General features: G+C 43.5%; 2 protein-coding genes and 3 pseudogenes across 5 annotated transcripts; 2 read left to right on the top strand and 3 right to left on the bottom strand.

Moving 5' to 3' along the window:
- The first annotated feature begins 19,456 nt into the window (after nucleotides 1-19,456).
- MTAP (methylthioadenosine phosphorylase) lies at nucleotides 19,457-75,025 on the top strand. Its single transcript, XM_079791331.1, has 8 exons — nucleotides 19,457-19,606; nucleotides 36,306-36,392; nucleotides 37,991-38,049; nucleotides 40,365-40,532; nucleotides 55,889-55,991; nucleotides 61,517-61,756; nucleotides 66,655-66,777; nucleotides 70,848-75,025. Exons 1-8 carry the CDS (start codon nucleotides 19,574-19,576, stop codon nucleotides 70,884-70,886), a joined length of 852 nt encoding a protein of 283 aa, XP_079647457.1. The 5' UTR covers nucleotides 19,457-19,573; the 3' UTR covers nucleotides 70,887-75,025.
- On the top strand, nucleotides 72,483-81,374 carry LOC307110501 (small ribosomal subunit protein uS2-like; annotated as a pseudogene). Its single transcript has 2 exons — nucleotides 72,483-72,500; nucleotides 76,282-81,374. The product of its transcript is annotated as a small ribosomal subunit protein uS2-like (transcript).
- A 17,024-nt stretch (nucleotides 81,375-98,398) lies between these two features.
- On the bottom strand, nucleotides 98,399-99,787 carry LOC307110502 (eukaryotic translation initiation factor 2 subunit 3-like; annotated as a pseudogene). The gene has a single exon. The product of its transcript is annotated as a eukaryotic translation initiation factor 2 subunit 3-like (transcript).
- A 20,364-nt stretch (nucleotides 99,788-120,151) lies between these two features.
- LOC307110710 (cyclin-dependent kinase inhibitor 2A-like) lies at nucleotides 120,152-125,849 on the bottom strand. Its single transcript, XM_079790001.1, has 3 exons — nucleotides 125,671-125,849; nucleotides 122,833-123,109; nucleotides 120,152-120,377 (listed from the first exon to the last, which is right to left on the bottom strand). Exons 1-3 carry the CDS (start codon nucleotides 125,794-125,796, stop codon nucleotides 120,364-120,366), a joined length of 417 nt encoding a protein of 138 aa, XP_079646127.1. The 5' UTR covers nucleotides 125,797-125,849; the 3' UTR covers nucleotides 120,152-120,363.
- Nucleotides 125,850-128,975: 3,126 nt separating this feature from the next.
- LOC307110709 (platelet-activating factor acetylhydrolase IB subunit alpha2-like) lies at nucleotides 128,976-135,181 on the bottom strand (annotated as a pseudogene). The gene has a single exon. The product of its transcript is annotated as a platelet-activating factor acetylhydrolase IB subunit alpha2-like (transcript).
- Between the last annotated feature and the right edge of the window lie 8,998 nt (nucleotides 135,182-144,179).

Consider the following 144,179-nt stretch of genomic DNA (forward strand, 5'->3'; position numbering starts at 1 on the left):
AAGCGTGAACAGTGTGGTGTACTTAAGATTAATTTCCTGAAACGCAAAGATATATTTGATCGGCTTATCTGAGGAGACAATGAGAGCTTAACATCACCTTTAGATGTAAACTTTTTGCTCAGGAAGGGAGAGGAAGAGATAGAAACATCAATGATGAGAGAAAGTCACGGATCAGCTGCCTCCTGCATGCCCCACACTGGGGATCAAGCCTGCAACCCGGGCATGTGCCCTGACTGTGACTTCCTGGTTCATAAGTTGACGCTCAACCACTGAGCAACACCGGCCAGGCAATTTTTTTCCTTTCTTTGGAGTTTGTTGTTTGGAATCGGGGCAATCTAATAGAAAGCAATAGCAAAGAGACTCCCTGCTCCAAGAATCTCTTCAGTCTCTTGTAAGATCCTGTTGTAGTTCTCTTTTATTCATAACTAGAGGCCCGGTGCACAAAAGTTCATGCACTTGGGGGGGGGATCCCCTCAGCCCGGCCTGCCCCCTCACAGTCTGGGACCCCTCAGGGGATGTCCTGCTGATGGCTTAGGCCTGCTCCCCGCCTAAGCCACAGTCTGGCCTCCATTGTGGGAGGTGACCGGGCCGATCAGAGGAAGGCGCCGCCCCCATCACCCCGCCGCTGCTGCCGCTGCTGGCCACCACTGCTGCCTGCCTTCGGCCCTCACAGCTGCCACGGCTTTGTCCGGAAGGATGACCAGAAGGACGTTCAGCTGTCCGGTCTAATTAGCATATTATGCTTTTATTAGCCTATATAATAAAAGGGTAATATGCAAATCGACCGAACGGCGAATTCACCGGTCACTATGATGCACACTGACAACCAGGGGGCAGACACTCATGCAGGAGCTGCCCCCTGGTGGTCAGCACGCTCCCACAGGGGGCACGTTGCTCAGCCAGAAGCCGGCTCAAGGCTGGCGAGCGCAATGGTGGTGGCAGGAGACTCTGCCACCTTGTCAACAGCACTAAGGTTGTCCCCGATGGCTCCTGGACTGAAAGGGCGCAGGCTGGGCTGTGGGACCCCACCCCCCCACCGATTGCATGAATGTCGTGCACCGGGCCTCTAGTTATAGATAATGTATCTCAAAAAAAGTAAATGCCAAGTGTTTAATCTAATATTATGGTTCTCTAGAATATTATTTTTTTTTCATTTTCTCATGTTGTATATCAAAGTGAACTCGAAAGTTAAGAATTTATTTAAGGAAAAATAAAAGAAAAAAATTGAAGAACAAGGTAGTCCTATCTGGATGCAACCCAGACGCAATAAAAAAAACTCAAAGGGAAGTGTTCAAATACAAAACATTTTAAAATCACATATATGTAAATTTCAAAACACTTGAGAGAAAAAATATTTTCAACAAATGTGAAAAAGGGTTAATATCCATATTTAAGTATATAAGAAAAATAAGTCAAATAGCTAAGAGATAAAAGAATATGAAGAACTTCACACAAAAATAGATACAACTTGTAAAGAAAATCCACCCTAACTGGTTTGGCTCAGTGGATAGAGCATTGGCCTGCGGACCGAGAGGTCCCAGGTTTGATTCCGGTCAAAGGCATGTACCTTGGTTACAGGCATATCCCCAGTAGGGGGTGTGCAGGAGGCGGCTGATCGATGTTTCTCTCTCATCGATGTTTCTAACTCTCTAGCCCTCTCTCTTCTCTCTGTAAAAAATCAATAAAATGTATTAAAACAAAAAAGAAAATCCTATCTAATAAAGAGTGAATATGCTAATTGACCACCACGTCTTCACAAAGATAGCAGCACCCACAGCCAATAAGGAGGGAATATGCTAATTGACTGCCACGCCTTCAAAGATGGTGGTGCCCAGTCCCCCTCAGCTCCACTGGGGCAGCAGGCATGTGGCAGACCCAGGTGGGTCCGGCCGCTCCGCCTGCCCACCTGCCTGCCTCCGGAGTCCCCCAGTACCCTCAGCCCTCCAGCCACCCAGGGCCAGCCCGAGGCACAGGCAAGCCTCGGATGTCAGCTTCCCAGCCACCTAAGGCTGGCCCAAGGGACGACCAAATGACTGAACAAGCAGGCTGCATGGGGCAACCAGGCCAGCAGGGGGGTTAGTGAGGGACGACCAAACGACTGAACAAGCAAGCTGCGTGGAGTGACCAGGCCGGCAAGGGGGGCATGAGAGGTGACCAGGCTGGCAGGGGGGGGCAGTTGGGAGCGACCAGGCCAGCAGGAGAGGGCAGTTAGGGGTGACCAGGCCAGTGGGAGGGGGCAGTTGGGGGCAACCTGGCCGGCAGTGGGGGGCTGTTAGGGGCAACCAGGCTGGCGGGGGTGGAATTAGGGGCGATCAAGCAGGCAGGCAGATGAGCAATTAGGAGCCAGCGGTCCAGGATTGTGAGATGGTGCAGGCTGGGTTGAGGGCAACCATTGTAATTTAGGGCAACCATTTTGGAAAGCTATATTGAAATGTCATTGTATTAAAGTTCATATCTTTATATTTAAAAATTCTAGTTCCTAAGTAAAAATATCAATAGAGTGAATTCAAAATGTTCCAAGATGTTCATTGTGGTTTTGTTTATAATTGGAACAATCTGTATAATTTACAACCAAGAGATGTTATAGTATTACTAGTGGCCTGGTACACAAAATTTGTGCACGGGGGGAGGGGTATCTCTCAGCCTGGCCTGCACCCTCTCCAATCTGGGATCCCTCTCGCAATCTGGGACTGCTGGCTCCTAACCACTCACCTGCCTGCCTGTCTGATTGCCCCTAACCACTCTGCCTGCCGGCCTGCTCACCCCCAACTGCCCTCCCTGCCAACCTACTCGCCCCCAACTGCCCCCCCTGCCAGCCTGCTTGCCCCCAACTGCCCCCCCGCCAGCCTGCTTGCCCCCAACTGCCCCCCCCTACCGGCCTGCTCACCCTCAACTGCCGCCCCTGCCGGCCTGATCACCCACAATGGCCCCCCCCACTGGCCTGATCACACACAACTGCCTTTCCCTCTTGGCCCCTAACCGCCTCTACCTCAGCCCCACCACCATGGCTTTGTCCAGAAGAACGTCTGGAAGGTCTCCTGGAAGGTCTCCCGATCTAATTAGCATATTACCCTTTTATTAGTATAGATAGAGGCCTAGTGCATGGGTGGAGGCCGGCTGGTTTGCCCTAAAGGGTGTCTCAGATCAGGGTGGGGGTTCCCTTGGGGGCGGGGTGGCCTGGGTGAAGGGTCTGTGGTGGTTTGCAGGCCGGCCATGCCCCCATTGGGGTGGGGGTCCCCACTGGGGATGGTGCCGGCCTGGGCGAAGGGCTGGGGCAGTTTGCAGACCAGCCACGCCCCCATGGGGTGAGGGTCCCCACTGGGGGGTGTGGCCAGCCTGGGTGAGGGCCTGGGGGCCATTTTAAGGTTGGCCACACCCCCTTCAGGGTGGGGGTCCCCGTTGGGGTGCCTGGCTAGCCTGGCTGAGGGGCTGATGGCTATTTGCAGGCTGGCCACACTCCCCAGCGGGGACCCTCATCCCGATGTTGGCGTGGTCAGCCTGGGTGAGGGGCTGAGGGCCGTTTGCAGGCCCCTCCCTCAGCGGCCGGCCAGGGCAACCCAAGCCTCCCGCGTGCTCAGGCCGGCTCCATGGCCACCGCCTACAGGCCCCTCCTTCAGTGGCCTGCCAGGGCAGGTGGGAAGCTTGGCTTCACCCATCACCAGGGGCGATCCAAGCCTCCTGCCCGCTCCAGCTGGCTCCATGGCCACCGCCATCTTTGTCCCGCTAATTTGCATATTCCCTCCTGATTGGCTGTGGGCCGTCGCAAAGTGATGGTCAATTGCCATATGTCTCTCTTATTAGTATAGATGTGTATGTGGCATTCTTGGTCTACTGTAGTACATAGCAGTGCAACAACTCCATGGAGCTATTAAAAGTAACACTATGAAGTCTATGTAGTCACATGAAAAAATATTTATGGAGATCTATGAAAAAATAAATAAGTTTTAAATTGTATGTGCACTGAGATTATACCCCCAAAATATGTGGAATTTGGACTAAGATAAAATGGGACTACAAATTTTTAATATAATCATTTCAAAATTAATAATAGTAGTAGCTAATATTTACTAAGTACTTACTAGTATAAGTACCTTACATATTTTATTTATTGTAACTCTCAAACAACCCAATTAAGTTGGTGCTATCCATATCACCATTTTATAGATGAGATTAAACCCAAGGAAGTTTAATAACTTTTTTCCAGGTCACTCAGCTACAAAGGAGGCACAGACAGAATTCAACCTCTGGCAAGCTCGTCTCAAGATGAGAGAAAGATGAATTACTCTCTTTTCAAGTTGTCCTAGACTATGGTTTTTCCACTGCTTAAATGATTAACAAAGGAGAGATTTTCTATAAACTTATCCATTCAGAGAAATGGTGTAGAAAGTAAGTCTCTTTAGTTCTTTGCCAAATTCCATTAGGATTTCTCTAACTCTTTAAGAATTATGTAGTTTTAAGAATTCAGAAAAACCAGGAATAGCACTCCATCCTTACTATCATTCGTAATAAGCCAGCCTCCGCTATAACTTATCCAGGGAGAGTTAATACAGCCGGCTCTGCAGAGCAGTCAGCTCTGTGCTGCATGCTGGGATAAAGATTATGACCATGCATTCTCATGTACACGGCTCTCTGTGAACACTACACTGCATTGCAGGTGAAAGCTTCCACATGGAGAAAGAACTGCAGTCGCCCCTCCACCCCGCTCAGTGGCAGGAGATACGTTCCAAGATCCCCAGTGGATGCCTGACACCCTGGATAGTACCGAACCCCATATAGACTATGTTGTTTCCTACACACACATCCCTCTTATAGAGTTTAATTTACAAATTAGGCACAGTAAGTATTTAATAACACTAATAACAAAATAGAACAATTATAACATACACTGTACTAATAGTTATGTGTACATGGTCTCTCTCTCAAAGTGTTTCATTGTACTGTAATCAACTTTCACTTAAAGGAAGCACATTTATGGCTTCTCTTTACCATATCTGAACTGCCATCACTACTCTTGTGTGTTAGGGCCATTTTTAAGTAACATAGAGCTACTTGAACACAAGCACTTCTATACCACAGCGTAAATCTGTAACCAAGATGGTGACTAAGCAGCTAATGGGAGTAGAGCATCAACAGCGTGCACACGCTGGACGAAGGGATGAATCACCTCTTGCGAGGGGCTGCAGGAGACTTCATCACACTACAGAGAAAGGTGAGCAATTCAAAACATGCCTCATTTACTGGAATTTTCCATTTCATCTTTTTGGATCACGGTGGACCGGGGGTAACTGAAACCACAGAAAGCAAAACTGTGGATAAGAGGGGACTCCTGTCCAATAAATCACAGGAAATCCCATTTCCTGTGGTATAAATGCAGAAGCACAGGCTAGGAAAAAATGTTATAATTGGGTATTTATTTCCCTTTCATAAAGAAAAGCCCGCAGGGAATTATACCTTGGGCATTTGTGCCAGATGACATAGCATTCTTTTTGCTTTTACTCAACAACAAAGGTATCTGAGTGTCATCCCGTACACATACCCAGTATAGATTTCTCTTAGAGGAACAAGCCATTAAGTTTCTTGCACAGGAATTTGTTGACATTTTCAGTAGGCCTAGAATACTGATTCATCTCCCCAAACTAGTCCTCTTCTCTAGCTCATTCCTAAGAATCAGTATTATTTTTTAAAACATATTTTTATTGATTTCAGAGAGGAAGGGAGAGGGAGAGAGAGAAACTTCAATGATGAGAGAGAATCATTGATCGCTACCTCCTGCACACCCCCTACTGGGGATCGAGCCCACAACCGGGCACATGCCCATGACCGGAATCGAACCCAGGACCCTTAAGTCTGATGGTCTATGCTCTATCCACTGAGCCAAACCAGCCAGGACTCTTTTTTTAAAAAATAGATTAAGATTTAAATATTTCAGCAATAATGAAAGCGACCTGAGGTAGAATGAAACAGCAAATGCATAAAGATTAATTTTCAGCTAAAACAAGCTTGTTGAACTACCTTTGCGTTAGAAATTGCTTTCGTTCTCTGGAAATACTAATGACTATTTGGACTTTGCTGGGTTTTTCCCTTAGATTTTTATCTGGGTGATCTGGATAGTGTACAAGATGTTGAGCAAATTATTCAGTAGGTAGGAGGAAGTCACTAATTTATCCTCCCTGCTTTACTGACTACCAAGCTAATTCATTTAGAGGCGAGGCGCCAGAAATGCCTTATCCACAGTGACCAGCAGTTAGACCAGTGGTTCTCAACCTTCCTAATGCCGCGACCCTTTAATACAGTTCCTCATGTTGTGGTGACCCCCAACCATAAAATTATTTTCGTTGCTACTTCATAACTGTAATTTTGCTACTGTTATGATTCATAATGTAAATATCTGTGTTTTCCGATGGTCTTAGGTGACCCTGCTAGCGGTTCTCAACCTGTGGGCCGCGACAGGTTGAGAACCGCTGCTGTAGAGCCTAAGACCATCGGAGTTAGACCATGTGGTCTAACCACTGAGTTAGACCATGTGGTCTCTGGACAGCATGATGTCGGCAGCCAGAGTCAGGGCTAAGCCTTGCTAATCTTGTCAACTTTGTGTAAGTAATTTCAACTCTCAGTCTTGCTTTTTTTTAGTGGCCAGATGAGGAAAGGACAATGGTTAAAATCTACTCCAAGGCACATTTGCAAAACATTTTAAGATTCTTCTAGTGGGATTTTTTTCCTACAAAGTGCAAACACAAAATTACATGATCTATGCTATGTTGAGTGATATATATATATATATATATATATATATATATATATTTAATATTTATATATAATATATAGTATAATTAACTTGATATATTTAAAGAGGCACTGCTGCCAAAACCGGTTTGGCTCAGTGGATAGAGCGTCGGCCTGCGGACTCAAGGGTCCCAGGTTCGATTCTGGACAAGGGCATGTACCTTGGTTGCGGGCACATCCCCAGTGGGGGGTGTGCAAGAGGCAGCTGATCGATGTTTCTCTCTCATTGATGTTTCTAACTCTCTATCCCTCTCTCTTCCTCTCTGTAAAAAATCAATAAATTAAAAAAAATAAAATAAAGAGGAACTGCTATGTTGAGGGAGAAAATTTATATATCATATACATGGCATATTATTTGATGCCAGTTGAGACTTCCCTTAAAACAAACAAAACAGTCAGCCCTAGCTGGTTTGGCTCAGTGGATAGAGCATCGGCTTGTGGACTGAAGGGTCCCTGGTTTGATTCCCATCAAGGGCACGTACCTCGGTTGCAGGCTCAATCCCCAGCCCTGGTCAGGGCACGTGCGGAGGCAACCAGTCGATGCGTCTCTCTCACATCCATGTTTCTCTCTGTCTCTCACCCTCCCCCTTCCACTCTCTCTAAAAGAAATTAAAAAAAATAAAAAATCAATGGAAAAATACCCTTGGACGAGGATTAACAAACAATAATAACAACAACAAAGTCAATAATATTGCGATAACTATGTATGGTTCTAGATGGAAATTGAAAATATCAAGGGGACAGTGTGTAAATTAAATGATTGTCTAACGGTTAGGTTCTAACCACTATGCTGTAGACCTGAAACTAATACAAAATAATATTGAAAGTAAACTATAATTGAAAAATACAAAACAAAAAAAAACCCATGGTATTTTAAATTTATTTTTAAGAAAGTCAATCAACTTAGAAAGGATTTAAAGAAAGATTCATTGAGGTGGAGGATGTTTTGTAAATAAAGTTTGATTCCGTGTGAAGTTTGTAACACTTAATTTGAACAAAGGTACAGGAAAGATCTCACAGACCTCAGTTTTCACAGCTTACATTTTTTTCCAGTCAGTGGTTTGATTTTCATTCAAGTGGTCATGAAGTGAAATACATGGAAGTGTCTGCTGCCTTCTGGGAAAGGGAGTTTACTTCTCAACGCTATGGGACTTTTGCTAGGATTTAATCTCTACATAAAGTGCAGGGTTAGAATATATTCACCTCCCATTGGCCGTGTCTAGCTGCAAGGTTCTATTATGCTTTTGTCCCCAAAAAATTATTCCTAGGGCATTCCCACAGAAAAGTTTGGGGGGAAATATACTCTCATTTGCTTATTTCCAAAGACTGTTTGAGCCCACAAATCAGAATCCATGGCTTCTTCTGGGCCAGGAGCCCCCCACTCTGCCCCTGAGGTACACTCCATGTGACTCTTCTCTGAATTGCAGTTCTGTGTGCACAGGTTGATTTCCTCCACTAGACTATAAGCTCCTTGAAGGCCAACATCTGTGTCTTATTTCAATGTACCCTTTCTACAAATATTTACAATAGCAATAGACCCCCTAAAAGCAGAGCATTGGCAAGAACTATGCACATAGCAGGTTCTCCACATTTGTTCAACAAATTGTAGGTGTAACACAGAAGCTGAAACTTGGTTTCTCAGAGGTGGGCATGGCTCAGCAGCAGTCTCTTTCTTCTCTCCAGCCCACGGCACCCGAACTAGTCTGTGCCCTGGTGTGGTTCTGAACCCAGCACAGCTGTTCCTGCTTTGCATCTGCTAATCTGTCAGGGGCCTGAACCACAAGCCAGAAAAACCCTCCATTCATCTGTATCTACCACCCCAATTTAAGTCATGTGCCCTTTCCCTGGGAAGTCTGAAGATGGGGGGCTGTCTCTACCAGTAACAGCAGGTTTTAGGTAGCAAAACCCACTCCGCCAGAAATACTTGGTTGCCTCTCAGCAACTTTTGTTTTGTAACAGCCCCTTCTTCTGTTGAAATATACGCATCCCCTTTAAGCCCTTTCCGGGTGTGTTAAGATCTGATTTTACTTCATTATCTGTCCTTAAAGGAGCTGCCCACCTAGACTGAGTTCTCCTCTTAAAACCCTAGACCACCTGCAAACCTTTAAAAGTAATACAGAGGTGCCTAGAAGATTGATCACTCTTCCATAACCCAATTAAAGGTCACAATTTTCAAAGAATGGATTCGATTTTCTAATAAATCTTACAGTAAAAGCCAATGATATTTAATGGCCCTGGTGAGTGTCCAGTCACTTATGATAAGACGTCTGTTAAAAGCTGAAGACAATTTTGCATCTTTTCCCTCAAGCCATTCTCCACACAAAAATGCAAATGAGACCACAGTAGAACATCCTCCGTGAAACACGTCAACGCTCTGTGTGCCCCCTAGAATAAAGCCAGAACTCGGCGGTGCGTTATATAAAGACCAGGGACACACGTGCTGATGGACTGGAGGGGGAGGGTCTGGGACAGCCTGGCGGTCCACGCCGTGCCGTGGTGCTGTGCGGGGGATGAAAACAGTCTTATTGCAAGACCACCCAAATTTTCTAGAAAGCCTAGAAACCCAGATTTTTCCATGTAAAACCTCCTAAATTTTACAATGTGGATGCCTTGTTTTTTTAGAATTGCTGAATGAGTTGAACAACACCCATTAAATTTCCAAATTCAGTCCACGGGCCCCACTTTGGACTCTGATGTTCACCCTCCTGTAGGACTTCACCACACACACTGCCACCTACACACCTACCTGAGCTCTGCTCACAGTCGGGATAACGGCAGCGCCGGAGAAGCATCACCCTGGCTCTCACTTCCCGGCCTTCAGGCTCTGGCTCCCCAGCCCCGCCTTCAGTCACCTGTTGACAAGCCCCTTCTTGCCCCTCCCCCCTTTTTAACTTCCTTCTTGCCAGATTCAGCTGTAACCAGGTTGAGCAGACAGGAACTCAAGGGACGAAAGTATACAACTGCAAAGAAGAAATCAACACGTAATTGCCAAATAGTGAAATAAGCAATGGCTAAGCCTCCCTTGGAGAGGCAGAGCTTTGGATAGGAAGCCCCTGCCCCCTTTGAGTGCGATAAGTAAATAAAACTACCTGGCCACAACAATGTCTCCTTCTTGAACAGAGAACCCCAAGCGGCGAACCCATTGAGTTCGGTCGGACAAACACATATAGTCATATTTTATGATTCAACTCAAGGGCCTTTCCTCAAGCCCTCACCCCAGGCCATACTCACCACACTGTCCTGTGTACGCCATTCCCCAAACTCTATACAACTTCCCTATTACACCTGTAATACTTTGTTCTTTTTTATTTACCTAAAATATTCTAAGCTCCCCCAAAGCCGGGACAGTATCTCGCCAATCTCTGTATTCTCAGGCCCTAATGCAGTGCGTGGTGCATCCTCACCGTTAGCACATGTAATACTTACTATGTTCCTAGTGCTGCACAAGTATGAACTTGAACTTTCACACCAACCCTGCACTCTCATATTCATTTCACAGCTGAGGAAACTGTAGCAGCATGTAACAAGATTCAACACCAAATAGAAGCGTCAGAGCCCGTGCTTCTAGACCACATTTCCTCCCCTGTGGAGCTGTGTTATCGTCACAGTGGTATGCCACCAACTTCTTCTCTTCTCTCATCCTCCCAACATATCCCCTGACAAAACAGGCTCAACAGGAAAGGATGGACATTCCAGAGCGAGCTAAGCTTGCCAGCAAGGACCAGATAAGAGACCCAAGGACCTCGGCTAAGAAAGGGGCTTACACTAAAAAGATACAGGATGGCACCCCACTTTCCCGAGTGAGCTTTGAGGAACTTCTGAAAGGGCAGAGCAGGACAGCACAAAATGTACTGTACCCTCCATCCTGTATAACTATGTATATGACTCCTTTTTCTTAGAAAATCGCAAGAATATAACAGTTGCATAAACCTGCCAATAGGAATGTAGAGAAGTAGACTCAGTCCAAATTAGGCAATCTCTGTAACCCACGTCACTTCCCTAAGCCCACCCAAATGACCAACCCTTTATAAACTACCGCTCTCCCGGGGTTCTCTCTCTGGCCCCACTGCTGCGTCAGGAGGAGGCTGGGAGCCAAACCCGGGTTTGAATAAAGACTCTTTGCTTTTGCATCGGAGAAAAGGCTCCCTGGTGGTTGATTATTGGGGACCCTGAACTCTGGGCATAACACTTCCACGCACTAGCATGCTAAAGACCATGCCCAGTGGAGACGTAACATTAAAATGAGACATGTGATGTATGGCCAGGCATGTTCCAAGCATGTTTAGGAACTGTGCATGTTCCCCACAATGCAAAGTCTCCACTTTTTTCTTGAAAAGCCATACTCCTGAACCCACAGACCTCCCACCAATCCTAAGGACTTCTGACTTCCTCAGATCGGGGCGAAGGTATCTGTAGAGCATAAGCTCATCCCTCTGCATTCTTTGATCTAAGAATGAAGTTTCTGTACCAAAGACAGTCTTGTCCTATTGGTGTGAGTGACACTGAGCAAAAGGACCTTATTTTGGGGTCCCTGACCCATAAGGATTGAAGACATTATTCTTTGGAGATAAAATTAAATCTAAGGGTCATTTCCTCTAGTTGACGACTCTTCGGTATTTCTAACCCCTTTCTTAGGTCTCTTTCAGTTGCTAGTCAAACAGAAGGGCTCGGAGACTTTTGCCAGAAAGGCAAAACTTTACTTAAAAAGTGGTCTTCCAAGAGCCGAAACCCACCTAGCCATCTGAATTCTTCTGCCCCCGATGCAGGCCTGGTGAAAGCCGAGGGCAGCCTGACCCAGTGATAACCCCGTGAGGGAGTTTCTTGCCGTGCAAGCAGCAATTTAAGCAAACAGGCCCTTCTGTTTTTTCTAGCGCTCTTTGTTATTGTAGCAAAATCCATGTTGGGTTTCACGTGGGAAATCAAACAGCCAAAGGCAGGGGACTTTTCATTATACGCAGAAATGCCACAGAATGCTTGTAATTCCCATTCCAGCAGTTATTATTTCTCTCCCGGCTAAGGATGGAGGGTGCCTGAAAAAGGCATCAGGGTTAGACGGGCCTCTGCCCCTTCACCCAGAGGGAAGTTTCTCAGGCCCGTTTGAAGTTTCAGGGCAAGTGTCACTCAGAAACCAGTGGGCCTGCATTTTCCTTTGCAGTTAAAGTACTCAAACAGGAGACATTGTTCCTGCTTTAATCTGGTTATAAATATCCAACTAAAGCAGTTCAATGTTTAGAAAAGGTGAAGACCTGATAATACCTAAGAGAGGCTGAGTTACTCTGTTGACACTTAACTAAGGTAGCCAAGGACAACGCAGGAAGCCATTTAGTGCGATTAATCAGTAATCCGAAAGCATTGTGTCTGCGTGCAGATGCCTTTCTCTTGGCTAACGCCTGTGAATTGATCATTGAGAAATCTGATAAAGATACATTCTTAAAGTACACAGCAGAATCCAAATGATTTACATCAATTTCAGCTCCTTTTTGTAGGTCTCAAACTTGATATTTTAAAACATTTTAGTTATCACTAAATGAACAACGTGCTTCAAAATGAACAACGTACCTTTGTACCAATGGTTAAAATTCCACCTTACTTTCATCAAGATATTTGATACCTAAAAGGATCGATTCTCCTACTTAAAATTGATTTTACTTCAGTAGTTTTTTTAAATAAAGATTTCATGCCCAAATATGCTTTATTCCCACCACCCCCCCAGCAACGTTGTGCTATATTCCTGACCCTTGAAAAGTGCTGCCATCTGCTGGCCACTGGTATGTTCTACATAAACAGTTTGGGGTCCTTGAGGAAAGAACTAAGAAAAACTACACGCATTGTCCTAGAAGCCACTTGCCTTTTAGAGTCGAGCTTTCCATTATAACACTCATCTCTTCTCTCTTTTTTTTTCTTCTCTCTCATATGAAGCCAATATGACTCAAGCATTAGACAATGTTGACTTGGTTGAAAAACAAAAAAGGCAAACATTTGCTGCCCCCTGCTGTTCAGGTTTCTTAGCGTTCCTGTCTTTCTTTTGCTGAAACTAAAAACAATGAATGTGTTTTTTTCATTCAATAAGTGAATATAAGACATACTATACACCTATAACCATGCTCTATGCAAGATGACTGGGACACAAAACGGACCGCTGTGACAAGGAAAGAAAAAGGAAGAATTTCAAGGCAAAATCATGAAAATCTATTCTAGTGTCCCCAGAATCCATCCATTTGGTTGTACCAAATCTTTGATGCCAAGGCTTAATAATAGTCTGAGCTTGAAGAGAGGGAGAGGGAATGGAAGGGGAGAACAGGCAAGGAGAGGGAGGTAGAGAAGGAGAGAGGGGGCAGGCACAGGGAACAGGATGCCATCCCGTCCTTCCGGTCTGAAGGGGACAACTTGCTGCTTCTTGATCTTAAGTCCATGATAAGCATAAAGCTTTTAAACAAAGGGCTAAATGAGTTTAATAGGAGTATCTTCCTTTTGGAGCAAGATTTGTATTTAACGTTTTAACTTAATTCTGGCAATTTTTGTCAGATGGTCCAGAATAAAATGTTGCATCTGGTGCAAGATCTCTGGGGACGCCTATATAACTCAGCACACCGCGCTTCCTTTCTCTGACCTCTGCTCCTATTGGCCAGCAAGAGATATTTTCACAGTTTAGAGATATTTTCACAGTTTAGAGATATTTTCACAGTTTAGAGATATTTTCACAGTTTAGAGATATTTTCACGGTTTAGAAATATTTTCACAGTTTGATCAGAAGCTGCCTCAGCGATCGCCAATACTTCAGACCTCCTTTTCAATCCAGCCACTTGGAACATAGGGCAATACCATAGAGGTGCCTTATCTCCATGAGATATTATGCCTCAGTTTAAAACTTGACACTTAACTCTCCTCTCCTCCTCCCTCCCTCGTTTACGTAGCTGGCTGGGATCTGTCTTTCAGGACCCTGATCACCTGCTCTGGAAGTTCTTTCTCAATTTTCCCAGTTTGATTAAGATCTCCCCTCTTCCATTTTCCCTCATCATTTTATAAACGCACTAGAGGCCCGGTGCACAAAATTCATGCACAGGGGTGGGAGGGTGTCCCTCAGCCTGACCTGCACCGTCTCCAATCCAGGAGCCCTCGGGGATGTCGTACTGACGGCTTAGGCCTGCTCACTGTGGTTCTCTGCTCTCTGTGGGGCCTGCATGCTCCACACCGCAGCAACTGCCAAGAAGCCATGCTGGGTGCTGCCTCCTCCCTGCTGTCAGTCTCCACGGAGGTGATGAGGTTAATTTGCATACTCACTCCTGATTGGCTGGTGGGTGTTGCAAAGTGGCGGTCAATTTGCATATTTCTCTTTTATTAGTGTAGATTTTCCACTGCACTCTGTGAAATGGTTGTTTAATCATTAATAAGCTCCTTTCCAACCTCAACCTCCTTCCAGTTCACTTCTTCCATCCCCTTGACTTTACTGAAACCTAGTCACCATTTCCCTCCACAGGTTTCTCGTGGGGAGGCTGACAGGCCTCACATGGGACCGTGGTGGATGGTGGCATTCTCCTGGTTCCTCGCTGCCAGTTCCAAATGGTTGCTTCCATGACCTCTATAAAACTGTGGCTATTGTGAGGGCTCTACCTCTCTGTGTCGTCTCTGACCATCCTGTGGCTTTGATTGCCATGTCCTCCAGCAATTGGATCCTGGGTGGCCACTGTTCTCTTTCCCTCCATCCCTGAATGCAGAAAACACACAGGAAAAACAACAAAAAAACAGCTTCCACCCTGTCTGATGATCTAATCCAGTTGTTCACCTCCTGGATCTTGCCATAACTTGGGTTTGCAATTCTTCTAAAACCTTGAGCTTTATTGTCGCCCTCCAGGCCCTTCCCCCCTTCCATCTTTCACACCCCTTCACTCACCATCACTGCTCTTAGATTTCCCGGAGACTTCCACCTCCTCAGTCCTTCACTTTCACCCATCACTCAGCTCCTTCCTGGCGTGTTTGTTCCCTGTAAGGCTGGACTCCCATGGTTGATAATATACACTCACCTCCTCAATACCTTCGTTCCTTGACCCCCTAACTAATTAGTCAATCTCTACAGACTAATCAGGGAAAATATTAAGGGGTTCAGAGCAAACCTCCCCAAGAAGAGTTTCCCCTCTTGGTGGAATAATTAACCCTTTGCACTCGCTTGCTTTTTTCTCAATTCCTTTATTCTAATGCTAACCGTGTCAAGTCACACTCGACATCCGAGTGCAAAAGGTTAATGTGAGTATTTTGTTTTTATGTTTAATATTCCAGAGTTGAGGGCATGTGGATTCTTTTGAGCTGATGGCAATAGAGACCCTGTGGGCTCAAGAGAAACTTCTGTCCCCACCTTAACTACCTAGAAATTTTAAATCAGGGGCCTGGCCCATAATGAGTTATTACCAAAGATAACTTTTTTTAAAAAATAAATCTTTATTATTCAGATTATTACAGATGTTCCTCTTCCCCCCCCCCCATAGCTCCCCTCCACCTGACCCACCCCCATGCCCTTACCCGCCGCCACTGTCCTCATCCATAGGTGTAAGATTTTTGTCCAATCTCTTCCTGCACCCCTCATGCCCCCTTCCCCCTGAGAATTGTCAGTCCACTCCCTTTCTATGCCCGATTCTATTATATTCACTAGTTTATTCTGTTCATCAGATTTTTTATTCACTTGATTTTTAGATTCACTTGTTGATAGGTATGTATTTGATGTAATTTTGTTGTTCATAATTTTTATCTTGACCTTTTTCTTCTTCTTCCTCTTCTTAAAGAATACCCTTCAGTATTTCATGTAATCCTGGTTTGGTGGTGATGAACTCCTTTAGCTTTTTCTTGTCTGGGAAGCTCTTTATCTGACCTTCAATTCTGAATGATAGCTTTGCTGGGTAGAGTAATCTTGGTTGTAGGTTCTTGCTGTTCATCACTTTGAATATTTCTTGCCACTCCCTTCTGGCCTGCATAGTTTCTGTTGAGAAATCAGCTGACAGTCGTACAGGTACTCCCTTGTAGGTAATTAGCTGTTTTTCTCTTGCTGCTTTCAAGATCCTCTTTTTGTCTTTTGCCCTTGGCATTTTCATTATGATGTGTCTTGGTGTGGTCCTCTTTGGATTCCTTTTGTTTGGGGTTCTCTGCACTTCCTGGACTTGTAAGTCTATTTCTTTCACCAGGTGGGGGAAGTTTTCTGTCATTATTTCTTCAAATAGGTTTTCAATATCTTGCTCTCTCTCTTCTTCTGACACCCCCATAATTCGGATGTTGGTACGCTTGAAGTTATCCCATAGGCTCCTTACACTATCTTCATATTTTTTTATTCTTTTTTCTTTTTGTTTTTCTGGTTGGGTGTTTTTTGATTCCTCACATTTCAAATCTTTGGTTTGATTCTTGGGGTCCTCTAGTCTACTGTTGGATTTCTGTATATTATTCTTTATTTCAGACAAAGTGTATGCTTAATTTCTGACTGGTCCTTTTCCATTTTTTTTTTTGGCATTCTCATTAAGATCCTTGAAGGTCTCACTAAGTTCCTCGGAGGTCTCACTAAGTTTCTCGGCGGTTTCTAGAAGATTCTTGAGTAACTTTATAACTGTGGTTTTGAACTCTATATCCAGTAGTTTGCTTTCCTCCATTTCTTTCATTCGTGACATGTTTCTTTGTCTCCACATCTGCTTTTCTTATCAAACTACGAATGGTCCTCCTCTTCTCTATATCACATTCCTTAGCTCAGGATGTTATATATACCTTATTTTACCTTTCTGTCTCTGAACTTCTCATATACATGGAGTTCCCATATACAGTATATGCAAGTAATTAAATTTGGTTATTTTATCTTGTTAATATGTCTCATGTGGATTTAATTATTAGACCAGCTGAAAGAACCTAGAAGGGTAGAATTTCTTCCTTCCCCACTATTTTATACCCTTGCAGATGGGTACCATTTCAAATCCACATCCGTAATCTGACATGGCTCCACAACCATCTCAAAATTTACCATGTCTCCTCAAACCCATTATGCAATCCCCACTTTGTGGAGAAAACTGGGCCATCAGGAGAGATGTCCTATAGGTTCACAACACCTACTCTTTATATATATATGTATTGATTTCAGAGAGAGAAAGGGAGGAGAGATAGAAACATCAATGATGAGAGAGAATCATTGGCCGACTACGTCCTGCACACCCCCCACTGGGGATAAAGCCCGAAACCTGGGCAAGTGCCCTTGACCAGAATCAAAAACGGGACCCTTCAGTCTGCAGGCCGATGCTCTGTCCACTGAGCCAAACCAGCTAGGGCCACAGCACCTACCTTAAATTTATCTAGAGCCCCATTCTTACCTCCTTTCTTCCAGACCCATGTCTCTGTCCCCTGATATATGACCACGTCCCTACCAGTGCTTCTGATGCCATTCCTCTGGGATCCTCTGGGATCCTGCCTCATTAGCCTTCTCACTCCATTAGTACCTCCCTGTTCTCCTGCTGTGTGAACTTCACTCTGTGCTTACAAATCTATTAAAAACATTGACTTCCTATTTTTTTTTTATCACGTTCCAACGTCTCCTCCCTCTTCATCCAAACTTCGTGAAGGAGGTATCTACTATCTCTTTTACTCACGTGCAGACTGTTGCTCACGCTCTTCAGTCTGGCCAGAGTTTCCTCTCTCGGCGGAATAATCAATGTGAATATTTTGTTTTTATGCTTAATATTCCAGAGTTGAGGTTTCTGTGTGTATTAAGAAGTGTTTAAAAGCTATTTAGTTTAAAATTAGTGTTCAATTTATTAAGGTCACAAAATTAAAAACAAGTTTTCCTTAAATATTTAATTTCAACTTACAAATTTTTCTATTCTACTTTAAATTGGGTATGATGAGAAATATCATAACTTTTTCAATGATGATTGGATTAATATTTTTCTATTGAACAGGATTATGTCCCTCAGTTCTCTTTTGTAATTATATTCAATTAAATATTTTAAGCGCTTTTCAAAAATTTCTTTCATTTTTAATCATTTCAAATTCCTGACAGGACAGATTTACAACACTTATAAGCAAAACATTTCCAAGAACTCAAATATTTTTTGAAAGAAAATTTATACTTACAAAATTATCTATGTTTTCCAAAATATAGCAAATAATTTTTCCCATAGTTTACTACTGTCAGGCCAGCAAGGGAATGCAAGGACTTCCATAATAGCAGCTGCTATTATACCCAGATACTTCCTAACTCTATCTATCCTTCCCATGAGGAAAATTATTACTTTTGCATGAATAGCTGCAAGAACCATTGAGCTCTCTCTTAACTTATAACCAGCTAATCATAAAGACTCCTCTGATGGCATTCTTTAAGCTTGTCCAAAGCAGAATACAAATCATTGAAAATCCTCACTAAGCTTATTTCTTAAGAAATCTGAGTATCTGATAATTATTGTCAAAAATAGTGTGGTCACCACTAATGAGTCAAGGCACTCAACCAAGTTAAAGGAACAGCCCCAGGGTGTGCCAACACAAAGGGCAATGAAGTATCATGATAGAAAACCAAATATTTATGTAAATCACTCTGTAAATGTTTTATAAAAACTGTGGAGTCTTGCCATGTGAACTGTAAATTACCAAACCTGAAGTTGTTTATTGCTTATAACTGGGCATCTCGAACCTACAAAAACCTTCTTCCCCTTGAAGCCAATGACACTGAGACAGGCTCAGGAATAGATTTGGCAGCCGTTCCTCTGATCCTGACTCCCCTCCTCAAGTCCTACTTGTCCAACTCCCTTGTCTCTGCACTGTAAATTTACTAGTCAGTGATGACATGGAGGTTTTTAAACCTGAATGTACACCAATTCACACATCTCTGAGGATTTTATGCCTACCTGGGAATTTAAAGGGGCAGCAATTTTTAAATTTTATTATTATGCCTATTAATTTTCTTATTGCCCTCTTAAGGTATTTTTTTACAATGTTCTGCTCTATCCAGAGTGGCTGCTTGTTAATAGAACTTTTAGCTTTTCCCCTCAGCTTCCAATGCCAGGCTCTAATCCACTGACAAAGTGGCCAAATGTACCATTGTATCTGTGATCCAGGAGGATCATGTGTGTGTGTGTGTGTGTGTGTGTGTGTGTGTGTGTGTGTGTGTGTTGGAGGTGACCAGCCAATGTGAAATAATGAAGACAGGAGCCTGGAGTCTGAATCTAGGTGGACTGGATGCTGCCCAGTGGGAGGGGTTAAAGACGGTGCTGGCCCTGTCAAGTCAGGCTGGGAGTTAGGCGCGGTCTCAGCCTATGAAGAGCCTCCCCTCAGACTAGAGATGAGTAAGCCGCAGTCCGCTCCCTCTGCTGCTGATCCACTCTCCCGCGAGAGCTGCACGCAGGCCAGCCTGGTTTCACAGATGAGCCAGCAATACTTGGCAGAGCGGGGATGCTGCTCTTCCTTGTGGGGTTCTTGTGAAAGTTAACGCGGCTGATTAAAGTGCACAGCAGAGTCTGGCACCAATCAAGCGCTCAATAAACGGTCTCCACTAGTATCATTGTTATAAACCCGTTAGTTACCTCGGGGATGGGGAAAAACCCAAACCCATGGAGAACCGGAAAAGTCTGCACCCGGGGCGGGACGCGGGAACCACGATTTGAGGAGGGGGGCGGCGGGGGAGATCCCACGCCAGCAGCCAATCCAGCTGTCCCGGGGAGGAAGAGGAGGAGTCAGAGCCACTCCGGACCCGCATTGCTCGGTCCCGCGCCGCGCGCTCGATCCGGCTGCGCGTCTCCCCCCCGGCGTGCCCATCCCGAAGGCTCCTCCCGGCGCAGACATGGCCTCAGGTGCCACCCCCACAGCCGTGAAGGTGAGATTAGCCGTCCTGGCGGCTACGGCCCGCCCCTGCCCGCTGCACTCTCGCTCCCGCCCGGGGGGACCGCGCATCTGGGGCGTGCGCCCTGCGTGGGTGCCCTGCCAGTGCGCCCCCGCCGAGGCGGGAAAGGTCTAGGGCACTGCACCAGGACGGGTTCGCCCAGGGGCGGGGAGCGGGCGGGAGGGAAAGCTTGCAAGCTCGCCCCCTCCACCTTTGGTCTCAGCTGCACCCTCACCGTGCAGGGCGTGGGCAAGCCCTTTGGAGAGGGGCTGTGGGCAGAGCTCCGCCGCGCGCCAGCCTTTCCCGAGTGGTCCTGCTTTTCCCGGAGATGCGCTCGGCTGGGGCTAGCAGGGTGCCTGCAGCTCTGAGCCCGTCTCCTCGTGCTTCCGCTCTGATTCCGCTTTCTGCCCGCGGCCCACGTGGGAGAACTGCGTGTTTGCTCTTTTACAAGCTTCCGGCTTTTTTGTTTTTGTTTTTCTTCCAAACGTAGGCCTTGCCCTGAAGTGTCCCCTGCAGCACGTTGCTTCAGGCATTCTGACTTCTGCAGCACCGACCTGGAGTACAGGCAGCTCCCTCTTTGGAGGCCTCTGGCTTTAAACTGCTTTGTTTGCGATCATGAAAGTCAGAGATCGGTTGCATTGTGCTCTAGCACTTGTACTGGTCTCCCGCCGTACAAGAGACCTTTGTGCGGAGGGATCCTTAGCCAGAGGAGAGTTACGAGTTCTGAGCCTCCCCCCCGCCCCCCCACCCAGCTTCCCGGGGGGCTTAAACACTTCTGGCCTGGCTGGTGTCCTGGGAGAGTGTAGAGTTACAGTGCATAAAGAAAAATTGATAAAACTTAAGATCTCTTCTCTGTTTATGATTGGCTAGGAAGTCAGATAACTTGAGAAATTCTTGGCCTATGGGGTAGGGAGGAGGCCCGCCTCCTTTACCCAGGTGTCTCTTGGTTCCTCGCTTTGTGTTCACTTCTCCGGGGAGAAGGCAAATCTCTGCGGTCTCCGCGTTATCAGTCACAGTGATGATTCGTTTATTAGGCCCGTGCAGCTTTTCATGAGGCAGTTATGACAGGAAGTGGGGTGGGGAGTGTTGCGGTCACACTTAGATTTGAAACTCCTTTGGTCATTTTGAAAAGAATATTGCATTCAAAAATATCTGCAGAACACTCATCCCTTACCAGTAAGGGGGCGGAGGGGGGGTGGGGGAGGCAGAAAGAGTTTTAATGAAGCTCATGTGCTAAGCGAGTTCCTTAGGTGCCCCTCTATAAAGTGGGGGTTTACTGCAGGGTTTGCTGGGGTGTTGAAACTTGTTCAATGGTAGTGTTTTTAAGTGGGGGAGCTGAGATTCATTTTGAATATCTTTTCTCCAACAATTCACTAATGATAGGTGTCGTGGCCACTGCTTTCAGTGGGCAGGCAGGAAATCTTTCCCTTACGGGAATACACTGAGAGAAATATTAAAAACAGAGAGGGGTGGTGGTTAAAACAATCTCACGTTAACCTGGTTCAGCATTCTCCTGGCCACACAGCCTCCCTGTAAAATTGGTGCAGTGCATTTGAGTGCAGAGTGGGCACTGTGGTGAGAACCTGATGTAATATTGAATGATGTATATGTTTGGCCTTGGCGAGCTGCTGAATATAAACTTAAGAAGTACGCATCGTGCTAGGCCTGCCTGCTACTTTCTGTCTTTGAGGTTGGAAGGGTCACCCTTTGCTGTTGAGAATCCATGATGCCAACACCAAATTCCCCAGGCTGCTGAGGCAACATCCTGTGCAGACAACATGAGATGCTAGTGTCCAGAGCAAAGTAGGCTGATAAAAAACCATATCCTGCCCCCAGATCATGGAATGTAGAGCTGGAAGGTTCCTGAAGATCCAAGAGCCACACCAACCCCTTTTTGTGGATAGGAAGCTGAGGCCCAGAAAGGTCAGCTAAGGTGCCCAGCATTATACAGTCGGACCTAGATAGTAACAAAATTGGGCCCAGAGCCTGACATTCCATGTTGTGAGACGTTACTGAGTCCACCTGTGGTCTCTGTGCCCTGTTTTATTGTGTGAATAAAGAGGTCCTGCAGCTTTAAGGGAGAGGGATTGTAGAGCGAGTGCAAGAAGTCGGCTGCCTCCCTGTGCCCACTGGACGCTCGCCCCTGGGACTAATAACAGCCCTGGGACTAAGGACCTCCAGCATCAGCCGTGGGCAGGTGGTATGCTAGACCATGCAGGGGGCTGAACAGGTCTTTGGCCCCCAGCCAGGGCATTCTGGAGGCCTCCCTCAATGGGTGTGTGTGGGTCCCCCAGGCAGCTGCCCAGCTTTTGCTCTGGGGGATTAAAAATAAGTCCTGTTTGTTATGGTTGCTATGACAGGGAAGGGATATGGTCCCATTGTAGGTGGGTTAGTGAGCTGTTAACAAAATGGCCTTGAGGGGAATGGAATCGAGACTGGAGAATGGGCTTCTTACGCTCACCTCTTGGCTGGCTGTGGCTGGCCAAGGCCTTCAGATCCAAGGTCTTGAAATGACTCAGACACTGGGGGACAACCCACATGCCCCAGTTGGAAATGACCCATGAGCCTGTGTTTTGTGCCCAGGGACTCGGGGGCATTGAGGTCAGGACAGTTCCCGTCTGTGTCGGACTGCCCTGAGCACTGCAGGACATAGAGGACTGCTCGGCTCTTCCCCACGGAATGAGGAATGAAATGCCGGTAGCACTCCTCCAAGGCATGCGGCGGCCAGAAATGTCCCCGGGTGCCAGGCACCCCCAGGAGAGCCGTGCACACTTGGTTGAGGGACCTGGGCTACGTCCCGGAGACATTCTGCCTGAGAGGAGCGGGAGCAGCACAGTCCGTGTCCTGTTCACACCGAAAGCCGGAGAAGGGGCTTTGTTGTTGTTGTTGTTGTTGTTGTTGTTGCTTTGAGGAAGGTCATTTGGATTCTGTTTGTTTTTGCTACAGGTGGGAAGGTGTACAGGACAGTGACAGATATTAATGCTTTATTTTCATTTGGTTCTCATAATTCTACGGATTTCTTATCTTCCCTTATTCTGGCAACCCTCAGAGATATTGCGGGGTTTGGTTCCAGACCCCCACAATAAAGCAAGTTGTAATCTGTTTGCTGGTGGAGGGTCTTACCTTCCATTTGTTAAAAAACAAAAAACACAATAAACCTACAATATCTGTGAAGTGCAGTAAAGGAGGTGTGGCCCCAGCTGGTTTGGTTCGGTGGATGTAGCCTCGGCCTGTAGACTGAAGGGTTCCGTTCTGGTCAAGGGCACATGCCTGGGTTGTGGACTCAATCCCCAGTAGGGGGCGTGCAGGAGGCAGCCAATCAGCCAATCAATCTCATATTGATGCTTTTATCTCTCTCTCTCTCTCCCACTCCCTTCTTCTCTGAAACAAATAAAAATATTTTTTTAAAAAGGTGTGCCTGTAGGTACAGGTGAGGAACCATGTGCAGTGGACCCTAGATAGATAACTGTGGTTGTAATCATGGTATTCTAGTCTGTGCTACGGACGCTTCCAAAGCCGGGGTTCAGAACCCCGTGCATCTGCACCCACTTGGGGATATGTTAGAAATGCAGGTTCTTGGGCCCCACCCCAGTCCTGCTAAATCTGGAGCTCTAGGGGGCGGGGCCCAGCGATCTGGGTTTAGAAGAGCCTTAAATCTATTCAAAATGCCCACTAAGGTGTGACAACCACTGCCCCAGGGAGCTTTGAAAAGCCTGAGCGTCTGCTTCTTAACAAGCTCTTCCGGTGATTCTTAGTGTATTGGTTTCCTGTGGCTGCTTTAAGGACGACCACAAACTGAATGGCTTAAAACCATGCAAATGTGCTCTCTTCCAGTTCACATCCAGGTGTCAGTAGGACCAGGCAAGTCCTCTGGGAGCATGGAAGGAGGAGTCTGTTTGTTTCACTGCCTTTTCCAGCCTCCAGAGGTCACTGGCGTTCCTTGCCCCTTGACCTGCCTCACTTCCCTTTTCTCCCTCTGCCTCCATCATCACATCGCCCTCTGCCCTCTTCCTCGTGTGATCATCTTACAATAAGGTGACCAGATCGTCCCGCTTTTGGCGGGACAAAACCGATTTTTAACAGTTTGTCCCGCCAAAAGCGGGACGATCTGGTCACCTTATCTTATAAGGACCCTTGTGATTGCATTTAGGGCCCGCCCAGATAATCCAGGATAATCTTTAATCACATCAAACAATGATGGCAGCTTCTGGGAATTGGGACAGGGCAGGTAGGATCTTTCTCGGGGGGGCCATTCTTCAGCCTGTGACACTCAGCGAGCCCTGATTTTAGAATTTTACGATCTGGGTCCTAGAGCAGGTGCTCGGTTCTGGCTGCGTGTTAGATCCACCTGCGGAGCTTTAAGAAAACAGACTGTGCCTGGGCCAGTTCATCAGCATCCCTGGAGTCGGTGGCCTGGGCTTTGGTATTGAAAGCTCCCCGGTGAGTCTGGTATCTAGCAGCTGACCCAGGGGGCACGCTGGGAGGGATCCTGCCATCCTCAAGGGAAGGTGAGCTTCAGAGAGTACAGTAAGCTTCCCGGAAAATCCTCAAAAAATAATGGACCGTTTCAGGAGGGATGTCTGCCCATTAGAATCATATCTTGACTTGGCACGGGGACGTTGGTTAAGTAAAAACCCAGGATGTTCTGAACGTAGTGGTACTTATTTGTTTGCTAGGGCTGCCATAGCAAAGTGCCACAGACCGGATGGCTTAAGCAGTGCTGGAGGCTGGACGTTCAAGATCAAGGTGTCAGCAGGTTGATTCATCTGAGGCCTCTCCCCTTGGCTGGCAGATGCCGTTTTCTTGCTGTGACTGTATGGTCTTCCTTCTGCGTGTCTGTGTCCTAGTCTCTTACAAGGTCACCAGTCATAATGGATACCCCCCTGCCCACCAGAGACCTCATTCAACGTTATCTCTTCAACGAGCTTATTTCTAAAAATAGTCACATTCTGAGGTATCAGGGGTTAGGACTTCACGGTATAGATTTGGGGGACACAGTTGAGCCCATAACCGTCACCCACAAGGGTGGCTTACAGATGGGTTATCTTGTCAGGGATGGAGCCACCAGCTATCTCTGTGGACATGATCTCGGGTTTTGAACAGGCCTCCCAAACAGACATTTAGCCACTTCCTCCTCACACAACTGGACTTCCGGGGTTTTGCAAGGCCCTGGGAGGCCTCCAAGCCAGTTTGGCTCAATAAGAAGGGCTCTGTCTGCTGTACTTGCCAGACTTGTCAGTGGCGATCAGAGCTGAAGGACTGAAGCCCTCAGGTCAGGGAGTGCTGCCCGGCTCTCTTGCTTCGAGAGCTTGAACACTCAGAGGCATCCCACCGCCTGGCAGGAGCTGGTCTCAGCTGCTCGGGGTTGTGGTGTTTTGAGAATGCCATCCTGGAGGACTGGGTTCCTTGGGTAGTATGTCCTGGCCTCAGTGTGATGGTGACTCAATGTGAAACCAAGGTGGGTATGTGAAATCTCCTGGGTCCAGGCACCAGGGGACAGAGAGGGGAGGGGTTCGTACGAGCCCTTTCAACATTGCTGGAAGTAGCCATTCTGCCCAAGTAAGCCAGCATTTCAACAAAATGCTTTCCTTGTCTCAGAAAGTCAAATCCTCTCTTCCGAAGATTGGCCTGGTGGTGTGTCAGTGGGAGAGTGTGGGGTGGCACTAAGCTATTAAAATCTGGCAATGATCTTGATTGATCAGGGGTCCCTCTTCAGAGTTTTATCTTGTGTAATGACGTCCTGGCTGGGCGGAATTGGCCCCCAAATTCCATCTCAGTGCTGGGACACATTTCCTAGGCAGCCTGGGATTGCCTGGGTGGGGGCTGATGCTTCTGGCCCAGGAGGCCTAGTGAGATCTTGTCCTTGCTTCCTGAGTGTGGATGGGGTCATTGATGGGGAGCTGCCCCACGCCCAGCCCTCCCAGGGGGTTCACTTAGATGCCCAGAGTCAGTTTCTAAGCTGGCTCTGTGACCTTCGGCCAGAACTTGACCTCTCTGTGCATCAGTTTTCTCATAAGATGGAGAGAAAACTTTTCTACTAGGGTATGGTGTTATAAAGATTCCCAGGGGGTATTGGGAGGTAGCACAACTTACTGGTCAAGCATGAAAGGCCTGGGTTATTATTCTAGTTTGGCTCCTTGTGATTAGCTCTTGGATAAGTCTCTTCCTTTTTATGCTTTCTCTTTTTTTTTTTTGCAAAACTTTTATTTTTTTTCTTGGTGTTTTTTTTTTTTTTTGCATTTTAATTTCTTTATTGGTTAAGGTATTACATATTTGTCCTCATCCCCCCATTACCTTCCTCCACACACACACTCCTGTCCTCACCCCCCTCTTATCTGTGTCCACCAGTTAGGCTTATATGCATGCATACAAGTCCTTTGGTTGATCTCTCCCCCTTACCCCCACCCTCCCCTATCTTCCCTCTGAGGTTTGACAGTCTAATCGATGCTTCCCTGTCTCTGGATCTGTTTTTGATCATTAGTTTATGTTGTTCATTATTTCCCATAGATGAGTGCAATCATGTGATATTTATCTTTCTCTGACTGGCTTATTTCACTTAGCATAATGCTCTCCAGTTCTATCCATGTTGTTGCAAATGGTAGGAATTCCTTCTTTTTTAGTGCAGTGTAGTATTCCATTGTGTAGATGTACCACAGTTTTTTAATCCACTCATCTGCTGATGGGCACTTAGGCTGTTTCCAAATCTTAGCAATGGTAGATTGTGCTGCTATGAACATAGGGGTGCATATATCCTTTCTGATTGATGTTTCTAGCTTCTTGGGATATATTCCCAGAAGTGGTATTACTGGGTCAAATGGGAGTTCCATTTTTAGTTTTTTGAGGAAACTCCATACTGTTCTCCACAGTGGCTGCACCAGTCTGCATTCCCACCAGCAGTGCACGAGGGTTCCTTTTTCTCCGCATTCTCACCAACATTTGTCGTTTATTGATTTGTTGATGATAGCCATTCTGGCAGGTGTGAGATGGTACCGCATTGTTGTTTTGGTTTGCATCTCTCGGATAATAAGTGACTTTGAGCATGTTTTCATGTGTCTCTTGGCCTTCCTTCTGTCTTCTTTCGAAAAGATTCTATTTAGGTCTGTTGCCCATTTCTTGATTGGATTGTTTATCTTCCTTTTGTTGAGTTGTATGAGTTCCCTGTAAATGTTGGAGATTAAACCCTTATCAGTGATAACATTGGCAAATATGTTCTCCCATGTAGTGGTCTTTCTTGTTGTTTTGTTGATGGTTTCCTTTGCTGTGCAAAAGCTTTTTATTTTGATGTAGTTCCATTTGTTTATTTTCTCTTTATTTTCCATTGCCCTAGGAGCAGTATCAGTGAAGAATTTCCTTCGGCATATGTCTGAGATTTTGCTGCCTGTTCATTCCTCTAGGATTTTTATGGTTTCCCGTCTTATGTTTAAGTCCTTTATCCATTTGAGTTTATTTTTGTGTATGGTGTAAGTTGGTGGTCTAGTTTCATTTTTTTTTGCATGCATCTCTCCAATTTTCCCTACACCATTTATTGAAGAGACTGTCTTGATTCCATTGTATGTTCATGCCTCCTTTGTCAAATATTAATTGAACATAGTGGTTTGGGTTGATATCTGGGTTCTCTATTCTATTCCATTGATTTATATGTCTGTTCTTGTGCCAGTACCAGGCTGTTTTGAGAACAGTGGCTTTGTAATACAGCTTGATATCTGGTATTGAGATCCCACCTACTTTGTTCTTCTTTCTCAGGATTGCTGCAGCTATTGGGGGTCTTTTTTTATTCCAGATGAATTTTTGGAGAGTTCGTTCTAGGTCTGTGAAATATGCCGTTGGTATTTTAATGGGGAGTGCATTGAATCTATAGATTGCTTTGGGTAGTATGGACATTTTGATGATGTTGATTCTACCAATCCATGAATACGGTATGTTCTTCCATCTGTTTATATCTTCCTCTATCTCTTTTTTCAGTGTCCTGTAGTTTTTTGCATATATGTCTTTTACCTCTTTAGTTAAGTTTATTCTTAGGTATCTTAATTTTTTTGGTATGATGGTAAATGGGATTGCTTTTTTAGTCTCTCTTTCTGTAAGTTCACTTTTGGTGTATAGAAATGCCATAGATTTCTTGGCATTAATTTTGTATCTTGCTACATTACCGAATACATTTATTAAGTCTAATAATTTTTTGATGGAGTCTTTAGGGTTTTCTATGTATAGTATCATGTCATCTGCAAATAAGGACACTTTTACTTCTTCTTTTCCAATTTGGATGCCTTTTATTTCTTCTTCTTGTCTGATAGCAATGGCTAGTACTTCCTTACTATGTTGAACAAGAGTGGTGAGAGAGAGCATCCCTGTCTTGTTCCTGTTCTTAGGGGAAATGGATTTAGTTTTTGTCCATTGAGTGTGATGCTGGCTGTGGGTTTGTCATATATGGCTATTATGATGTTGAGGTATGATCCTTCTATTCCCACCTTGCTGAGAGTTTTTATCAAGAAAGGGTGTTGGATTTTGTCAAATGCTTTTTCTGCATCAATTGATATGACTATGTGATTTTTCTCCCTCAATTTGTTTATGTGATGTATCATGTTTATTGATTTGTGGATATTGTACCATCCTTGCATCCCTGGGATAAATCCTGCTTGGTCGTGTTGTATGATCTTTCTGATGTACTGCTGGAACCGATTTGCTAGAATTTTGTTGAGGATTTTGGCATCTATGTTCATGAGGGATATTGGCCTGAAATTCTCTTTCATTGTGTTGTCTTTACCTGGTTTTGGTATTAGGGTGATGCTGCCTTCATAGAATGAGCTTGGAAGCGTTCCTTCCTCTTGAAATTTTTGGAATAGTCTGAGGAGGACAGGTTTCAGTTCTTCCTTGAATGTTTGGTATAACTCTCCTATGAAGCCGTCTGGCCCTGGGCTTTGTTTGCTGGAAGCTTTTTGATGACTGCTTCATTTTCTCCCATAGTTATTGGCCTATTGAGATTTTTAGAATCTTCCTGATTGAGTTTTGGAAGGCTGTATTTTTCTAGGAATATGTCCATTTCCTCCAGGTTGTCTAGTTTGTTGGAATAGAGTTGTTCATAATATTTTTTAACAATCCTTTGTATTTCTGTGGGGTCTGTTGTTATTTCGCCTCTATCATTTCTGATTTTGTTTATTTGGGTCCTCTCTCTTTGCTTCTTGGTGAGCCTGGCCAGAGGTTCATCAATCTTGTTTATCCTTTCAAAGAACCAGCTCTTGGTTTCATTGATCTTTTGTATTGTTTTTTTGGTCTCTATGTCATATATTTCGGCTCTTTATTATCTCCTTCCTTCTGTTCACTCTGGGCTTTTCTTGTTGCTCTCTTTCTAATTCTTTGAGTTGTAGTGTTAGATGAATTACTACCTTTTTTTCTTGTTTTTTGAGGTAGGCCTGTAGAGCTATAAACTTCCCTTTCAGGACTGCTTTCATTGTGTCCCATAGGTTTTGGATTGTTGTGTTTTTATTGTCATTAGTTTCCAGAATGTTTTTAATTTCTTCTTTGATCTCATTGGTAACCCAATCAATATTTAATAACTTGCTATTCAGCTTCCAAGTGTTTGAGTGTTTTGGATTATTTTATTGTAGTTTATTTCTAATACTAGAGGCCTGGTGCATGAAATTTGTGCACGGGGGGAGGGGTGTCCCTCAGCCCAGCCTGCACCCTCTCGAATCTGGTACCCCTTGAGGGATATCCGACCACCCATTTAGGCCTGATCCCACCAGGACTGCTGGCTCCCAATCGCTTTCCTGCCTCTGCCTGATTGCCCCTAACCACTTCTGCCTGCCAGCCTGATTACCCCCTAACCACTCCTCTGCCAGCCTGGTTGATGCCTAACTGCTCCCCGGCCAGCCCGATTGCCCCTAACTGCCCTCCACTGCTGGCCTGGTCACCCCTAACTACCCTCCTCTGCTGGCCCGGTCACCCCTAACTGCCCTTCCTGCTGGCCTGATTGCCCACAACTGCCCTCCCCTGCAGGCCTGGTCCCCCCCAATTGCCCTACCCTGCATGCCTGGTCTCCCCCAACTGCCCTCCCCTGCAGGCCTGGGTCCCCCCCCCCCAACTGTCCCCTCTGCAGGCCTGGTCCCACCCCAACTGTCCTCCCCTGCAGGCCTGCCCCCCCATGCCCTCCCCTGCAGGCCTGGGTCCCCCCAACTGCCCTCTTCTGCCGGCCTGGTCACCTCCAACTGCCCTCCTCTGCTGGCCTGGTCACCCCTTACTGCCCACAACTGCCCTTCCTGCAGGCCATCTTGTGGTGGCCATCTTGTGTCCACATGGGGGTAGCCATCTATGACCACTGCCGGTGGCCATCTTATGTCTTAGAGTGACAGCCAATTTGCATATTACTCTTTTATTAGATAGGATTATGCCATTGTGGTCTGAAAAGATGTTTGGTATGATTTCAATCTTCTTTAATTTGGGGAGACTTTGCTTGTGACCCAGTATGTGGTCTATTTTTTAAAATGTCCCACGTGCACTTGAGAAGAATGTATATTCCACAGCTTTGGGGTGAAATGTTCTGAAGATGTCAATTAAGTCTATCTGGTCTAGTGAGTCATTTAGGATTGTTGTTTCTTTGCTGATTTTTTTTGTCTAGAGGATTTATCCAGTGATGTCAGTGGTGCATTCAAGTCCCCTACTATGATTGTATTGTTGTCTGTCTATCTCTTGATATCTTCCAGGAGATTTTTTTATGTATTTGGGTGCTCCTGCATTGGGTGCATATATGTTTATCAGGGTTATATCCTCTTGTTGTATCAATCCCTTTAGTATTATAAAGTGGCCTTCCTTATCTCTTGTTATGGCCTTCACTTTGAGGTCTATTTTGTCAGATATAAGTATTGCTACCCCAGCTTTTTTTTTTTTTTTCATTTCCATTTGCCTGAAAGATATTTTTCTATCCCTTCACTTTCAGTCTGTGTGAGTCCCTTGTTCTGAGGTGGGTCTCTTGTAGACAGCATATATATGGGTCATGTTTTTTTATCCATCCAGCCGCTCGATGTCTTTTGATTGGAGCACTCTGTCCGTTTACGTTTAAAGTTATTATTGAAAGGTACTTGTTTGTAGCCATATTTATTTTTTGAGTCTGTGATCCTTCTTGCCTTTTTGTTTCATTCCCTTTAGCATTTCTTGCATTGCTGGCTTGGTAGTGATAAACTCCCTTAGCCTTTTTTTTGTCTTGGAAGCTCCTGATTTACCCTTCAGTTTTGATTGATAGTCTTGCTGGATAGAGTATTCTTGTATTCAGTCCCTTGCTTTGCATCACTTTGTATATCTCCTTCCATTCCCTTCTAGCTTGATGTGTTTCTGTTGAGAAATCACTTCATAATCTGATGTGGGATCCTTTGTAGGTAACTCTCTGTCTCTCTCTTGCAGCCTTTAAGATTCTCTCTTTGTTGATAACATTTGCAATTGTAATTATGGCGTGTCTTGGTGTGGATCTTTTGGGATTCATCTTGCTTGGGACTCTCTGTACTTGAGTAACTTTTTTCTTCCCCATATCAGGGAAGTTTTCTGTCATTATTTCTTCAACTAAATTTTCTAATCCTTCTTGCTGCTCTTCTTGTCCTTCTGGCAGCCCTATTATACGTATGTTATTTCGTTTTGCATTGTCCCAAAGCTCCCTTAGGCTCTCCTCCTGCTTTTTAATTTTTTTCTCTAGTTGCTGTTCAGATTGGACTTGTTTCTGTACCTGATCTTCTAACTCACTGATTTGGTCCTCTGCTTCTTCTAGTCTACTGTTGAAGCCTTCCACGGTGTTTTTTATTGTAGCTATATCATTTTTCATTACTTCCTGATTTTTGCATAGGTTGTTGATTTTCTTGTCCATCGGTGTATGGACTGTATGACCATTACTCTGAATTCTTTTTCTGTCCTGTTGCATGCTTCCATTTCACTTATTTTCTTTCTTGGCGATTCCTCCTTTTCTTTCCTCTGGGTATTGCTTCGTTGTGTCCCCATTCTGACTATCACCAGAAGGTTCAAATGTCGAGTTGCAGGGGCCTGGGCCGTGTGCAGTGGGAGTTTTGCACCCCCCAAGTGTCACTGAAGAGCTCTGACACCAAGACGTGCGGTTGCTGTGGGTTGGTGGGAGCCACGCTCGCCTTGGGTCAGAGTCACAGGCGCTTAGTGTGGCCTCGTGTATGCACCTAGAATCAGGGACCTTGCCTGTGCCACATTGAAACAGAGAACCCACTGGTGTATGCCAAAAATCAAAGTCCCCTATTGCGTGTCAGGAGTCAGAGGCTCCCTGTGTCCATGCCGAGAATCGAGTATCAGAGTCTCTGTTGCTTGGTGCTACCTCGCACTGAGAATCAGGGTCCCTGTGTGCACATGCTCCAAGAATTGGAGTCACTGGCTCTTAGCGTGAATGTACTGGGAATCAGGGATCCCAGGCGCACATAATGAGGAACAGAGTCTAGTCACTGGTGCTCATTGCTGCCTCTTGCGTGGAGATTCAGGGTCCCCGATCTGCTTGGGAGACCGTGTTGCACAGTCGCACTGTGTTGGCAGTAAACAGCCTTCTGTGTGCACTTGCCCTGAATCAAAGTCAGGTGACACTGCCACTTAGTGTGGGTGTGGGGTCTGGTCACGTGGGTGTGCACTGTGGAAAACAAACTCCCTGAGTCCGCACATCCAGGTTCACATTCAGCTCAGCCTCTCTGCTAAGGTGCAGGGTCTGGTCATGGGTAACAAAAACTCCCCGGGTTTGCACCCCCAGGCTCAAATTCAGTGCTGTCTCCCTGCGTGGGTGCAGGATCTGGTTGCAGAAAACAATCTCCCCAAGGTTGTGCACCTGTGCTCAAATTCAGGACTGCCTCCCTGCCTGGGCATGGAGACTAGTCACAGGAAACCAATTCCCCGAGTTTGCAAGTCCAGGCTTAAGTTCTGTGCTGTCTCCCTGCCCCATGTGGGCACGGGATCTGGTCACAGAAAACTACCTCCCTAGGGATGAGCATCTAGGCTCAAATTCAGCTCAGTCTCCCTGCCTGGGCGCAGAGACTAGTCTCGGGAAACAAAATTCCCGAGTTCTCAAGTCCAGGCTCAAATTCAGGGCTGTCTCCCTGCCCTGTGTGGACGTGGGATCTGGTCACAGAAAACAACCTCCCTAGGGATGCGCAGCTAGACTCAAATTCAGCTCAGTCTCCCCGCCTGGGCGCGGAGACTAGTCACGGGAAACAAACTTCCCGTGTCCAACACCAAGGCTCAAAGTCAGGCAGAGTCGTCACTGATTTGTACTTACAGAAAGCCTTATTGTGCGGCTGGGGTCTGGTAGTTTCTATGTCGCTGCCGCGGGGTCGGCGGGGGAGGGGCGTTGGCTTTGTGACTCACAGAAATCTGCGGCCAGGTGCCTGAGGTCCTGGTGTCCCTGGGTCTGCAGCTGTGGTGGCAGGTCTTCTACCAGAGCGGCTGTAGGGTCCCGGTTTGCTTCTGAGACCAGACGGGGTGTTGGCGAGGCTAGGATTCTAGTCTCAAGCAGTTCTGTTCTTCAAGATGGCGTGGTCTCTGTGCCGCCGGTGTCCTCCCTGGAGTGTTTGCAGCGGCCGCGGGGTTTTGCCGTCTAAGAATGCCCGGATTGGCAGCCCCCTGGAAGAACTGCAGGGTCTAACTGTCCCTCTTTCACTAACACACGTCCACACACACCTCTATCGCTCCCTCACTCTCTCACACACTCTAACTCCCTACTTTCCTGCTGGGTCGGTCGCCATCTTCTCTCTCTGCCTCTTTTCAATTTTGTAAAATGGGTGAAATACTATAGGGTCTGTTCCGTAGGACAGTTGTGAAAATCAAGAGAGATAGGCCACTGAAGAGCCTACTACATAGTGCCTATGACATGTAAGTGCTCAGACACAGTTCCTTTTTTTTTTTTTTTTTTTTTAAACCAAAGCATTACCAAGGCAGATGCTGAGTTGAATTTAAAAGTTGCAGAATTATGCCATCCCTGCTTGGGAGTTTCACCCTAGTGGCACTTTGCGTGGAGCCAGCAGGTGGCGACATTGCCAAATCTTGGCACTGCTGGCCTCAGTCTGCAGCTGCAGGAAATGTTAGAAATTCGGTTCCCTGGAGTGGCCAGTACTCAATTGCTATATTTGTTCTGTGTCCCTTGCAAGGTAAGTGTTTCCATGAACAATCGGAGCCAGTTGGGTGAATGGATGGACACTCCTGCAGATATTCCAGGACCAGAGACCACATCCTGGGCTTTCTGGCTAGCAGTAGCAGCCCTTGCTTCCATGCCCAGTACTACCTGTTCCTTGCTGAGGGCCGAGTTACCAGCTACCTAATGCAGGGTTGTCAGGATAGTGGGACTGAAGCTTGGGGGTGCTGAGGGTGGGCTCAAAGGCACTGAACTTCAGCAGGATCCCCATTACCATTTCGTACGAGTTTCCGCAATGCTGGGCTAGCTTGCCTAAACTGAGAACAAGGTTTCAAAAACAGTCAGGTTCATTTTGCACATATGAGTCTGAGAGTCTAGAATGTGAGATGCTATGGCCCAGAGGTCATCCAGAAACAGCCAAGTCAAAGTGGTCATAAGCTTTTTGTTTGGGGTTTTGTTGTTTGTTTGTTTGTTTTGTGTGTGTGTGTGTCGGGGGGGGGGGGGGGTTGTTTGTTTTTGCAAAATGGAAGTTTTCATCAGTGATAGAATCCCTGAAGAGTTGGTAGACTGAGAGTAATTTGAGTCAGCAGTTCAATTCTGTGGTTTGGGGTGATGACATGTTAGTCCCCTATGGTGTGTGGTCCTTCAGAGGTACTTGAAATGAAAGATAACATGGAGAAGCCAGCCAGATGAAGGGTTAGGATTGCATAAAACAGTGTGATTTAAAAAAATTTTTTTTTACTATTGAACTGGCATGATTTAAATGTACAATTTAAGTGAACATTTCTGTTGATTTGAAACCTGTAAATGTGACAACTGTGATTTTAAACCTGTAAACGTGGAGTGTGGTTAGACTCCACTGTGGTTTCAGTAATGGACCACAAGGTGGCACCAACTTCAAAAACTGGGTTAGCCCGAGTGGTTGCTCAGTGGTTGAGCTTTGACCTATGAACCAGGAGGTCCTGGTTTGATTCCCGGTCAGGGGTCAGGGCACACGTCCGGCACACGTCCGGTGGCGGGCTGATCCCCGGAAAGGGGCGTGCAGGAGCCAGTCGGTGGTGTTTCTCTCTCATCGATGTTTCAGTCTATCCCTCTCCCTTCCTCTCTCTCTAAAAGTCAATAAAAACATTTTTTTAAAAAACTGGTTTAGCCACTTGAGGAAGTTGTGGGGAGGCAGAGTTCCAAATCATGTATCAGGCAGTTCTTCAGCAAAATCTCACCAAATTGCCCTTATTTTATGTTTTGTTGACTTTTTTTTTTCTCCAGGAAACTGGGGGCCAGAGAGGTAACCTTTCCCCCCACATTAATTTAAATCAGCTTGTTAACAACATCTGAAAATTATTCAGATGTTCAGTTAATCCTTAACTCACGATTTCTTCCCCCGCCCCCCCCCCCCCTCAAGGAGCTACTTTCTCCCACTTAGTGGAGATTTTACTCAAGTGACAATAGATTTAAAACATTGGAAAAGAGTGCTCAGGTCATTTTCCATTGGGTTTCTTAGTCAAGTGTCATCTCTCTCGCCTGTTGCTGACAATTTAAATACTCTTTCTCCTTTAGGAAGTAGCAGCCCAAGAGCTACCTTCCTAACGACTTCATTTATCTAATTTTTCGCTAGCTGGCCCGCCGATACTGTATTTATCTTTGAAATTGTTCTTGTTGGTGTGTCTTAATCATCAAATTAGATTGGTCTCAAGGACTGTTAGACTCTGGAAAATGCAATACGACACTGGAATTTTATTTTATTTTTTTAAATATATTTTATTGATTTTTTACAGAGAGGAAGGGAGAGGGATCTAGAGTAAGAAACATCGATGAGAGAGAAACATCAATCAGCTGCCTCCTGCACACCTCCCACTGGGGATGTGCCCGCAACCAAGGTACATGCCCTTGACCGGAATCGAACCTGGGACCCTTGAGTCCGCAGGCCAACGCTCTATTCACTGAGCCAAACCGATTAGGGCACGACACTGGAATTTTAAAAAAATTAGAACTACCTTTGAATTACTCATTTATTTACATGTATATATGAATGACATTTGTGGATTTCATAAATATACATGAGGCTGTGATTTTTCATGCTATTCTAGACTGTTCTATCTGTGGTCCCCTACAGCTCCTATTTTAGTGGCTCGGGAAAGAAAATCTCTCGTGTTTCTTTATCTAATGGAGTGAGAGGAGAAATCATTATGAAGTGACCATACAGAATATTTTCCATCCCAGCAGTCTTTTGAACATTCTTTATTCCATAGTCCACTTAGTAGAGAATAAAAAATTGGTTATAGAGTACTTTCTGCGACCGCAGTTGCCTATTTTTAGGGTTGATTTCCTGCTTAAGCTACATAGAGTACCTTTCTGTGCTAATTTGTTATTCACATTATCAGCAGTAAATGTGATAAAGTCCAAAAAGGTGACCTACGTTTGGGTTATTTCAAATGTGTGTTGAATGACTGTTCGTCTGTAGCTGTAGATTTTAAGAAATAACTAGCAGGAATGGAGAAGAGCATGTGAGGAAACGGATTTGCTTCTAATCTTGTTTCCGGTGGAAATTGGTGAACTATGGCACCTTTTTGTTGCCTCCCTTAGATTGGAATTGTTGGTGGAACAGGCCTGGATGATCCAGAAATCTTAGAAGGAAGAACCGAGAAATATGTGGATACTCCATTTGGCAAGGTGAGTACCCAGTTAATGGAGACATACCAGCTGGCTTGATTTTTTTTTAAGTTTAAAATAATTTTTTTTTAAATTGCTGTTGTCTTGTCAGCACGGGGCTGCCTGCCTCAGGCCAAGAGGGGCCAGGAGTCCAGTCCGTGGGTTCTACCAGCGGAGACCGTGCCTCGAAGGGCGCCCCGGACTTTCTTATATTAAAAGTACTGCTGCTGAACGTGTGCAAATTACTTCTCAATTTATATTCCTAGAAGCCACATACTCATTTTAGACATAGCACCTGTACCCTTCAGTTCTCTGCGTTTAAAACATTTAAATCAGCTTCTAATCTGGTGAAGACAGGTCGTGTCACACTAATTTAGGGGGAAGACCATGGGAGGAAGCAGCATTCAAAGTAAGCCCCGGCCCAAAAGGGGATTTCTTGGTGGTTCGTAACAAGATTGCGTGACTGGGAATACCGTAAGACCCTCCTTTCCTATTTAAAGGAGGCTGTTCCTCCGGGCTGCTCCCAAGCATGGCGGTTTCCCATCCGACTCTGAAGGTCCCTGCATCTGGCAGCCCCCACCACACCCTCTTTTTCAGCGAGTCCCTAGGTTGACCTCAGGTCCGCCGAGTCCTGCTATAAGCGTGGCTCACTTCTTAGCCTTCTGTTTTCTTGAGCCCCTAGGCCTGTGGTCGGCAAACTGCGGCTCGCGAGCCACACGCGGCTCTTTGCCCCCTTGAGTGTGGCTCTTCCACAAAATACCACGTGCGGGCGCGCACGTCCAGTGCGATTGAAACTTCGTGGCCCATGCGCAGAAGTCGGTTTTCAGCTCTCAAAAATTTCAATCGTTGTACTGTTGATGTTTGGCTCTGTTGACTAATGAGTTTGCCGACCACTGCCCTAGGTTCTCAAAACCTCTCTCTCCATTCCCTCAGGCCACCCCTGGCCATCTTCTGGTTGATTAACAGAGCAAACAGTTCCAGTGCTCAGTTCTTAATTCCCCCCCCCCCCCCCCCCGACGCTCTCACACCTGACAGATGCCAGCACAGCTGTATTTGTTTTGGTTTTTTTGTTGTTTTGTTTTTTTATAAATTTTATTGATTTTTTACAGAGAGGAAGAGAGAGGGATAGAGAGTTAGAAACATCGATGAGAGAGAAACATCAATCAATCAGCTGCCTCCTGCACACCTTCTACTGGGGATGTGCCCGCAACCAAGGTACATGCCTTTGACCGGAATCGAACCTGGGACCTTTTAGTCCGCAGGCCGACGCTCTATCCACTGAGCCAAACCGGTTTCGGCGAGATGCCAGCACAGCTGTATTTGATCAGCCTGCCATCCGAGTCCGCTGGGGTGCCTGCTCCAAATAGGTCTCACTAAACGGGACCTAGCCAGGCGCCTGAGGCAGCCTTCAAATTCCTGTGCATCTCTGCCTGTAAAGGCCTCCGTAAATATTTACTGGGTGATTTAGTCATCAAATCTAGACTCTTCTTCCAAGTGTATGGTCCAACTCCCAAGTTTCCATGGAACAGATCATGGTGGAACCGTTGAACTGGCAGCTTTTTGGTTGTTCGTCTATGTTTTCAAATCACTGAGTTGTAACCGTTATTCGCTGTGTGCAGCCTTCTGATGCCTTGATTTTGGGGAAGATAAAGAATGTTGATTGCGTCCTCCTTGCAAGGTAAGATATTTTTTTAAGTTTTTGGAATGTTACTGCTGAAGGAGAATGTAAATTTAGCTTAAAACCTGGAAAGAGTCCTGATGCCTGGAAAGAGTTTTATGTGCTGGTGGAGCCAACGCATTTCAGTCACCATCATTTACCGCTTATCTGGGCAAGTTAAACGGACTCATCTCTCACCCATGCCCTCCTGAGGCGGGGAGAGTTAGAGCAATCCAGTGAGTGGTAAGATGAATTTGACTCAAGTTGAAGCTCTGCAAATGAAAATGTTTCCTTCTGTTCTGTTTTCTTTTTTTCCTAGTTAATAAGATAAAGGAAAGCTGTTTCATTCAGTGACTATTGCTATAGTTCTGTGTTTTCGGGGAGTGGGTTTTGGGTCCCTGAAGTGGTTTCCCTGTGGTTTCTGCGCCTTTGTTATCTCAGTAAGTCTTGCAGGTGCGGGGGCCTGATGCGGCGGGGTTCTCACTTTTCCGTGGCCAGCACGGAGAGAGATGAAACTGGTTCTTGGTAGAGGTGGATGGGGATTGAGAAATAAAGAAAGAGAGTTGACAAAGAAGTAGATGCAAGCTGGGTCCCGGGTGGGTGGCTGACCTCTTCTGCTGGAGAGACAGATGACTGCCCTGAGCCACGCAGCACATTTATTTATCCTCCCATATACAAGGGGGTTTCACCGGAAAACTTAAGATTAAAGGAGCTTGGGAGGGCCCAGGTCCATTTCACTTCCTCTTTTCTGGTGCTAGAGTGGTTCCACATCTCAAAGCCCTCTTCCCGAACCTGGACAAAGGTAAGCCAGGAACTGACAACACCCCGGCACTCCTGGGGCGGGGTGCAACTGACATGACTCCGCCAATGTCTCGGGCTTAGTCAACAGCAATCTAAAGAATGTCCATGTGTCTTCCCAGGGGGCCCTCTACATGCAGGGTTCCTGGTTATAGAGGGAGAACGATCATTTGTATCACATTGTTAGAAATTACACCGTTTTCTGTTGCTGCATAATAATTAACCACACATTTAGCAGCTTAAAACAGTACATAGTTTCTTAAAATAGCCTCCTCGTTTCGGGGTGTCAGCCATGTGGGCACAGCTCAGCTCGGTCTGCTGTTCTGGGTCACACAAGGGCTTGTTCTCACCTGGAGTTCCAGATCCTCATTCCAGTTCACGTGGCCGTTGGCAGAATTCAGCTCCTAGAGCAGGCGTCCTCAAACTACGGCCCGCGGGCCACATGCGGGTGTTTTCGCCGTTTTGTTTTTTTCACTTCAAAATAAGATATGTGCAGTGTGCATAGGAATTTGTTCGTAGTTTTTTTTTAAAACTGTAGTCCGGCCCTCCAGCGGTCTGAGGGACAGTGAACTGGCCCCCTGTTTAAAAAGTTTGAGGACCCCTGGCCCAGAGGCTGTGCACATTCTCTGCCACGTGACATGGGCAGTTCGTGTGCTGGCAGCGGGCGGGTCTCTGCTGTCAGGGTGAAACCTAACTGTGGGAGGGACTCCCAGCAGCTCTGCTGTATCCCATGGGTTGACATCAAGTCTCGAGTCCACCTGCAAGGAGTCCTCTGAGGGCCTGGAGGGACGGGTCTGCTGGAGGCCTCTCTGGCTTGTCGATGACCCTCTTCACTTGTCGATGACCATCTTGTCCCTGCATCTTCACACATGCTCTCTGCGTATCTCTCCAGACGTTCTCTTCTTGGAGGGGTGCCATTTATATTAAATTAGGGCCCACCCCAATGACCTCATTTTAACTTAATTACCGTGTTGAAGACCCTACCTCCAAATATGGTTGCATTCTGCTGGTCCTAGCGGTTAGGAATTCAGCATAGGAATGGAGGAGGCCACATGGGTCACGCGTGAAGTGATCGGTGCTCAGACGAAACCTTCTAATGTTTTAAAGGCTTTATTAACTTATTTGGGTGGCCGGGCAGAAGGAATGGAGAGCTTCCCCTGGAAACTTGAGCTTTTATTTCTATTCGGAGTCTTTCTTCATGGGCACCTCTTGTTTTCTGTGCCGGGGATCACAGACCAGATGCCTCTGATTGGGGGGCCTGGTGTCCCACAGGGTAGACACAGCTCAGCTTCCTGGAGAGGGAATTCTAAGTCAGTCAGTACCTGCTCTTGATAGGAAAATAAGGACACGGATTCTGAACTGCGCTTTAAAACCGAATGGTTTAGACTTAGAGTTGGCTGGTCCCTGCCCAGCCTCTTTTTCCCCCCTCTGCCAATGAATGCACGCTTGGGTGGATAGGACTGTAAATGGGTTTTCTCTTCTGACACAACGAAAACATGCTGCTCACTCACCGACCACATTCGCTCTTCTTCCCGCAGGCATGGGAGGCAGCATACCATCATGCCTTCCAAAGTCAACTATCAGGCGAACATCTGGGCCCTGAAGGAGGAGGGCTGTACTCATGTCATAGTGACCACAGCTTGCGGTTCCTTGAGGGAGGAGATTCAGCCCGGTGATATCGTCCTTATTGACCAGTTCATCGACAGGTATGCCATCCTCTTCGCCGCGGCAGGCGCCTGGAAGACCGTTCCCCGCTCAAGTGGGCAGTGTGTGGGAACTTGGTGGGAGGGTGGGGCAGACCCACAGACTTTTGTTGTTGTTTTTTAAATATATTTTATTGATTTCAGAGAGGAAGGAGGAGAGAGAGAGAGAGAGAGAGAGAGAGAACGAACCATCAGTAATGAGAGAGAATCATTGATTGGCTGCCTCCTGTACGCCTGACACTGGGGATCAAGCCCACAACCTGGGCAAATGCCCTGACTAGGGATCGAACCGTGACCTCCTGGTTCATAGGTTGACGCTCAACCACTGAGCCACGCCAGCCGGGGCCCACAGACTTGTTTTAAGCTTTTTATTGTGGGAGTTCTTACACGTATACCAAATAGAATAATCATCATTTCAACATTTATCAGTTCACTGCAATTTGTAACTTTAAAAGATAAGGACTCTTTAAAAAAGAAAAAGTTACTTAATATGTGCCCAGGCAATATTCTCCTTGTTCCTCTTGTCTCACAAACCTTCTTTGCTAGTTGATTTGTTAATAAGGGGTCAGAGGAGGCCGCTGGTTACACACGAGTGTATTGATTGATAAGCTTCTTTGTCAGGAGGTCCCCATCCCCTGGCCTCCTCTCTCGTCCTGGGGAGTCCCCCACGAGCTGGATTTTACTGTTTGCATCCCTAAGTGTCATTTGGCGTCTTCCCGCCTCCTGTCGTTACCGGAAACCAGTGGTTAGCTCTGGAGGCCTGATCAGAACCAGGTTCACGTTCTTGGCAGAAACCCCCGCCTCCTGTCAGGAGGCACACAATGTCTGGTTGTCTTCTCCGGTTGTCAGTCCACAGTTGGCTCAGGAGCTAGGGATTGTTCGTTATTTACACAAGTAAGATATACTGTTTCTTTACCCCCAAAATTAAGCAGTAATAGGCCGCCAAGATCCTGGGCTGCTTCTGCCTTTAGAAATAGTTGAAGAAATCACAAGGGAAAGTGGGAGTCTCGTGGGGATTCCTACCCCGCCCCCCCCCCCCCCCCCCCCCCCCCCCCCCCGTTCCTGGTGGAAATAACTGCTTCCCAGGGTGCTCTGGATGGAGACAGGTGACTGCGCTCTGCACCCTGATCCAGAGCGGTGGGGAGAAGTGCCAAGGGGTGTGAACTATTTGGTGGTTCCTACCAGAGCCCCGCATTCCGTCACCTAGACCACCCACAGTCATCCTGCTCCTCCCCTCGTGACCTCTGAACTTGCTATACCCAGAGCCTCTCCTCCGTCTTCTGTTATGGGAGGAAGGTAGGGTCAGCCAGCTCTGTGTGTCTGCTGCCTTTCGGGGATTCATTATAATTTGTCATCCATCAGAAGGATTCTCGATTGTCCCCCTATGAAATGAGGCTCTCAGGATAGACCCATAGGAAATGGAGCATTCTGTAAATTAGAAGTGGTTGGAGATTGGCAGTTTCATGTGGTTCAACCTAATACGGAACAGGGGTAAACTAAGATCATTACACGCTCCTCCCATCCCCTGTCATTTCTCCTATCATTTTTGAGCACCTGACACTATATATGTATTGTCTGTCTTCCCCTATCTATAATAATCTATAATAATAAAAGCATAATATGCTAATAAGACTGGACGTCCTTCTGATAAAGCCAGGGATGCGAGGTAAGCCTGGGTCCCGGGTGCCAGAGGGAAGGAAGCCAGCAGCCGGGGGAAGGAAGGCCTACTCTTGCACAAATTTTGTGCATCGGGCCTCTAGTAGAATATACACCATCTGCGGGAAAGACCCTCCTGTTTGCCGCTTTATCCCTAACACCCACAACACTGTGGCCTGTATTTTTCGAGTGATTGAATGAATGTGATCACACCAAAGGAGAGGGAGCTGGAGTCTGTGTTTAGGGGACATCATCAAAGTCTCTATGGCTGTCAAAGTACAAGTGTTTGGAGATAATGGTTTAAGAAAATGGTTGTACTATGAAGTTGGTTTGATTTTTAATCTTCACCCAAGGATATGTTTATTAATTTAGGAAGAGGAAGGAGGGAGAAGAGAGAGCGAGAGAGAGAGAGAGAGAGAGAGAGAGAGAGGGAAACATCCATTGGTTGCCTCCCATACACACCCCAACCAGGGATCGAACCCGCAACCCAGGTATGTGCCCTGATTGGGAATCGAACCTAAAACCTTTTGGTGTGCAGGATGATGCTCCAACCAACAGCCACCTGGCCAGGACTGTACTATGGCTGTTTAAAATAGCAGAGTATAAAACTCCATATTCACAATGATCCGGGTTCCTCAAGCATTATAGATGACATTAGAAGGAAAAGGCTGATGTGTGATTCATTTGTTACTTACTGCACACTGTATGCTCCCAGATCTTTTTCTCACATGTGAATGCAGAGGTTTCACATACTGGCTCGCCCCAGAAAGCAGCGAGGGGCTGGGATGAGCGTGCTGCCGGGGCACACTTACTCATCAGGAAAGTCCCGCTGTACACAGTGCCGAGAGATTACGTCAGGTTATTCCCCCTCCCAAAGACACGGCCTGGGGCTTCCCCTCCGAAGTCTCGCATCTGGAGTGATTGTTTCCACCCTATAAAGCCCGGCTGGGAAGTTCAGGGACACCCTGAGACCAGTGACATCATCACTCCCCGCCTCTTGGGCAGGGTGGGCTTTCGCAGTGGAAATGGGAGTTCCTGGTCAAGTTCGCAGGGAGCCTTTGCTGAGCATTCCCGTCAGCTGCTGCTTAAACCCTTCCTGGTCTCGCAGCTTCCCGCCCGCCTCTTTCACTCTTGGTCGAGAAGGTACCTCTTCACAAGGAAGAAAGCAAGCTTCCTTCGTCCTCGGCAGCCTCTCCCTGTTCTCTTACCACTTCCCGGGATAGCCTCGCTGTGGATAGAAATGCTGGTGAGCTCCCCGGTTTGGAATTCCTAGGAGGTGCCACAGATCCATCCTGTTGGCCGCACACAAGGGTGATTTCCCCGGTTTATGGTGGAAGAAACTTCAGCTCAGAAATACTGGCCATTTGCTAGTAAGTGGGACCTGTGGGGTTTGAATTCCGGTTTTTCTCCAAAGCCGATGACCTCAGCCATCGCTCACACACGGACTTCCAGCCCCGCCCTTTCCCTCTGGAGCCGTACTGGCTGCAGGACAAGGTCCCAGAGACACCTCAGACTTCGTAATAAACATTAAATTAGTCCCCTTGATCGCCTTCCAACCCCACACTCCTTCTTCTCCCAAGCCCCCCATTCTTTACTTGGTGAATTGCTGCGTTGGTGAGCCTGGCCCTGACCTGCACCCCAAGGTCACTGCTGGGAGCTGTCACCCTCCATCCACTCAGTCTCTGAGCACTGCTGTGCCTGCCTGGAGTCCCACCCGCTCTCTCCTCGGTCACCACTGTCCTCATTTGGGTCAGCTCTTCACTGAAAATCCCTTCAAAGCTAATTCCCATACTGGTCCCTAAAACTATACTAGAAACAAAGATACAGGCAGAAGGGTTCCGAAAACCATGCGGCCCGCCGTCTGCTACCTCCTGTGGGGGCTTCCCCTCGAATCTGATCATCGGGGTAACAGCAGTGATAACCCCCTGCTAACACCAGATTTTGGCATTAACTGTATTTGCGGGGGCGGGGGAGGGGGATTTCCCTAATTCTTCATATAGAATACCTCACTCAGCTCTTCCTGTAATTTTCTGTAATTTCGTCCTAGTTCCTTTGTTCATTGATGCCGATGATCTTTGACGTGTACTTTAAAATGTCACCTTTGTGGCCGCCTCTTCCATTGCTTTTGTACTTCGGATCCCTGCTCATTTTCCTCTGCCCAGTGAAATATTAGTGTGTATTATTCTGATGACATCTGCTCTTCTGAGCATGAAGACATTCTTTCATTCTGAAGTGAAGGGGAATACTGAGCTCTTGCCACCTGTCAGGTGTTGCTAGGCCCTGGATAATTAGCATTCGTATACCTATTGCGGTGGTGATGGTTAGAGCTTTTCTAACCATCTGACTCATTAACGTTTAAAATACTCATGCCTTTCTAAGCAGCCTTCCCTTTGGCACGTCTCGCAGTCCTACGAAAAGCACAAAACAGCGCATTTTCCTAGCCGCTTGCTTGCACCAGGATGTGTGTGCACTGCTAACGGAGCGAGCAGCCTGCGGCAGTGGTCGGCGGCCATCCCGTGGGGTGCCGTGCAGCTGTAACTGGGATTTGTTAGAGCTTCAGGTGGTGACCTGGAGCGGTGTCCGTGACACTTCACCGTGAAAACAGAACTGACACTAGTACGTGCTGTTAGAGTCCCCAGTATGTTCTTGGTGCTGATTATCACAACACTACGGGGCATCCCTCATGCAGCCCTTATTATCCCCTTATACAGGTGAGAAAACTGAGGCCCAGGGGATGGTTACTCTCCATCTGTGTCAGAGCCAGGATTTTATTCTTGTACTACTGCTCTATTTATCAAGCCCTGATGGAAAATAGGCAATATGAAGGGAAACCTATGTTATCTGCTTATTAAGCACTATTGCCTCATCCTCTCTAATAAAATGGTAATATGCAAATTAACCATCACTCCGCTACATAAGCCACACCCACCAGCCAATCAGGGCGAGTATGCAAATTAACCCCAATCCAAGATGGCTACAGCCACAGAGAGCAAGGTTTCCCAGGTAACAGAGCAAGCCAAGCTTTCCATAGCCATTGCAGGCCTAAGCCTCCACTCAAGCTACAAAGTTTCAATTATAGAAGGTAAACAAATTCAAACAAATGGCGGCAGAATGGAGCTTGAGAGAGCAGGCCAGGGTGGCCGGCGGCAACAGGGGAAGGAAAGCTTTCTGCACACCCTGGCCAGGCTCACCCGCTTAAGGCGACAAAGTTTCAATTGTAGAAGGTGAATTAACTGCCACAGAAATGGCTGCCGCCCCAGAAATGGCTGCCGCTCCAGGCTACAAAGTTTCAATTGTAGAAGGAAAATAAATTCCAGATACCAGGGCCTCCGCTTGCGTTGCCAGGGGGCATGGCCCGCCTGCAAACCACCACAGGCCCCTCGCTCAGGCCGCCCCACACCCCAAGGGAACCCCCACCCTTATCTGTGACACTCTTCAGGGCAAACCAGCTGGCCCCCACCCGTGCACCAGGCCTCTATCCTATCTAATAAAAGAGTAATATACAGATTGATCATCACTGTAACACACAATATAGCTGCCCCAATGTGGTCAAAGGTCCTGCCCCCATGTGGACACAAGATGGCCACTACAAGATGGCCAGCAGGAGAGGGCAGTTGGGAGGCACCCGGCCTGCAAGGGAGGGCAGTTGTGAGGGACCAGGCTTGCAAGGGAGGGCAGTTGGAGGTGATCAACCCTGCAGGAGAGGGCAGTTAGGGGTGACCAGGCTGGCAGAGGAGGGAAGTTGGGGGCAAACAGGCTGGCAGGGGAGCAGTTAAGCATCAACCAGGCTGGCAGCAGAGTGGTTAGGGGGTGATCAGGCTGGCAGGCAGAAGCGGTTAGGGGCAATCAGGAAGGCAGGCAGGCAAGCAGTTGGGAGCCAGCAGTCCTGGATTGTGAGAGGGATGTCCCAGATTGGAGAGGGTACAGGCTGGGCTGAGGGACAACCCCCCGCCGTGCACGAATTTCGTGCACCGGGCTTCTAGTTGGGATATAAATATCAATTGGTTTCTCTTCTTTCCTGTGGCACCATGAACAGTTAGGGGCCATCTTGAGCAGGGAGTGGGAAGATCTTTAACGATGTTGGTCCAAATTCATAATCTTTCAATTCCTTCTGGTTAATAGAACAGACTCATTCCATTTCTTAACTTATTGCTGTTCATGCCAAACCTCCTTTCCCCACTGTAGTTTTCAGCTCCTTTCCCTTCCCTAAGTGCCCTTTGTACCCTGACTCCCTGACCTGAATCTTCTAGGATTTGACCTTCACTTATGTACATGCTCTTGACGGCGCTGTCCGTAAATGCGTGCGTGCGCACCCACACACATACACACCTAGAAACGTAGGAGGCTCCTGCTTCCTCCAGTCCATCTTGAAGTTATGCAGATTGCCTAGGGCCGTGGTCGGCAAACTGCGGCTCACGAGCCACATGCGGCTCTTTGGCCCCTTGAGTGTGGCTCTTCCACAAAATACCACGGCCTGGGTGAGTCTATTTTGAAGAAGTGGCGTTAGAAGAAGTGTAAGTTTAAAAAATTTGGCTCTCAAAAGAAATTTCAATCGTTGTACTGTTCATATTTGGCTCTGTTGACTTTGCTGACCACTGGCCTTGGGTATAAATAATCCTTTTGTTCTAACCAGTTGTTGACTTGGCCTAAACTTTTTCTTGTCATCTTGACCCATTTATGTACTTAAAAAAATTTTTTTAGTTGTCTTTGGTGTTCTGACTAACATGCTATCCAACACTTTATCTGTGCTTTTAAAGTGTCTTAAGAGTAATACATATTTGTGAGAAAGTAAAATGTAAATAGTATAGGGAGATAGTGATGAAAAGCAAAACTCTCCCTATGTTTCTGGCAGCTGCCTTGCTACATGAAGGGCAATTTGGTGAGAATTTTCTATCAGACTTGATCACGTACATGGAACCTCGGTTCTCAAACTTCATTCATTCTGAAAGGCTGTTTGAAAACTGAAACATTTTTTTCCCATTAGAACTCATGTAAATTGAATTAATCTGTTCCAAACCCCCAGGTGATTCCCTGTTTAGCCTTTCTTATATACAGTACCTGTCTAATGTATTGTTTAACCTATAAACACTTTTAAAAAAAACACCATGAAATGTAAGTGAAGACTTAACAAAAAGGAAAGGAAATGTACAGTAACAAACATATAGGGTATACAATATGGACTGTCGCACAATGTGCTTAACTTAGTATCTTGGAGACTTCCCTAGACTGCCATAAATACTGGGTAAACCAGTGTTTTCGTTATTATACAATGAATAGTAATTAAAAATGTTACAACCAGTATCTCTGCATGAGTTCCTTTGTGCACGTGTTTCTCAAGAAACCAGAGGAACTATTTGGGCAGTGGCCATGTATCTCCTGTCTTGGTTCTCACATGTCTCCCACCTTGAACAATTCGCTTCTCAACCCAACAACCCTTTCACGCTGATACCTGTCTGATCAGTGATGAGTCTCTCAAGTGGCAAAGGAAAGAACGTGTGAATATGAAACAGTTTACTGTTGTTAACGTCTCCTGCTAACAGGAAATTCTGGGGTGAATATTGTCACTTTTGTTGCTGCTTATGATGATGACGATGATTATCAAATACTCATTTTTTTACTGAGAGCCCCTCTTTCCGTCAGCACTCAGGCTTCAAAGTCAAGGGGGGGTTGAAAAGTTTTCTTATTTTACTTGGTTTCTAAAAACTGAACTTGTCTGTCAATGGGCATCCCTGTTTGAGTATCCTTTAAGTGACTTAGCTAGAATCAGTTCCCCAAAACCAGTCTGCTGAGCAGCCGGCCGTTGGCCCGGCTCTGCTGGTGAATTCATTGACTTACGCTCGCTCCTGCACATTGACCTACTTGTGACAACAGAGTCAATCCAAGAGCCGCGATCCAGAAACAGCCCCGCCAGTCTGTCTTTCTCCGGGCTTTCTCTCCCCTCTGTGTGAAAGTGCCCCTGTTCCCTTCTGAGTCTTGAACTCATTTCACTCACCAGGACACAGCATCATTCTGTCTCTTCCATGGGCAGTTTTTCGTTTGTACACTAACTTTTCTGAGCACACATTCATGTGTGACAACTTTGAGCAGTTTGTGGGGTACCCTTGACTGGGCCCAGACTGTAACAGTAGTTACAAGTGCTGAGCACTTGCTTCATGTGCTCTCATTCAGTCTCCACACGCACCGTGGAAGGTGGGTGGTGTTGATTGCTCATTTTAAAGGCACAGAGCTGGGGAATGGACAGTAAAACCACTCAGATCAGTCAAGTCATTCAAGTCTGGTTTCCAGTGGATGTCCCATGCTAACAGGGAGGTGAAATTAGGAGTCACCTCGCTCAGCGGGGAGGGTAACGATTAAAGCAAGAATTGGGGGCAGACCTTCGTCGTCTGTTTTTATTATAACCCACAACTGAATTAACTGTATCTTAAGCCAGATAAGCATGTGTATTAGTTTCCTATTGCTGCTGTCACAAATTACCTCAAACGTAGTGACTTAGAGAATACAGACTGATTATCTTATTCTGTTGGAGTCTAGCATAGGTCTCACTGACTGGATGTCAGCAGAGATGCATTCCTTTCTGGAGGCTCGGGGAGAATGCTTCCTTGCTCTTTGCCACCTGCATTCCTTGGCTTGTGGCCCCTTCCATCTTCAATGCCATGGTGGGTTGAGTCCTTCTTGCATCTCATCACTCTGACATCGACTCTTCTGCCTCCTTCTGCCACGGGTATGGACTCTAGTGATGACATTGAGCCCGTTCAGTTACTCCAGGATAGTTTTTCCGTTTTATTGTCAGCTGGTTAGCAACCTTAATTCCATCTGTAGCCTTCGTTCCCCTTTGCTATGTAAAATAACATATTCACAGGTTCTGGGCATTAGGATGTAGATATCTTTGGGGGGGGTGGTGGGGGTGCGCTCCACCTGCCACCACATGCCACTTTGCCCCTTTCACCAGTCAGTAGGGCAGCCACCACTCCTAAACTCTCTTGTCCTTGGTCTGGGTTACTTCCGGGAGGAGTGTGATCCTTCTCATTCTTCTCGGCTGCGGCTGGAACACTGTCTCCCGCCAGGTCCAGCCAGTTTGACATTGTCTGAGGCTGAGGTGCACTGAACCATGGGCTCAGGAATAGATTTCAGTTCTGTCTCTTGATGGAAGGAAGAACAGATTCCCCCCAAGGGCCCCCTTATCAGGAAACGGTGCCCACCCGGGCACTGCTGCAGACGTAGTTTCTTCCTTCGGGAAACTACCTTCCATTGACCTACTCCAGATGCTTGCTTCTGCTACACCTGCGTCCATCTCTAATGTGATTGGAGTGAATACGGTGTGCCAGGTGCTTGGTCCTTCTCAAGGCAATAGTGGCAATAGCTCTTTGCACCAATGATTACTGACCCCTAAGTGCAAACAGCTGCCATCTAAAATAGAGATGTTATTACACCAGAGTATATTGGGATGTGCCTGCTGGAGGGTTCAGTGCAGGTATGGCTGTTATGTGCCTTAGGAAGAAAGAACAGAAGTAATGTTTTTAAAACCACGCACAAATTTAGTAACAAGATCACATCAGGCATCAAATGGCATTTCTCATGTATTCTCCATATCACTGAGAAACACTCAGGATGAGCGCGAACCTCTCGGCTGGAAGAGCTGTTTGGGCTGGAAATGGGCATTCAGCGGGCGGATCCCCTGTTAGTACCAGCTCCATCAGGTGACTGTCCCCACTGTGTGGGACCTACCTGATAAGTTTACTTCGGGCATTTTGCTCAGTTTTTAAAACTCATTTCGCTCATTAAAAACCCTCAGAGGGAGCGTCGGAGCTCTTAAAATTTCACTCATTTGCACTCTAGCATTTCCCTTGAGTAGTGTCGTCCCTCACCGCAGCTGTGACTATGAGCCTCCATTGCTCAGTGTTACTCATCATTGATCGTGTCTCATCATTTTATACTGTACAGGAGTATTGCCGTTTATAGTGATTTAACTTAAGCCTTCCACTGAATGTGTTGTCACCTAAGTCAGTCATACAAAGCACCACAAATAAGTGGGCAGGCTATGTAAGAGGTGTTTCTCATCTGTACCTTCCTTTCCCGGATCTTGACAGAATAGTCAGTCCCAAAACCATGATAAATACTGGTTTTAGAGTCTCTATTTCTTCCTGTGGTTACCTGCTTCACTTGCCCCTTTCAAGGTAGGGTGTTCTGATACCCCCCATCCTCAGCCACAGCTTGTCCTTGGTACTGGTTTCTGACTCTGTCTCTAGCCCAGACCTCATTTCTGAGCTGCTGTGGGATATCTGGACTTCATGGTTGACTTAGTCCTCATAAAGTCCTTATAAGTGGGTGGCTAAACACTGTGTTTTATGATTGCCATATCTTCTTGATTCTCCATTTTCCAATTTGCTAAAAGCTGTATAGCTAGTAGTTGGGGAGCTTTGTTGAAAGAGAAAAATGTAAAATGTTCCACTTGAGAGAATTAAAACTGTAGTCAATAAGTATCACATATTTATAGCATAACATGAAGCATGAATAATACACGTTATATCTTAAGGTAAAAGTTCAGAACAAAGAGAGGCGTGGTTAGGTGAAGAAGGGATGGAGATAGAGAAGAGGAGAGAGGTAGATGAGATGAGGGTGTTATCGCATGGCGTATAGCAACTGAAGGTTTTAATCACGGTTGTAAGTAGAGATGTTACTAATACTTGAGTCATTGAAGGATGGAGCCAAGTCAGAGCTGGAATATGTGGCTCCATTTTATTGGTCGGTTTTACAAAAAGAGAAAAACCCCTGATCCAACGGGCTGGAGCAATCACTTGACCTTTTGTTCAACCCATCTGGCATTGCTTTGGGGTTAAGTTAGCCTTTCCCTTAAACCACTGGCAGTGCTTATCTCTCGTCAGTGATGGTTCTGTCTCTCCCTCTCCCCTCCCCTCCGGAATCAATAAAAATATATTTTTTAAAATAAAATAAAATAGAACACTGACAGGTCTTCATTCCTCCACTGCACTGAGGCCTCATCTTTGAGCGAGGTGGCTTTGGACTACCAGTGTCAGGGTTCAGCAAATGACAATCAAATGCAAGATGAAGGTTTTTATGAGCCCGAAACTAACTAACAAAGCAACTGTTTTTTGTTTTTGGTTTTTTTCAAAAAGGACAACAGGGACATTTGCGTATGGTCTGTGTATTAGCTGATACTGAGGAATTAATGTTATTTTTATTAATGTGGTAATGACATTGCAGTGGAAATAGTCCACGTATTTTGGTCCATCGGAAGTAGGGGTGAGTGACGAAAGTCTGGGATTTGCCACCAGGGAAATGCTAACAGATAAAGCAGATTGGACCAAATTTTGGAAATTGTTGGATATCAGTGGGGCTCAGTATTCGGTCCTCTCCATTGACAGTGATTGGAAATAAAGTGTTTGATCTGCCTTCCTGAGCCCAGAATTGAGCTGTATCTGCAAAAACAGTGTGCTTATCTGGTCACAGCCACCAGATCACAGGCATCTGTTGGAAAGTACGCTGCCACCAACCCACAGCCACCAGATCACAGGCATCTGTTGGAAAGTACGCTGCCACCAACCCAGAACCAGGGAAGCCAAATACCATCCAGCTGCGTTTTTGCCATTTGCCTTCAGCTTATCCAGAGCTATTGATTCTGGAGTGAGGACCAAGATGTTGATCTATATAGAGTTGATTTCACCAGCCCCAGATAATGGAGAGATGGCCTTTTTAAATTATTTTTAATGTGTTTTTATTGATTTTCTTTTATTATTAAAAAAAATTTTTATTGTTGAAAGTATTACGTATGTTCCCTTTTTTCTCCCATTGACCCCTTATAGCCCACCCATGCTCCCCACCCCAGCCCTTTGTCCTATTGTTTGTGTCCCTGGGTTATGCATATAAGTTCTTTGGTTGATCTCTACCCATATACCCACACACCCCTGCCTTTCCTCTGAGATTCAACAGTCTGTTCCATGCTTCTATGTCTCTGGATTCATTTTGTTAATCAGTTTATTTTGTTCATTCGATTTCACATATGAGTGAGATCATGTGATACTTATCTTTCTCTGAGTGGCTTATTTTGCTTAGCATAATACTCTCCAGGTCCCTCCCTGGTGTAAATGTACTACAGCTTTTTTATCCACTCATCTACTGATAGGCACTTGGCCTGTTTCCAGATCTTAGCTATTATAAAATGCGCTGCTATGAACATGGGGTGCATACTTTCTTTCTGATTGGTGTTTTGGGTTTCATAGGATATATTCCTAGAAGTGGGATCACTGGGTCAAATGGCAGTTCCATATTTAATTTTTTTTAGGAAACTCCATGCTGTTTTTTATAGTAGCTGCACCAGTCTGCATTCCCACCAGCAGTGCACGAGGGTTCCCTTTTCTCCACAACTTTGCCAGTACTTGTCATTTGTTGATGGTAACCATTCTGACAGGTGTTTTAATTTGTCATTTTAATTTGCATCTCTCTGATGATCAGTGACTTTGAGGATTTTTTCATATGTCTCTTGGCCATCTGTATGTCCACTTTGGAGAAGTGTCTATTTAGGTCCTTTGCCCATTTTTAATAGGATTATTTGTCTTCCTTTGGTTAAGTTGTATGAGTTCTTTTTATATTTTGGATATTAACCTTTATCAGATGTATCATTGGCAAATATGTTCTCCCATACAGTGGGCTCCCTATTTATTTTGTTGATAGTTTCTTTTTGCTGTGCAGAAAATTTTTATTTTGATGTAGTCCCATTTGTTTATTTTCTCCTTAGTTTCTTTTGCCCTAAGAGATGTATCCATAAACACATTGCTACGAGAGATGTCTGAGATTTTGCTGCCTATGGTTTCTCCTAGGGCTTTTATTGTTTCACGTCTTACTTTTAAGTTATCCATTTTAAGTTTATTCTTGTGTATGTTATAAGTTGGTGGTCTAGTTTCATATTTTTGCATGTGTCAGTCCAATTTTCCCAACGCCATTTACTGAAGAGACTGTCTTGACTCCATTGTATGCTCTTGATTCCTTTGTCAAATATTAATTGCGTGTAATGGCTTGGGTCGATTTCTGGGGTCTCTGTTCTGTCCCATTGATCCATATGCCTGTTCTTGTGCCAGTAGCAGGCTGTTTTGATTACAGTGGCTTAGTAATATAACTTGATATCTGGTATTGTGATCCCTCCACCTTTGTTCTTTCTTAAGATTGCTATGGCTATTTCGGGATTTTTTGGTTCCATAAAAGTTTTTGGAGTATTTATTTTAGATCTGTGAAATATGCCATTGGTAATTTAATAGGGATTGCATTGAATCTATAGATTGCTTTGGGAAGTATGAACATTTTAATGATGTTAATTCTATCAATCCATAAACATGGTATAATCTTCCATTTCTTTATATCTTCCTCTATCTCTTTTTTTCAATGTCCTGTAGTTTTTGGAGTACAAGTCTTTTTGGTTGCTATAGTAAATAGGATTGTTTGTTTTCTTTCTCTTTCTGAGAATTCATTATTGATGTATAAAAATGCCATTGATTTCTGAGTGTTAACTTTGTATCCTGCTACATTGCCAAAATCATTTATTAAATCTTGTATTTTTTTGGTGGAGTCTTTAGGATTTTCTATGTATATCATCATGTCATCTACAAATAATGAGGGTTTTAATTTCTTCTGTCTAATTTGGATGCCATTTATGTTTTCTTCTTGTCTGATCACTTTCTCTAGCACTTCTTGTGTTATGTTGAATAAGAGTGGTGAAAGGGGGATACCCCTATCTTGTTCCTGTTCTTAGTGGAAATGGTTTTAATTTTTGCCCATTGAGTATGATGTTGGCTGTAGGTTTGTCATATATAGCCTTTATTTATTATGTTGAGGTATGATCCCTCTACTCCCAGCTGTCCTGGGTTTTTTTTTTTTAATTTTATTTTTGGTTCTTTGATTGAGTGATTTTTGTCTATCCTGTCTTCTAATTCACTGATCTGATCCTCAGTTCGCCTAATCTGCTGGGTGTTCCTCCCACTGTGTTCTTTATTAGTGTTACGTTATTCTTCACAGTTACTATATTTTTCCTCATGCTGTTGAGCATCTTTGCCATCATTATTCTGAACTGTATGTCTGATAAATGTCTTATTTCTATTTTATTTAGCTTTTCTTCTGGAGAATTCTCTTGTTCTTTCATTTGGGGCGTGTGTGTGTGTGTGTGTGTGTGTTTTGTGTTTTTTTTGTCTCCCCATTTTGGCTGCCTATTTGGGTTTGTGTCTGTGTATTAGATAGATCTGCTATGCCTCCCAATCTGTAATGCAAGACAGTGTCAGACACTGTTTCTAACTGCCCCTGAGTACCCTGTTTGCAGCTATCAGCAATCCACAACTTGTGGCTCCCTATGCTGGGGCTGGGGGCCTTTGGAAAGGACCAAGGTCTGCTTTTCCTAGCCCTGGGCCCCAAATTAGAATAGGCAAAGACTCAAAGCCTCCAGAGTCCCACGTCTGCCTGCATTCTGATTGTATTCAGTCTTGATTAGCCTCTGGCTATAGACCATACTGTGGGGTGAGAGGTTTTCCAACAGGGTGGGGCAGTTACTTCTGCCTGCAGGTTGATTGTTATTCTTAGTCTCTTAATGGGTCTTGGAAACTCCACAGGAAGGGGTAAGGGGTTTTCCGATAGGGTGGGGCAACTGCCTTTCCCCAGGCAAAAACCACCTGGATCCCAAAGGTACACTGGAGAAAGATGTCCTCTGCAGCATGAGGGAATGACTCAGCACAGGAAACCAGGGTGTCTATCTTCTGAGGTCTAACCCTAGAGCCCCCAACCCTGGCTTCTGCTCACACAACTCCAGTCCACTCTGCCAAGGTGAGTGGGTGCCCCCAAATTTTTGTGTGTTGACCCTTTATGAGTGTGCTGGCATTTCCAGTCATCTCTTGCTGGCAGACAGCAGTCCTGCTGCTTTTCATAGCCAAATGTTATGTGAGCACCTTTCTCAGTTCTAGTGCTCTGTGAAAGGGAGCCCAGCTTGGGCTTTAGGCCCCAGAGTTCTCGGGAATCCCCACAGCTGTGATAACCCTCTAGAACTTTAGCTGCTGTCTATGGGAGCCCAGCCAGCCCTCCTTTTGTGCCTCTGCACTTCCTATCAGTCTCTGTGTGGTCTCTGCTTGCTTTCTTTTTTTAAAAATATATTTTTATTGATTTCAGAGAGGAAGGGAGAGGGAGAGAGAGTCAGAAACATCAATGATGAGATAGAATCGTTGATTGGCTGCCTCCTGCATGCCCCACACTAGGGATTGAGCCCACAACCCAGGAATGTGCCCTTGACCGGAATCAAACCTGGGACCCTTCAGGCCGCAGGCCAATGCTCCATCTACTGAGCCAAACCAGCGAGGGCCAGTCTCCACTTTCTGTCCTTGGTTATCAGGGTTCTCTCCAGGTTTTCTGTATTTTCGTTGTAATTCCAGTTTGGTCCTGGGAGTGTGTCAGTGTAGCTTCCTCTTACGTCGCCACTGATTTTGGAATCCACTGTTTTTATTGATTTTAGAGAGGAAAGGAGAGAGAGAAAAGAAACACATCGCTGTGACAGAGAAACATCAATTGTTTGCCTCCCATATGCACCCTGACTGGGAATGGAATCCAAAACTTTTTGGTGCAGGGGAGGACCAAACGGAGCCACTCAACCAACGGAGCCACCTGGCCAAGGAAAGTTGGCCTTCTTTGAAACAAAACCTTCTCACTTTGTTTTGTAGGACCACCATGAGGCCTCAGACCTTCTATGATGGGAATCACTCCTGTGCCAGAGGAGTGTGCCATATCCCAATGGCTGAGCCGTTCTGCCCCAAAACGAGAGAGGTTTGTAATCTGTCTGGAAAGTACACCAAAATAAATTGTAAGGGCTTGGGTTGGCATCTAGAGTTAACCATCCGGACGTCCTTCCTGACAAAGCCGGGCCCAGGTGAAGCCGCCCGCCCTCCAGCACCAGCAGCTGCGGCCCGGGAGAGGGAGGAAAGCCGCCCGCCCCGCGGTCCCGGGTGCCAGCGCCAACAGCTGTGGCCCGGGAGAGAGAGAAAAGTTGCCTGCCCCTGCAGCTGGCCAGAGGGAGGGAAGCCCGGGTCCCGGGTGTCTACGGCTGGCTGGAGGAGGGAATCCTGGGTCCCGGGTGCAGGGCCAAGGTAGAGGCGGTTAGGGTGATTAGGCCGGCAGGGGTGATCAGGCAGGCAGGCAGAGGGGTTAGGGGCGATCAGGCAGGCTAGTGGTTAGGAGCCAGCAGTCCCAGATTGCGAGGGGCAATCCGGACATTCCCCCGAGGGGTTCCAGTTTGGAGAGGGTGCAGGCTGGGCTGAGGGGACACCCCGTCCCTCCCCTCCCCCACCACCCCACCCCCCGCACAAAATTCACCTGGGCCTCTAGTTGGCTAATAAGCACATGGTCCCTCTTCCTCTCAAGTTTACGTCCTATGCGAGGTTTTGTGAAAGTTGTTTCCCTTTGCTAATAATGCTTTCACTACTGTCAGTCATTTGTAAGCTGAATCACTCAAAGTAGCAACCTACCTTTTTTATAAGTTTTGATTTTGCTGTCAGAATACTTTTTAAATAATTTAGTGTAGACTAGCATATTAGTTAAGAGTATATAGTCTGGAACCAGTTTACTTGGGATTTACTTGGGATTCTCTGCTCTTCAGCGTAATAGCTGCGTGTCATTGGAAAAGTTACTGAACACCTCTGAGCTTCAGTTTCCTCATTTGTAAAATGAAGGTAATGATTACATATATGTTGTTGGACTGTGTGAGGGATAAAAGAGTTAATACCTAGAAATGTATCCTATATAATAAAAGCCCAGCAACCAAACAGCAGAACAACCAGAATGACCAGTCAACCAGTCACTATGACACGCACTGACCCACCAGGAGGAAGAGGCTCAATGCAGGAGCTTCCCCCTGGTGATCAGTGCACTCCACAGTGGAAGCACTGCTCGGCTGACCGGTCCCCACAGGACATGCCCCCCACCAGTGCACAAATCCCGTGCATGGGGCCTCTAGTATTAGTATAAAAATGTCCAATGACTGGTAACTGCATTTATGAATTAAATTATTATTATTATTGCTGTTCTATACATTGTCAGGTTGTCACCATTTACGTTTGAGCTGAGTTTGGCCATTACTCTCCAGCCTTCTCTCTGAGATTAGAGTAAAATCTCAGAACAAAGCGGGCAGCCCCACAGAAGTCGGCATCAGGCCTTAGCCCTCAGAGAATAAAAATGGCTACCACAATTCAAAAGTCCGTCTCTTGCTCCACGCATGGTATTTTTCATATAATCCAGGTTTGGAAGTCAGGTGCAACACAACAGATTAGAAGCATTGTCAGTGATGTACTAGCTAGTGAGATCAACTTTTAAATTGATAAACAGAATATAAATACCTACACATGTTAGTCATTCAGCTAATTTTAACACCTGCATATGGAAAGCAGAGTTGTCATAGCAGAGAGGAAGGGAGAGATTATCATAGCTTTTATATTGTAAAACCAGTTTCTGTGTAGTCATCAGCAACAGCATCTTAACCTCACCCCACTCTAAAAAAACCCACAAACAACAGAATCTAAAATTCACCGTAAGGGGTTGCGGGGAGCCATTTGAGGTGTACCCGTGTGCATTCTCTGTGAGTTCTGTGAAAATACATGTTTTACTTGTTTAAAAAAGTGGCAGGTTCAGTGTGTATGTATGATGTATTTAGATGTATATGTTTCTGGGTAGTCACCAGCAGAATATATCAGAAGGCTGCCAGTCTTCCCTCTGAAACATGGATCTGCCCACACAATAAATTTGCTCTCCAGCAGAAACTAGATGTGTATAAAATTCTTGACAATGTCAAAATGGGGGCAGTTGGGAAGAAATATGGTAGACTAGGGAGAGAGTGTAGGAGATTGAAGATCTTTCCCCAGGCAGAAAATAGTAACGTATGGTATTAGGGGTAGAAGTGGGCGGTGGAAGTGCTAGTGATGCATACAGAGCACATGTAAATGTGGTGGCGGGTGAAATTTGCCAGTAATAGAACGTGGCCTCCCTTGTTGGACATATCCTCCCATTTGTGTTAAAATGTGTATAAATATGTAGAGAGATGAATATGAGAATATTTATGTGCAAATAGAGTGTTTCCCTTGGAAAGATGAACTGTGTCATGGGGGCATGGGTGGAAGAATAATATCATTTTGTTCTCTGCAAATTTTACCTATTCCAAAATTGGTGTCACTTCTAGTCATTTTAGGAGGTGATTTGATATACACTCTGAGAGTATTGACTCATGAAATGTATTTTGGCTGGTGATCTGATATTGCTAATATTTACAGCCAAAGATGATTGATTCAGAAGTTCTGTTATGATAACTCGAAACATGGAAATGAGAGCAGCTTAGCCTCAGACCCAGAAATCTCTCAGCTTGTCTTTTGTGTTTCTGACACCTTAAAGGTGTTGGTGCAAAGTGGTGGTTCAGAGAGGCCCCAGTCCACATCCAGGAGCCGCTGCTTCCTCCTCCTCCCATCATGGCCCCCACCTCCCAGGGTGATGGCGAGGACCTGTTGCCTCAGCCGTTGGTAGCTATGATCTTCCTTCACTGATCTCTAGAAGCGCTCTAGGTTGGCTGAGACCGACAGCTCAGTTATTTGGGATTTTAAAAGACATTTAATGAAGACAGGACAGTGCTTGTTATATAACTTTTTTTAATCCTCACCCAAGGATATGTTTTTATTGATTAGAGAGGGAGAGGGGGAAGGAGAGACAGAGAGAGAAACATCAGTGTGACAGAGAAACATTGATTAGTTCCCTCCCATACGTGCCTGGACTGGGGATTGAACCCACAACCTTATTCATGTATGAGATGACACTCCAGCCAACTGAGCCACCTGGCCAGGGCTGGTTATATATTAAATTTGAAAAAAGGAGGGGAGGCATGATCTAGGCCCTTGCATTTATAACCTTTACTCTTTGGGGAAAAGGTTTGGTTACGCATAGTCTTATTTTTAGCACATATAGAATAACTAAACATGAGGTAGCATCAACTATTCATTGTCTGTGGCTTGTCATGGTTCTAAATTTGGAATTACCAAGGCTCTTGTTAAAATTTTTTCTCCCATTGTCATAGCATAGCATGAGTTGTTTTTTAAGGAAATAGATTAATTTACTTATGTGGTTCAGACATGAGCAGGCAAGATTTTCCCTAGATTGGAGCCTTCTATTGACCTTGAGTCACTGATACACACACACACACACACACACACACACACACACACACACACTAGAGGCCCAGTGCACAAATTCGTGCACAGGTGGGATCAGGCCGGGCCAGCCCAGGGGAGGGGCTGTGGGCGGTTGGCAGGCCAGCCCTGCCCCCGGGCGGAACTCCTGGTCGAGGGGACAGTTTGCATATTAGCTTTTTATTATGTAGGATGGTATCTCAGGAACCTTTGCCCATTATTTGGTAAACCTATAGAAGCTGCCAGTACAATAAATCCTCACTTAACCTTGTCCATGGGTTCTTGGAAACTGTGACTTTATGCAAAGTGATATATAAGAAAACCAATTTTACCTTAGGCTGAGATAGACAAGAGTTAAGACCTTGTGGCATATTTCTAGTGACAGAAACATCACCAAACTTCCTATCTAATAAAGAAGGAATATGCGAATTGACCCTCGTGCCATCACAAAGATGGCGGTGCCCACAGCCAATAAGGCGGGAATATGCTAATTGACTGCCACGCCCTCAATGATGGCGGTGCCCACAGCCACAAGATGGTGGCGCTCAGTCCTCTCAGCGCCACCAGGGTGGCAGGTGAGCAGCTGCTCCACGTACCTGCCTCCGGAGTCCCTCAGTCCCCTCAGTCCTCTCAGTCCCCTCAGTCCCCCAGCCACCCAAGGCCGTCCGAGGCTCAAGTAACCAGGGCCAGCCGAGGCTTGTGCTGCCAGCAGTGGCAGCAGAGATGTGATGGGGTGTTGCCTTCCCCTGATCGCCGGGTCACCTCCAGCCTCTGAGGGCTCCTGGACTGTGAGAGGGGGCAGGCCGGGCTGAGGGACCCCCACTCCAGTGCATGAATTTTCGTGCACCAGGCCTCTAGTCTAAATATAAAGATCCCAAAACCCTTCTAATATTAAACATTGAAATAAGTGTGAGCTATACATACATTTAAGGAAGGTGAATAAAAACAAGAAAGATAGTTATTTTCCAACAAATTTATTCTCGATCAGGATCATAGGTGGCCGGAGCTTATCTGGGCAGCTCCGGGCACCAGGCGGGGCCTACCCTGGACTGGATGCCCTTTTACCGCAGGGTGCACTCACAGGCACTCACACTCACACTGGGACGATGTAGATACAACCTTACCTCACATGGTGGGGATGTAGGAGGAAACCTGAATCCCTAGAGAAAACCCACGCAGAGATGGAGAGAGCAAACACACTCCATACAGACAGTGGCCCGTTGGGAATCGATCATTTTTCCTCTTCAATGTTACAATGAAACAACGTTGTTCAAGGACCTGCTGTGCTTCTGATAGAAAGAAGACCAGTTAGCATTTATATGTTTACAATGTCTCTGGCACAGTTCTGTGCTGTATTATAGCCTTAGCTCATTTAATCCTCACACTATCTCTTGAGTTATATACAGTATTATTATCCCATTCTACAGCTGAGAAAACTACGACAAAGGTTAAGTGAATTTTCAGCAGCCCTTAATTAACAGTTAAGTTTAAAAGACTAATTTTTTTATTATTATTATTAAAAAGGAATGTTGAAGCACAGGCTAAGATAAGTCTATCTGGACAGCAAATAACCAGCATGGGCCCATTCTGTTTACTGTGTGTCCCAGGAGAGGCAACAGGCAGAAGAGATTATGGGGTCATTACTTTCTAACCCCCCAAAAAAGCTTTTACAGAAGTCTTCAGACTTTTCACAAAAGAGCAGTGAGAATGAATTTCTCAGGAGCTTGGAAACGGTTGTCCGCACATCTCTCTGAGGAGATGTGATGAAGAGCGCCACCTGTGCTAAGCCTGGAGGTTAAAAGCTCAGTCTCAAGTCCTGGCTCACAGCCCAGCTTAGCCTCTTCGAGCTGTGAAGAAGTACGTGGGATTAAAACATGGGCACACATTCCTGGTGCTTAGGAAAAGCTCACTGTTCTCTCTCGTAGCTGTGAGCTGTATGTGCAGGGGCCGGGGACACAGGATGTGTGCGTGGTTGAGGGTCTGGGAAACTGTTCTCTCTCAGGGTCTGCAGCTACTAGGCTTTTATAATAAAGATCTTTAACGAATCAACGTTTCACATTTCAGGGGAAAATAAAATAGTCAGCTGGACTTGGGTTTGCATGTTTGCGTTTGTGGTTCCTTCTCTTCTAGGTCCTGATAGAGACTGCTAAGAAGCTAGGACTCCGGTACCACTCAAAAGGGACCATGCTCACGATCGAAGGACCACGTTTCAGTTCACGGGCAGAAAGCATCATGTTTCGCACCTGGGGGGCAGATGTTATCAACATGACCACAGTTCCAGAGGTGGTTCTTGCTAAGGAGGCTGGACTTTGCTATGCAAGTATCGCCATGGCAACAGATTATGATTGCTGGAAGGAGCACGAGGAAGTGGTAGGTAGAATTCTCTCCAGAGCACGTATGGCCTGACTTGCCAGGTGCCATGAGCCCCAGTAAGAAAGGATCTTAACTGTGTGTTTCTATTGCATTCATTCCAGAAAGTACCTTTCTGCCAGGTTTTAAAGTCAACTTTTAATACATTGTCGTTAAGTATTGCCGGATATTTTCTGTAGTTTTCTTTGGAAAGTAAGGACCAAGATCTTCATAGCAAAGAAAAAGCACACTTTTACCCAAGGATTAGCAGTGAACAGTACATGGTAGGCATGCTGGGAATCATCCTGAGATTTGGGCCTTGTTTTAAGGATAAAGGTCTTGGTTGTAATTTCCTTGTGCTGTGCTACTGTTTGTGCTCTTTTTTTTCAAAGGAAAAAAACTTACTGTTGCTTAATATCTTTCTGGTAAGTGGGCTCTATTCATAGCTGTCTGTTTACCCTACCAAGACTGGATACCATGCATGGTGTGGGACTAGGACAGCAAACAAAAATGATTGGTAAGGAGCCAGCATTGTGTTTTTCACGGAGCGGGGAGGGGGTGGTTAGAGATTAAGCAAACGAATGTGAGAAAGCTCAGGTGAGATACAGACGTATGAATCTGGTTGATTCAGCCAAATATTTGCAGTCGGGGAAGCTTCCTTATGTAATGGGAAAGGTGGGCATGCTTGAGTGGAGAGGAGAGGAGGGAGCAAGACAGAAGCAGGGCCGTGGAGACTGTGTTTCAGATGGGAAGTCAGTGAGGGGTTTTAGGTAATAAAAATGGCATGGTCCAGCCAGACTGTTGAGGTCAGGCTTCCAGGACAAATACTTTCATTGTGGAAAACTTTGAACATCTTCGAAAGTAGAGTCCAGTTTAATAAACCCCAGTGAGCCATCACCCAGCCTTCCAGCTATCGGCCATGGCCCACTTTGTGTCATACATATGCCCCTACCCACTTCTCTCTTCCCTGCCTTCATAAGTAAATAGTTTTTATAACGGCCTTTTAAAATATATCCTATATAATAAAGAGGTAATATGCAAATTGACCATCACTTCAACACAAGATGGCTGCCCCATGTGGGCAAAAGATGGCCAGCAGGGGAGGGCAGTTAGGGGTGACCAGGCTGGCAGAGGAGGGCAGTTGTGGATGACCAGGCCTGCTTAGGGAGGGCAGTTGAGGGGGACCCAGGCCTGCAGGGGAGGGCAGTTGGGGGTGACCAGGCCTGCAGGGGAGGGCAGTTGGGGACGACCAGGCCAGCAGGGGAGGGCAGTTGGGGCAATCAGGCCGGCAGGGGAGCAGTTAGGCATCAATCAGGCTGGCAGGGAAGTGGTTAGGGGGTGATCAGGCTGGCCAGCAGAAGTGGTTAGGGGCAATCAGGCAGGCAGGCAGGCAAGTGGTTGGGAGCCAGCAGTCCTGGATTGTGAGAGGGATTTCCGACTGCCCGTTTAGGCCCGATCCTCGAGGGGTCCCAGATTGGAGAGGGTGCAGGCTGGGCTGAGGGACACACCCCACCCCCACCCCTGGTGTGTGTGTGTGTGTGTGTGTGTGTGTGTGTGTGTGTGTATAGTGTATGGTGGAGTGATATTTATGTGTGCATATTGATTTTAGAGAGAGGAAGGGGGAGGGATAGAGAGAGAGAAACATTGATGAGAGAGAAACATTGATTGGTTGCCTCTTGCATGTCCCCCCACCTCAGGGATCAAACCCACAACCCAGGCATGTGCCCTGTCCAGGAATCAAACCAGTGACCTCTTGGTTCATGGGTCAACACTCAACCACTAAGCCATACCAGTCTGGCTGAGGCCTCTTTTATAAAAAATAAAATAGTAAAAAGACAACAGGACCATTATTGTACAAAAAATACTGATATTAATTTCTTAATATACTCAAATATTTAGATTGTTCACTTTTTCCCTCTTGTCTCATCATTTTCAACTATTCAGGGTCTCTTTTAACCTAATATTTTCCTCTCTCTTTTCATCCCTTGCATTTCTCTTGAAGAAACTGGATCATTTGTTTAATTTAAAATAGAGAAAGGGCCGAAACCAGTTTGGCTCGGTGGATAGAGCGTCAGCCTGCGGACTGAAGGGTCCCAGGTTCGATTCCGGTCAAGGGCATGTACCTTGGTTGAGGGCACATCCCCAGTGGGGGGTGTGCAGGAGGCAGCTGATCGATGTTTCTGACTCTCTATCTCTCTCCCTTCCTCTCTGTAAAAAATGAATAAAATATACTTTTAAAAAATAAAAATAAAAAAAATAGAGAAAGGGACAGAACTACAATCATGTGTGTTTATTGATTTCAGAGAGGAAGGGAGAGGGAGAGACAGAAGCATCAATGATGAGAGAGAATCATCGATCAGCTTCCTCCTTGCACGCACCCCACTGGGGATCAGGCCTGCAACCCGGGCACGTGCCCTGACCGGGAATTGAACCATGTCCTCCTGGTTCATGGGTTGATGCTAACCCTGTGAGCCACACTGACCAAGCCAGTCAAGGAATTACGAAGTAAGAAAAAAGTGAAGGGGTGGCTGCTCTGAGCACATTTAGGACAGGTGACATCTTCTGCAGGGGGCCTTCCCACCACCTCAGAGCTGCCTGTTTCACCACCCCGTTTCATGTAAAACAGGGATATTCTTGCTGTCTGTCTGTTCATTTACATGGGTTTTCGGCCATAGATGAACACAGGTTCTGTGCTTTGCGTGATGCCTTACCCTGACCCTTCAGTGTAATTAACTACGAGGATGCTCTTTAATGTAAGAGATTTGTACATCCTGCTGCGGCACAATCCCTGACTTGGCAGCTTTGCTCTTCGAAGGGAACTGCTCAGCCTCGCGGTGTTAGGAAGCTGCTCCCAATGAATAGAAGACTTCAGTGTCTGCCACTGCTGAGGACGCATTGTGGCCTGCCTGTGGCTTTCTGCTTGATCTAGGAACGTATCTGTCTACAGCGCTAACGGTGCTTTCCTTCAGTCAACCCCGTGAGGTTTGGAAAGCAGTCAGTTGGAACTACTTCAGTTAAAAGTAATGAAACTAGGTTTCTGTGAGTGCGAAGTCACGAAGGCAAATAATGTTAAGTGCCACACGAAGATATGACACAGCATCATCTCGGCCAGCCAGCCGTGTGTGTTGTGCTTCAAACCAGGTGTACAGCCTGGCATGATTAAACGGTTTTAGGTTGCCAAGTCACCTTCAGGTTTCTGTTCTTCTAATTACTTGTGATACCTGGCCTGTTATTTAACAAGTTACTCTTCTGTGGGATGGAGCCAGGGCTTCAGGGTGCGGGGCGTGAGTTGTTCAGTTACACTTCTGATCTGGCTAGATGACTGGGAGAATTAAGCCAAATGGAATGTGTAGAGCAACTAGTTTAATGCTGGCTCCCAGGAGGTTGGTCACCAGATAGTAGCAGTGATGGGGGTGGGGGTAGAAAGACTACAACAAATTTGTGAAGGAAACTTGAGAATTGAGCTGGTCCTCCAACAGAGGGTTAGATTTGAACGTGAGGAGGTTTAATAGGGAGGCATTTTGGGTGGAGCCCCAACAGCAGGAACAAAGAGAACAGAAGTCAGTCTACATAGAAATACCAGTCACAGGAAGTGTGAGGACACGAGTAAACGTAAGGTAAACCTCTTGCACGCTTTATGACCCTGAATTTCAAGGATCCACGATAACTGTGCCCGTACGTGGGCCTGATGGGCACCCAGCCGGTCACCGCTCTGTGTTCCCACAGTAATGGGACTCCCTCTCCTGCGGGACTGATCGTCTTGTCTAACCACATCCTGGTGTTTGTGGGAGGGGTCTGGACTTCGTACTCCAGGAAACCAACTGAAAGCTGGAATCGCTGTGCCCTGAATCTTGGGTTTCTTCTAAGTGGAGTGAAGTGTGACAAGTACTCTTCCTCTAACCGGCCAGTGTATAGTCACAGCTTTTTCCGCCCTTTCCTTACGAAGCAATTTTAGCGACAGACAAAAGCAGACAATCCTATGGGTTTCTGTGAATCCGACGTCAACCATTATCATACCAACTTCTAGCAACTCGTATTTCATCTGTACTCTGATCCATAGCTCTGTCCATCAACATGTTAGGAGATACCTAACGTAGCCACCTTGTCCTTGTCACATTCCAACCAGAATGCCTTACCGTTCCCAGGCAGAGTTCGCGTTTCCAGCTATCTCATCTATTTCAGGTGCTTTCTTCCAAGTTTTCTAAAAAGAAACCAATGATTTGATCTGTACTTTCCCACAATCTGAATTGTTGAAATCATCTCCTCAGGGTAGTTTAACCAGATTCTCTGTCCTCTGTATTTTATGTAAATCGGTAGCTGGATCTAGACTTATTCAGATTCAGGTATCCTACGTAGCGTTTAGTTTTCCATCAGGAGTGGGTTGTTTATTTGGTTTGGGTTGTGTGTGTGTGTGTGTGTGAGAGAGAGAGAGAGAGAGAGAGAGAGAGAGAGGTTAGCAGCCCATCCATTAATTCATTGGGAGCTATTAAAATAATGATACTCTGATTTCATCATTTTTCTTTATTAGCTGGAAGACTTCTCTCAAGAGAAATGTTTCTTTTCGGACTCGTTGGTTATCCAGTGTAGCAACAGTTTTGTGACTGGGATCCGTTCTGTGGACCTGGGCAGAACAGCCACAGCTTTCTAGAGCTGCTAACACATTACACCTCTGGAGAGAGTTTCTTAGAATTCATGTTGCAAACGGTACTTTTCAGAGGTGTTTTCTCCAAGACCTCCCCCGTGGGACCAAGACCATCTTCATAAATGCAAAACTTGGGCTTGCGGGGGGCGGGACGCCGCGGGGTTGAAACTAGAATCAACTGACTTCACAGATCAGGAAGGAACTTAGGGAAATGTCCCACAAAAGGCAGTGTGATTTTTTTAGTTGCTGGAAACATCCTGTGCTGTTGTTTCTCTAGGTTTCGGTGGACCGGGTTTTAAAGACCCTGAAAGAAAATGCCAATAAAGCCAAAAGTTTGCTTCTCACGACCATACCACAGATAGGTTCCATGGAATGGTCAGAAACCCTCCATAACCTGAAGGTAAGTATCCCGAGCCATCTGCAAGCAGACACTTTCACATCCTCAGCTGCCTTTCCTCTTATGCGCATCTCACCCTTGGGGCATCCCCTCCTGTGTTTTATACTAGCCTAGATGTTTTCTGCAAGTTTGCATTCCATTTCCTTCCATAGTAACCATTTGTGATACTGGGTAGTTAGAGCTGGCTGGTAATGTGAGACCATTGGAAGTTGAGGTGGGGAGAGTTTTATCATCTACTGTGCCAGATTCTGGACACGGTTCTGCCCTGCAGCGTATCTCTTAAGTCCCACTTCAGAAGATGGATAGCACTTGCTCTGCATGTGGCCTACGTAGCCAAGGAAGCTGTTTTTTCTTTGGCAGATCCATGCAGAGTGGTTGCAGCCTTTACAGCTAAAACTGACAGAGCAGTAACAAGATGGTGCCGGGGAGTATCTGCTTATTCTTCATGTTATATCTAACTAAGAGTCATTAGTGATAAACATCGGGTGGGTTGCAGGTTGGTAACTTTTTCTTTTTTTATTTATTTTTAGTGATTTCAAGAGAGGAAGAGAGAGGGAGAAAGAGAGAGAAATAACAATGATGAGAGAGAATCATTGATCAGCTGCCTCCTACACACCCCCTTCTGGGGATTGAGCCCACAACCTGGGCATGTGCCCTGACTGGCAATCAAACTGTGACCTCCTGGTTCATAGGTTGACGCTCAACCACTGAGCCACGCCAATCAGGCGGTAACTTTTCAACTGTAGTTGAAAAGTTACAGAGTGGGGCAAAAGTAGTCTTACAGTTGCTCAGGTGGAAAATAAGGAAATAATTAGTAATAATACAAGAATAAACTCTGTAAGCCTACTTTGCCCCACCCTGTAATTTAAACTGACTGCCACGCTCAGAGATGGATGGTTTTTATTTGGACATGTTGTGACTCTTGATTAACCATATTAGTAGATATGGAGTTGCCTCAAACTGATCAGATTTTACATTCACCTAATATCCAAAGAGGGTAGCCAGTATGTTCAGTGGTCTCCTAGGACACACCTATACTCTTAGGCCTTATTCCAGTAGTTGAAAAAGGATTTGAAAGGTTGATATAAGCCTTTCCTACCCCAGTTACCATCAAGGAGCCCTGAACAATGCCAAAACCGGTTTGGCTCAGTGGATAGAGCGTCGGCCTGCGGACTCAAGGGTCCCAGGTTCGATTCCGGTCAAGGGCATGTACCTTGGTTGCGGGCACATCCCCAGTAGGGGGTGTGCAGGAGGCAGCTGATCGATATTTCTCTCTCATCAATGTTTCTAACTCTCTATCCCTCTCTCTTCCTCTCTGTAAAAAATCAATAAAATATATTTTTAAAAAAAAGGAGCCCTGAACAAGAGCCACAATTTCAGTGTGATGAGGACGCAATATGGTAGTGAATGACTGATAACCGCTGGGTGTGGGGACGTCATGATTTATAGTGTTTGCCAGTTTACGTGGTGTAAATGCTCCAGCATAGCTGACTTTAAGATACCAACATGAAGCCACTGATAAGCTGGGACAGGATACACGTAGATGGGTCTCGTAAGCTGGTACGAGCAGGCTCCTGCACACCAGTATAATTATGGTGACTTTAGGACTGGCAAAGTCAGGAATATGGGATTTGTAATCTATCTTTCCTGCTAGACTTTTAAGTCCATATAAGGAACAAGAAACATCAGTTGGTTTCAACCTATATACCTAGGAGATAAGTGTCCTTAAATGAGTAAGTAATAATCCCTTTCCTCCATGAAGTATTTTATCATATCTCTAATAATAAAAGCGTAATATGCTAAGTAGACCAGACAGCCAAACGACCTTCAGGACATCCTTCTGGACATAGCCATGGCAGCAGGGGCAGAGGCAGAGTGATTAGGGGCGATCAGGCAGGCAGGCAAGTGGTTGGGGCAATCAGGCAGGCAGAGTAGTTAGGGGTGATCATGCATGCAGGCAGGCAAGTGGTTAAGAGCCAGTGGTCCCAGATTGCGAGAGGGTACAGGCTGGGCTGAGGGAGGACCCCCCCCCAGTGCACGAATTTTGTGCACCGGGCCTCTAGTTGAACTATAAAAGCCCTTATTGAAGAAAAGAGGACTAGAAAATAATAAGAATCATATATATATTAGAGAAATATGCTAATTAACCAGAACGCCGTAGTGACAGGTCGACCAGACAGGAGGAGGTTGCGCTCACAGTGTCGGGGACAGGGCAGCAGGGGCCTCCACACGCCTGCGCTTGGGGAGGGGCTGCTGCGGGGCCCAGAGAGGGAGGCAGGGCCGGACCGGACCGGCGACTCCAGGGTGGGCGGTGCCCTGCGATTTCGAATCGCGCACTTGGCTCCTAGTTGGAAATAATAAGGATTGGGGAATGTCAGCTTAGAAACGGTTACATTTGCCTGAGTGTAATGCGCATCTATATATATATATAAAGCCTAAGTGACTGTTAGGCAGAACGACTGGTCACTATGGTGCACACTGACCACCAGGGGGCAGATGTTCAACACAGGAGTCGCCCCTGGTGCAGCCAGAAGCCGGGCTCATGGCTGGCAAGTGCAACTGCCATGGCGGGAGCCTCTCCTGGCTCCATGGCAGCACTAACAGGCGGCGGCAGTGGGCCAGGATGAGCGTGAGCAGTGCGGCACCCAGCCCCGGTTCAGGCTCCTCCCTGGCCGCTTGGCGCACAGCTGCATCTCACAGGGGGGTCCCAGAGGAATGTCTGACTGCCAGCTTAGGCCTGATCCTGGTGACGTTCTCTGTAGAAGGCAGGCAGTCTGAACATCTCAGGGAACTCAGGGTGAGCCTGCCACCGCGCTTGACTCACCCACTCGATGGTGTTCACAGGACAGACTCCGGTGGCCCAGCGTGTGTATGTGCAGCAGCAGAAGGCCATCCAGCCACAGGTCAGCAGTCAGACAGCCCCCGAGGGGTCCCGGACTGCGATAGGGCACAGGCTGGGCTGAGGGACCCCACCCCCACCCCCCAGTGCACAAATCACACCTCCACTTCTTAGAACTGTGACTCATACTGATATTGGCTGCTGTTACGTATTTGCCTACAAGATATGTGGTGGGTTTTGGTTTTTCTCAACTGTCCCAATTTGACTGTAATCTCTTAAACTTAGAAATCAAATGTTTTCCTCCCCTCTGAAGCTTCTGAAATTGTGTGTAAAACTGGTGGGTAGTGTTCTGTGTATTCACTTTTAACCTTTTGCACTCAGATGTCAAGTGTGACTCGACACGGTTAGAGATTAAAATTACTCTTTGAATGTATCAATAATTTGAAATATGAAAAAATCCAAATAAATAAGTTTGTATGAAAAGAAACTCCAGTTTTTTATTCTACTGCCGCGCTTTGTAAAATCTGGGGTATTTAAAAAATTAAATCCCGAGTAGAATAAAGGAATCGAGAAAAAAGCAAGCAAGTGCAAAGGGTTAAAGAAGCTGTGTGTAGCTTTCATCAGATTCTCAAAGGAATGTGTAACCTAAAGAGAGAAAGTGAAGAATCGTGGCCTTCATTCTATAGCTTTAAGGATCACCATACAATAATTCCTTCTTCTCAGCTCTCTTAGCACTGAAATGTGTATCATTCACTAATTGGTTTCAGAAATACTGAGCGCCCACTGTATGTCAAATCGTGGTTTGCAAAGATACAATTAGACTTGTTCTCATGAAGAAGATCCTACTCTCTTTGGAGATAGTAAAATATTAAAATTTGAATGATTTTTTTCAGTGGGATAAGATGAAAAATGGAGGTTGCATAAACAAAAATCCAGGCTGGGGCTGATGTGTAAATGTGTCGTAGTGCATATGTAAGGGGTGGAGATGGTGAGAATCCGAGCAGTCCTCTGAGGTAAAGCAACATGAACCTCACAGGAAGGGAGCGTAAGGAATCGGTTAGGAGCCCCTTTGGTGCACATGCAAATTTCCTGGAGAGTTTATTAAAAGTGTATGTCTCATGAGTTTGCACTCTAAAATCAAAATACGGTTTTTTACAGCGTTCCAGTAAAATCATGCATAAAAACCAGTAAGTGCTTGGTTAATTATAATCTGTGCCTACTTTTTTCCTTTCAGAATATGGCCCAGTTCTCTGTTTTATTACCAAGACATTAAAATACAGCATGGCTTCCCAGAAGATAAGACTTTCTAATTCTAGTCACTTGGGGAATTCCTGCTCAATTTGAAATGTGGAAAAGCTTTCGTGCCCTTGCCCGCTGAGGAAGAACATGTGCTAAGACCATGCCAGTGTGAGAGATGCCTTCCGAAAGACATGGACTGCTCCAAAAAACAGGGAAGCAAATGGCCAGGAAACGTGTGGGAAATTCCTACCCTTTGGGAAAAAAGACAAGAAGATACCATTCGCCCTTCCCCCATTAAATTCATGACAGTAATGGGTGGGAGGTGCAGTTTCTTCTGTTGCCAACGAAGATGAAGACAGAATGGGACTCGGACTATTTGTTGGTGGCACTGTGAATGTGTACAGTCTTTCTGGAGAGCGGTTTGGTAAATGTACCAAAAGGCTTAAAAATACTTAACACCCTTTTTGCTGGTTACTCTGCTCCTTTTATCTTTAAAAATTTTTCTTTAAAAAATTAGAAATATGGTAGTGAATGATAACTGCAAAGAATTATGTGTAAAGAAGGATGTTTTATATAGTGTCAGTTTTAATAGCAAAGATTCAAAACCATCTGAATATCCAAAAATTAGAGATAAATTATGGTTTAGCTCTAATTAGATTATGAAGGAGCCAACTGAAGACCATGTTTTTATATAATATTTAATGTCCTAAAGAATTGGTTGCTGTATAATATAAAATGGGGAAAAAGGACATGTGAGCATTTTACAGTACTGATTTTGTTTTAGAATTCTACATAAATGTGCAAAAAAGACTAGGAAGACATATAATCTTTTATTATACTTTGGGCGTATATTGGGCCATTTTAATTTCCTTTATTTTCTGTCTTCACATTTTTTTTCTACATGAATATAATCAAAGAGTATAGTTGTTTTAAAAATAAAAAATTACTGAGAAAAATCCAGCTGTTAAACACATTGTTTCTGCTAATGAGGCAAAAATTAAGATGGTAATAAGTTCTTTTTGAGTTCCATCTTTATTTTGTAAAAAAAAAAAAAAAAAAAAAAAAAGATGATTAATGACTTGAACAGTCATCGAGATACTTGGGTTTGCAAACATCTTGAGAAGAGCTGGGCAGTTAACACTGAGATATCTTAACTATCGAAGAGACTACATACACACATTAAAGTGTGCCCGGTATTTTTTAAATTAACATTTTATTACTAACTTTAAAGGAATGGGTTTTCTTTTCTATCACAGGCAGATCTTTTTTCCTCAGGGTCATTAATTTTCACTGTGGTCTATTATACAGGGTCCTTGAATGATGTAGCTTTTGTCCATTCAAAGAGTATGTAAAGTCAGTGTGTTTGTGTCTGTGAGATTGCCTTCAAGATTATAAGCTACTGACTGTAAACAGTGAAATAAACCAGTTACCCTCCAGCATTAATATTGAGCTGTCTGGGTTACATGTGATTATGTCGCAGATTCTCTAATGCAGTGGTTTTAACTCTACTTGCACATTAGAGACCCACAAAGGACCTAGTGGATCTGAACCCAGGATTCTCTGGCTCCAGCCAGTAATTGTTTTCACTCCCCTGTAAAATATACCACCCCTTACTTTCCTTCATTCTTAGATGTCTAAAGATGTGAAGGTAAAAACCTGTGGGCATTTTTCTTGCTGCCTCCAGAAAGTACTGTTCTCCCCCACTTTTAGAAACTTTTCTTAACCTTTTGCACTCGGATGTCGCTCGACACGGTTAGCATTAGAATAAAGGAATCGAGAAAAAAGCAAGCGAGTGCAAAGGGTTAATCCAGTAGCCTTTTCTAGCAACCTCATTTCCAGACTTCACAAATGGACTATACTTGTTTTCTGTTACCCATCATTCATTGCTTATACAGGGCCAATCTAGTTTTCCTTAGACCTCATTTTTGAGAACTTTGACCATTTATTCTTGGTATGCTCCTCACTTTCTTTTTTTTCTTTTTTTACAAAATTAACATTGTGATCAGTTTGAGCATTTGGAAGTTTCCCTAGTGCAGTGGTCGGCAAACTGTGGCTCGCGAGCCACATGAGGCTCTTTGGCCCCTTGAGTTTTTAGCAAAGGCCAGCTTAGGAGTACCCTAATTAAGTTAATAACAATGTACCTACCTATAGAGTTTAAGTTTAAAAATTTGGCTCTCTAAAGAAATTTCAATCGTTGTACTGTTGATATTTGGCTCTGTTGACTAAAGAGTTTGCTGACCACTGCCCTAGTGGATTATGGGCATAATAGAAAAGTTCTAGCTTAGTGACTTAAGTCCTTGGAAGAGTGACCAGTTACTGATTAGTATATTTACATTTACTTACAAATCTGTATTGGTATTATAAGCTACTTATTATTCTTTTCCTGATTTTGAGGATGGATAATCAGAATAGTTTATGCATGGTGTTAACCAAAAGAGTGGAGAAGGCTGGTATTGCAAGGTTACATTTGAGACCTAAGAATGTTTTGCAAATTAGCCTCAGTATTTCCTGGAGTTGTTTATACTAGGCAACTGAAAAATGTGCCTGATTTCATAGGTATTTGTTGGAGAGCACATTTTTATAAAATGAAAAAAACAAAAGCATTTGATGATTTCAGTTAGGGAAGATTAAAAGGAAATTGTCAGTGTTTTCAAACTATGCCCTCAGTTTTACAGATGATTCAGGCTTAAAAAGTCCACACATTGGAATGTGATGACGCATTCATAAACTGCCCCTTTTGACCTCACTCTTAGTTTACAAATGCCCCCTCCCCCCCAATAAGAATCAAGATTACAAGGCTAAAGTAGTAATAGGAAAGCCATTTCCAAATATATACAAATCACCCAGCTTCAAGAATTATCTCAGCCAATGTGTCCTCTAAACTCCCACCCCCTAGCCTCCTCCCATGTTATTTTGAAGCATTTCTCATATCACATAATTCAATCCATGAGTATTTCAGTGTTAATTCTAAACGATATTTTTAAGATAATCACAAAACCATTATCAAAAAAATGAATAAAAATTCCTTAATGTCACCAAATATGTAGTAGATATTCAGAAGTTAAGATGTTTCATAAATGACATTTTTTACACATTGTTTATTTGAAACAGGATTCACTTACAGGTCATACATTGCAAGTGGTTGATATGTATTTTCTTTTCATCTCTGTTCCCTCATCCTCTTACTGACTTTCCCTTTCTCCTCCTCCTCCTTACCTTTTACCTTTCACATTCTGTCTCTTCTTCTAACAGTTTATTTGGTGAAAGAAATCCAGTTTGTCCTTGAGAGTTAAATATAATCCAGATTCTTGTAACTGTATCCCCATAGTGTAATTTAACAATCCTCTGTCCTCTGTATTCTTCTAACTGGATAAATTGAATCTAGACCTTTTTTTAAGACTACTTTAGAGGAGGTGGTATGTTCTTCCATAGGAGGGACATAATGTCTCATCTCTTGGATATTAGCAGCCATCAGCTTTGGATGCCTTTATCCGTTAATTGAATGAGTTGCAAAAAATTATTCCAGTTCAAAGTTACCTTCATGTAACCCCTGAAAAGTAAGGTGACAGCCTCCCTGTTTGAATTAAGATTAAAAACAATATACAAAGAAAGAGCATTTTATACAATTTAAGTCATTAATAGCAAACAATCAAAATCCTGTAGAATTTAAAAATGGATCAGATATATACTATGAAACACATATTTGAGAAATGATTCGGAACAAAGCCACAGGAAGAAAAAATAAACAATGAGACTACCTTAAAATACTAGGCAGATTTTTTGTTGTTAATCCTCACGCAAGGATATTTTTTCCATTGATATATCAGAGAAGGGGCAGAGAGAGAAACATCAATGTGAGAGAGACACATTGATTGGTTGCCTCCTGAATGCACCCCGACGAGGGCCCAGGATTAAACCTGCAACCCACGTACATGCCCTTGGCCAGTAATTGAACCTGCAACCCTTAGGTGCTTGGACTGATGCTCTAACCACTGAGCTACTGGCCAGGACTAGGTGGGTTTTTGAAAGAACTAAATGGGCCCTAGCCAGTGTGGCTCAGCTGGGTGAGTGTCATCCTGAGCACGGAAAGGTTGCCGGTTGAAAAGGTTGCCGCCGACTTGATTCCTGGTAGGGGATGTGCAGGAGGTAGCCAATGGTTGTTACATTCTCACATTGATGTTTCTCTCACTCTCCCTTCTCAAAAAAAAAAAAAAAAAAAAGATTTTTTTAATGTTAAAATAAATACTACTGATGAAAATTTGAATTTAAAATATCAATAAAATTAGAAATCTAGAATTATTCAGAACATTACAGTTGGATTAGGAACTCAAGAAAAAACCCAAGATGTATCGAGAAATAGAGATGAAAATATGATATCTGGGGATGTAAAATATAGCACAAGTTCTAACAAATCTTATTAAAGGGAATATGTGTTCCAGAAAGAGGAAGTAAAGAAAATGGGGGATGTGACCGACTTCAGCATGAGGAACTCGACTCACCAGCAAAACTCCTGAATATTATTTTAAAACAATCACTTAAAATCTCAATTTGGTTGAAGGATGTATGGCAACTAAAGAAACACATATTCAAGAAAATTTATTAACATTTTATAAGAACAGTGAGAGTCCGTGGAATTTGAACTGAAATCACTTCTCCCAACTCGGCAAGATGGGAACCAGACTGCTGCAGCCAAGGACACAGGGCCCCACCTCCTCAGCTCCCCGTGGGAGAGCTGTAATCCCAGGATGTCAGTGTTTCTCATCCTGCTCCCACCTGTTACTGAAGCTGTTACGGTCAAGTGTAGGTGAGAGGTGGGGTTTCTCTTCTGCCTAGCCACCAAGGAGGTTCTACACTGAGTGGTGCTGCTAGCAATATTGGGGCCCCAGTCATCTTTCTGCTGGCTGGTTAGGCAGTGATTCCATCCTGGGAGAGTCAAGCAAAAAAAGAGCTAAAGGTACTGTCCCCCACCACCACCACTGAGCACTCGGCCACTAAACAAAGTGTTACTCAGAAGCTTGCCATTGTCCGCACCTCCAGCTCCATAGGCATAACCAGAGGTGTTGCCTGGAGGGAGAGCAGGCCATACACCAGAGAGCTCCTTTTCTTTTCCTAAAGGAACTGGTTTCATTTGAAACACTAAGGGTGCTCTCAAAAACTGGAAATTGTAGGGAAGGGCAATTGCCAGAATCATTGGACATATAAACTAAATTGTAGGCTGGCTCGTTAGCATGAGAGAACTTGGGAAGGACATAGCTGGGAGGAGACTGTCTGGGGCCAGAACAAATCTCAACTGATTTTCAGAACTATCCCTTCAAAGGAGTCTGAATTTCATTGTTTTATTGATGAGCAATTTGTGCCTCAGGGCATTATTGAAAGCAATAAAGCAATCACCTAGCAATTAGTAAAGCTTAACAGCTGGGTATGGTCAGGGATGGAGACAGCCAAAGAACTACCCAGAGAGGGCCCCAAACAGCCTAGTTCTCGGCTCCCAGGTAACTGAAAAGGGAACTTTCACAAGGTCCGGAGCCCTTAATGTCCTGCACATGAAAGAGGAGGATGTCTTCAAATTCCTTGCAGCAGGAACCCTCTTGGTGGCACCAACCTTGACTTCCAAATGGAACAATTCAACCACAAAAGGAAAAGTAATGGCATCTACATCATAAACGTGAAGAGAACCTGGGAGACGCTTCTGGCAGCTCGTGCCGTTGTGGCCACTGAAAACCCAGCTGATGTCAGTCATGGTCCAGGAATAATGGCCACGAGCTGTGCTGAAGTTCGCTGCTGCCACCGGAGCCACTGCTACCGCTGGATGCTTCACTCCTGGAACCTTCACTAGCCAGATCCATGCAGCCATCTGAGAGCTGAGACTACTGTGGTTACTGATTCCAGGGCTGACCACCAGCTTCTCACGGGGGCATGTATGTTAACCTGCCGACCACTGCTCTGTGTAACACAGACTCTGCTCTGCACTGTGTGGACATTGCCATCCCTTGCAATAACAAGGGGGCTCACTCGGTGGGTTGATGTGGTGGATTCTGTCCCAGGAAGTTCTGCACCATCTCTAGTGAACACCCATGGGAGGTCATACCTGATGTCTACTTCGATAGAGCTCCTGAAGAGACTGAAAACGAAGAGCAGACCATGGCTGTGCTCCAAGGAGGAACTTCAGGGTGAATGGATATTCTAGCTCCCAAGTTCACTACTGCTCAACCTGAGGTGGCAGACTGGTGTGAAGGCCTGCCGGTGCCCTCTGTGTCTATTCAGCAGGTCCCTACTGAAGCCTGGAGAGCTCAGTCTGCCACTGAAGACTGGTCTGCAGCCCCCCACTGCGCAGGCCACTGAATGGGTAGGGATAAACACTGAGTAGTTTTAAAAGTTCCACAAGCTTTTAAGCAAAATAGAAATAAGGTTGAAGGAAAATAGAAGTTCTAAAAATTAAAACGTGCACAAAATATACTGTTAACCCAGAATGACAATGGGCATAACCCAAGAATATGCTCCCTGGGGAGCAATATCAGAAGCTTACCAGTACAGGAAAGAGAAAGACGACTAAAATAATCCAGCCAGTTGCTAAAGAAACCAAAACAATAACAACAAAAAACCTAGCAAATAACAACAAGCACCAGAGGGGAGGTACCAGTCCCCAGAGTTGCTACAATATATTATCTAAAATGTCCAGTTTTCAACAAAAATTATTAGTCATGCAAGGAAACAGGAAAGTATGACCCATCCACTGGGGAGGGGGGCGCGGACAGACACTGCCTGTGAGAGCAACCAGATGTCAAATTTAACAAAGTCTTCAAAGTAGCTATTACAAATATGTTCAAAGAACAAAAGGAAACCAATGATTAAAGAGTAGAAAAGGTATGGAGAAAATGTCAAAGCAAATAAAGAATGTCAATACATAGGAATGATAAGGAAAGAATCAAATGGAAATTCTAGAATTGAAAAGTATAATAACTGAAATAAAAAACTCACTAAAGGGGCTCAACAATAGATTTGAATTAGCAGAAGATAATAATTAGAAGAAAGGTCAGTGGTGATTATGCAACCTGAAGAACAGAGAGAAAAAAAGAATTTTTAAAAAATGAACAGGGCTTCAGAGAAATGTGGGACGCTATTAAGTCCAGCATATTTGGAAAAATCATGGCTGACAACTTCTCTAATGTACTGAAAAACAATAATTACATATTCAGGAAGCACAACAAACTCAAAGAAGGATAAAGGTAAAAAGGTCTACAAACAGAAATATCATATGAAGAATACTGAAAGCCAAAGACAAGGAGAAAATCTTGACATGAGTAAGAAAAAAATGACTCATCATTTACAAGGGAACCCCAATAATATTCAAATCTGACAGCAGAGGCCAGAAGCCAGGGGAATAATATATTCAAAGTGCTCAAAGAAAGAAAGTGTTAACTAAGAATTCAGCAAATTTATCTTTAAAAAATAAAAGCAGCCTAGCCAGTGTAGTTCAGTGGTTGAGCATCTATCCTGGTCAGGGCACATGGCCAAGGTTTGGGGATCCATCCCCAGTAGGGGGCCATGCAGGAGGCAGCAGATCAATAATTCTCTCTCCGATATTTCTATCTCTCCCTCTCTGAAATCAATAAAAATATATATACTTTTAAAATAAACTATTAAAGAACATAGCCATGTACACAGACAATAGTGTGGTGAGGACCAAGTGGAAGTGGGGTCAGAGGCTGAGTGAAGGTGAGCAAAGGAAGGAAAATTGGGGACATCTGCTATAGTGCCAACAATATAAAATTTAAATTTAAAAAATGAATCAACCAATGAATGCATAAATAAGTGGAACAACAAATCTCAAATCAGTTTTTAAAAAAATAAAATGCTTAGGAATAAACTTAAGTTATGAAAACATCAAAACACTGATGAATGACATTAAAGAAGACACAAATTAATGGAAAGACAGCTTATGCTCATGGATTGGAAGAATAATATTGTTAAAAGTTCCATACTACCCAAAGTGGTCTACAGATTCAAAGCAATCCCTATCAAAATTCCATCCTCATTCTTTTTCAGAAATAGGAAAAAAAAAACTAAATTTATATGGAAACACAAAGGATACAGAATAGCCAAACCAATCTTGAAAAGAACAAAACTAGATGCATCACAATTCCTGATTTCTAAATATATTACAAAGCTACAATAAACAAAACAGTGTGGTGCTGGCATAAAGACAAACATAGAAACCAACACAATGGAAAAAGGAGCCCCAAGGTAAACCCACATGTATACAGTCACATGGTTTTCAACAAGGCTACCAAAAATACATAATGGACAAAGGATAGTCTTTTTAATAAATGGTGATGGGAAAAGTGGATATCCCAATACAATAGAATGAAGTTGTATCATTACCTTATACCACATACAAAAATTACTCAAAATGGATTAAAGACTTAAACAGAAGACTTAAAACTCTAAAACATAGAATAAAACATAATAAAACAACATTGGATTTGGCAATGATTTATCCTATCTAATAAAGAGGGAATATGCTAATTGACCATCATGCCCTCACAAAGATGGCAGCGCCCACAGCCAATAAGGAGAGAATATGCAAATTGACTGCCACGCCCTCAAAGATGGCAGCGCCCACAGCCACAAGATGGTGGCGCCCAGTCCTCTCAGCCCCGCCGGGGTGGCAGATGCACTGCATAGCTGGGCCTGCCCCCAGGCAGGTCTGGCTGCTCCACACGCCTGCCTTCGGAGTGCCCCAGTCTCCTTAGCCACCCAGCCACCCAGAGCTGGCCAAGGCGTAGGCACGCCTTGGATGGCATCTTCCCAGACGCCCAGGGCCAGCCCAAGGCACAGGCAAGCCTCGGATGGCAGCTGCCCAGCCACCCAGGGCCACCCGAGGCTCAGGTAACCAGGGCCAGCTGAGGCGCTGCCAGCAGTGGCAGCAGCAGAAGTGTGATGGGGTGTTGCCTTCCCCTGATCGCCAGGTTGCCTCCTGCCCCTGAGGGCTCCTGGACTGTGAAAGGGGGCAGGCTGGGCTGAGGGACCACCCACTCCAGTGCATGAATTTTCATGCACTGGGCCTCTAGTTGTATATGATACCAAAGCACAAATGACAAAAGTAAAAAGAGACAACAGCAAACTTTTATACTTCTGTGCATCAAAGGACACAATCAATAGAGTATAAAGGTGACCTATGGAATGGGAGAGGATATATTTGAACTATATATCTGATTGATAAGGGGTTAGTATTCAGAATATATAAACAACTCCTACCACTCAACAACAAATAGACAAATAGTCTGATTAAAATTTGGGCAAAGACTTGAATAGGCATTTATCTAAAAATAATACATAAATGATCAACAAGAAATGAAAAGATTCTCTATATAACTAATCATTATAGAAATGCAAATCAAAACCACACTGATATATCACCTCATAACCATTAGAATGGGTGCTATAAAAAACAAATTAATCCAGCAATCCCACTTCTGAGTATACATGCAAAAACAAACAAACAAAAAAACCCTGAAAACAGGATCTTGAAGAGATATTCAAACACTCATGTTTATAGCAGTTTTATTTGTAAGAGCAAAGAGGTGGATGCAACCCAAATATCCATCAAGAGATAAATGGGTAAACAAAATATGATATACAAACAATGGAATACTACTCAGTTTTAAAAAGGAAGGAAATAGTGTCACATGCTATAACATAGAAGAACCTTGAGAACATCATGCTAAATAAAATTAGCCAGTCACAAAAATACAAATACTGTATGATTATATTATGTATCTAAACTAGTTAAACTTATCCTATATAATAAAAGGCTAATATGCAAATTGTCTCCTCGGGAGTTTGACGGGAGACCGGGAGTTCGATCACTCGCTATGACATATGCTAAATGTCAAATAACTGTTAATCAAGAATTATAGCCACAGAAAAATTATTGCCAAGGGACCCCACCTGTGCACAAATTCATGCACTGGGCCTCTAGTGGGAACATAAAATAGAATGGTAGTTACCAATCACTGGGGAGAAGTGAAAATGGAGAGTTGTTGTTTAATAGGTATAGAGTTTTAGCTTTGTAAAATGAAAAAAAAGTAGTGAAATGTGGCACAATAATATATATGTACTCAACGCTGCTAAACTGTACACTTAAAATAATTTAGATGGTAAATTTTATGTAATGTGTTTCATCACAATTAAAAAGTAACTTATACTCTGAAAATTATAAAACATTGTTGAAAATAATTAATAATCTAAATAAATGGAAAAACATCCTATACTTATGGATTAGAAGACTTAATATTATTAAGATGCCACTACTCCTCAAATTGGTCTAGAGATTCAACACAGAATTACATGGAGAAATTTACAAAGCCACAATCAAAGTGAGAGATTTTTCTTTTTCTTTTTCAATAAATGATGCATCAAATAGACCAAAAATTTAGATATAGAAGATCTGAACAACATAATTATCAAATGTTATTAAATAAATAATATCCTATATATGATAATTAGAAAAGTTACATTCTTTTCAAAAACCCATTACATTTATAAGAAACTAGAGGCCCGGTGCACGAAGTTCATGCATGGGAGGAAGTCCCTCAGCCCAGCCTGCACCCTTTCCAATCCGGGACCCCTTGCAGGATGTCCAACTGCCTCTCATAATCCAGAACCCTGGCTCCTAACTGCTTGTCTGCCTGCCTACCTGATCGCCCCTAACCCCTCTGCCTGCCTGCCTGATTGCCCCTAACTGCTCCCCTACCAGCCTGATCGCCCCTAACCACCTCTGCCTCACCCCACACTTTGGCTGGCCGCAGGCACCAGGGACCTGGGCTGGCTTCGCCTGGGTCGGCCACAGCTGCAGGTGCCTGGGACTGTGGGATGGGCAGCTTGTCCCTCTCCTGGGCTGCAGCCGCAGTTGTAGCCGCTGGTGCCCAGGACACGGGGCGGACGGCTTGTCCCTCTCCCAGGCCGCAGCCTGGCTGGTCCCCATTCCTCTTTTGTGAGCTCATTTGTTCCTGGTTGATCCCCATTCCTCTCTCCCTAGTGTTGAGTATCTGAGCTGTGATAGCATGATAGTGTGACAATCATTTGCATGTTAGCTCTTTATTATATAGGACTAGAGGCCTGGTGCACAAAATTTGTGCATGGGGGGGGGGTGTCCCTCAGCCCAGCCTGTACCCTCTCCAATCTGGGACCCCTTGAGGGATGTTCGACTGCCTGTTTAGGCCCGAACCTGGTGGGATTGGGCCTAAATGGGCAGTCGGACATCCCTCTCACAATCCAGGACTGCTGGCTCCCAACTGCTCGCCTGCCTGCCTGCCTGATTGCCCCTAACCACTTCTGCCTGCCAGCCTGATCACCCCCTAACCACTCCCCTGCCAGCCTGATTGATGCCTAACTGCTCCCCTGCCAGCCCGATTGCCCCTAACTGCCCTCCCCTGCTGGCCTGATTACCCCTAACTGCCTTCCCTTGCCAGCCTGGTTGTCCCCAATGGCCCTCCCCTGCCGACCTGGTCACCCCTGTCTTCCCTTGCAGGCCTGGTATGCCCCAACTGCCCTCCCCTGCCGGCCTGGTCACCCCTAACTGCCCTCCCTGCTGGCCTGATTGCCCACAACTGCCTTCCCCTGCTGGCCATCTTGTGGTGGCCATCTTGTGTCCACATGGGGGCAGCCATCTTTGACCACATAGGGGTGGCCATCTTGTGTGTTGAAGTGATGTTCAATTTGCATATTACTCTTTTATTAGATAGGATAATGACATTTTAGTACACAAATTATGTTTCAACAAATTTTAAAGTAACTTTATCAGAGGTTTTACTCTCTGACCACAATACAAAAGCGAATGTTAATAAAAATTAAAAATCATAAACAAATAGTATCATTTGTAAGTTTAAAAATACACTTCTAAATAATTCATGTGTAAAAAAATAAAGTAATTAGAAAATTTGATTACATATTAAACTGTGACATGCAGCTAAATTTTACACTTAAAGGAAATTTATAGCGTTTAGATGCTTATGCTAGAAAAGAAGAAAAACTAATAACTGCAACTGTGATTAATTATCAGTATTATAAGAATTTAAAAAGAAGAGCTCTGGCCAGTGGCTCAGTTGCTTGGGCATTGTCCCATGCACTGAAAGGTTGCCTGCTCGATTCCTGGTCACAACACATGCCTGGGTTGAAAGTAGGGGACGTGCAGGAGGCAGCTAATTGATGCTGCACTCTCATATCAATGTTTCTCTTTCTCTGCCTCCCTCTTTCTCTCTCTCTCTCAAATAAAAATCTTAAAAGAGAGAGAATGTTCTGGTGATGGCAGAGTAGGTGGATCTTGCACTCACCTCCTCCCAGGACCAAATTGGAAATACTATAAATTGGGGAACAATTACCCTGAATAACCAACTGAGGACTAGCTGAAGAGGAGTCTTATAACCAAGGATTTGCAGAAGAAGCCACATCAAGACTAGTAGGAAGGGCGGAGACTTGAGAGGGGTTGACAGAGGTCCTACTGGTGGTGGCTGAGGTGCCAGAGGGATACCTCAGCTGTGGTAGGTTACTCTGAAGAGATGTGGGGCCTCAACCCCAGACTAGGCTTCCCAGCCCAGAGCATCAGAGCTGGGAAGAGGTGCCCACATAGCTTCTGGCTGAGAAAAGCAGAAAGGTTTCTGTCCACCAAGGAGAAGCAGAGTCTGACGGAGACACAGGCAATATTTTAAAGGGCCAACATGCAAAATTTCATTCATAGCCACACACCCTGGGCTCTGACAGAGGGTGGTGTGGACTAGAGTCATCTGAACAGAATCTGGGGTTTGTGGCTCTGGGGAGAAGTATTGGGGGACAACCACCAGAATCCCTGTACTGAATCATTCTCGGATACCGCAGTAGCCATCTTTCTTGGGTGGAGCAATACCCTCTGAGTGGCATCAGCCTGGGGGAAAGCAATTACCACACCGTCCGGAATGCCTCTTGCGCCACTCTGCAATGTCACGCCCTGCTGAAGAATCAAGGGCATAGGCCCAGACAAGGAAGTCTGGGCTGACTCAGGGGGTGTCAGTGACTGGCTTTGGGGCAGGGCAGCTCACACCACTTTTCCGTGAGCCTGATTGGCGCTTACACCTCAGGAGATCTGATAGACACATCCATCCGGCTTTTGGCAGACCAACCTCTGGGCTCAGGAGGCCCCACCCCTCTGACCACTAGTTGCTCTATCCTGAAGAGGGCAGGCCAAAATCCAGGATAGATTCAGATATGTGGCTCTGGAATGGGATGTTATACCCACCACATTTTCTTAAGTCTGAATAGCACCTCCCCCTTATGAGAGATCCACTAGCCCCATCCTTCAGATTCTGCCAGAGGCTCTTTCAGTGACTGAGCTTAACAGGCAGCTGGCAAATCGAGGCAGGCAGAGGCAGAGGTGGGTCCTGGAGTGCCTTGGGACATTTGCTGACCTGCCCTGGGGCCTAGTTCTAATAAAAGCTGTCTTGGAAAACAGCTTGGTTCTTCCCATGTGCAGCCAAGCCCCACAGAGGCAACTAAAAGCTGTGGATCACTTGTATATTCAAACAGGTTACCAAGGGCCAGGCCCAGACGTCTGATATTGGCCTGCACCAGAGTCCCTCCCAAGAGACCCCAAAACAACACACCATGTGGCAAGCTTCAGACAACATCAGAGCAGGATCCAAAAACTTCACAAAGAGCCTATCCAAATGGCAATCACAACAGACACTAAACTCTGCTGAGGTGAATGCTACTTTTTTTCTTTTTAAATATTTCTTTTATCTTCTCTTTTTTCTTAAACATTTTTTCTTTTCTATTTTTCTTTTTCTTTTTTAATCCATTTTTCTTATCCTTTTTTCTCTTTTTTCTTTTCTTATTCTTTTTTCCTTTTATCTTTTCTTATTCTCTTTTTCCTTTTTTAATTAACGTTTTTAAAAATAATTTTTTGGTCAGCACTTTGCACAACAGCTTGCATGCCAAGGTCTGGGTTGAGCTTCACAGTCAGCCAGCCTGTGGGTCAATCCCATGCAATCAAGACTCAATTACAATAGGAGGGCCCACATAACCCACACAAAAGACATTCCTAGAGAAAACAGCTCATATGATGAAAGAGATCATACCACTGGGTCCCATAGGACACCTACTACATAAGGCTGAGATCTATCTAATACATAGGAAGAAAACAAAGAGACAGCCAAAATGTGGAGACCAATAAACAGGCACAAAATGAAAGAATAGGAAGAATCTCCAGAAAAAGAGCTAAATAAAATGGAGGCATTCAATCAGATAGAGTTCAAAGTAATGTTTATAAGGATGCTCAAGGAACTCAGTGAGAACTATAACAGCATGAAAAAGGACATAGAAACCATGAAAAAGGACCAGTCAGAAGTTAAAAATATCATATCTGACATCAAGAATACACTGGAAGAATTAAAAAGTAGTTTGGATGAAGCAGAGGATCAAATCAGCAATTTGAAAGACAAGTTAGGAAAAAACACACACACACAATCAGAGCAGGAAAAAGAAAAAAAGAATTAAAAAGCAGGAGGATAGTTTAAGGGAACTTTGGGACAACATGAAGCATAACAACATTAACATCATAAGAGTACTAGAAGGACAAGAGAGAAAGCAAGGGATCAAGAACCTATCTGAAGAAATAATGACTAAAATTTTCTTAACCTTTTGAAGGAAAAGGACATACAAGTCCAGGAAGTGCAAAAAGAACTGAACAAGATGAACCCAAAGAGGCCCACACACAATAATTAAAATGCCAAAGGTTAACCTTTTGCACTCAGATGTCGAGTGTGACTTGACACGGTTAGCATCGGTAGCAGCTCGTATGTCGAGCCACACTCGACACGTAGTTTCACCACGGGGGTGGGGGGGGGGGGGAGAAGGGGGATTTTTGTCTATTTTTCCAGTATCTTTTCTTGTTTTCATTAGCATGAAAGGACAAGTAAAATGTAAATGCCGTCTCAACTGATGCCACCACCTAAGCTTATCTTTTGCATAGGCAGCAATCTTGAGGAGGGTCCAAGGCATGAGTCGTTGCATCATGCCTTTTTGAGCTTGCATCATCTCCCCTTGGTAAAGAACCTTCCTTATCTTTTTGTCTCCTAGGTTTGTTTAGGTTTCTATTAGCATATCACAGATGTTGTCATGACACAGGGTTTAGTTGGATGATTGGTTTGCCCCCTAGCAGTCGAACGTTCTGAGTGAATTTCCCCTCCTCAGGATGGATAAGTTTTCCAAAGACACAGAAAGCAGCGATGATGAATTTTACTTCAAAAATGAAGAAAAAAGTGAAAAATGTAATAGTGACGAAAGTGAGTTCTCCGAGGATGCGAGTGGAGATGATGAACAAATCGCTGGTCCTAGTGGAACTACAGAAAGGAAAAAGTCCCTTGCTTTGCCCAAAGATCTGGCTGAAAGTACTGACAGTGACAGTGACATTGAATTCATAAAGGCAAAACGAAGACACACAATTGTTTATTCGAGAGAGAGTGATGGAGATATAGGTGATATCATTGAGAAATCGGGTATAAGACCCAGTGAAAGTTACGTTTCTAGGGGAAAACAGGGAAAAGAAAAGTGGACATCTACATCTGTGAATGACAAAGAGCCTAGCAGAATCCCTTTCTCCACTGGTCAGTTACATGTTGGACCTCAAGTTCCTTCTGGATGTGCCACACCAATAGACTTTTTTCAGTTGTTTTTTACTGAGACGTTGATAAAAAATATAACGGATGAGACAAATGAGTATGCTAGGCATAAAATTAGCCAGAAAGAACTATCCCAGCGATCCACTTGGAATAATTGGAAAGATGTGACGATAGAGGAAATGAAGGCTTTTCTTGGTGTAATACTAAATATGGGTGTATTGAATCACCCCAACTTGCAGAGTTATTGGTCCATGGATTTTGAGTCTCATATACCATTTTTTCGATCTGTTTTCAAAAGAGAAAGGTTCTTGCAAATATTTTGGATGTTACACTGGAAAAACGACCAAAAGTCAAAGATTTGAGAACAAGAACCGAGAAGGTAAACTGCTTCTTGTCATACCTTGAAATGAAATTTAGGGAGAGATTCTGCCCTGGAAGAGAGATTGCTGTTGATGAGGCTGTTGTTGGTTTCAAGGGAAGGATACACTTCATCACATATAATCCTAAAAAGCCAACAAAATGGGGTATTCGTTTATATGTCCTCTCAGATTCAAAATGTGGTTACGTACATTCATTTGTCCCTTATTATGGAGGAATAACATCTGAAACGTTGGTGAGACCTGATCTCCCTTTTACTAGCAGAATAGTTTTAGAGCTTCATGAAAGATTGAAGAACTCAGTACCTGGTTCTCAAGGTTATCATTTCTTCATTGACAGGTATTACACTAGTGTCACTCTTGCAAAGGAATTGTTCAAGGAAAAAACACACTTGACAGGGACAATAATGCCCAATAGGAAAGGTAATCTACCTGTTATCAAACATCCAAAGCTAATGAAAGGAGAGATAGTGGCTTTCAGGGATGAAAATGTAATGCTTCTTGCGTGGAAAGACAAGAGGATAGTCACAATGCTCAGTACATGGGACACTTCAGAGACTGAGTCTGTGGAAAGGAGAGTGCGTGATGGTGGGAAGGAAATAGTTCTCAAACCCAAGGTCGTGACAAACTATACAAAGTTTATGGGGGGTGTTGATATAGCTGATCACTACACAGGCACATACTGTTTTATGAGGAAGACTCTAAAATGGTGGCGTAAATTGTTTTTCTGGGGGCTTGAGGTCAGTGTTGTAAATTCCTATATATTGTACAAAGAATGTCAAAAAAGAAAAAATGAAAAACCGATAACGCATGTGAAATTTATTAGGAAACTAGTACATGATCTTGTTGGAGAATTCAGAGATGGTACACTAACTTCCAGGGGTAGATTATTATCCACTAACTTAGAGCAACGTTTAGATGGAAAGCTCCATATAATCACACCTCACCCTAACAAAAACACAAAGATTGTGTTGTTTGTTCTAACAGAAAAATCAAAGGAGGAAGAAGAGAGACGATTTATATTTGCGAAACATGTGAATGTAATCCAGGTCTTCATGTGGGTGAATGTTTCAAAAAATATCACACCATGAAAAGTTATAGAGATTAAAATTACTCTTTGAATGTATCAATAATTTGAAATATAAAAAAATCCAAATAAGTTTGTATGAAAAGAAACTCCAGTTTTTTATTCTACTGCCGTGCTTTGTAAAATCTGGGGTATTTAAAAAATTAAATCCCGAGTGAATAAAGGAATCGAGAAAAAAGCAAGCGAGTGCAAAGGGTTAAAGACAAAGAGAGAATCATAAGGGCAGCAAAAGCAAGATAGTCAGCTGCAAGGGAGCTCCCATAAGGCTATCAGCTGATTTCTCAATAGGAACATTTCCAGCCAGAAGGGACTGGCAAGAAATATTCAAAGTGATGAAAAACAAGGACCTACAACCAAGAATATTTTACCCAGCAAGGCTATCATTTGAAATTGAAGGAGAAATAAAGATCTTTCCAGACAAGAAAAGGCTATAAGAGTTTGTTATGACCAAACCAGCATTATAAGAAATGTTAAAGGGCCTGTTAGAAGGAGGAAGAGGAGAAGGAGGAGAGGGAAAGAGTTAAAAGAATGCAATGACAACACTAGCCAGTGTGGTTCCAGTTGGTTGAACATCATTCCATGCACCAAGAGCTCATCAGTTCAATTCCCAGTCAGAGCACATACCCAGGTTGTGGGCTCCATCCCCAATAGGTAGAGTGTAGGAGGCAACCAATCGATGTTACTCCCTCCCTCTACCTTCCTCTCTCTCTCTCAAATCAATTTTAAAAACATGTTTTTGAAAGAATACAATGGCAATAAATATGTGCCTATCAATAATTACTTTAAATATAAATGTCTTAAATGCTCCACTCAAAAGACAAAGGGTAACTGATTGGATAATAAAGGAAGATCCATATATATGCTGTCTACTAGAGACCCACCTCAAAACAAAATATACACACAGACTAAAGGTAAAGGGATGGAAAAAGATATTTCATGTGAATAGAAATGAAAAAAAAGCTGGCATAGCAATACTTATTTTGGACAAAATAGACTTCAAAACAAAGGCTAGAGTAAGAGACAAAGAAGTATGCTACATAATGATAAAAGGAGAAAACCAGCAAGAGGATATAACTCTGCTAAACATTTATGCACCCATCATAGGAGCATCTAAATATGTAAAACACATTTTAATGCACATAAAAGGAGAGATTGACAGTAAGGTGTTTTTTTTAATACCCTATTTATATCAACAAGGTAACAGTGACCTTAAATGAAATACTTGATCAGATGGGTTTAATTAATATCTTCAGAGCACTTCATCACAAAACAGCAGAATATATATATATTTTCCAGGCACTCATAGAACATTTTCTAGAATAGATAAGTTAAGACACAAAAAAAGTCTCAATAAATTTAAGAAGATTGAAATCATATCAAGCATCTTCTCTGACCATAATGACATAGACTAGAAATTAATCACAGGAGAAAACTGGAAAACACAAATTCATGGAGGCCAAATAACATGTTACTAAACAATGAATGGGTTAACAATGAGATCAAGGAAGAAATCAGTTATCTTGAAACAAATGAAAATGAGAACACAACAACCAAAAATCTGTGAGACATAGCAAAAGCTGTTCTAAGAGAGAAATTCATAGCATTACAGGCCTACTTCAGGAAGCAATAAAAAACTCAAATAAACAATCTAACTATACTTAATAGAACTTAAAAAATCAACAGAGCCCAAAGTGAGTAGAAGAAAGGAAATAATAAAGATCACAGCAGAAATAAAATAAGTCTTAAAAAATACAAAAGATCAGTAAAACCAAGAGCTGGTTCTTTGAAAATATACACACGATTGACAAACTTTTAACAAGACATATCAAGAAAAAAAAAGAGAGGAGCCAAGTAAATCTCCTATCTAATAAAAGAGCAATATGCAAATTGACTATACTTCTGCTACACCCACAAGCCACGCCCACCAGCCAATCAGGAGCGAGTATGCAAATTAACCCAACCAAGATGGCTGTGGCCACAGAGCGAGCAGGAGGCTTGGGTTTCCCAGGCAATGGAGGAAGCCAAACTTCCCGCACACCCTGGCCGGTCCAGGCCTCCACTCCAGGCTACAAAGTTTCAATTATAGAAGATAAATAAACCCGATACCAGGGCCTCCGCTTGGGTCGATGGGGGGTGTGGCCAGCCTGCAAACCACCACAGGCACCTCACAGAGGCTGCCCCATGCCCCAAGGGAGCCCCCACCCTGATCCGGGACACCCTTCAGGGCAAACCAGCCGGCTCCCACCCGTGCACCAGGCCTCTATCCTATCTAATAAAAGAGTAATATGCAAATTGGCCATCACTCCAATACACAAGATGGCTGCCCCCATGTGGTCAAAGATGGCTGCCCCCATGTGGACACAAGATGGCCACCACAAGATGGCCAGCAGGGGAGGGCAGTTGGGAGAGACCAGGCCTGCAAGGGACGGCAGTTGGGGGCGATCAAGCCTGCAGGGGAGGCCGTTAGGGGTGACCAGGCCAGCAGAGGAGGGAAGTTGGGAGGGACCAGGCCTGCAAGGGATGGCAGTTGGGGGCGATCAAGCCTGCAGGGAAGGGCAGTTGGGGGGTATCCAGGCCTGCAGGGGAGGGTAGTTAGGGGTGACCAGGCCTGCAGGGGAGGGCAGTTAGGGGTGACCAGGCCTGCAGGGGACGGCAGTTAGGGGCAAACAGGCTGGCAGGGGAGCAGTTAGGCATCAATCAGGCTGGCAGGGGAGTGGTTAGGGGGTGATCAGGCTGGCAGGCAGAAGTGGTTAGGAGCAATCAGGAAGGCAGGCAGGCAGGCAAGCAGTTAGGAGCCAGCAGTCCTGGATTGTGAGAGGGATGTCCGACTGCCCGTTTAGGCCCGATCCTACTGAGATCGGGCCTAAATGGGCAGTCGGACATCCCTCAAGGGGTCCCAGATTGAAGAGGGTGCAGGCTGGGCTGAGGGACACCCCCTCCCTGCATGAATTTCGTGCACCGGGCCTCTAGTAAAATCATAAATGAAAAAAAGTCAACTGACACTAAAGAAATACAAAGGATGATAAGAAAGTATTATGAACAACTATATGCCAACAAATTGGGACAATCTGGATGAAAAGGATAAATTCTTAGGACATACAATCTTCCAAAACTGGACCAGGAAGAATCAGAGAATCTGAATAGACAGATTACAACTAGTGAAATTAAAGCAGTAATTTAAAAAAACTCCTAAGAAATAAATAAAAGTTTTGGACCATGTGACTTCATACACAAATTTTACCAAACATTCTAAAAAGAACTAACAGCTATCCTCCTCTAACTATTCAAGAAATTCAGGAAAAGGGATGACTTCCAAATTCATTTTATGAGGCCAGTATTATCCTAATTCCAAAACCAGATGAAGACACTACAAAAAAAAATAAAAGGTAAGTACAGGCAAATATCACTGATGAACATAAATGCTAAAATCCTTAACAAAATATAAGCAATGTATTAAATAGATCATTCACCATGATCAAGTGGGATTTATTTCTGGGATGCAAGATTGGTGCAATATCCACAAATCAATAAATGTGATATACTACATAAAGAAAATGAAGGATAAACACCATGTATTCATATCAATAGATGCAGAAAAACATTTGATAAAACTCAGCACACATTTATGATAATATCTCTCAGCAAAGTGGGAATAGAGGGAACCTACCTCAATGTAATAAAGATCATATATGACAAACCCACAGCCAACATCATACTCAATGGGCAAAAACTAAAAGTGTTTCCCTTAAGTCAGGGATGTCTGCTTTCACCACTCTTATTTAACATATTACTGGAAACTCTAGCCACAGCAATGATACAAGAAGAAATAAAAGGAATCCAAATGGGAAAGGAAGATGTAAAACTGTCATTTGCAGATGTCATAATATTGTACAGAGAAAACCCTAAAAACTCCACCAAAAAGCTACTTAGATCTAATAAATGAGTGCAGCAAAGTAGCAGGACATAAAATTAATATTCAGAAATTGGTGGCATTTCCATACATCAATAATAAACCATCAGAAAGAAAAATAAGAAACCAATCCCATTTACTATTGCAACAACAAAAAAATAAGGTACCCAGGAAAAAATTTAAACAAGGAGGTAAAAGACCTGTACTCAGAAAACTATAGAACATTGAAGAATATAGTTGAGGCAGATACAAATAAGTGAATTGAATTGGAAGAATTAACATCACTAAAATGCTCATACTACCAAAATCAGTCTATAGATTCAATGCATTCTTATTAAAATGCCCACAGCACATTTCATAGATATAGAAAAACTATTCCAAAAAATTTATATAGAACCAAAACTGAATAGCTTCCGCAATCCTGTGAAAAATGAACAAAGTTGGAAGTATCACAATACCTGATATCAAACTATAATACAAAACCATTATAATAAAAACAGCTTGCTCGCCGAAACCGGTTTGGCTCAGTGGATAGAGCGTCGGCCTGCGGACTCAAGGGTCCCGGGTTCGATTCCGGTGAAGGGCATGTACCTTGGTTGCGGGCGCATCCCCGGTAGGGGGTGTGCAGGAGGCAGCTGATGGATGTTTCTCTCTCATCGAGGTTTCTAACTCTCTATCCCTCTCTCTTCCTCTCTGTGGAAAATCAATAAAATATATTTAAAAAACAACAAAAAAACAACAACAGCTTGCTACTGGCATAAGAACAAGCATACAGATCAGTGAAACAGACAAACAGCCCAGAAATCAACCCACACCTATATGCTCAATTAATATTTGACAAAGGAGGCAAGAGCATACAATGGGATAATGACAGTCTCTTCAATGAATGCTATTGCTAAAATTGGACAGGTACATGTAAAAAAATGCAACTATACCACCAACTTACACCATACACAAGAATAAACTCCAAATGGATAAAATACTTAAATGCAACTCGTGAACCCATAAAAATCCTATAAGAAAGCATAGGCAGTAAAATCTCAGACAACTCTCTGAGCAGTATTTTTGCCAATATGTCTCCTAGAGCAAGGGAAATAAACAAATGAGACTACATCAAACTGAAAAGCTTCTGACAGCAAAATAAACCATTAACAAAATGAAAAGACAACCAACTGGATGGGAGAACATATTTGCCAATGATAATCCTGATAAGGGGTTAATCTCCAAAATATATAAAGAATTTATACAGCACTCAACACAGAAAAAAAAATCCCAAAGAATTCAATTTTTAAAAATGGGCAAAGCACCTGAATAGACACTTCTCTAAAGAGGATATACAGATGGCCAATAGACATATAAAAAAATGCTCAGTTTCATTAATCATCAGAGAGATGCAAATTAAAACCACAATGAAATATCACCTCACATCTGCCAGAATAGCTACCATCAATAAATCAAGAAAATAACAAGTATTGGTGAGGATGTGGAGAAAATGGAACTCCAGTGCACTGTTAGTGGGAATGCAGACTGGTACAGCCCTTGTGGAATACAGTATGGAGTTTAGTAAAAAACATTTAAAAAGAGAACTACATTTTGACCCAGCAAACCTACTTCTGCAAAAATATCCTAAGAATCCCAAACACCAATTTGAAAGAATATATGCATCCCTATGTTCATTGCAGTGTTATTTGCAATAGGCAAGATTTTAAAACAGCCCAAATACCCATCAGTAAATGAGTGGATAAAAAAGCTGTGGTCCATTTATAGAATGGAATACTAAGTGGCCATTAAAAAGAAGGAAATCTTGCCCTAGCTGGTTTTGCTCAGTGGATAGAGCCTCGGCCTGAGGACTGAATGGTCCCAGGTTTGATTCCAGTCAAGGGCACATGCCTGGGTTGTGGGCTCAATCCCCAGAGGGGGACATGCAGAAGGGAGCTGATCAACAATTCCCTCTCCATTCCTCTCTGAAATCAATAAAAAATATATTTTTTAAGAAAACAAAGGAAATCTTACCTGCTGTGACAGCATGGATGGACCTGGAGATTATTAGTGAAATAAGCCAGTCAGAGAAAGACAAATACCATACAATCACACTTATATATGGAATCTAATGAACAAAATAAACTGATGAACAAAATAGAACCAGAGGCATGGATACATGGAACAGAGTGACCGCTGTCAGAGGGGAGGGGTTGTGAATTGATGAAAGATTGTGAAGGCATTAGCTAAAGAACATATATGCATAACCCAGTGTGATGATGGTCACCGGGAGGGGTTGGGGGCAGTGTAAAGGAGGGCAAATGGGGGAGGGGGAGAAATGGGTATAGCTGCAATTAAAATGATAATAAAATAATCTTTCCTTTTCCAATAAAAAATTAAAAATAGAATCAAAATTATTAACAGAGGAAATGTATAAATAGAAACTCCATATTAGACTTGAAGAGAAGTCATTAGAACTACTATGTTAGTTTAGCAAGTTTACTGGATACATGATTAATATTTTAAAAATCTATTATCTTCCTATATGGAATCAATAAACATTTAGATATATAGTTTTGTTTCATTTTTAACATTAATTTTTATTGTTGACAGTATTATAGATGTCCCCATTTTTAAAAGATCCTATTTATAATAGCAACAAAACAAGATCTCTAGGGAAAAAGCTTAGAAAAAATGTACAATAGATTCATGGGGCGTGGGGGGAGGATTACTGAAAGCACTAAAGAAAGCTTAAACAGCCAAAACCAGTTTGGCTCAGTGGATAGAGCGTCGGCCTGCAGACTGAAAGGTCCCAGGTTCGATTCCGGTCAAGGGCATGTACCTTGGTTGTGGGCATATCCCCAGTAGGGGGTGTGCAGGAGGCAGCTGATCGATGTTTCTAACTATCCCTCTCTCTTCCTCTCTGTAAAAAATCAATAAAATATATATTTTTTAAAAAAAGAAAGCTTAAATAAATGGAGAAGTCTTCATGGAAAGAAAGACCCAATGTTACAAAATCATCAGTTTTCTTTGATGTAAACTAGCCAATTCAATTCTGATTTTTCAAAAAATTGAACAGAGTTGAGCGTTACATTTTTTTGTATTATTTCACAATATTTTAAGTTTAAGTGTAATAGAGTAGGAGGAAGTTCAATGAAGCTTGACAATTTAAAAGGAGACAGAGTCTTAACAGCACTTTGATTGACTATCTCAGAAATAATCATACATCAGGCACACAAAATTGACAGATTATCAAGGCTTGTCTACTTCTATTTTGCTGTAGCTTTTCCTATCATTATTAACTGGAAAATCCTCCAATGAGCTTTTATTAGGAGTCAGAGATGAGAGTGAGGGCCTGGAGAGACTATGTCACTTCCCTTTGCCTGGTGTGTGGAGGAAAATAAAAGGGTAACCACAGCCACAAGGTCAAGGGAAGATGACCAAGACCTAGGGCCTGGCCACAAGGAAGGAATAAGAATTTGAGGAACCCATGTGGGCCTGAAAAGACCCATGGAGTTTCCTGATAGGCTGCTTAAAACCAATGGCATACAATACAAATAAAATGAATTAAAAAAACAAACAAACAGGGAAAAGAGCAAAGATAAATAACTGAATTATGCTAATTATAAGAGCTATTCTCTGTACTATGATCCAGTTCCAAATTTGATTCTGAGATTTCTATCTGTCAGTGGGGAAAAAAGGAAAGTATGACAAATGTTATAGTGCTCATTTCTAGAAATTACTTAGGGATTACTATAAATCCCTAAGTAAAGTGTATGAGAAATAGCTGTCAGTCTGGATTCTTACATGCAAGAAACAGATACCATCTTCAGTTGAGTTAGGCAAAAACGTAATTTACTAAACAGATATTGGATAGCTCATAGGATCCGCCATGATGAATAGAGATACAGGCTCAAGGCTAAACTACTAGGAAAAATGCACTGAAGGATGCTTTAGAATTGGTCTGGGGAGAAACTGTTCCCACTAGTGCTGCAGATACTGCCACTTCCATCTGCAGAGCTAGTGTCGTGTTAAAATCCTATAGGTCCGCTTCTGATTGGTGGAGCCTAGATCACATGTCTATACTTTAGCTGCAAAAGAGGAAGGGAAACTAAGTATCTGTTATTTTTAGCTTCTGTCATACAAACTAAATATTTATATTTATAAGATTAGGGACTGAGCAAACATTAAAAATGGTTCTGCTGCTGGACAGTCAAAATAGATGACAGTTGTCCTGATAGTAACCATACATCATTCACTTCTGAGTGGGTGTGGGTGATCAATGACATCAATCCTGGGAAGGGCTTAAACTAAGGACGCAAATTGTTACTTATAACTAGCATATGACCCAGAAATTCCACTTCTGGGTATTTGTCTGAGAAAACACAAACACTAATTAGACAAGGTATATGTACTCCTATTTCATTGCAGCATTATTTACAATAGCTAAGATATGGAAGCAACTTAGGTGTCCCATCGATAGATGAATGATAAAGATGTGATATAAAATGAAATACTATTCAGCCATAAAAAAGAATGAAATATTGCCATTTGTGACATAGATGGACCTACATGGTATTATACTAAGTGAAATAAATCAAGCAGAAAAACACAAATACTGTATTTCATTTATACGTGGAATCTAAAAAACCCCCACACAAAACAAATGAGCAAATAAAACAAAACAGAAAGAGAGTCATCAGAGAACAAACTGATGGTTGCCAGAAGAGAGGGTGTTGGGGGAGGGGTAAAAAGGGGGAATATGAGGTACAAACCTCCAGTTATAAAAGTCATGGGATATAATGTACAGCATAAGGAAAATAGTGGATATTATCATAACAATTTTCTATGGATACAGATGGTTACCGACATTGTGGTGATTGCACTGTAAAAGAATATAAATGTCAAATCACTATGTACACCTGGAACTAATATATTACTGCATGTCAACTATAACTTTAATAAAAAAAGAAATTATATTGAGTTCTAAAAATAATTGTTACTTGTGTCCATATTGACTTATTGATTGAATTATTATCAATTCAATCATCTATAATAACACTGCATTCATTTCATTTACTGTTTTCAGTAGAAGCTCTTAATACATCCATATATGTAGCTTTCTCATATTAATTTAACTTGATCAAAGGGTAGAATCCAGAATTCTACCCTTTGAAGTGGATAAAATAGCCAATCCTTTTTATTATCTCTAAGGGCTCTTAATAAAAGAGAGTTGAAAAAGCAAATGATTATGCCAAGAACAGAAATAGCAACACATAATGCTTGTTTACTTTAAAATGAAATTAGTCACTATATGACTAGAAACTGAAAATTTCACCAAAATATAAATCTCTAAAGTGACAGGTTTATAGGAAGAATGAAAATCACAATATTATTGAAAGCTATTGAGAGAAGATTTATTCAACTACATGCATAACCATCTCACAATGGGCTCTGTTGTCTTCTCTCTGAGTATTCTCTAAGTGCAAATGAGGAAGAAGGATTCCATGATGGCCTGTTTCTTCCCGTGGCACTGATGGAGCCTGCTCTGTTAAGTTACCACAATTGCAGGCTATTTCAGAAGGGGGGGCGGGGTGCAAGGACAGTCTGATATGCACAGTATGGCCACCGTGAGCATGGCTGGGGCATGCTGAGGCTTGCTGTGAAAAGACGATCCCTGGCTTATCTGAACAAGGTAGCTTGAAACGTATAATCTAAGATCAAAACAAATCATATCCAGAGCCAATTTTTAAACAGTATCTAAAATGTCATCTACTGATAACATAATGTGTGGAATTAGAAAGAAATTCTCCTGGAAGGAGAAGAGATAAAAAATACAGAGCAGAGATGCTGGCAGAAGAAGAAAGCCCAAAGCAGCTGCTCACAGAGCTGCCATCTGTCCCAGGGCCGTTCTGGGCTTCTCTGTTCTACTGTTCTTGCCTCATGAACCCAGGGACGTCTGAGTCACTTTTGCCAGTGGGCAGACAGGTCTTCATAACTGGTAAACGGCATGAACAAACAATCCTGACTCAAAAAATATATATACTGTACCTTAGACATCAGAGCCAGCAGAGAAAAAAAGATTCAGGGTGGAAAGAAAGTTATCTAATAATACATGAGATTGTTTTGGTACTTGTTGCTATTGATTAATAAGGGTTTATTTATTTATTTATTTATATTTATTTATTTTTTGCTCTAAAGCAGTGGTTCTCAACCTTTCTAATGCCGCGACCCTTTAATACAGTTCCTCATGTTGTGGTGACCCCCAACCATAAAATTATTTTCGTTGCTACTTCATAACTGTAATTTTGCTACTGTTAATGAATCGTAATGTAAATATCTGTTTTCCAATGGTCTTAGGCTCTACAGCAGCGGTTCTCAACCTGTAGGACCCTGCTAGCCAGTTCTCTGTAGAGCCTAAGACCATCGGAAAAGACAGATATTTACATTATGATTCATTAACAGTAGCAAAATTACAGTTATGAAGTAGCAATGAAAATAATTTTATGGTTGGGGGTCACCACAACATGAGGAACTATATTAAAGGGTCGTGGCATTAGAAAGGTTGAGAACCACTGCTCTAAAGGATTGTTTATTTGAACCTATTAATTTCTTTTCACTCAACATTGCAAAGATAAAGCAACATAAAATATGAGGCAAAGGGAGGCCGGTCTTTAAGAATTTGTGTCTTCAAACTTTTACTGGTATAACAATCCTTTCAAGCCTGGAGCCACTCAAAGATGAATCATGAAAATAAGAAAAACTTTCTTTCCAACAGGTTTGGCGGTACGTGTGCTACAGCAAGGCTGGTTGTAGCAAACAGCGTCATTCAAGCCTGCGTTGCGACATAAATTAGACATTACTTGGAAATAATTCCTTTATGCTGAAATGTAAATTCAATCCAACATTATGCCAATTTTTGCAATTATGCTACACCCTATTTTAGTACTAGAGATCAAATGTTCACCACCAAAAAATGGGAATAACAGCTACTACTAAGGTAATAGCTGTGAAATTCATTCCCCGGTATTGCTTTGAAAATATGTCCCTTAGGTTGTTAAGAGAAAATCTGACTTTAATGAGATGTATTTTTTAACTGGAATTCTTCAGTCATCAAATTGAAATAATAAGAGGAATGACGGTTGGCCTGTCATTCTTCTTCTTATTTGACCTCAACCAATTAAACACCAGTGTTTTCTCAACTCTTCTGCTAAGGGGGCGCAACTTTTTCTCCTACTTCTGTGCACACAGGATTAGACAAAACGATTTTGCCCAGATCAGCCTCAACTGCACCTAGCTCTTCTTCCTGTTGGCAGGAATATTATGTTCACCAGGAGCACTTCACTCTTTTTCACAACTTTTGCACCTTAAACTGCTTTCTTGTCTCCTTCAGTGCATGCACCTCGGAGCCTTTTAAGCAGGGAATAGGAGGGTTTCAATTCTGTGAAAATCTCAGGTAAAGCACCAACTGCATCAAGTACCTGCTTCACCATTCTGTCAGCCCAGAACAAAGTGGGGCTGATTTTTGTTCCTACTTCAATAAGACTTCCTGGAGCACATACTGAAGATCATCATGTTCCCCAAACAGTGATACAGTTTTGAAAAAGATCAAACTATACATGAGTTTTCCTTCCCTATCTTTGGAAACAATACCAGGTCTGACTTCCATCTCCTGGCCCACCTTTAGCATTCCTTTTAGAATACCACCACCAGCTACACCCCCTTAAGGTCATCGACTTCACAGCCAGGTTTGTTGATATCAAAAGACCTAATAACAATAAGTGGGGGTCCTGAAGTAAAGTCTCTTGGGGGCACTAGAATTTTCTTTACTATGTACTCACAGACAACTTCAATGTTGTACTTCAGCTGAGCAGAAATTGGAATAATAGAATGCAAGGATTTGTTACATACTGTTCTTAGCTTGGCTTTTTATTTATTTTTTATTTTTTAAAATATATTTTATTGATTTTTTTATAGAGAGGAAAGGAGAGGGATAGAGAATTAGAAACATCAATGAGAGAGAAACATCGATCAGCTGCCTCCTGCACACTCCCCACTGGGTATGTGCCCGCAACCAAGGTACATGCCCTTGACTGGAATCGAACCTGCGGCCCTTGAATGCGCAGGCCGATGCTCTATCCACTGAGCCAAACCAGTTAGGGTGGCTTTTTATTTTTTTACCAAAGAATTTTATTTTGTAGAATCAAAATATGCTTCAGTTTCATGATTTCTATAGCAGCCAGGTGTGCAGAAGTCTGAGGCTGAGGACAAGTCTCATTCCAGCTATCAACAGAAGAGCTGCATCCATTACTGCTACACTGTCCAGCAGAATAGCCATCAAAATATCGTGGCCAGTGAACATATTCCTAGAAAAATACAACCTTCCAAAACTCAATCAGGAAGAATCTAAAAATCTCAACAGGCCGATAACTATGGAAGAAATTGAAGCAGTCATCAAAAGGCTTCTAGCAAACAAAAGCCCAGGGCCAGATGGCTTCACAAGGAAGTTTTACCAAACATTCAAGGAAGAACTAAAACCTATCCTCCTCAGACTATTCCAAAAAATTCAAGAGGAAGGAACACTTCCAAGCTCCTTCTATGAAGCCAGCATCACCCTAATATCAAAACCAGATAAAGACAACACAATAAAAGAGAATTATAGGTCATTATAACCTCATGAATATAGATGCCAAAATCCTCAAGAAAATTCTAGCAAATCGGTTCCAGCAGTACATCAGAAAGATCATACACCATGACCAAGTAGGATTTATCCTGGGGATGCAAGGATGGTACAATATCCGCAAATCAATAAATGTGATACATCACATAAACAAATTGAGAGATAAAAATCACATAGTCATATCAATTGATGCAGAAAAAGCATTTGACAAAATCCAACACCCTTTCTTGATAAAAACTCTCAACAAGGTGGGAATAGAAGAATCATACCTCAACATCATAAAAGCCATATATGACAAACCCACAGCCAACATCATACCCAATGGGCAAAAATTAAAACCATTTCCCCTAAGAACAGGAACAAGAGAGGGATGCCCACTCTCACTACTCCTGTTCAACATAGTACTGGAAGTACTAGCCATTGCGATTAGACAAGAAGAAGAAATAAAAGGCATCCAAATTGGAAAAGAACAAGTAAAGCTGTCCTTATTTGCAGATGACATGATACTGTACATAGAAAACCCTAAAGACTCCATAAAAAAATATTAGACTTAATAAATGAATTTGGCAATATAGCAGGATACACAATTAACACCAAGAAATCTATGGCATTTCTATACACCAAAAGTGAACTTACAGAAAGAGATCCTAAAAAAGCAATCCCATTTACCATTGCACCAAAAAAATTAAGATACCTAGGAATAAACTTAACTAAGGAGGTAAAAGACCTATGCAGAAAACTACAGGACACTGAAAAAAAAAAGATAGAGGAAGACATAAACAGATGGAAGAACATACCGTGTTCATGGATTGGTAGAATCAACATCATTAAAATGTCCATACTACCCAAAGCAATCTATAGATTCAATGCAATCCCCATTAAAATACCAATGGCATATTTCACAGACCTAGAACGAACTTTCCAAAAATTCATCTGGAATAAAATAAATTAAAAAAAAGACTCCGAATAGCTGAAGCAATCCTGAGAAAGAAGAACAGAAGTAGGTGGGATCTCAATACCAGACATCAAGCTGTATTACAAAGCCACTGTTCTCAAAACAGCCTGGTAATGGCACAAGAACAGACATATAGATCAATGGAATAGAATAGAGAACCCAGAAATCGACCCAAACCACTATGCTCAATTAATATGTGACAAAGGAGGCATGAACATACAATGGAGTCAAGACAGTCTCTTCGAGAAAACCAAGATGGCGGCATACTGCTGCCTCGCACAACAATTTCAAAACTGCAACTGGAAGACAGAGCGGACATTGTCCAGAACCACTGGAAAGCTGGCTGAGTGGAAATTCTACAACTAGAAGGAAAGAGAAAAGGACACTGAGACTCAGAGGAGCTGTGGAGGACAGAGGAGTGGAGACAGTGTGCGCAGAAAGGGCGGGCGGCTGAATACGCAGCTGGCTTACTCGTGGCGTGCGGAGAGGGTGGGCAGCAAGTGCGCTGTTAGCTTTCTCGTTCGGGAGGAAAACAAAATCTCCCGACTGAACTGAACTCCAGTTCCGGGTGAGACTTTGGGTACCCAGACTTATTCGGGGAGAAACTGGACTGTCTGGCAGCGGGTGAAACTCGAGGGTAGCCTTCTCTCAGAGGTGCATGTAGCCATTGCCGCAGGGCATGGAGACCCAGAGGAACTGCGGAAGACAGAGGTGAGGAGGCGCGTGCGTGTGGAGAGGGCTCGGGCAGTTGAATACGTGCCTGCCTTTCTCGTTCCGGAGGAAAACAAAGCCACCCGACTACACGTACTCCAGTTCCGGGTGAGACATTGGGTACCCACACTCATTCAGGGAGAAACTGGACTGTCTGGCAGTGGGCAAAACTCGAGAGCAGCTTTCTCTCAGAGGTGCATGCAGCCATTGCCACGGGACACTGAGACCCAAGCCTCTGAGGGTGGGGCTGATGGGAAACCAAGGCTGCCTGCTCTTCCCTGAGACCCCACCCCATCCAAACTGAGCACAGAAGCTCTCCCAGTGTAGACACAGCTAATCCTCACAGCCAATTGGCCTGGAGGTCAACTCTGCCCAGTGATACCAACAATAATCAAGGCTTAACTAAAACAAGACTGTGCAGCCCACAAAGGGGTGCACCAAGAGTGTCCACCTCAGGTAACTGGAGAAGCTGAGCCACTGGGCCCAAAGGACACCTCGCACACAAAGCCACTCCATCAACTCAGGGAAGCAGCTAAAATGCGGGACAAAGAGGCAGATCACAAATGAAAGAAATGGAGGAAAGCAGAAGACTGGACATAGAGTTCAAAACTACACTTATAAGGTTACTCAAGAATCTGCTAAAAACCTCTGAGGAATTTAGTGAGACCATTAAAGATCTTAATGAGAATGCCAAAAAAAATGGAAAAGGACAAATCAGAAATTAAGCATACATTGTCTGAAATAAAGAATATACAGAAATTCAACAGTAGATCAAAGGACCCCAAGAATAAAACCAAAGATTTGAAACATGAGGAAACAAAAACCACCCAACCAGAAAAACAAAAAGAAAAAATAATCCAAAAATATGAAGATAGTGTAAGGAGCCTATGGGACAACTTTAAGCGTACCAACATCCAAATTATTGCGGTGCCAGAAGAAGAGAGAGAGCAAGATACTGAAAACCTATTTGAAGAAATAGTGACCGAAAACTTCCCCCATCTGGTGAAAGAAATAGACTTACAAGTCCAGGAAGCGCACAGAACCCCAAACAAAAGGAATCCAAAGAGGACCACACCAAGACACATCATAATTAAAATGCCAAGGGCAAAAGACAAAGAGAGAATCTTGAAAGCAGCAAGAGAAAAACAGTTAGTTACCTACAAGGGAGTACCCGTACGACTGTCAGCTGATTTCTCAACAGAAACTATGCAGGCCAGATGGGAGTGGCAAGCAATATTCAACGTGATGAACAGCAAGAACCTACAACCAAGATTACTCTACCTAGCAAAGCTATCAATTAGAATTGAAGGTCAGATAAAGAGCTTCACAGACAAGAAAAAACTAAAGGAGTTCATCAACACCAAACCAGTACCGTATTTCCGGCGTATAAGACGACTGGGCGTATAAGATTTTCCTGGGTTAAAAAGTCGTCTTATATGCCGGAAAATACGGTAGTCCAATATAGCTAATCCATTGTATCTAATCCCATCAATATAGTCCAATATACAGTATTTTCCGGCGTATAAAACAACTTTTAACCCAGGAAAATCTTATACGCCCAGTCGTCTTATACGCCGGAAAGTACGGTATTATATGAAATGCTGAAAGGTATTCTTTAAGAAGAGGAAGAAGAAGAAAAGGGTAAAGATAAAAATTATGAACAACAGAGGAGGAAAAGATGGCGACTGGCAGGAAGGTAGGGAGAGAGAGAGAGTGTGAGTGAGGAACCCATAGAGGAGAGTATAGATGTGTGTGGTGTGTGTGTGTGTATGAGGTAGGGTCAGTTAGATTCTGCACGTCTTCCAAGGAATTCCCTAACCGGGCAGTCCTAGACGGCGGAGCCCCGCGCACAAAGCGGACACTTCTAGGCGGCTGGTGCGGACGCGGAGACCACACCATCTTGAGAAACAGAGCTGCCTGAGACTCGGATCCTGGCTTCTGACACAAACCAGGACCCTGCAGCCACTGGGGACAGAGAACTGCTATCACAGCTTCAGACCAACAAACAACAAGAATCCAGACTTCCCGGCAGATTTCTGTGAGTCAAAGAGCCTATCCCCCTCCCCGCAGGCGCGCGGATAGCGCCATAGTAACTGATAGACCCGCCCCTCACCCAAGCTGCAGACGCGCTCCCCCTTAGGGAATTTGGCACGCAGGACAGAAGCAGCTCCCCGTCGAGGAAATCTGTCAGTGCGCACAGAGGGCTCCCCTTCGGGGAATTTGGGGGAATTTGGCTTGCGGGTCACAGCTCCCCCTTCGGGGAATCTTAGAGCGTGCACAGAGGGGCTTCCCCTTGGGGAATTTGGCACGCAGGACGGACTCCGCCCTCCTTTCGGGTCTCTGGGAGAGTGCACGGAGCCAACTCACCTTCAGGATTTTAAGAGTGTGCGCGCTATCCGGTTTGGCTCAGTAGAGAGAGCACACACAGGACGCAGCTCCACTTCAGGGAATTTGGCACGCCGGACACAGCTGCCTGGGATCCCTGATTAACAGCGCATTCACACTAAGAGCCAGCGACCCCAATTGTTGGTGCATGCACACACAGGGACCCTGATTCTCAACGAGAAACCGCACAAGGCAACAGAGACTCTGACACTCGAGTCTTGGTGCAGACACAGGGAAACTCTGACTCCTGGAACATGCCAAGGATCTCATTTTCGGCACATACCAACAGTGTGGTACAGACAGGGCCCCTGATTCTAAGTGTGCACACGAGACCACACGGAACACTGGGGACACTGACCCTGGGCAAGTCTGGTTCCCAACAACCAAAGGCAGCCACACGTCCTAGTGTCAGAGCACTTCAGTGAAACTCGGGTGGAGCGAAGTCCCCACAGCACACGGCCCAGGTCCACGCAAACGGAAGTTTGAGCTTTCTGGTAATAGCCAGAATGGGGAAACGAAATAACTCACAGAGGAAAGAAAATGTGGAGTCGCCAAGAAAGGAAATTAGTGAAACTGAAGCTTGCAACATGACCGAGAAGGAGTTCAGAGTAATGGTCGTGGAATTTATACATCGGATGGATGAGAAAATCAACAACTTATGCAAGAATCAGGAAGAAATGAAAAGTGATATAGCTACAATCAAAAACACCATGGAAAGTTTCAACAGTAGACTACAAGAAGCAGAGGACCGAATTAGTGAGTTAGAAGATCAGGTACAGAAACAAGCTCAATCTGAACAGCAATTGGAAAAAAAAATTAAAAAGCAGGAGGAAAGCCTAAGGGAGCTTTGGGACAACATGAAATGAAGTAACATGCGTATAATAGGGCTGCCAGAAGGACAAGAAGAGCAGCAGGGATTAGAAAATCTATTTGAAGAAATAATGACAGAAAACTTCCCGGATATGGGAAAGATAAAAGTTACGCAAGTAAAGAGAGTCCCAAGCAGGATCAACCCCAAAAGACCCACACCAAGACATGTCATAATTTCAATGGCAAATATAAATGATAAAGAGAGAATCTTAAAGGTTGCAAGAGAGAGACAGAGAGTTACCTACAAAGGAACACCCATCAGATTGTCAAATGATTACTCAACAGAAACACAACAAGCTAGAAGTGAATGGAAGGAGGTATACAAAGTGTTGCAAAGCAAAGGACTGAATCCAAGAATACTATATCCAGCAAGACTATCAATCAAAATTGAAGGGGAAATCAGGAGCTTTGCAGACAAAAAAAGGCTCAGGGAGTTTATCACCACCAAACCAGCAATGCAAGAATTGCTAAAGGGAATACTGTAAAAAGAAGAAATAAACAGGTAAGAAGGAATACAGACACAAAAATAGATATGACTACAAACAAATACCTTTCAGTAATAACTTTAAATGTAATCGGACTAAATGCTCCAATCAAAAGACATCGAGTAGCTGAATGGATAAAAAAACACGACCCATATATATGCTGTCTACAAGAGACCCACCTCAGAACAAGAGACTCACACAGATTGAAAGTGAAGGGATGGAAAAATATCTTTCAGGCAAATGGAAATGAAAAAAAAGCTGGGGTAGCAATACTTATATCTGACAAAATAGACCTCAAAGTAAATGCCATAACAAGAGATAAGGAAGGCCACTTCATAATACTAAAGGGAGAAATCCAACAAGAAGAAATAATTCTGGTAAACTATTACGCTCCCAATATAGGAGCACCCAAATACATAAAAAAAAAACTCCTGGAGGATATCAAGGGAGAGATTTATAGCAATACAATCATAGTAGGAGACTTTCATACCCCACTATCACCACTGGACAAATCCTCTGAACAAAAAATCAGCAAAGAAACAGCAATCCTAAATGACTCACTAGACCAGATGGAATTAATTGACATCTTCAGAACATTTCACCCCAAAGCCACAGAATATACATTCTTCTCAAGTGCACATGGGTCATTTTCAAAGATAGACCATATGCTGGGTCACAGGCAAAGTCTCTTCAAATTCAAGAAGATAGAAATCATATCGAGCATCTTCTCAGATCACAGTGGCATAAAACTGGAAATCAACTACAATAAATACAATCCAAAGAAATCAAACACATGGAGACTAAACAGCATGCTATTAAACAAAGACTGGATCACCAGAGAGATCAAGGAAGAAATAAAAAACATCATGGCAACAAATGACAATGAAAACACAACAATCCAAAATCTATGGGACACAGTGAAAGCAGTCTTGAGAGGGAAGTTCATAGCTCTACAAGCCTATTGCAAAAAAACAAGAAACAATGGTAATAAATTACCTAACCCTACAACTCAAAGAGCTAGAAAAAGAGCAGCAAGAAAAGCCCAGTGTAACCAGAAGGAAGGAAATAACAAAGATCAGAGCGGAGATAAATGACATAGAGACCAAAGAAACAATACAAAAGATCAACAAAACCAAGAGCTGGTTCTTTGAAAGGATAAACAAGATTGATGGACCTCTAGCCAGGCTCACCAAGAAGCAAAGAGAGAGGACCCAAATAAACAAAATCAGAAATGAAAGAGGTGAAATAACAACAGACCCTGCTGAGATACAAAGGATTGTTACAAAATACTACGAACAACTCTATTCCAACAAACTGGACAACCTGGAGGAAATGGACATATTCCTAGAAAAATATAACCTTCCAAAAATCAATCAAGAAGAATCTAAACAGCTCAATAGGCCAGTAACTATTGACGAAATTGAAGCAGTCATCAAAAAGCTTCCGGCAAACAAAAGCCTGGGGCCTGACGGCTTCACAGGAGAGTTTTACCAAACATTCAAGGAAGAACTAAAACCTATCCTCCTCAGACTATTCCAAAAAATTCAAGAGGAAGGAACACTTCCAAGCTCATTCTATGAAGGCAGCATCACCCTAATACCAAAACCAGATAAAGACAACACAATGAAAGAGAATTACAGACCAATATAACCTCATGAACATATATGCCAAAATCCTCAAGAAAATTCCAGCAAATCGGCTCCAGCAGTACATCAGAAAGATCATATACCATGACCATGTAGGATTTATCCCAGGAATGCAAGGATGGTACAATATCCGCAAATCAATAAACGTGATACATCACATAAACAAATTGAGAGATAAAAATCACATAGTCATATCAATTGATGCAGAAAAAGCATTTGACAAAATCCAACACCCTTTCTTGATAAAAACTCTCAACAAGGTGGGAATAGAAGGCTCATACCTCAACATAATAAAAGCTATATATGATAAACCCACAGCAAACATCATACTCAATGGACAAAAACTAAAAACATTTCCCCTAAGAACAGGAACAAGACAGGGATGCCCACTCTCACCACTCCTGTTTGACATAGTACTGGAAGTATTAGCCATTGCAATTAGACAAGAAGAAGAAATAAAAGGCATCCAAATTGGAAAAGAACAAGTAAAGCTGTCTTTATTTGCAGACGACATGATACTGTACATAAAAATCCGAAAGACTCCGTCAAAAAACTAATAGACTTAATAAATGAATTCGGCAATGTAGCAGGATACAAAATTAATGCCAAGAAATCTATGGCCTTTCTATACACCAATAGTGAACTTACAGACAGAGAGACTAAAAAGGCAATCCCATTTACCATCGCACCAAAAAAATTAAGATACCTAGGAATAAACTTAACTAAGGAGGTAAAAGACCTATACACGGAAAACTACAGGACACTGAAAAAAGAGATAGAGGAAGACGTAAACAGATGGAAGAACATACCATGTTCATGGATTGGTAGAATCAACATCATTAAAATGTCCATACTACCCAAAGCAATCTATAGATTCAATGCACTCCCCATTAAAATACCAACGGCATATTTCACAGACCTTGAAAGAACTCTCCAAAAATTCATGTGGAATAAAAAAAGACCCCGAATAGCCACAGCAATCCTGAGAAAGAAGAATAAAGTAGGAGGGATCTCAATACCAGATTTCAAGCTGTATTACAAAGCCACTGTTCTCAAAACAGCCTGGTACTGGCACAAGAACAGACATATAGATCAATGGAACAGAATAGAGAATCCAGATATTGACCCAAACCACTATGCTCAATTAATATTTGACAAAGGAGGCATGAACATACAATGGAATAAAGACAGTCTCTTCAATAAATGGTGTTGGGAAAATTGGACAGATACATGCAAAAAAATGAAGCTTGATCACCAACTTACGCCATACACAAAAATAAACTCAAAATGGATACAGGACTTAAACATAAGACGGGAAACCATAAAAATACTAGAGCAATCCACAGGCAGCAAAATCTCAGACATATGCCGAAGGAACTTCTTCACTGATACTGCTCCTAGGGCAATGGAAGCTAAAGAGAAAATAAACAAATGGGACTACATCAAAATAAAAAGCTTTTTTACAGCAAAAGAAACTATCAAAAAAACAAAAAGTAAGCCCACTGCATGGGAGAACATATTTGCAAATGGTATCACTGATAAAGGTTTAATCTCCAACATCTACAGGCAGCTTATACAACTTAATAAAAGGAAGATAAATGATCCAATAAAAAAATGGGCAACGGACCTAAATAGAATCTTTTCAAAAGAAGACAGAAGGAAGGCCAAGAGACACATGAAAACATGCTCAACGTCACTAATTATCCGAGAGATGCAAATCAAAACGACAATGCGGTACCATCTCACACCTGTCAGAATGGCTATCATCAACACATCAACAAACGACAAGTGCTGGTGAGGATGCAGAGAAAAAGGAACCCTCGTGCACTGCTGGTGGGAATGCAGACTGGTGCAGCCACTGTGGAGAACAGTATGGAGTTTCCTCAAAAAACTAAAAATGGAACTTCCATTTGACCCAGTGATCCCACTTCTATGAATATATCCCAAGAAACTAGAAACACCAATCAGAAAGGATATATGCACCCCTATGTTCTTAGCGGCACAATTCACCATAGCTAAGATTTGGAAACAGCCTAAGTGCCCATCAGCAGATGAGTGGATTAAAAAATTGTGGTACATCTACACAATGGAATACTATACTGTGGTAAAAAAAGAAGAAATTCTTACCATTTGCAACAGCATGGATGGAACTGGAGAGCATTATGCTAAGTGAAATAAGCCAGTCAGAGACAGATAAATATCACATGACCTCACTCATTTGTGGAATATAATAAACAACATAAACTGATGAACGAAAACAGATCCAGAGACAGAGAACCATCGATCATATCGTCACACCTCAGAGGGAAGGTAGGAGAAGGTGGGGTTAAGAAGGAGAGATCAACCAAAGGACTTGTATGCATGCACATAAGCCTAACCAATGGACACAGACAACAGGGGGGTGAGGGCATGAGTGAGGGGTGGGGGGGGTAATGAGGGGATAAGGACACATGTAATACCTTAATCAACAAAGAAATTAAAAAATTAAAAAAATATATCAGGGCCAGGACAGTCAACAAAGGAGACATGTCTGACTAATTTGAAGTTTCCTTTGGTCCCTGGAATGTGTGCAGGAAACTCATCAGGCATACTACTTCCACAGGATCTACAGCATTCTGACTCAGGACAAGTTGAGTCATCAGGTTTCTACATCTTAGCATTAGCATATCCAAGCTTGATTGTAATATTGCTTTCTAGTTAGTTTTTGAACCTGATGGTGTGAACTCCAGAAATAGCTTTTTACAACTGTGGATTTCCCATGAGCCACCTGACCAACTGTACCTCTATTAATTGTGGTTTGTCTGCTGATAACTTCATGTGAAAGTGGCATCAATTTGGCAACATCCAAGGTGGCAGGATTCTAGTGAGAAAGATGCAGCTGGCTCAGTCACCCCACTGTCGCACCCCCGGGCCATCTTGCCCAGAGAGAAGAATTGATTTTTAACACCAAATTTTCAGCATACAACTGTCTCAACACATTTAGAATATCATTAGGATGAATGATGTTCAGAGATTGTCCTTTTTTTGGAGGAAAATGTTAAATTGCTTAGAGCTAATATCATGGGATGTTGATCTACTTATTATTCAATCGTGAATAGAAGGCAATAAATTAAAGCCAACATACCTTTAAAAAAAGCTATTGGTTTACGAGTAGGTTTGTGTTCCCCTCCCAAGTTTCCATTAATATTCCTAGTTATAACACACACACACACACACGCAATCACTGCCTTTTCCAAGAATATGGGAGACTAGAAAATGTGAAAAATATTTCACCACAGAAAGTTAGGAATGCTGGAGAAAATGTAGCAGACATTCTGTTCAGTTCAATAAAGTGAAAGAATTGCCAAGGGCTACAAAACAAAGAACTGAAAAACAAAGCAGTAAGAGAATGGGAAGGGGAGGCTTGAGTGTAGGTGATCAATATTTGGATCATAATAGCCACTCTCTGATGGAGACAAGACCTTGAGACTATGAAAGCAAGAAGTCAGAATTGAAATCCCCACATAGAATCAGATCTCTAAGAGCTATAAACTGATGGCTAGGAGATCCTAGAAAATATTGCAAAGACAGATGGCGATGCATAAGATTGTGCCACTTGTTGCCATGAGTGACTTTGAGTGGGGAAAAACATCTTGTCAAAAAGTCTGCCTTCAAGTTGGTTTGATGTTTATTTTAGTTACATGTTCTGAGTAGCTTCAAGCCAATAAATTGACTAATTGTAGGTTGGCAATATTCTTGTGAAGCCTAAAAGAAACAAACAGAAGCAAAATGCTCTAGAGGGATTCATCTAAAACCCAGTCTACTCAGGATTTCTATGAATAAAGCTCCACTTAAAATGAACTCATTTTCCAAAATACAAAACTCAAAAGGTACAATCTTCCATGAACAGATGTCAGTAGATGAAGAAATAGCCAGATTAAATTCCTAAGAACTTGAGGTAATAGAGACATCAGCTCACATTGTCAAAAAAAGATGACAAAGAAGGAGATAAAAATATGATCAAAATAAAAAAAATGTTTTAAACTGTACTTTAGGAAACAAATTATAGAAATGAAAAATATAATACCTCTCTCTCTCTCTCTCTCTCTCTCTCTCTGTCTCTCCCTCCCCCCCCCTCTCTCTCTCTCTCATTCTGCTCCATGCCAGTCTGTTCTGTTCTGCCCTGTGCTGCTCTGCTCTGCTCTGCAAATGAGGACTCCAAATCCTCACAGTTTGATTGGTCCAAAAAGGCAATGTCCTGATTGGTCGGGATGGAGCCTCTCTGACTTGTTGGTGAAGATGCTGATGGGGATATAGCTGCACAACTTTGTTTGGACAAGGAAAGCCTCAGTCCTATTGGCTGAAATACAACCCCATTGGACATTTCCATTATTCCTCAACATCAGCAATATAAATAACTTTTATATTGTAAATAACTTCTTTATAAGGGCTGACTCAGATGCAGAAACAGTGTAGGCAGGCATTCAGTAAGGGAGGGAGGCAGCTAGTGCAGGCTTCTCCCTGAAGTGCAGTTTGCGTGAGAGGCCCCTATATGGAAATGGATGCTAGGCTCTGTGTTTGTTTGTTTGTTTGTTGGTGTTGAATTAAGGATCTGCCCTATGATTTAAAAAATGAATTCCTTTAGAGAAGAAAGAAAGAAGTTGAGTCATCTCTTTTCCTGTACATGAATACTTGGCAGTAATTCAGTAAACCTACGAATAGCCTGCAACTGAAGGCTGAACCCAGCAATTGAAACTAATGTTAAATGACAGGTATTTTCCAGTAATTAAGGCTATGTAATTCTATGAAAGAATGTGGTTGGGTTAAGGGTCAAATGGGGAGTTGGAAATGCTTATTAAGGAAATAGCATTTGATAACTAAGTACAATGCCAGATGTTGGGGTCAGCTAATCTATATTTTGGCTATTTAGACACAATGTGGTCAACAGTGTTTAACTTACATTAAACTCTAATGCAATGATCTCTAAAAGCTGCCACATAATATATTAATGCTTAATAATCCTATCTAATAAAGAGGGAATATGCAAATTGACCATCACATCATCACAAAGATGGCGGCGCCCAGTCCCCTCAGCCCCGCCAGAGTCCCACAGTCCTTTCAGCCTAGCTGGGGGGGGGGGGTCGGCGCAGCAGGTGCATAGTGCAGCCGGACCCGCCCTGAGCCCCCCAGCTGCCCAGGGCCGGCCCTAGGCGCAGGCAAGCCTCGAATGGTGGCTGCCCAGCTGCCTAGGGCTGTTCCGAGGTGCAAGCAAGCTGTGGATGTCGGCTGCCCAGCCACCAAGGGCCGGCCCGAGGCACAGGAAAACCTTGGATGGCGGCCGCCCAGCTGCCCAGAGCCACTTGAGACTCAGATAACCAGGGCCGGCTGAGGCTTGTGCTGCTGGCAGTGGCAGCAGCAGAGGTGTGATACGGGCATCGCCTTCCCCTGATTGCCGGGTTGCCTCCTGCCTCTGAGGGCTCCCGGACTGTGAGAGGGGGCAGGCCGGGCTGAGGGACCCCCCCTCCAATGCATGAATTTTCATGCACTGGGCCTCTAGTCTATATATATAAAAGGTTAATATGCAAAGTGTCCCCTTGGGAGTTTGATGGGGAGACCAGGAGTTCAATCGCTCACTATGACATGTGCTGATCACCAGGGGGTGGCACAGAACATGGCAGGCGATCAGCGGCAGCAGCGGGAGGGGGGGGGCTGCTAAGGAAGTGAGGGGAGGAGGAGGTGGGAAGGTGGGGAATCTGATCGGCCCTGATCACTGGTCAGGCCTAGAGACCCTGCCTGTGCATGAATTTCGTGCACTAGGCCTCTAGTTTGTATATAATAAAACAGAGTTATCAATGTATTTCAAATGGTGTGATTGGATTTCAGGGTTATTCTTTCTCATGCATTATACTTTTTTTTTTTTTACTACAAAAGTAATTCCTGTGTAAAAATTTAAGATATATACAAATCACAAGAAAAAAACTTAGACATTGATAATCACCCAAAGAAAGCATTGATCAGCTTTTTAGAATATTCAAAGTATATTTTGTTTTATTATCTTTTCATTAAGCTTTTTATTTTGAGAGACTTAATAGATTCACATGTAATTCTAGGAAACAATACAGACAGATCCTGGGTACTCTTTATCCAATTTACTTCAATGGTAATATCTTGCAAAACTATAGAAAAATATCAGAGGCAAGATATTAACATTAATAGAGTCAAAATACAAAACATTTCTTTCACTACAAGAATCCTACAGATTGCCCTTTTTAAAGATTGGATCCAGCAAAACTATAATAGAGTACCACACTATGACATGAATTTAATTCTATTGTAGATTATATTCATTCCCTTAACATTGGACATTACCATTATTCCTCAACATCAGCAACATAAATGACTTTCATATTATAAATAACTAATCAGTCCTACCTCCACTCTTACAAAGGATAGAAGGATCTATGATAAGCACAAAAATACTATGTGATAAAATAAAAAATAGCTAATATTCATTCAACACTTTCCATATGCCAGACAGTGTTATTTATTTAAAGAGCATTGCCTCTTTGGTTTCTCACAATCCCTAACAGTTGGGGAAGAGAAAATGGGAATCAAGGATGGTAGCAAATTCACCTCTTGGCTCTACAATAGGATTGCATTTATACCAAGAAGGTATGAACTTATCTAAGAAGAAACTGAGGCTATAGGGCATTGGTTAACTATGTAGTAAAAATACCAGGGAACACAGTGGAAAGTATGGGCAGTGGGAGAGGTTTGGGTTAAGGACAAATAAGTACAAAGCATTATGGGAATGGAGGGGAGGTAGAGGGAATTGATTAGATTACTTACTTACTAGTATACTGATTGATGAAAACAGGCATGAGAATCAGGGTGGCTTTAATTTCGGTTGCCTTTTTGAGAAAGGTCAAAGGACCTAGACTACCCAGTCTAGAGCAAAGTCAGGCTTAATGGTCATAGTCTATGAGTTCCTGGACAGAACTAGCATCAAATATTGGCTCCACCATTCACTAGATGTGTGTGGTTGGGCCAGATACAGCACCTCCCAAAGCCTCAGCTCCCAGGTTTATAACATGAGTAGACTAATAGTAGTTAGTTGAGGAAGCTTGTGCAGTCAATCTCTGTATCACTACTGAAGGCCTGGAGGATAAGCATGCCTTCAGCAAATTGTGTGATCCCTCAGATTCTCTCTTTCTTGATTTTAAAGCTGAAGAGCAATGCCTGATGGGGAGGGGGTTGCAACAATTCATTGAGATATTGTTTATGAAGGTGATTGGAAAAATAAGAGGTAATGCTAATTTTCTTTAGTGACATTGAGCCACAATTGTGTTCTGTAACTGTGTCTAAAAGCACCATAAAAGGGTCCTTAAAGAAGACAGCCCCCACTCTCCATGAGGAAAGCAGCCCCACTCCATTCTACTTTTCTCCTCTATCAGTCTGGGTTAATCTTGCCAATTTAGCTTCCTTAATCCACCTGGTCCTATTAAGAGATCATTCCTGTTAGTGTCCTCACCCCAGTTTGTGGGAGAGAAATCTTGTCCAGATTTTTCCTGATGGCCACAAAAGTCAAACTCTTATTCTCTTTGCCTTACTCTAAAAATTCATACCCAGCCAGCGCTCTAATTTTATTCACCAGAGATTCTGGATGTTGTAGACTGATCTTGCAAGAGTTTTTGGCTTTGAGGCTCATCTTTGAAAAAAAATCTATCCTTGGTGTACTTTTTTCTTCTCTGGGGTCTAGGGGGAAAAAAGCAATGAATTAGGCAGTGTATTAAGTTGAATACTGCCTCCCAAAAAGATGTGTCCTCTAGCACCTATGAGTGTAAACTTATTTTAAAATAGGGTCTTTGCAGATGCAATTAAATTCAGGATCTCAGCATGGGATTATTCTGGATTTAGAGTGGGCTCTACATCTAATAACCAACGCAGGTACAAGAGAAAGGAGAGGGGGATTTGACAACGGAGACCCAGAGGAGAATGCCATATGAAGACGGAGTCAGAGATTGCAGTGATGCCTCTACAAGCCAAGGAATGCCAAGGATTCTCACCACCCCTAGAAGCTAGGAGAGAGGCCAAGCAACACACTCTTCCTCATGCTTATTACTGATTATTGCTTAAACCAGATATATGAGGCTGGGAGGAGCCGCCGCCCCTGGGGGTGCGCGAGGACCCAGGACCCACAGCCAGTTTCCGTCCCCGGAGGTGGCTGGGCCCAGGCCTGCTCTGCTGGCCCGCGGGCTCCCAATTGACCCACTGAAGCTGAAAAAAAAAATTTTTTTTTTCTTTTTCAATGCAGCATCAGACCAGCAGAGCCTTTGATATCCTCCAGGTCTGGTTCGTCCGTTAGCCGTGGGAAAGCCCCGCGCCTCCCTCCCCCCCCTTCCCTCCCCCCCTTATGGCCTTAAACTTACCTAAAACTCCTCCCTTTGTTTTCTTTCTGTCCTCCCCCCCCCCTTTTCCCCCCACCTTCCGTGCCTCTTTTACTTTTAATCAGGCGCGGTTCTTCAGCCAGCACTTTTGAAACCCTGGCCCAGTAACTCAGAGGACTTGTGGGTCCCGCCCCGAAGAGGGCCGGGCGCTGCGTGCGCGCGCCGGGCGCACCGGGCGAGCTCTCGGCGGAGGCCCCGCGGGCCGCTGCGGGGAGGGCGGGGCAGAGCGGGAGGCCCGGGGACTGGAAGTCGCACTTGCCAGGGAGCCTGCAGGCGAGGGGGAGCCGAGAGACTGCTCCCGAGGAATCAACGGAAAGGGCGTGCGCGTGTGCGGGTGCGTGTGCGGGTGTGTGTGTGTGTGTGTGTGTGTGCGGGTGCGGGTGTGTGTGTGTGTTCGCTTTAATCTGCTCTAAAACAAAAAACAGTGAAAATGGCAGAGCAGGAGGCCCCAAGGTAAGTGTTAGAATTGGCATTGTGGGGACTCTAGAAAACAGTCAAAGCAACCTAGCGAACATTCAGTTAATAAAATGATGACTTAAACACAACATAATGGGGATGTTACTAGCTACCTTAAGAAAATAAAAAGGGTTATAAGAGAAAACTATGAACAAGTAGGTGAAATGGACAAATTTCTAGAAACACATAAACTATCAGAACTGACTCAAGGCGGGGAAAGATAATCTGAAGACTTATAAATAAGGAAAGAAATTGAATCCCATAGTCAAACACCCCTTGACAAAGAAAAGCCGGAGGCCAGACAGCTTCCCTAGTGAAGTGTATCAAAAGTTTAAAGAACAGTCAACACCAGTTCTTCTCAAACTTCTCTAAGAAATGGAAGAGGAATGGACACTTCAAAATTGTTCAATGGGCCCAACATTACCCTGGTGCTAAAACCAGACAAAGATATGACAAGAAAAGAATACTATAAACCCAAATCCTCTATGAATATAGATGCAAAAAAAATCCTCCACAAAATACCTGCAAACTCAGTCCAGCTGAATAATAAAGGATTACACGCCATGTCCAAGGAAGATTTATTCCAGGAGTGCCAGGGGGTCAATGTATGAAAATCAATGTCATACACCATATTAATAAAATGAAGAAAAAAATAGTCATCTCAATTGATGTGGTAAAATAATTTTTCAAAAGCCAACACTCTTTTATGATAAAAATATTCAACAAACTAGGAACAGAAGAGAACTTCCTCACTCTGTGTAAGGGCATTTCTGAAAAAGCTACAGCTAACATCATATTCAATGATGAAAGGTTGAAAGATCTCTCACTGAGATCAGGAACAAGATAAGAATGTCTGCTTTTATCCAAAATTCTATAAGCAACATTGTCCTGAAAATTCTAAACAGAACAGCTAGGAAAGAAAAATGAAATAAGAGGAATCCAAATTGGAAAGGAACAAGTAAAACTATTCATCTCCCCTTGCAGATGATAAAATTTTATATGTAGAAAATCCTATACACACGGACACAACTCTAGTAGGGCTAAGAAACAAATTGAGTGACCCTGGCCGGTGCTGCTCAGCAGTTAGTGTCAGCAGGTGGACTAAAGGGTCAGAGGCATGTGCCTTGATTGCAGGCTTGATCCCCACCCCAGTGTATGTGTGTGTGTGTGGAGGGGGTGGGGTGCGGGAGGCAACCCATCCATTTGTCTCTGTCATATCCATGTTTCTCTCTCACCCGCTCCCTCCCTCCTTTCCACTTTCTCTAAAAAGTCAATAAAAAAAATATCCTTGGGTGATGATTTTTTACAAATTCAGCGAAGCTGCAGGATAAAGGAGTAACACACAAAAATCAGTTGTATTTCTACACATTAGCAATGGACAATCCAAAAAAAGAAAATTAAGAACACAATTCAATTTTATTTATTGATGTGTGTGTGTGTGAGAGAGAGAGAGAGAGAGAGAGAGAGAGAGAGAGGAGGGGGGAGGGAATTTGTTGTTCCACTTAATTATGCATTCATTAGTTAATTCTCATATGTGCCCTTTGGGTATGAGGACAACACTCTAAGCTATATGGCCAGTGCCTCAATTCAATTTTCAATAGCTTCAAAAAGAATAAAATATTTAGGAATTAATTCAACCAAGTAGAGGCAATAATTATACACTGAAAACTACAACATATCACTGGAATTAATGTAGACCTAAGTGATTGGAATGACATTCTGTGTTCATGATATTTTCAAGATGGCAATAGTACCCAAAGTGATCTACATACCCAATGCAATCCCTATGAAAAGCTCAATGCTTCTTTTTTTTTCTTCTCCTTTTTTTTGGCAGAAATTTATATGGAATTGCAAGGGACAAATTTGAGACAGATCAAAATAATTTTGAAAAAGGAAAACAAAGTTGGAATATTCACACTTCCGAATTTTAAAACATACTACAAAGCTACAGTAATCAAAACTGTGGAGCTGACATAAAGACAGACATATATTCTGGACATTGCATATACGTGGAATTATAGAAATTCTGGACATTTCTTGTAAGTGGAATCATGAACAGAATAATAAATTCATAGACACAATAGGAAATTAGTAGTTGCCAAAGTCTGGGGCTAGGGATTTAATGAGTGCTTAATTAGTATGGGGTCTCCTTTGGAGGTGACGAATGTTATGGAACTAGATAAATGTGATGGTTGTACAACACTGTGAGTGTTCTAACTGCCACGGAATTGTACACTTTAAAACAATTAATTTATGTTATGTGAATTGCACCTCAATAAACAATAAATAACTGGAGGCACGCCTCGGACCTGAGAGGAAGGGGCGTGGCCTCCTGCCCAGTTGAAGTTGGAATCAGTCCCTGCAGCATCCCTGCTGGGGCAGAGAAGCCCCAAACTGCTTTTGGTTTGGGTGGTTAAACAGCAACTTCACAGCCCACGGGGCCAGGCATGAGGTGCCAACTCGTGAAGGCCCCAGCGGGCTGCAGAGCCGGGCTCCGTGAGCCACCTGCTGGCTGTGGCTTCTTGGGCAAAATACCCTCACTTGGTGGAGGGAGGGAGGCTCGAATACTGAGGCGAGTAAGTAAGGGAAGGCCATGCGGGCTCCGAGAGTCTGGCAATCTGAGGTCTTCCTTCAAACCAATGAAACGTTTCCACTTTTCACCCCATCTCATCCATCTTAAGACGTGACTTTTGACATTGTATTACCTGAGATCTGCACGTGTCTTACAATCCACGGGTGTGGGGTGTCCTCTTACACTGCACTTTTATTTATTTATTTATTTATTTATTTGAAGATTTTTAAAAATATTTTATTTATTTTTTACAGAGGAAGGGAGAGGGATAGAGAGCTAGAAACATCGATGAAAGAGAAGCATCGATCAGCTGCCTCCTGCACACCTCCCACTGGGGATGTGCACGCAACCAAGGTACATGCTCTTGACCGGAATCGAACCTGGGACCCTTCAGTCCGCAGGCCGATGCTCTATCCACTGAGCCAAACCGGTTTCGGCTGCACTTTTATTTTTAAGAAATACAAAAAATGGCCCTAACCGGTTTGGCTCAGTGTATAGAGTGTAGGCCTGCAGACTCAAGGGTCCCAGGTTTGATTCTGGTCTAAGGGCATGTACCTTGGTTGCGAGTGGGAGGTGTGCAGGAAGCAGCTGATCGTTGCTTCTCTCTCACCGATGTTTCTAACTCTCTCTCCCTCTCCCTTCCTCTCTGTAAAAAAAATCAATAAAATATATTTTAAAAAATAAGTTTATTTTAAAAAAATACATGAAACGACGGTGAGTCTCGGAAACAACGCTGTCTTTGATTCCATGAAAGTGCATTTAAATTTCTAGTCGTGTGTTTGTATCTAATATTTGATGTCTGTCTTCCCCCACTCGGCCTCTCGCCTGGTGCCAGCATAGGTGCTCCGTGATTGCTGACCGAATAAATGAGCGAATGGAAGAAACTTTTTTTTTAAATTGAGCCCTGGCTCTGACACTTGCTGGCAGTTTGAAACCGGAAAGGCCACGCACCCCATTCAAGCTCCGCGTTCCCCGTTCACACACCGGCTGTCCTCACAGCAGGTAGCAGGCACCAGGCCCCCTGGGAAGCGTCCGCCAGGCTGTGCGCTCTGGACCTGCGCACTCGCTCCGGAAAACTCCAACCCAATAAAAAGGCAGGAACGGGCGTTGGGTTTTTAAAACCCGTTTTTATTACCAATGTATGAATTCAGATACAAAGGGGAGTTACGGGGAAGGGAAAAGATCTGCTAGCGAGGAAGCGGCTTACAGTGTTAAAAAGCGCCGTTTGCTAAACTGCCGCTCGCAAAGCGGGAAAGAATTGGTAGGGGACGGGGCAGTGGTCCAGGCGTCCTGCGGTGCCTCTGGCTTCCAGTGGTTCTTTAAGCCGGGGTGTCTGCAGAAAAAAAAAGACATTAGACATCAGAAATCAAAAGAATGCGACGCATCCCTCCTTTTCCTTGCAGGCGCGCACCGGGTATTCAGATGCGTACGGACAAGGGTAGCTTCGTCTGCATGTACACCTCCTCTATCAACCAACTCCGGGCACAGGGTGTGTCCACGGAGTCGGGACCGTGCCAGCAGCCACCTCCCCTCCCCCTCCCAGCCTCCCACATCTCGCAGCGCGTCCACCGCCCGGCTGGCCTCTCTGGGCTCCCCGCTCCCCGCTCCCCGCTCCGGAGCACGGGGCACCGGCGGCCGCGGGGTTGCAAGAGGAAAGCCGGGTATGCAGCAGGCGCCCAGGGCTTGTCACACTGGACGCCAGGGGCAGAAATATAAAGGCGCTGCCTCGCCCTTCGCACGTCCCCAAACGTCTCTGGCGCCTGATGCTGGCTGGCGGAGAGACTCCGCGAACTCATATAGAGGACCCCAGTGTAGGCACTGCTCCGCAGTCTGCGAGCCTTGGGTTCCAGTCCTCTTGTCTTCCTCCACAGGCCCCCCTCCCAAGCCACCTAATGGCTTCCTAAAGTTTCTAGAACAAAATCCACATTCTGACCAATCATCCTTTCCTTGACCTACAAGACCCTACAATTATCTGGCCTCCGCCCTCCTCGCTGATCTAGTTGGGTACACGCCCCACCCCCTCCGCCTTTCCATCCTCTTGACCCCGCCATTCATTCTACCCGCATTCTTTGCACTTGAGAGTTCCTCTGTCTCTAGTGGCTATTTTATTTCTCATCAGTCAGGTTCCCAGAGCACTCTAAGATAGCCTCCCCCTCCTAGTCACACTTCATTCTTATCCATCACGTTGGTTTTACAAACTCATTCCTTAAAACACATTGTTACAGTGTTTAAAGTCTGTTTCCTAGACGGTAAGCTCTATGAGGGCAGGGCTCCCATTTTGTTTCCTTCAGTTCTGTGCCCTGCCAAGAAGGGGTCTGATCACATAAGAGGATCTCAGTTAAGCGAGGAAGGAAGGGAGGGAGGGAAGTGGAGGGGAGGAGGGAAGGAAGGGCGTGTGTGCTTGGCTTACAAAGCTTGGGTTTGGTTATAAAGGGTCGCTCAATTTTCCTTTGGGGCCCAACTGAATCATTGAATTCTCTCCCACTGCTCCCAATTCGTGCCCCTGCGATTGGGCCCCGGTCCTCTGCGGAGTCTGGGACTTAAACTTCAATTGGAGGAGCGAGAGGGTGGGCAGGTTAAAGGAGATCTTCCTCCCCCTGGTACCTGAGGCGCTGCACTCAGAGTAAGACTCTCCACTCTGTCCCCGGCTCCCCTGAGGCCCAGGGAGCCTAGTGCCCCAGTTCTGAGCCCACAGGATCGATTTCAGTGTTTTCAAAGCCGATGTTTACTTGAAATATCCGTGCTAACTTCGTATATTGCTTCATATCTGTATTTTAATAAAATGGTTCCCCCTTCAGGAAAAAAGTTGGAGTTGGCACTTTAGGCGGGCAGGGGTGGCGGTGGGACGTGGGGGGCTCGTGAAAGGCTTTGTGGTGGCCGAATGAGAGGGAAGAACCACACACCCTCCCCCCCCCCCCCCTCTCTGAGCGATCTCTCCCGTTCCAACGGAAAGCTTAAGAGAGGGAAAAGCTTCAGAAAGGTTCTCCTTCCCGTAGCAAACCCTGCCGCAAACCCCGCTGCGGCTGCGAGGGTTGGCTAGGTCTCTATCCCAGATGATTCCAGAGCCCCTGGGGGGAGCTCTGAAAAGCCCCGTTGCTTAGAGCGGAGGGGCAGATTGCGTATCATTTTGCAACGGAGCCGGGAATGACAGATCTCTGCCAGACGATGCGGGTCGCAACTGGTTTTGGAAGTCCCAAGGTTGGTCCCGCGACTGGGGAAGGAAGGAACCGCTTGCGAGCTTGACTTGCACACCTTAGGTGTGGTTATAAAGGTTTACTCGGTTTTCATTTGCCTGGAGCCCAAGTAAATCACTTCATTCTCTTCCGCTGCTCCCAGGTCTGGCTCCTGCAACGGGCTCCTCGCCCTGAGCGGCGTCTCCCACGCCAGCTTCCACGGGAGGAGCGAGAGGGTAACCTCCTGGGGAAAGAGGGCCGCCCAATGGGTGCGCCACTGGACTCCAGCCTCCAGGCGACGCTCCAGGTGTCCGCCTGGAGCTGCGGGGAGGCTGAGTGTTTGGAGAGTGGGGGGCGGGGTGTAGGGGATGGGTTTTGACCTGCGGAAGTCCATCTGCGGCTGTTTCCTACCCAGAGCCCTGCGAGGCAGCGCGATCGATCGGGATACGGGGTTGTCCCGTCCCGATCGGGATACCGGGGGTTGTCCCATCCGCCAGCGGCGCGCGAGCTGAGACCCAGGGCTCCGCTCCGCCTCGGCCCGCGTTCTCTCTGACCCAGGAGTGCGCTGGGCGGCGGAAGCTCTCCGAGTTCACGTTCTTAGCTCGGCCATCTCACCTGCAGGACCTTCGCCGGCATCTGCTGCGGCCGCACGCAGGTACCCGACGAGGTCCCAGTGGCCGCGCTCCTCAGCCAGGTCCGCGGGCAGGCGGCCCCAGGCATCGCGCACGTCCAGCCGCGCCCCGGCTCGGTGCAGCGCCACCAGCGTGTCCAGGAAGCCCTCCCGGGCGGCGTCGTGCACGGGCCGCGTGAGGGTGGCGGGGTCCGCGCAGTTGGGGTCCGCGCCGTGGATCAGCAGCAGCTCGGCCACGCGGGTGCTGCCCATCATCATGACCTGCGGGAGAGAGCGGAGTGGTCAGGGCGAGGGAAAAGCGAGATGCAGGCCTGGGCAGGGACAGGTAGAACCATTTCAAACATATGAAGAATCTACTTAATGCGGGAGGCGGCAGAGGCAGGATTAATGAATTTAAAGAAACTTTTTGTGAAGCCGCTACCTGGCGTAGACAACCCTACAAGCCACGGATGTCTAGTTACTCTTTATTTGCCTTCAGTTACCAACTCTCTTAGCCAGTTCTCCTCCTCATTCCATTTTTCTGTACACATTGAATTCCCATTGTATTCTCCAACCCTTTGCAGAATTCCAGCCACACACACACAGCACTGCTAGAGGCACAGACAACAGCAAAAGAGTGAGGGACAAACCTGCCTCATCTCCTGTACCCTCCCCCAATTTTGATATAAAATTATGTAAGACCCAGAGATTTGGTATGGTTCGCTGCTGTATATACAAGCCTTTGTTAAAAAGTGAAAATTAAAACACACACAGAAAACCTTAGTTCTTGCAAAATTTTTCAGTCACCCTTAGCTTCCTGAGAGAGAGGATGTGGATCTGTTGCTTCCTGTATGCATACTGCGATCAAGCCAAACCTTAACCTAGGTACATGCCCTGACCAGGAATCGAACCAGAAACCTTTGAGTGTCCCCGTTGACTCCCCAACAAACTGAGCCACTCGGCCATGGCAAACTTCAAATTCTTGAAGTATAAAATGGGAAGGTTTGTCTAAAGAGTCCTAAACTTTGTCCCGTGGTAAGCTAAATAACATCCTCCAAAGATGTCCACTTTCAAAGATTCTAAAGCTGTGAATATATGATCTTATATGGCAAAAGGAATTTTAATATATTATATTAACATATAAATATTAAATATTAAAAGGCTGAACTTTTATATATTACCTTATATGGCAAAAGGAATCACTTATTTTAGTAACATTCTGTATTTAACACAAATTACTTGTGTAATTATAATAAAATATTAACTTTTATATTAAAAGGCTGGACAGTAGCCTAACATTTAAATATTTAAATCATAATAGCAATCCCATGGGGGGGGGGGGAAGAAATCTGTTACAGAAATATTTGTAGAGTGCTTACATACATTTGTAAAAACATTAAATTTAATTTAGTAGTTAAAATGTTTTTCTATCAACTAAGTATTTCTATATTATGCACACTTTTCATTAGGGTTTTAAAACAAAATCATATTCCCTTTTCTCTATGTTCTCATCCTCCCCATTTAAAAAGTTAAAACTAATTATCCAACTTTCTTTCTTCTTTTTGTATAATAGGTCTCTTCTAACATATTCCAGAGCTCCAAGGCCAAACTCTAAGTTTCCAAACTGCTGGTGATATTTTAGAGATATTAAATTATGAATCAGGCAAGCATTACTTTGAAAGGACACATGCTTTTACAATGCCCAACCTCTTTAGATTAAAATTCTCTCCACATGTCAAGTCCCAGATAACCCCAAGTTCTAGGCACTTTCATTTTATTTTTATATCTGTATTTTAAGTATAAAATTTATCCTATTAGCAGTATCAGGAAAGGAAGATTTGCTTGTGAAGTTCCAAGTAAAGCTACTTTCCTTTGTCTTGTTATGCTGGAGTTTTTGCAATATGTATTTGTTTCATATACATTTTCTTTTCAGAATCAGAAATCATTGTCAACACTGGGAATTAAAACCAGGATGGTGACTGCCAGGAAGAATTCTATTTTTTTCTTTTTTTAGCCTGAGATTTAGAAAGTTAATGAAGGCCAACAACAAAAACCTGACCCCTCCCCACCCCCACAGAAACCAACAACAAAAAACTGGAGTGGGGAGAGGAGAAACGACACTTCTCAACATGGAGGAATTGAAAACTCTACTTCAAATATGTTAATTTATAGCAAGTAAGTTAACAATAACAGGAGATACCACTAACATGGTGACTAAATTGATATTTCAGAGGCGTTTACATTAATGTTCTTCATATATGTCAGCATTTTCTAAATTCTTATAAGCACCTATTGTAAAGCAAGCATATACTTGTACATTAAGTCCTTGTACACTAAGTAGTTACATCTGAAAATCTCAAATTGATATTTATTGCAACATACATAGCACATTTCCTCTGAAGTCCCTTCGAGGGAGGAAAATGGTCACCAGTCAGTTCCTTTCGGCGGCCTGTGAGTTCAGGGCTAAGTGATCCCAGCTAATCTTACATTTCTCTAAAACTGTACGTTTTACACACCAAACATTCGAAAGTTTTGTATTTGATAAAGAACATATTTTTACAAAAGAATAGAGCTTGGTCTATATTAACATACATAGTTTCTCCCTCCACATTCTGCACCCCTTCTGCTTCCTCATTCCTCCCTCGGCTTCCTGAGAGGGGGGGTCGGGGTGGGGCCGGGCACGGGGGCATCGCCCCGAGGAGACGCCTAACTCCAGCCCTAACACCGGGGATGTCGCCCCTTTGCCGGGGATCGAAAGGCTATCCCTGGTCCGACCCCCTCGCGAACCTAGTCCCCCGAAGCCGTTCACCACCCCTCTGCCCGCGGCAGACTCGCTCTCCCACCTGAATCGGGGTCCGACCTTGACTGTTGGGGGCATTGGGCGATGCTCCGCCCTGGAGCAGCGCCTGAACCTCCTCGGCGCGACCCCGGGCCGCTGCAGCGGCCAGCCTGTCTGCGGAGACCTCCATGCGGCTCCCCAGCGCTCGCCCCTCGCTCTCCTCAATCTCCCCCACCCCCCGAGCGCCCGCCCAGCCTCGCGGGAGCCGCCCGCTCCTCCCCTCCCCTCGCGCGGCGGGCGGAGGCGGCCCCGGACGAGTCCGGCCCGTCTTTTCCTCTCCGCGCTGCGCGCACGGAAAGCTGTCCCTCTGACTCCCTGTGAATGTGCCACCCCTGACGTCACCCCACGCGGGCAGCGTGCCCGGACCCCCAGACCTAGGCAGTCCGCACCGGGCGCCCCACGAAGCCCGGGGGGAGGGAGCCCTGGCTGCTGCCACCTGCCCCGCCCGGAGTCCGCCCTGCCCCCCACCCGCGCTCTGGGAACCGCGAGGGCGCACGCGGATGGAGCGAGTTTCCTTCTTCCGATGGACAACCTCGTGTGTACAGAATGCTCACAGGATTCCCACTGCCCGAGGCGAACCAGGGTGTTCACTGTCGTTTGATCTCGAGAAGCCCACAGGTTGACGGGAGGAGGGAGAGTATGTCCTAAGAGGGTCGCCTCGGGTTGTGCAGATGGTGCACATCCTCGCCCGGCTCCGCTCGGGCAAAGAGGAAGGAGCCTTTTCTCATTAAAAGAGAAAGCAGCAAAACGTTCATTTTGGAGTCCGCCTGCTGCCTGCCAGCCTGTCCCCCTTCCCCAAGTACACACGTGTAAAACGGGTGTGTGTGTGTGTGTGCGCGCGCGCGCGCGCGCGTGGGTGGGTGTCCCCGCATTTGTGCTTGTCCCAATGAGTTCTATTTAACAGGGATGCTGGAGATTTCAGTCTAGCCGGCAGATGGGAAAGTGGGGAGGGAGTTATCAACTCCATTTTAAATAAATTCCTCCCAGAGGAGAAAATGTCCTCAGGGCTCTATGGGGAGAGCTGCACAGTGACTCAGAGAGCAAGTTCACGCGTTGTGCTTGTCTGGCTCCTCCCCATCCCCCTACACTTCTCCTTACAGTTTTCTTAGCCATAACACGGAGGGCTAAGAGTGGTCCCTGCTTCATAGGGCTGTTGTGAGTTTTAAATGAATTAATGTACATATAGAACAGTACCACACATCCTAAGCTAATACCTCTTAGCCTCCTCCTCCTCCTCTTCCCCTCCTCCTCCTCCTTTCTCTTCTCTCTCTCTCTCTCTCTCTCTCTCTCTCTCTCTCTCTCTCTCTCCCCTCCCCCGCCCCTCACATCAGCAATGGGGCAGACTTTTATTTAAAAGGCTAGTGATTCAAATACTATTGCTCAAATAGCTCGGGTAGATAGAAATGCAGTAATATCTCAGGGTTGTATACATAAGCACAGAAGCTGAAGGCCAGCTCACATAGGAATATTTAATCCTCTGCTGCTGGAGTAACCTCATGGGCATGTCTGACCATACAAACAGAAGACCTGGATAGAAAACTGTCTTTTCACACAATTTCACAAAATAGTGATTAGTTATTCTCTCTAGAACTTTACCCCAGCTAAGAAAAAAAAAATATGCCTCGAAAAATTCAAGAACCTGGGCTACTAAAAATAAAAAGGAAATTTTAAAATAGTAAACAAGTTTAGTAAACACCATGTGTATTTTTTTGGTTAATGAAGACATGGTACATTCAGAAAAGTATGCATTTTTAAAAGACAAAACAACAACAACAACAACAACCCAATAAAATTTCTAGAAAGAGGCTTGACAAGAACAAAACACATCAGCCCAAGTTCTATCCCTCTCAATTCACAACTGGCTCTTAGCACAAATCAGCAACACTCCTCCAACACACAAACACACTGCTTATTTGTCTGGCAACAGAACATGAAACATATGCTTACGTTACTGAACTGGAGCAAAATCACTGCAGGGCACATCTGGATGGGCTTCTTCACTATCTACCTGGCCCAGTTTAAAAGATCTGTTTGTAGATCCAGTTTGTACACATTTCACAGGTATTTTGGACAATAAACCATCTATTGTCCCATTATATTTTAAATGGCAAACAAGGCATTAAGATTATAAAGACCTCTCTTGAAAGATATCCTCAGATGAAGATACATTAAGGAGTAATCCTGAAAGTTAAGCAAACCTAGTTCTTTTTTACTAAAACATTGGGATCAAGTAGAATGTCTATTGTGAAGAATAGTTTCATTTGTTTCCCCATGAGAAAAGGCCAACTTTTTCTGGACTCATATAATTTTAAAACTAAGATGATAAAAAGTAAAATATACACCTTAAGATACTATAAAACTTGAAATAATGTCAAGTTAAACTCCCCCACACACACACATACTTATGGAATGGAATAGTTCTCATCCCCCCCCCCCTCACCGCCGCAAAGGACACTGTAACAGGGGCTAAGGGAAAAATAAACCAGAACTCTGAATATTCATAGTACCACACAGACTTGTTAGCACAGAATAGCGCACAAGAATGAGTCACACATCAGAAATATCATGAGAGCAACTAGCTGGGGACTTATACTTCCAGCAACTGAGCTCCTAGGTAAAAATATGTTAAAAGCTTGTAATATCAACAAGGACCCCCTTACCTCAAAAAAAGAGTAAAGACTGCATGCATGGGTCTATTACAGACATGATATTCAGCAGCACAAAAATAATACCCTCCACAGAGTCCCTCAATTGGGGCGAAACCTATTTTTCACTGCTAAACCTGCGAAAGATTAAGAGAGTGAAACAAACTCACCTGTAACTATGGCATCTCCTACATTTGAATGACAAGTATGCCCAATCTGATGCTATATGTTAAAACATTGAGAATATATATGAGTAAAGGAAAATGGAAACAAAAGGCAAAATTATGATCCTTAAAACATGAAAAAACAAACAAACACATGATTTAAAGGCAAGTAGGTGTGATTCTGATTATTATTATATATGGCATAATCCACCGAAAGAAAGGCCAAGAAAAGCATCTTCATTTTGTTCGGTGCCAAGGCTTGATGTTGTTCTAAGTAAAAGCGATAATTCAATGAAGGTGTCACACACACAACTAAAAGAGCTGGGTTGTTTAGTAGGCCCTTATGGTTTCAAATGAACTTAAACAACAATCGTCCTTGACTAATTTTTCTCCTGTGTCAAACAAACCTATGTACAGGACCAGTTTAAGTCCCTCCTCCCTTTCAAACACTGGATATGAACATGCAGGAACTTGTACAATGCAGAGTGCCTTAAGAAAGAGAAGGATTCTGTAGTGCCACTGACATAACTGATCTGAGGAGGCTGGGATGCAATTAACGCTGATGGGAGCCAGGCAATGGTGGTTTGTTTCTCCTCAAGTGTTTCCCCCGTCAACGGCATGATCAATCCATGGAGGGGTTTGCAGAAAATCAAACACGTGGTGGCAGGAGATGGCACTATCAGAGTGCACAAAGCCCCCATCTGTATCCAGGAGCTGCGCATTGGCAGACTTTGGCAGGGAAACCTTGAGGAGTTGGTTAACCTGGGCATTTTATTTATTTATTTATTTATTTATTTATTTATTTATTTATGCCTCAAAGAGTTGGGCTTCTCACCTGGAAGTAACAAACCCAATATAATGATTTTGGCCTGTAGCTGCCTTGTAAGTTGTACGATTCCACCTGCTACTTCTGCCATATTTTCATGGTTCCTACCCAGACAACAAAGACCAGGTTTAATATTCTCCAGTTCTCCGTTCTTTAGCCTTCACAAAACATGTCTCGTTGTATCTCCTCCAATTCCAAAATTCAGTGCCTGGAGTGGGGGAAGCAGCTCTCGCCCTATGTCATATCGCTGCATTAACTGCACCGTGGAGTCCTCCACAACCAGCACACCAGGCTCTTTGTCTCTACAGTCCAGGACAAATCTGTTGTGCTGAGTCATCCATCTGTCATCTCCTGCTTGATTATCTTCTGCTGCGTGTGGAATGGCTGCTGGGTTTGAGTCTCCTTGGCTCATTCTACACTCAGGCAGAGGGTCCGTGCAGGCACAGCTGGGGGCGGCACATCTGTTACGCTCCCCCAGTCCAGGGAGCCCCACTCTGGGGCCCAGCGCCATATCTTTTAACTCTTAACATCCATTTTGAGATTCTCTTGCAATCTCATGAAGCACAGAGAAGAAAATGCTTTGAATAGAACTATCAATATTATATGAGAGGGAAGGTCAAGTAGACCTTAATTACTGGAAAGATGGTGGACACCCTCCACCTCCACCCTCATGTTTAATGAAAAATTAAACAGAAGTAAGAGTATAACAAGCAAAAGAAAATCCAACAAAGTCTAGTTTTTCCTGTGGTTATAACTTTTACGCTTTAAATATATATGTATTTTTTAAAAAATGGATTGCCTACTAGATAACCCAGCTCTATTTATTATGTTTCAATCTCCTGTTGACTTCTCTTGAAGACCCAGAATATCTGACTATACTTTCAATCAACTGCTGTTAGCTCAGGCAAAACAGGAAGTTTTAAAATTATGCCAACAGACGGTGGTGGCTAGGGAGAGTTTATGATGACAGACGATGTCTTGGATAATTTCTTTACAAGTGCAGAAAGCCTTTCAAAAGTGAAGACGTGACACAAACTATGGTTCAGAGAAGGCAGTTCTACAGATGATTTACACAAAAATGATTCAAGTAATCAGCTTTCTGAAGATGCACTGTGATTTGAGAAGAAAACTTAGTGGTAGTTCTCAAAGCTCAGACCACAGATCGTGCAGAATCACCAAGGAGTGCTGGTTAAACCCACACATTCTCCAGGTCTACAGAGTAAGGATCTCTGGGGGATGCACCTGGAAGCTGCAGCTTTAAAAGTTTCCCAGGAAAATTTTAAACACATTGGAGCCCTAAAGCAGTGGTTTTTAGACCATTTTTTAAGGTCACAGGCTCTTAATCTTGGGGCAGGGGCACATTGCCTTTAAGAAACTGTTGAAAGTTATAGACCCTCTCCTCAAAAACCAAACATGCAATAATTTAAAATTTTTATTTTTTTTATTGAATTTACTGGGGGTAACATTGGTTAACTATATAGGTTTCAGGGGTACAATTCTATAATACATCATCTAAGTATGCAATCATTTTTTAAAGTGTGTCTTTGTGCACATATATTTCTGAACATAAATTTTAGGGAATTCAGAAATTCCTCTAACACTCAGGTATGGATTCCTACATCAAGAACTCTTTAAGCTGTTGTGCAATATATTGGACTGTAGCTCAAGGAAATGAGATGCAACCATATAAAAACATCCCTTTGCTGCATTACATACAAACATGGAGGATCCCACTGCTGGTTATGCCAGCCTCAGACTCCTCACATGTAAAATGGAATCATAATTTATGTCATGGATTGATAAAATAAGATTATGTATGTCAAAGAGCTTCTTAAATTCCAAAGTGTGCTGGTTATTACTATCCCTGAGCCTTATTTAGGTTTGCGCTGCCTTGACAGTTTTGAAAATGTATACTATGAAATTTAAACCTATCTCTGTTCTGATCAGTCTTTTAAGAAAAAAGACTAATACTTGTTCATTCATTCAAAAAGCTCGGAGGCTAAGTGTAGAGCATGGGGGGAGGGATACGTTTGGGGGAGATGTTAAATGTATGGGCTATGGAGTTGGACTACCTAGGTTCAAAAAACAGAACTTTTAAAAAAGTAAGTATATTGGGGTGACCTTGGTTAATAAAATTATATAGGTTTCAAGTGAACAATTCTATGATACATTATCTATATATTGCATTGTGTGTTTACCAACCTAAGCCAAACCTTCCATCACCATATATTTGACCCACTTTACCCTTAACTACCTTTTACCCCCTTTTCCCTGTGATAACCACAATACTGTTGTCTGTGTCTATGACTTTTGCAAACATAGACTTTTTAGTTAGTCGCTTTATAACTTGGAACAAAGTTACTTAATGTATCTGGGCTTCAGTTTTCTCATCTGTCTTTCAGTATTATTGGTTATAATAATGGTACTTGCCTCAAATGTCAATGTAGGGATTAAATGAAGCATTACATGCATAGAAGAGCCAAGGGAAACAGATTGACATGAGAAAATGAAAACTCATTCTGGTGGCTTAGGTACAGGCTACGTGGATGCCGAAAGCTGGCCCCACTCTTGAAGAAAGGTGTAGGAGTATAAAGATGTAAAAGAAGATGTTCCAGGCAGAGGTGAGAGCATGAGCAAAGGTATGGAAGTCTGGGGATGCTGAAAGGAATTCAGTAGGATGGATGTTTGGTGAGAAGCTGGAAAAATAAACTTCTGGAAGGAGTCTGCAAAGGAGCCTCAAAGGACTGCTCAGATGGTCAGAAGGAAAACCAAGAGTGAGTTAGATGGCAAGGACATTGTGCAAACAACTCTTTCAGAGCTTAACTGTGATAGTTCAAGGTGATGTATGATGAAGGGGGGCATAGGGAAGGTGGAAGAGACCTGAGCACACACAATACTCTAAAGGGGAAAATGCCAGGTGAAGAAGAGAACAGCTAGAAGAGGAAAAAAGAAATTCAGGTCACAGGCAACATAGGGTATTTCTGAGGACCTGAGGTCCCTACAATTTCAGGAAGAAATTGAATACAAGGCACAGGGAATGGTCATAAATTTGGGTTGAGGAGACAAAGCTAGATTTGAGAAGGGAGAGAAGGTCAGAGTGAGAGGTGACGGTTTAGAGGAGACAAAGCTAGATTTGAGAAGGGAGAGAAGGTCGGGCAGGGAGGAAGTTGAAGCACTTCCTTCCAAGAACGAAGAGGCTGGCTGGCTTGCAGTGAGGATAAGATGGTGGGTTAGGAAGTGAGAGTGAGTGATGACGGTTGAGAACATCTGTTATAATGAAAGAGGGACTGGTGAGCAGGACTTAGGGTAGCTTTTCCAGCAGCCTGCAGAATCCAGCTGAGCGTGGAGATCATGATGCTACTGGAGCACCTGAACATTTTATTTAAATGAAAGAAAACCTTGCAATGGCGCTACTCCAGAAAGCCTACAAATCAAAGAATAGGAATTCTAGGTGTGAATGTCAATTCAAAACATCATCAGAAAGATATTTGAGAAGGTAGTATTCTGAAATTAGATTCTGGTTCTGACAAAGCATGGCGAAATTGGCAAGGAATGATATGCAGGGTATGCAAACATATTATATGATAAGCAACATTTTATTGGAGAAATAAAAGGTGTTGGAGAAATAGCTCTGTACTGGGACCAAATGACAGCCCTGATGTACCTAATTAACTGCTTTTAGACTGTGAAGTCTCTTGAGCCTATTTTAAGCTTCTCTTTAAAATGAGATCTCTGTCTTGCTCTATCCTTTATGCCTGAAGAAGTTAGTATAAGTGACACACACACAAAAACTATTTTTAAATCATACCTCTTTTTATCCTCTTCAATATTAGTATTGTTATTAAACAATATATAAACAGAATAAAGTTGAAATAAAATATAAATAGAACATCTCTGGAAAGATACAGAAAGGTCTATAAATGTGGGGGGAGGAAATGAGGAATTGGGATGGGCCTGAGACTTTCTTTGCATTTCTGCTACTAGTATTGTTTAAATTTTGTATTATGTACATTTATTAGCTATTCTAATTAAGTAAACATCATCAATGTATTAGACAAGTCAGAGCTGCTTTTCTGAAAACCATCCTTCATAAATTTATTTGACAAACAGTAACTGAGCACATACTCTATGCCAGGCACTTGGCTTTAAGTTGTGGATTAAAAAAAAAAAGAAGAAGAATGGTCCTTAGTCAAGAGGGTGTATTGCTAATAACTGCCAACATATTTGCTTCTCAGGAGTAGGAAGGTGGCCTTGAATTGGGAAGAGCTCTTGAGGGGAGTCTGCATTAATAGTCTAGGAGAAGGAAGATGCACTTCAGAACTGTGTTACCAGAAAAAAAAAAAAAACCAACACAAGTTGTATTTCAGGGTTTGGAGAGGATCCTATAATTAAGGAAAGCTCCTTAAGAAATAGCTTATCAGAGCCCTGTAATGGATTTTCTAGACGTAGCAAGGCTAAGCCTGAATAGATGGACTCTGGGATAGAATGCTGGGTGCAGGAGAGGATTATTTGAAGACTAAGGCAAAGAAAGAATAATTTCATGCCCCCTTTTAATTTAGGAAGAGTTAATAAAGGAAAAGATGACCCCAAGCCAAGCTCCACCACCTACTTTAGCTCCTTGACCAAACGATGCTTTATTCTGGCTTCAATATCCCCATCTACAAAGTGGGCATAGTAATAATTGTGCCTCAGAGATTGTTGTTCAGCCAAGAGAAGTACATCTTGAAGTGTTCTGGGTAAGAATTCTAAGGGTCCTCAGGGTCCAATATGAGTATTTTTAAAGGGAAAGAAAGCCAGGTATCCCTTTAATTATTTTTCCACCAGGAGAAAAGGTAGCTTTAGCATGAAAGGGAGACCTCTGAGAAAACAGAACAGACCTCCCCACAGGTTTGTAAGAAAAGGGAATGTGTCCCTAGGATGAGATCTATGAACAATTCAAGGTGGGGGATGCTTCCTTCTCCCTTTTACTATTCTCTAGTTAAATTCAATATAGCACAATTAATGAGTGTCTGCTATGAATAAGGCACTCTTTTTGGGACTCTCTGACATCTCTGTTCACTCAGAATTATTGGAAAATTTCTCTTCCTGCTCCAACAGGACTTTGGAAGGAGCAAAAAAAACCTCAAAATGCCTTCACTTATTTATAAACCTGAATCATAATTATAGGTAAGTCCAAATTTTTCAATCTTTGTCTCCCAAGTATTAACTGGGTATAGACTCTGCAGTACCTATCATCATCTTCCAAGATCAATTTAAGGATGACAGAAGTAATTTCTAAGTTGTGTGCAAAGCATGCATAATTTTGAATCTATGTAAGGAGTTTACTATTAAAAGTATCTCTAGAGTGGACTCTTATGAAACGAGTAATCTGTGCCGCTCACAAAAACAATCACTTCCTAACCATTATTTTGTAGCTATCTGCTTTTGTAATTGAGAAATTTCTTATTGTGAAGTTAGTTATATCTATTTGTAGCTATTTGGCCAGTAGAGAAAACAAAGATTTGCACAGTATGTGTGCATGTATACATATAACTCTATATACATCTATGTCTATGGTATGTATTTGTATATATAATTTGTTCACATGCACAGATATTGAGGATCAGCCTCATCCTGAGGAACACAATAAGCAATAGGGTATATAATTAGAGGAGAGACAGACAAACAGAAATAGAGACCATAGGAAATGTATTCTAAGTTGCCAAGAAAATTGTAATGGCTACCATTTACTGAAACCCAACTTTGTGAGAAGCATGAAGCAGTTTTATGTATCATTTCTCATCCCCCAACTGTCCTGTGGGATAGAGATATCATCCTTCCTTCCTATATCAGAAATAAGAAGCCCAGAGTACATAAGTGACAATGCACAGGAGGCGGAATTTAAACGCAGGGTTCCCAGCTCTTCCCACTGTTTTCCTGTGGATTGATTTGTCCAGTACATGATGGCAACTCAACAATCCTTACCTTTCTTTGAACATTGTGCCTTCAAGCAGGTTGCAAATCCTATACCAAGGTGAACATTTTCTACACTTTTGGGAATGTAATAGAAAGTTGGATGTTGAAGTCCCCTCAAAGTCACTTAACCCAGTCCCATAATTTTAAAATCATTTTTTCCTGATTATAGTATACATATGTAAAAAATGTAAGAAATTAGCTGCATAGGAAAGTAAAAATTGCACTGCACAGAAGCAATAACTATTAAGATTTTGAAATATTTCCTGTTTATTTCTTGTTCAGTTCTTGTGGATATAATACAATTTTGAAAGCTTTTCCTTTCATTTATCATTAGAACATTTCCCCAACTTCTCCATACACTACTTTTAACAGCTACAACACATTCCACTAAAAATATGTTATAGTTTACTTAAAGATGTCCCTGTTGTCCAATATTTAAGATGTTTCTAATTGCTACAATAAACAGTATTGCAATTTTTCAAAGAGTATAAGGCTCTTGACACATATTGCAAAATTGATTTTCAAAAACCTTCCCGCCTTGATTTACAGATAAGAACCTGAAGGGGTGGTACACTGCCATAGTTACCCAGTAAATAAATGTTTGGGGCAGATCTTGAACTCAGTCCTCTCCCCATATTTTTCCTAAGGTCACAGCTGCTTACTCTAGCTGGAAAGGATGTGGTTGGTGAGAGATGTTACCTATCCTTAATAATAATCTTGGAGGAGACACCATGCAGCATGGGCAATGCGACAATCCCAGGCTTTATGCTCAGATAGACCTGATCCCCATTTACCATCTCTGCAGCCTTGAATAAATAATGACAACTTTCTGAGCCTCCATTTCCTCACCTCTCAACGTAGAGAAAACAAAACTTACCTCATTAGGGTTCTTATAAGGAACAAATAATGCCAGATATATTTAAAAAAATCTAGGCATTTAGGCACACAGTAGGCTCTCAATAAATAGAACTGACTTTTTTGAGAATAGATAGGATGTTTACTATCATGTTATTCAATTAGGCCATCAAAGTCAATTTCCTCTTGAATATTTTTTTGTTCAGTACTGTACATTCTGGCAGGTATCTCTGGTTTGAACAAGCCAACTCCCTTCCAAAAGATGTGGTTAATTCTGTCTTCTTTGAATTCTAACCCCCTGAAAACAGAGCTTCTTTGTAATAAAATTGGCTGTTATAATGAAAGTACATCCACCAAAACCTTCATTAAATCATGGTTCATGACAATGGATTGGTTCAGTGTTCCCCCTGCATTTCCTGCCACCCACCACCACTCCTTGGTGTGCAGTTCAAGTAGGAGGCACAATAGGGGAAACCATAGCCAAACTGAGGAATTGTAAAGTTTCCCTTCACTAAACCCTATTCCCATATTCCTCTTTTCCTCCTTAATGGGATTGATTTTCTCCTTTCAAACACGTGTTGCCCTCTTAACTGCCAATCATGAGCACATGTAGTATTCCATTTTGCTTATGCTGCTGATACGTGTGTGCTATTAGAATGCAAATATACTGTTGGAACATACAAATAATATTGTACTCACTTTTCACTCTTGGTGGTAGGAGTTCAGTGTTCATGGTTGACTGGGTTTAACAATGGCTTAGGGCACTCTAATTCAGGCGAATCTATATTGAAGCTTTGCTCTTCAAATGGAGACCTTATCAGCTCCGCCCCACAACTACCCTTTAACATAGCTGCCTTCTTGGGGCTCTATCGTCTTACTGTTATGTTCCTTTTTTTCTTTCTTTCTTTTTGCCTTTCCTGGACTTCTGAGAGTTCTGAAGTCCAGCTCTCCTCTGATATTGTAAAAGATTATACAAAATGTCCTTGTGTTGGAACACTTTCCTTCAAGTCAAATTCTTCACCTAATATGGGATTAAACTCCTCTGGAAGAAATCAACTTCCTAATGATATATATCAACCCTGAATTAATTTAAAAAATGCTTCCTATTCATGTTTTAGCATCTTCCATTTACAGATTTAACATTTCCACTCATACTTTCCTTTGAGTCTCTGGGTTGAGGGTATAGTTTTATATTTTTCTTTCTTATAGTTAAGATTATAACTTACAGCCTTCATTTTTAAAAAGGCAATATTAGCAGAATATACTTTGTGTTTACTCTCTAAGTCAATTTTGCCTCAAGGAAGCATATTTAATATTTTGTCTCCTTGGTATCCCACTAAATGTGAATATTAATAGCTGAAGGTCACCTTAAATTTTTTAATTTAATATCTCTTTATTGTAAAAGTGCTTAAAACAAATGTATCATGAATTATTGTAAGATCTAACCACCCCCCAGTTAAAGAAAATACCACGTTGTCAGCCAATCCAGAAACTATGGTTCCAATGAAAACCCCCTTTTCTCCCTAAATGTAATCACTATACTAACATTTATGGAAATGGTGCTTTTGCTTTTCTTATAGTTTTAACACCTCTGTCCAATTCTAAACACTACTTTTAAAATTTTCCTGCCTCTTTTTCTCCTTTGTCTTTTCATTCTATTAATGTACAGATTCTTCCTCAATCTCCCTTTTTCCTTGCCACTAATTTGTTGAAGAAACCAGCTTTTGACCTTTTGAATCCCTAAGTCTGGATTTTGCTGATTGAACCCTTGTGGTGAGGCTCACATGCTCATTTGTCCTCTCTATTTCTCCTCAATTGGTACTTGGCTCCTTGATGCCCACTATGGCACCTGCTGGCCACCTGTATCTATTGAGCACTGTACTATGCCTCATCCAAATTGAGTTTTGCTCTAAGTGTAAAATGCCCACTTATTTTAAAGACTTATTGCAGAGAATAATATGAAATATTTCATTAATGGTTTTTATATGGTTGTGTATTGGAATGATAATATCTTTGATATATTGGGTTAAATTAAATCTATTTTAAAATAATTTCCACCTACTTCTTTTTAGTTTTTGTAATGTAGATACTAGGAAACTTAAATACATCTGTGGTTTGCATTTGAAGGTCACCTTTTAGGACAGACTTTTTTTATTAAAAATTATTTAATTAAAATAAGTTTACATGTTGACACTTATGCCATAACTAGGATGATCTGTCAAAATTTTAATTGTGCTAAGGATCAAGCAGATATAATAGCAAAAGTTCCCTCAAAACACTGGGTCCTAGGTTCCATGGTAAGACCTCTCAAAATTAAAATTCCATTAAGACAGACATTTTGAAGGTTTTGAGGATCACCTTAATGTTTCTTCCCCTCTTTCCTTCAGACACACACACACACACACACACACACACACACACACACACACTTTTTATACTAAATTCTTTTTAGAAAATTCTACACTAAGACTATTTATTCAGATACTCAGACTGCAGCAACCATTATGAAGGAATTAAGAGTCTATTACCTCAGTGTTCCCTCCAGAAATGATTATTAACAGTATGAATGCTAGAAGAGTTTAGAGTCACCTTGTAAAGGCCATCCTATGGGGCTTCTGTACAGGTAGGGGTTAAATAGTAAGCAAATTTACACTGACACCTTAGAATGTTCCAGGGATTGAATAAATAAATATATTTTTATTATGATACGTATATATTTTAAAAATATATTTTATTGATTTTTTTTACAGAGAGGAAGGGAGAGAGATAGAGAGTTAGAAACATCAATCAGCTGCCTCCTGCACACCACCTACTGGGGACCCTTCAGTCCGCAGGCCTACGCTCTATCCACTGAGCCAAACCGGCTAGGGCATATATGTATATTCTTTAAAATGGAATTCAGGAATTTCTAGTTACTCTGAATAATTAAACCTACTTAAGTAGGCATTTACTGTAAAAGTAAACTAATGTGTTTTTAAGGGCATAGTTTATTTAGGTACTTTGATAATAACTGACAAATGTATGCCAATTGAACATTTACAATGTATTTTTATATATAGTATTTGACCTAGTTCTTATTAGGTGAGTAGTATAGAGTACATCTCAGGCTTACGGATGAGAAAATGAAAGAGTACTTAGTCCAAATACCACACAGCTAGTAAGTAAAGGAAATAAACTCTAATTATATGTCATATATTCTAAGAAAGTAACTTTCTACTTCATCCTTCAAGTGATTCCTGTGCTGGTGCATAGATTTTCCATTAATTGCTCTTAAATCAAAGTGATTTATATTGTAAGTATTTTATATTACATTTACAAGAAAGTTTTGAATTAGTTTCATTCTGGGCAAGAAATAAATTTCTGAAAAAATTAACCCCCTTGTTTTATTATGAGTTTCAGTGACTTTTAGAATTCACAAGGGCTTCAGTTATTATTTATTATATTGCCTTATTTTTCAGAACTTTTTCATTTCACTCAATCAATATATGTTTACTGGGACATATGTGGCTAATGCTGAGAAAAACCGAAATCCAAAAGAGTTAAGCAACCTACAAAGAGATGTAGTCTCTGGAGAGGTAGTTGAGAGGCAGTTGTAAAGTAGGAAGTGGAGGCATTTGGGGTAAGAAGCACAGAGACCGTGCAACAAGTTATTTGAGCCTCAGTCTCCAGTCTATGACATGATGAACAAAATCCCTAAAACATAATGCTAATGTGACCATTAAATGAGATAATGTAAGTTGATGTGCTCTATTACTGTTAAGCTCCTTGTAATAATCATTTTGAAGGATAAAGAGAAAGGAAACTTGACCATATGCTCTTGAAAGTTTCAATAAGCTTCTTTTAAAAACCATATGTTACATAAAATATATTAAACTTCAACTATTCAGCATGTAAATTGACTGGAGTAAAATTCAAAGGGTTCCATGGTATATACACATTTAACGATTATTTTAAAATTTAAAATATACTACTTTTTCTATGGGGTGGAAAAGATTTGCAATCCGGGGAGTCCTTGTTCTTTCGATAGCTACTGTTTCTTTAAATTGGGTGAAAGAATCTGCACGTTGCTGAGTCAGATGCTCTGGCAGCCTGAGTCAAGTAGAGGGGAAAAAAATGGCACTCAACAAAAGAAACCAAAACATAGGCTTTTAAGCTCAGTACATCAGCAAAGCAATCGGTGCAACATTAAACAAATTGTATTTAAAAGCAGAATAATTATGATTATAATTTTGAAGGCATAATATTTCAGTTTTTGCAAATTACTTTTTAGCTTACATTAGTCATATATATATTTCCCCTCTCGTCAATGTGTTTTTACAGAGATCTCTGGTCATACCTGTCCCTTCTGAGTCCACGAGGACCCATCGTTTTGTTCATAAATACTTTATTCTGTTATAGCTATATTGTACTGCAATTTTGCCTTGACCTTAACTATAATTTAAACCTGTGAAATACTTCTATGTTTTGTTTTTCCTCACTTACATAATTTTAGGTAGCCATGTTTAACCAGCATGATTTCAGGTTTGGATAATAAAATGAAATAAAAAAAACCACTATTACTCTACCTTTCTACCTAGAACGCACTATTCATTCTTTGTAAACAGGGGTAAATGTATATATAGTGTTTCAAAAAGATTAGATATCGTGAATGTCTTATGTGGAAATTTTCTGTCTGATGCTGCACGCTTTACCACACAAGTACATCCTGTTACACCCTTCCCCCAAAATATGTTCTGATTGTGAAAACCTGTGCCCTTCCACTCCAGGTGGCAACTGGAGTGTTGAATGGCCTCATCCTTTTTGTTTCTCTGTCTGGGTTGCAAGATGGTGTAGAGAATGGTCCTTAGTATTAAAAGAGATAGTCTTCTGCAATTCAGATGAAAGATCCCATAATAATAAAGGCTCTCCTTCATTTGGTAAAAGAGCTCCTCCCGATGACTCAGATTCAGTGTCCTGGGATTCAAAGTGTAATCAACTGATTCTGAAATTTTAAATCTTACTTAAAAGCCTGGACCTTGATTTTAAAATAAATAAGCAAACATAAAGTGAAAAGTACATTGGCCATGTTGGTCAATGGTGTCCCAGTAAGCCACCTGTAACAGAATCTCCCTCAAGTGCACCTAAAGCAAATCTGCTGAGTCTAATTTCCTGGGAGCAAACCCAGAAATATGGATCTTAAACAGCAGCCCAGGTAATGCTGCTGCTGATACTCTTTGCCGCCTTCTTTGATTTCTCACTCCTCTCATGCTTAAACTAACAAAGTAAAGGCATATTTATTCGCACCACTCTACACAATTTTATTAGCTTCAGTTTGCTTAGGAGGTTATATATCTTTGCTCACATACTCTGAACCTTTACAAAACTTTTCTTCTCTTAAAAAATTCCTATTGGCTTTGCAACCATTTAAATTAATTCTGAGATTTTTTTTTTAAGGTAAAGGGGAAAACTGAAAGCTAGTACTGAAGGATTAAAAGGTCATTTGTGATAAAATGTTTATATTTTTATGAACAAAGCCATTATGTTATTTTCAATATAAAAAATAAAAATCAACTTACTCTTTTTCAAAGGACATCTGAGGTACTGGAATTTTAAATTTTGTAGCTGATGGTTTTAATTCCCCCCCCCCCCGCCCCTTTTATTACTTCTTCCTGATTATGTAGTTCCGCCCAAATGCAACAATCATTCTAGGGCTCATGGGACAAACAACTTCAATACCCCCTTCTTAAAAAAAAAATGCTATTGCCCAAACCGGTTTGGCTCAATGGATAGAGCGTCGGCCTGCAGACTGAAAGGTCCCGGGTTCCATTCCGGTCAAGGGCATGTACCTTGGTTGGGGGCACATCCCCAGTAGGGGGTGTGCAGGAGGCCGCTGATTGATGTTTCTCTCTCATCGGTGTTTCTAACTCTCTCTCCCTCTCCCTTCCTCTCTGTAAAAAAATCAATAAAATATATTTTAAAAAATGGCTATTAACAGCAAATTCAACAATTTTCAATACACGTGGGATTGGTGAATAACACAGAAACACCATGAATTAGGATATGGGGAATCGGTGGAGGTCCCCGATTGGTAGGCATTTTCTAAAATGGAGCAGAGCCTTAAAAGGACCTTCATTTCCCTACGGAACAGTCTTTACTCCCAAGATTTTCTTAGAGAAGTTGATCTTGTTATTAGACTTACGGACTTTTTTTCATTCTAATAAATGATTTCATTTAAAATGATTAAACTGAGGGGGGGGGAGGGAATTTCTAACATGAGGAAAGCTTCACTGTAAGAAGAAAACAGCTGAGAGGCATCTCTGGAAAAATACTAGGGGCCACACTCGGAAAACCATCTTGCAACCCTGACAGAGCAACAGAGGGTGTGGCCATTCCACACGCCAGTCGCCACCCAAGTGGGAGGGCCCGAAATGGCCATAAGTCTTGGAACTGCACTTCCCCCAGGATTTCTGGGTCTCTAGAATGTACCTACCCCCACTTCAACCCCTCCCCTCCGGGAAGAAAATAAAGAGGCGTCTCTGGTCATACCTGGCACTTCTGAGTCCACAAGGCCCGGTCAGACTCTGCCCTGCCCCCACCCCCTTCTCCACCCAGTGACCGCCTGCCCCCCCCCCGCCCCCACCCCCAGTCTGGCTTTACATATAACCCTTGGTCTGCAGTTAGTTATTCTGATCAAATTTTATCTGTGGAAATAGTTGGGGGGAGGGGCGAGGCCCAGGGGAGACTAAAAGTAGAAGGAATGCCTTTGTGGAGTGAGGCCCTAACTAGGCCAGCGGCTAAGCTGCTGGAGGGCCTTACCCCAGCTGCCAATGTAAACTTCGAGGACGCGCGCCTTCTCTAGGAATTGAGTCCCGGAGGTGCCCTGAGGTGTGGGAGATGGGGAGGTGAGGGGGAGACGAAGTCCCAGGGGAGCAGCTCGAATCTCACTTCCTATTGTGTGCTCTCTTTGGGGGTCCAGGGATCCTACGTTAGGACCCTGATTTAGCTCTGAGAAGCGGGGGAGTCCCAACCTGAAGTCCATGGAGAAGAGGGCAAGTGCGGAGCCCAGAGGCCTAACCCCCAGGCCCCTTGTACATAGGTATAGCAACACATGTGTCCTGTATTTACCGTTACTTAAAAAACGAACTACGTAGTGAATAGGTGCAGCCAGCGTTAGAGGGGCTGAGATTGTTACACTTCTCAAAAAGGACTAAAGCTTTTAAAGGAGTAAAATCACTGGGCCAGATGTTCAGCCTTCTGTTAAGAAAAAAAAAAAGAAAAAAGAAAGAAAGTATTTTTGAGATGATGTGGATCAATTTACTAACAGAAGTTATTCACATGTTGGGAAAATTGTTTAGCTTAATTTTATCATGAGAGTAGTGATGAACTAACATGTAATTAGCAGACCTGTAAAATATTCTGGACATAGGTAGCAATAGGCTACATCATTGTTATCTTAAAAGACAATGGAATTTTTAAAATTCAAGGATCCTCAAAGAAGTAAATTAATATTAAGTCTTGATTCCTGAAAGGATTATTGTTCTTAGAACTAATGCAAGGGGGTGGGGGAGGGTCATGTACACATTGGAAATGATGTTTTATGCTAACTATACAGTGATTACCTTAAGAAAACACTAAAACTCTTAAGAGTTCCCAAGTGGTAGTCAACAAATAGATATTTAGTCTCATAAAAATATTATTTTGTAAACACACTAACGCAGAAGTAACAAATCAATTAATGTAATTCACCAGGCATGTGTGATAACAAACTAGTAATGTGGGATTTTATTTTATACATTTCCAATCATAAAAATAAAAAGTCATAGTAAACAGATTTGCAGAAACTAAAAATATGTTAAAATAACACCTTACATATTTGCATTAATATTAAATAATTCATACAAGTTATTTTTGGCAATGTGGCTCTCAAAGATTGTATAAATTCCAACATAATTATCCAATATATAATTACTTATCATTTATAATTAATAATTCCAGATGCTTATTTATGTGTATAATTTCACATATGAAGTTGGAGAATTGCACACATTTTCAAGCCATTCTATTCTACCAAAGTCATGTGTTCTGTTTT

The sequence above is a fragment of the Cnephaeus nilssonii genome (genome assembly GCF_951640355.1).
Source record: "Cnephaeus nilssonii genome assembly, chromosome: 14".
Lineage (NCBI taxonomy): Eukaryota > Metazoa > Chordata > Mammalia > Chiroptera > Vespertilionidae > Cnephaeus > Cnephaeus nilssonii.

Coding starts and splice junctions, on each gene's coding strand:
- LOC307110710 (XM_079790001.1), bottom strand. CDS start 125,796: ATGGAGGTCTCCGCAGACAGGCTGGCCGCTGCAGCGGCCCGGGGTCGC. Junction 123,110..125,670: donor AAGGTCGGACCCCGATTCAG/GTGGGAGAGCGA, acceptor TCTCTCCCGCAG/GTCATGATGATGGGCAGCAC.
- MTAP (XM_079791331.1), top strand. CDS start 19,574: ATGGCCTCAGGTGCCACCCCCACAGCCGTGAAG. Junction 61,757..66,654: donor GGAAGGAGCACGAGGAAGTG/GTAGGTAGAATT, acceptor TTGTTTCTCTAG/GTTTCGGTGGACCGGGTTTT. Junction 66,778..70,847: donor AAACCCTCCATAACCTGAAG/GTAAGTATCCCG, acceptor TTTTCCTTTCAG/AATATGGCCCAGTTCTCTGT.